We start from the raw sequence: 137,500 nt of genomic DNA, 5'->3' as shown, positions 1-137,500 counted from the left end.
TCTGCGGTGGTGGACAGGAGGGAGCCGAGATACCGAAAGTGGGCAACATTAGAGAGGGTAGTACCGTTAAGCTGGATGGGCGGTGGAGGTGTGTCTGAACCAGGGGCAGGTTGAAAGAGAATCTGACTCTTACGTACATTCACCACAAGACCGAAGTGTGCATACGCGTCTGCGTAGGTGTTCAGGATCTCCTGTAGGTCGTGCTCAGTGTGAGCAACAAGGGTAAGGTCGTCTGCGTACTGAAGTTCAGTAATGGAAGCTACCGACACCTTTGTTTTTGCCTGGAGTCGTCTTATGTTGAATCGACTCCCCCTTCACCAGGTACTCGATGTTGACACCCACTGGCTAAATTGGTACTGGCACTAGTAAGGAAGGCAGCCAAGAAGATGGAAAAGAGAGTTGGTGCCAGTACACACCCTTGTTTAACCCGTGTTTGGATGGGGGAGAACTCTGACTGGGTGCCGTTGTGCAGGACACTGCCGTTCATGCAATCGTGGAGTTGCCTCAAATGGCGATGAAATTTTGGTGGGCAACCAAAACGGCTGAGGGTCCACCAGAGAGTTTCCCTGTTCACCGAGTCGAAGGCCTTGGTTTGGTCAATGAAAGCCATGTACTGTACAGGTCACGACGCTGTTCTCTGCACTTTTCCTATATCTGGCGGGCAGCAAAGATAATGTCAGTGGTGCCACGTGATGGTCTAAAACCACATTGAGATTCTGGGAGGAAGTTTTCCGCCTCAGGAAGAAGTCTGTTTAGGAGGACTCGGGCGGTAATCTTGCCAGCTACGGAGAGCAGTGAAATCCCACGTTAGTTGCTACAGTCTGACCGGTTTCCCATATTCTTATAAATATTGACAATGGAGGAGGTTTTAAGAACTTGGGGGATTTCCTCCTTTTCCCATTTATTCTCCAGGAGAGAGTGGAGACGACTGGTAAGCAGAGGTCCTCCTGCTTTATACACCTCAACTGGGATTCCATCTGAGGCTTTGTTTTTTTCATCTGTTTGATGGCAGTAGCTACCTCATCCAGTGATGGAGGATAGCTGAGTGGGTCAGCTCTGGATGCTGGGGGACCTGCTGGGTAGTCAGGACATCCACATCAGTGTTTCGGTTGAGCATGAATGGTAGTGTTCTTTCCAACGCTGAAGGAAGCCTTCATCGTTTTTAATCATGAGGTTACCGCCAGATGAGCGGAGGGGGGCTGCGCCATGAGTGACTGGCCCATAAAATGTTTTAGTGAAAATGAAAATTTCACGCATCTTGTGCTGATTTGAAAGTTTTTGTGCTTCACATGCTTTATTTTTAATCCAGTCGTTCTTTAGATTGCGAAGTTCCCACTGGGCTGGCGCTTTCTTCTTGTGGAAGGTATCAGCTTTGGTCCGAGACTGAGGGTTGTTCTTCCGGTCAGTAAAAGCAGTACATTCATTGTGGATGAGTACTTTAATTAACGGGTCATTTTCATCAAACCAGTCCTGGTGTATTCTTTTGATCTAGCCGAAGGTCTCTCAGCAGGTTTTTGTCATAACAGTATTAAGAGTATCCCATTCGGCACTGGGATTCACGTTGTTTGCTGTTGCGTTGTTTATAAGCCCATGTTCGAGCTGTTCTCTGAAAGTCTGTGGTACCGGCTGGATCCTCCAGACGCTTAGTATCAAGAACTCTTCTGGAGGCTTGCTGCCTTCGCCGTTTTGGGCGACGTGAAGTAAGAGCTTGGATCTGACAAGTCAATGATCAGTGTCTCTGTGGTCTGAGCCACGCATGGCACGGGTGATGAGGGCATCTCGCCGATCTCTTTCTCTGACAATGAAGTAGTCAATGAGATGCCAGTGTTTGGATCGTGGGTGTAGCCACGAACCCTTGAACTTGTCGGCCTGCCTAAACAAGGTATTGGTGATAGTGAGGTTGTGTGCAGTACACTTGCTGAGGAGGAGTAGACCGTTGGGATTATGCTTGCCAAGTACATTTCTCCCTATGGTTCCCTGCCAAATGTTAGCATCTCTGCTAACTCTAGCATTGAAGTCTCCAAGGAGCACAACCTTGTCTTCTCTGGGGATAGAGGTTAGCTCTATGTCGAGGTCGGCATAAAAGGCCTCCTTGATGTCATCCTCTGCATCCATTGTTGGGGCGTATGCACTGCTGAAGAAGGCATGACGTGGGTGATTCAGTTGGACTGGGAGCGTCATGGGGGGCTCGTTGATCCCAATAGGCATTTCAGTTAGTCTGTGTAGGATGCGTTGGCAGATGGCAAGGCCAACTTCATAGATGCGGTTTCTCTCAGCAGCAGGATAACCCTTCCAGAAGAAGGTGTAGCCAAACCCCCGCTCTGTGAGTTGGCCTCATCCAGGAGCCGGGACTCGCTGATGGCTGCTTTGTCGATGTTATACCTAGCCATCTCTTTTGCCACAAGGGCAGTTCTTCTTTCAGGATGCGCATTTGTGCCAGTATCCAGAAGGGTCCTAACACTCCATGCAGCGACCATAAGAGGTTGTATGGTTTGTTTTTGTTTGGATCTGTGATTTTGGTTGTGTTTTCGACCACATAAGGAAGACCTTACTAGGTGCAGTTGCCCAGTCAGGTTGGGTTTTTAGGCAAACTATGTTTAGTGCACCTTTTCTAGCCCCCTCCCCATGTGGGGTGATCAAAGTGGCTCCCCGAAAGGGCTGCTCAGTCGCACAGACAGGACCAGATTGTACTGCTGCCTAGATTCCAGTGTATAAACGAACATCTTATCTGTGCTGCCCAGGTGCAGAGTTGTGACTAGAGACTCCCATCACCACTCGTCTGTCGCCATAAGACTTTTGAGGGTCTAGGGGTTTTGATGATGAGTTGTATGAGGAACTGGATGATGGCTGCACATGAGTTGATTTATGTGGTGAGGCAGGAGCGCAGGCTGCAACCACACATCTTGGCTCTCACTTTTCCTGATCCAGTGGTGCAAGTGTTGCAACGACTGGGGAGAGGGAGAGTCGCAATGAACTGCCGATAGCCCAGTGTGTTGGGTTTCGCCTTCGTAGCTTTTCCACCATACATTGCCTTTGTCCGCCGGTATAGTCGTTGGGTTTCCATGGTGGTCACCTCTTCCGCCTACACCGCCGTTGGGATCTTGTTGGAGCTCTGTAAGTGTGTCTGGCTGATGCAGGGCTCCACAGCAGATTTTTCGTTTGGGGTTTACTCCCATAGCCTTATACCTGCCAAGGTTAATCCTCAAGGCAACGGGGCGGTAGTTGGTAGGCGCCCGGACGTGTCCACATGCCAGAGGGCCTACGTGTCTTCCCTCTGGGACCCACTGCTACTCCGAGATCCCCTGTTGATCTAGTCTGGGCCCACGAGGCACCCAGTTACCGTGTGTTGCCACGAGGAGGCACAGCAGGAGTCTTGATGATGAGGAGGCTCTGTACTGGCAGGGGAAGACTTATGCAAGTTGCTTCCCTTTTCGCCACCAGGGCTAGCCAGCGGCGGCAGCCACTTTAGACGCATTTCACCACCCTGTGTGTGGCTGCACACACACACACGCACCTGGCGCTGCTCAGCAGCAGCCACGTCAACTGTTATGTTGGGCCATGCCAACTCCCTCCCCTGAACCCTCCTACCCACCGGAATATCAACAAGTTCTCGCCAGAAGTTACTATTTCATTTGGGAAAGGAATGGAACCAGTGTTGAATAGTGGTGAACAGTGCTTAAGACAGTGAAAAACAACTCGGCAGTTGAGTCTGAGCCAAGCTAACCTTCACACAGTGAGGTCCCATGTACCCAGTGATAATTCCCCTGAAACTCCACAATAGGGAGGCCTGGGACCACACCTCACCCACTTGAGTGAGTGAAGTCCTGTGATAACAGATCACGTGGTGTCCCCATGATGCACGACACCACGTAGTGAATAGTGAATGAGTTGCTACAGCATCACATAAAGTCCCTCATAACACCATCTGTGAGGGAATTACTACACCACATCAGGCCCCTCATACACCATCTGTGAGGGAATTTCTACACCACATCAGGCCCCTCATAACACCATCTGTGAGGGAATTACTACATCATCAGGCCCCTCATACACCATCTGTGAGGGAACTACTACATCATCAAGCCCCTCGTAACACCATCTGTGAATGAATTACTACACCACGTCAAGCCCCTCATAACACCACCTGTGAGGGAACCAGTACTCCACGTGATGCCCCTCATAACGCCATCTGTGAGGGAGTTACTACACTACGTGTCTGCTGTTCAACACCTCAGCTCACATGATCTACGTGTGTAAACATTAATCTGAATGTTCACTGTATATGTTCCTTCACCTTTCTCTAATGAAGGCTTTTGTTAAACCACCATTGTATGTAATAAGTCATTTATGTCCAATGTATATTTTCAGCCTTCGGGCTGCAAACTTTTTCAATAAACCGTTTATTATTATTATTATTTATTATTATTATTACACACACACACACACGTTACCACATACCACAACAAAAGTCACTGGCCCAGAAAGATAAACACTTAAAACTTTTTTACCTGAGACATACAGAATTTTTTTTGTTAAGCCTATAGAGTTTTAGAGTTGAAGTATTTGCTTGATAAGTTTAGATAATTATTGTTTTGTACTCTCTCTCTCTCTCTCTCTCTCTCTCTCCTTTACTTTATTTTTGTATCTATTTTTCCTCCCTATGCAGCTAATTTTATAGAGCCAGCAACAGTGTGTGTGTGTGTGTCTGTGTGTGTGTGTGTGTGTGTGTGTGTGGTTCGTCTCCTGTAAACACTGTCCTCTCAAGTGTTGTTAACTTTCTACTGCAATCCTTCCAAAGACAATACTCAGGCGGAGAACACACTGACATACTTTGTGCATTTCTGATAACATATTTACGGACACACACACACACACACACACACACACACACCTACACACACACACACACACACACACACACCATATATAACAGGAGGTAATCAACAAAGGTGTAGACGTAGTAACCTCGCTCCTGGGGCGTCAGGACTTAAGCAGATAAAATATTGGCCTTGCTCTTACAAACAGACATCAATGTAAGCAAACCTCCGTGGCTGTTGCATAAGGGGTGTGTGTGTGTGTGTGTGTATTTGTGTGTGTGTGTGTTAGTCTTGGTTCGGCCCCGCTATGTTTAGAAGGGTAGACGGCCTCGTTAACTGTGGCTCCCAAAGACCACAGAAAGGGAACGGTCATGCAATTCTAAAAAGGTCTCACTGTCATAACGATAATAACTCCTACCACAATGTGTCAAATTTCACCCTGAATGACCACTGTCTTTAGGGTAAAAATCTCTTTAGAATGGATCGTTAATTGGTACTCCTTTAAACACTCCTCCTTGAGGTGTGAGTTAAATGAAACTTGGAGGAGGAGTGAGAGAGATCCACTCCATAGCCTCACACACACACACACACACACACACACACACACACACACACAAACACACACACACACACACACACACAAACACACACACACAAAACACACACACACACAAACACACACACACAGTTACGATGGCCCTCAAACTCTGTAAACAACCCTTCCCAAATTAAGTGGTTACATAGGTGGTTGATGTTAATGACACTATTGCGTAGTGACAACAGTAGAACAAAAAAATGACAAGTAGAGGTGCTGAGAGAGAGAGATAGGAAGAGAAGGGGTGGGGGGGGGTGAGGAGGGAGTAGAGGTCAGGGTGGGAGTGGAGAAAATGTGAGTGGGGGTGAGATCATGAACGGAGTGGGAGGAGAGGGATGGTGAAGCTAATTGAAGTTCAAACCAGAAGGGGAGGCAAATAAAGGGTGTGGAAGGAAGACAGTTAAAGGGTGTGGAAGGGAAGCAGTTAAAGGGTGTGGAAGGGAAGCAGATAGGGGGAAGGACAAGAAGGTGTGGGAAGGGAGAAAGGGGTGTGGAGGAGGCAAATAAAGGGTGGAAGGAGGAAGAAGGGTGGAAGGGAGGCAGTTATAGGGGAAGGGAGGCAGATAAAGGGTGTGGAAGGACAGTTAAGGGTGTGAAGGACAGTAAGAAGGGTGAAGGAGGCAATGATGGAAGGGAGGCAGTTAAAGGGTGGGAAGGAGGCAGTTAAGGGTGTGGAAGGGAAGAGGGGTGGAAGGGAGGCAGTTAAAGGGTGGGAAGGGAGGCAGGGGGTGGAAGGGAGGCAGTTATAGGGTGTGGGAGGGAAGGGGGTGGAAGGAGGCAGTTGAAGGGTGGAAGGGAGGCAAATAAGGTGTGGAAGGAGGAGTAGAAGGTGTGGAAGGAGGCAAAGAGAGTGGGAAGGGAGGCAGTTATAGGGTGTGGAAGGGAGGCAGTTAAAGGGTGGAAGGGAGGCAAATGAAGGGTGTGGAAGGGAGGAATATAGGGTGTGAAGGGAAGAAGGGGTGTGGAAGGGAGGCAGTTAAAGGTGGAAGGAGGCAAATAAAGGGTGGAAGGGAGGCAGTTAAAGGGTGTGGGAAGGGAGGCAGTTATAGGGGTGGAAGGGAGGCAGTTAAAGGGTGAAGGAGGCAAATAAAGGGTGTGGAAGGAGGCAGAGAAGGGTGTGGGAAGGAGGCATAGGGGGTGGAAGGAGGCAGATAAAGGGTGGGAAGGAGGCAAGAGTAGGTGGAAGGGAGGCAGTTATAGGGTGAAGGGAGGCAGAAGGGTGTGAAGGGAGGTAAAGAAGGGTGGGGAAGGGAGGCAGTTAGGGGTGAAGGGAGGCAGATAAAGGTGTGGAAGGGAGGCAGTTATAGGGTGAAGGGAAGCAGTAAGTGTGGGAAGGAGGCAGTTATAGGGTGTGGAAGGGAGGCAGTTATAGGGTGTGGAAGGGAGGCAAATATAGGGTGTGAAGGGAAGAAGATAGGGGTGGAAGGGAGGCAGTTAAAGGGGTGGAAGGGAGGCAGTTAGGGGTGTGGAAGGGAGGCAGATAAAGGGTGAAGGAGGAAGAGTAGGGTGTGGAAGGAAGCAGTTAAAGGGTGAAGGGAGGCAGTTATAGGGGTGTGGAAGGGAAGAAGAAGGGTGGAAGGGAGGCAGTTATAGGGTGGAAGGGAGGAAGATAAAGGGTGTGGAAGGAGGCAGATAAAGGTGGAAGGGAGCAGTTAAAGGGTGGAAGGAAGCAAAGAAGGGTGTGGAAGGGAGGTTATAGGGTGAAGGGAGGCAGTAGGTGAAGGAGGCAGATAAGGGTGTGGAAGGGAAGCAGTTAAAGGGGTGAAGGGATGCAGTAAAGGGTGGGAGGAAAGCAGATAAAAGGATGAAGGAAAGCAGATAAAGAGGTGTGGAAGAATACTTTGTGTAAGAAGTAGTATGAAGAAGCTGCCGAGGAAATCATGTGATAGATAGACGTGATAAGGAAGATATAAGATGTCGTGTCTTGGAACATGATGACGACGTTCAGGTGGATAAGATGCAGTAGAGGGCGTTGGGGAGGCCTGGCTGCATGAGAGGAAGTGCTGCTGAGTGTGGCGTGTAAGAGGTAAGAGCAGGCGTGACGTAAGAGGTGTAAGAGTGGCGGGTGTGACGTAAGTGTGACGTGTAAGTGTGGCGGGTGTGGCGTGAAGAGGGGGTGGGTGTGGTGCGTGGTGACGCGTAAGAGTGGCGTGTAAGAGTGGCGGGTGGCGGGAGGCGTGGTGGCGTAAGAGTGGCGGGTGTGGGGTGGGTGTGGGGTGTGGGTGAGTGGCGTGGGTGGACTCGGAGTGGCGTGTATGAGTGGCGGGGGTGGGTGGGGTGGGTGGTGGGTGGTGTAAGTGTGGCGGGTGGGGTGGTGTAAGAGTGGCGGGGGTGGTGTGGCGGGTGGCGTGTGGCGGTGGCGGGTGGGGGTGGGTGGGGTGGGTGTGGCGTGGGTGGCGGGTGGGAGTGTGGGTGGGTGTGGCGTGTAAGTGTGGCGTGCGGTGGCGTAAGAGTGGCGTAAGAGTGGCGTAAGGGTGGCGTGCGGACGCGTAAGAGTGGCGTAAGAGTGGCGTGAAGAGGGCGTAAGAGTGGCGGGGTGGGGTGGGTGAGGGGTGTGTGTGTGGCGTGGTGGCAAGTGTGGGCGTGAGTGTGGCGTGTGTAAGAGTGGCGGTAAGGGTGGCGTGTAAGAGTGGCGTAAGGGTGGCGTGTAAGAGTGGCGTGTATGTGGCGGTAAGAGTGGCGTGGGTGTGGCATGTAAGAGTGGCGTGTAAGGTGGCGGGTGTGACGCGTAAGAGTGGCGTGTAAGAGTGGCGGGTGGCGTAAGAGTGGCGTGAGGGTGGCGGGTGACGCGTAAGAGTGGCGTGTAGAGTGGCGGGTGGCGTAAGAGTGGCGGTGTGGCGTGTAAGTGTGATGCGTAAGAGTGGCGTGTAAGAGTGGCGTGGTAAGAGTGGCGGTAAGTGGTAAATGGCGTGGTGACGCGTAAGAGTGGCGGGAGTGGTGTAAGAGTGGCGGGCAATGGCGGCGGACGCGTAAGAGTGGCGTGTAAGAGTGGGCGTGTAAGAGGGCGTAAGAGTGGCGTGTAAGGGTGGCGTGGCGTGACGCGTAAGGTGGCGCGGTGAGTGGCGTGTAAGGTGGTGTAAGAGTGGCGTGTAAGGGTGGCGTGTGAGGTGACGCGTAAGAGTGGCGTGTAAGAGGCGTGTAAGAGTGGCGTGTAAGTGGGGTGTGTGGCGGGTGACGCGTAAGAGTGGCGTAAGAGTGGCGTGTAAGGTGGTAAGAGTGGGCGTAAGGGTGGCGGTAAGTGACGCGTAAGAGTGGCGTAAGAGTGGCGTGTAAGTGTGGCGTGTGGCGGAGTGGCGTAAGAGCACGAGAAGATGTTTAATATTTTTACTGAGGGAGAGGTGAGTTGTTCTTTAATGTCCATGTTGAGCTTTTGCTCATAATCTCCTTCCGTTCCCGGTGTTGATGTCATGTTTCGTCGTGAAAAGAATAATATGCCAGGTACACACTAGTGATTTATTTCTCGTACACACACACACACACACACACACACACACACACACACACACACACACACATACATACACACACATACATACACACACACAATGAGCTCGGATAACTCAGGAGAAGATGTGGGCAGAACGTGGCCAGTGACTGAGGCGTTTACTTAACACATCAACACGTAGCAGACTTACGCACTATGGCTGTACAGTAAGGTCTCTCGCCACCTGGTTACCGCCACACATTCTCTCTCCCCACCACACACACTCTCCCTCACCACACTCACACACACACACACCCTCACTCACACACACCTCCTTCACTACACACACTCACCACACACACCCCCTCACTCACACACACCTCCCACACACACACCACCACACACACTCTCACCACACGCACTCAACACACACACCTCACCACACACACACACACACACACACCCTCACTACACACACCTCCTCACCACACACTCCCTACTACACACACCCTCCCCTCACCACACACACACACACACTCTCCCTCACTACACACACACTCCCTCACTACACACACTCTCTCCCTTCCCCCTTCCCTCTAGCCCGTGGACTCTTCAGACCTCTCACTGCACCCCCAATCCAGCGGTTCATCACTTCATACACACAACTAATGGTATTTACATCAGTACATTAAAACACAATACCATCTTTCGCTTTATGCTAATTGACGGGTAAACAAAAAAAAAAACCCACCTTATTTGACATTATTTAACAGTATTTTCACAAACTTTATAAACTTCGTGAAATTATTAAAAGTATTGTTAGAAGGTCGATATACTGTAGACGTTGAGGAGGTATACCCACGTCATAACTGGAGATGATCCAAACTCTCCACGTTATGTTACAGAGAGGACGAGTCAGGCCAGGTCACTCATTAACTTGTACTGCCTGAGGCCTTACCTGAACCTACCTGGCCACGTCATCTACTGCCTGTGATGGTTGATATTAGCCTCCTTTGATTATTCGTGCAAAGGCTCATGAGTCTTTTTTTTTAAATAATTCGTCTGTATTATCGACTAGAATTATAAATACCGATTCATAACTATTACAAAATATGATTCTGGTATATCAAAGAATCACATCAATGATTCCTGATTCAGTTATAGTATACAGTACCACAGCGCAGGCAAGAATCATCATCCACATTACTACACACAAAGCTTCAGTACCATCATTACCACTGTGGGGAAAATTACCACACATACCTGTTCAAAAAAAAATCTGGGATACAGGTATTTTATTACTTTATTCCCATTGGCTTAAGACGGCTCTAAGCTTCACCACCTCTTAACATATAACGAAGTGATTGTACAGTTTGTTACGAGAGTTTGTGGTCACACCTGTTGGTCTACGACTCTACGTCATGTTGCGTTTACATAATAAATACTTAACCCCCTTTTTTATTATTGGATTTTATGCAAGTCATCGTTACTCAGCATTTATGTTAAATCTGTGTGGATTATATCTCGGCAGAAATTATTATTCGGAAAAAACTAGCTAACATCAGTGGTCATCTTCCGTTCCCCGTTTTAGGACCTGTAACTGTTACGGGTACTGTTTGTAAGTGACCCAAGCATGGCATAACATTTAGAAGAACTCGTATACTGTTAACGGCACTATTGTGAGAAGTAAACCCAGCCTTCCATAACGGCCAATGACCCACCCCCCACCCTCATCTCACACCCTCCTAACCCCCGCACACCCTTCCTACACCCCCCACATCACACACCCACCTCACCTCTCTCTATAGGAAAACTCTGGTCGACACACTATGCGACTAGTATACAGTTATGCCGGTGTGAGGTGAAAGTTATGCCTGTTTGAACGTCCTATTATTATTTGTTAATATATTTCCTTGTTTTTTGTAGTAGTTTTGTCGTTGTTACTGTTGTTTTAGTTGTTGTTCTCTGTTATTTTTAAGTTTTTGTTGATTTTCGCTCTTTAGTTTGTATCGGTTTTCGCTATTTAATACTTTTAGCTTTTTTTTTCTTTAACATTTAAAAAAAAAATATCAGCGTTTACAGAAGTTTATTATCATGTTACTCCTTAGATTTAGTTCCAACGTGAAGCATTTTATAATTGTCCAACAGTTATGGAATTTCTGAGCATTATCAACAACTTATAATCGTCTCCAGCATTTACTGAGGTCAATCCTAGTATTTCTTAAGTGTTAAAATATGTACCCGGCTTGTGTGAATTACCTACCAGTTAACTATGTAAGAAAATAACATTAATGTGATACTAACGAGAATGTTTTTGTGACTAATTTTTTATATATTTTGTGTGTGTTCATCCTCGACCTATATAGAGTCTCGTCCATTCACCTGAGGACGACCTGACCACGAGGCTTATCCTTGAGAAATGTAATACTGTTATTTTTATTGTCTTACGTTCAGAGTTAATTTAAATATGGCTGACCAGTTACATTACCTTCTATGTGAGTTTATTTGGTAATATTTCTCCTCTTTATATAATTATTTCCCTTATTGTGGAAAAAATAATATATTTGTTATAAATCTTGACAAACGTTTACACAAGAATGAATATATAAACCATTTAACATCATAATCAGCTTCGAGAGGATGAGAAACAAATGGACAAACACTCGGCAGACTCTTGGCATTATGGCTGAGTCACTATTGCTTCGTGTAGATACCAACAATTTTTTAAAAGAATCTTGTTTTATATCTCTCATGGGTTTGAAGTGAAGCTGAGTAACTGAATATTGATTGGTGAAGAAGAACGAGTTTTTCTCCTTGTTGCTTTAAAGTGGATCTTTGAGTCTTAGTTTAAACCACACGTAGGAGGAGGAGGAGGAGGAGGAGGAGGAGGAGGTGAGGGGAGGAGGAGGAGGGGGAGGAGGAGGAGTGTTTGGTTGTCACTTGAGGCATTACTGTTTAAGACTTATATATATAAGGCCTCGAGGTGTCTACTTACACACGATATTTCTGGAATTGATGTCAGGTTAAGAGATGACGAGAAGAATTTACAAACATCACAACATTCTCAGTGATTTAGGATTTTTTCTTTACTCATTTCTAGTGGATTTTCTCCCATATTTAGCAATTTTACCATTTATTTTACTCATGAGTTGACAATACCTAGAATCATTTTTTTCGTTTTTGCTTTGAGAATTTACTTTCTTTTCCTAGTGTAGAGTAAGTCTGATCCCATTGTGGTGAACCGGATGACCCAAATACTATTGTACTTGTCGGACGAATAAAGGGCCTGATTCTTTTTAATGCTGTTTCATCGTTTCGTACACACCAATACAGTTTAATTCTTCTTTTGTTATAGTGTGTGTGTGTGTGTGTGTGTGTGTGTGTGTGTGTGTGTGTACAGGTAAACATTGTTAAGGTAATCGGTAAGAGTGAGCGTGGGTTCCAGAGGCGTGAGGACCCGTTTCAGACAAGGTGGATGACTCGTGCGGTGGATGACTCACATTATAAACTAAATCTTTTCTCCTACACCCATCACCACTCCACTCATCCACCTCTAAGCCTTCTCTACTACACCCATCACCACTCTACTCATCCACCTCTAAACCTTCTCTCTTACACCCATCACCACTCCACTCATCCACCTTTATTTTCCACAACCATAAAGTCAGGTTCCCATTTACAGCTGGGTCGGCTGAGGGTTCCCCGGACTCAAACTAGCGAGTCTTAGAACAGGAGGTGAGCTGTGTAACTACCTGCCCACAGCACCTCAGGTAGTAACAGTGTTGGACAGGTGTGTGGTAGTACTAGGTAGATGGGCAGGTGTGTGGTAGTACTAGGTAGATGGGTAGATGTGTGGTAATCTATGATAGTACGTGGTAATCTATGGTAGTACGTGGTAATCTATGGTAGTACGTGCTAATCTACGATAGTACGTGCTGATCTATGGTAGTACGTGCTAATCTATGATAGTACGTGCTAATCTATGGTAGTACGTGCTAATCTATGGTAGTATGTGGTAATCTATGGTAGTACGTGGTAATTTATGGTAGTTTATGGTAATTTATGGTAGTTTGTGGTAATTTATGGTAGTTTGTGTTACTTCATGGTATTAATCTAATGATACACTGAATTCCCTCCACCACTATTACCATACAGAAGAACCAATTCACCTCACTAACATAAAGTCAATTGTAACACGTCTCTGCCTCCAGTAGCTTACGTCTCTACACTCCAGTAACGTCTATACCTCCAGTAACACGTCTATACCTCCAGTAACACGTCTTATACCTCCAATGTGCCTAAATCTACCTCCAATGCTGCGTCTATACCTCCAGTAACACGTCTCTACCTCCAGTAACACGTCTCTACCTCCAGTAACACGTCTATACCTCCAGTAACACGTCTATACCTCCAGTAACACGTCCTATACCTCCAGTAACACAAATCTACCTCCAGTAACACAAATCTTCCTCCAGTAACACGTCTATACCTCCAGTAACACGTCTCTACCTCCAGTAACACGTCTCTACCTCCAGTAACACGTCTCTATCTCCAGTAACACGTCTATACCTCCAGCAACACATCTCTACCTCCAGTAACACGTCTACCTCCAAAAGTAACACGTCTCTACCTCCAACAACACGTCTCTACACTCCAGTAACACGTCTATACCTCAGTAGCACGTCTCTACCTCTAGTAACTTACATCTCTCTACCTCTAGTAACACATCTCTACCTCAGTAACACGTCTCTACCTCCAGTAACACGTCTCTACCTCCAATGTACGTCTCTACCTCCAGCGCTTACGTCTCTACCTCCCAATAACACATCTCTACCTCCAGTAATACGTCTCTACCTCCAGTAACACGTCTCTTCCTCAGTAACGTCTCTTCCTCCAGTAACCGTCTCTTCCTCCAGTAACACATCTCTACCTCCGTATACATCTCTACCTCCAATGGCTGCGTCTCTACCTCCAGTAACACGTCTCTTCCTCCAGTAACACATCTCTTACACTCAGTAACACATCTCTACCTCCAGTAACACGTCTCTACCTCCAGTAACACGTCTCTACCTCCAGTAACACATCTCTACCTCCAGTAACACATCTCTACCTCCAGTAACACATCTCTACCTCCAGTAACAAGTCTCTACCTCCAGTAACACGTCTCTATAAACAGTAAACGCCGCTAAGATTAAGATGTTTCCTATAATGACACATACGTATCCTCTCTATGTATCCGAAAGTAGGCCATTTGTTTTGTCTGTATGTCTTGTCACTTAATATGTATCATCGTTTGAATGTTTGGTTTTTTTTCCTACAATTATGTCAAGTGTTGTTAGACTATGAGTTGTTACCGTTTAATGACTAGTAAGAGGACACACACACACACACACACACACACACACACACACACACACACACACACACACACACACACACACACACACACACACACACACACACACACACACACACACACACACACTGTAGAGATAATCAAAGTAACGTTTGATGACGACGTAATAATTCATCTTAGCGACGCGTACATATTTATCTAATAAACCTGATAACAAATTACTAACTAAACTTAACCTAACAACCAAATCACGTGTACAAAAACAAAAAATAAACAAGTAAGAAACGGAATGAAAACACAAAATAACTTCAATTATTAAGAAGCACACACAGAACAGTAAAGAAACCAATGTAAACTCACAGACAGGCCAACAGCTACCCAAGGAGTCAGGGAGACAGACAAGCAATTGGACGTGTGGTCGGGAGCGCAGCGTGAATGTAGACTGAAGGTGTGGAAGCAGTGGTGGGCGACGCAGGTTCCTCACTTACCTTCACTTTCAAGACCAGAGGTTCTCAATGTCAAGAGGGAGAGGGAGGGCGGAGAGGGAGGGCGGAGGGGGAGATGGTACTCGCTGGACCTCTTGGTTAACTGGCTCTCACGGCGCAAGCACTGGTGTTGTGTGTGTGTATAGTGTGTAACTGCTTGTACATGTGTGGGTGTGGTGTATAAGTGCTTGTACATGTGTGGGCGTGGTTTATAAGTGCTTGTACATGTGTGGGTGTGGTCTATAAGTGCTTGTACATGTGTGGGCGTGGTCTATAAGTTCTTGTACATGTGTGGGTGTGGTGTATAAGTTCTTGTACATGTGTGGGCGTGGTTTATAAGTGCTTGTACATGTGTGGGCGTGGTCTATAAGTTCTTGTACATGTGTGGGCGTGGTTTATAAGTGCTTGTACATGTGTGGGCGTGGTCTATAAGTTCTTGTACATGTGTGGGTGTGGTGTATAAGTTCTTGTACATGTGTGGGCGTGGTTTATAAGTGCTTGTACATGTGTGGGCGTGGTCTATAAGTTCTTGTACATGTGTGGGTGTGGTGTATAAGTTCTTGTACATGTGTGGGTGCTTGTACATGTGTGGGCGTGGTCTATAAGTGCTTGTACGTGTGTGGGTGTGGTCTACAAGTGCTTGTACATGTGTGGGCGTGGTCTGTAAGTACTTTTACATGTGTGGGCGTGGTCTATAAGTGCTTGTACATGTGTGGGCGTGGTCTATAAGTGCTTGTACATGTATGGGCGTGGTCTATAAGTGCTTGTACATGTGTGGGCGTGGTCTGTAAGTATTTTTACATGTGTAGGCGTGGTCTATAAGGGCTTGTACATGTGTGGGCGTGGTCGATAAGTAACTGTACATGTGTGGAAGCGTAGTCTATAGTATTTTTACATGTGTAGGGCTGGTCTATAAGGGCTTGTACATGTGTGGGCGTGGTCGATAAGTAACTGTACATGTGTGGGCGTGGTCTATTAGAGGAAGCTGGAGTACCCGAATAAAACCTGTGATGTTTGGTAGGGTCACACTGGATAACACCACCCCTTCTCAAATATGTCTCGGGCTGGGAACCAAACCCAGGACATATGAGTGAGACACCTAACAATGAGACAATAACATACAGGTAATTAAAGCTATTTCAGGTAAAGTTACAAAATATAAGAACGTTACAGTCATGGTTTTGTGTTTGTTTACATCTATACGTAGCTTTTTTTATTAATGACGTAACAGAAAACGGTAATGACGTGACAGAAAACGGTAATGATGTCACAGAAAACGGTAATGACGTGACAGAAAACGGTAATGATGTCACAGAAAACGGTAATGATGTAACAGAAAACGACAATGACGTGACAGAAAACGGTAATGACGTAACAGAACACGGTAATGACTTGACAGAAAACGGTAATGACGTAAGAGAAAACGAGAAATTAAGAAGGACAACTTCGTCATCTCAGTAGGTCAAGCTCTCTGTCTCTTTTCCTTTCCTTTCCCTTCACCACATTTACTCTTCTTCTCTTCATCATCACCACCTTCTCGTTAACTCCTCTCCTCTTCTCCATCACAACTAATATTTCTTCATCTCCTCCTTTCTCTTCATCTCCTCCTTTCTTCACCTCCTCCTTTCTCTTCACCTCCTCCTTTCTCTTCTTTCTATTTTCTTCACCTCCTCATCCCAGAAAATTTTATCACAATCACTGAGGAAATCATGTTTATTTACACCCCAGGATCGTTTGGGATATTGATGAGGTGGCAGCATCTCTACATCCTCATTATAGCTCAGATAAAAGAACCCTGAAACTCCCTGAAACTCCCTGAAGTTCCCTAAAACTCTCTGAAGCTATGCGAATGTTCCTGAAACTCCCTGAAGCTCCCTGAATTTCCCTGAAGCTCCCTGAAATTCCCTGACGGTCCCTGAATCTCCCTAAAACTACCTGAAGCACCCTGAAACTCTCTGAAACTCTCTGAAGCTCCCCAAAACTCCTTGGAACCCCCCTGTAACTCCCCGAAGCTTCCTAAAACTCCCTGATACTCCTTGAAACTCTCTGAAAACCCCTGAAACTCCCTGAAGCTCCTTGAAACTCCTTGGAACCCCCGTGTAACTCCCTGAAGCTCCCTGAAACCCCCCTGAGACCCCCCCCTGAAACTCTCTGAAACTCCCTGAAGTTCCCACACGAGAGAATTTATGATCTAATGAAAACGATGTAATTCTCTCAATATAGACACGTATCATGTAACACCCTCAGGAGACGTTCAAGAGGGAGATTAATAGCGCTATGGTGAGTCGTATTTTCTCATGAGCACTAAGTTACGTAAACAAAATGACCATTGTAAATAAAGTAATGGACGAGGCATCAGACAAACATTCTTACAGGTCACAGGTGATATATTACTTACCTGGTTAATTAGGATGATTTTTTCTCACAGGTATGATCTATAGGTGGTGTTAGGTGACTATTGTAAATCAAGTTGACTTTACTGGGTATAGATGGTTAGCGTTTAACGAGGGAGAGACGAGGATGCATTAGAATGGAGAAGGAAGAATGTGGGAAAGGCGGAATGAGGGAGATTGTGGGAGAAGCGGAAAGAGGGAGAGTGTGGGAGAAGCGGAAAGAGGGAGAGTGTGGGAGAGGAGTGTGAGAGGCGAAACGAGTGAGAAAAGCAACGAGAATAAAATTGTTGTAAGTGTTTTCAAGTATATTTTTATGAATGATGTCAGTGCATGAACAGTGATGATATCGTTCTGCACGCATCCACACACACACACACACACACACACACACACACACACACACACACACACACACACACACACACACACACACACACACACATCAGTTAGGAAAAAAAATACCACACCATCCTCAGCACCGCCACCTGCTACCGCCTGAGATCTCTCGTCCGTGCATAGTTCTTAAGGGCCAATTGCAAGAACGGTTATGGGGTGTACGGCGCCATTTACGATGACCTTCTTGCCCTGGTCTTTTTTCAGCAATATCGCCTTTAACACATGGAATTCTGCAATTTTCGAAGCTTTGGAGGAGTCTCGAAACAAGTTTCTTGGTGGGAATTATTAGCTAGTGCTGTGCTCAAAATATCGAAACTTCGAGATCTCTCCAGAGCTTCAAAAGGGTGGTATAACTGAAACAAGATCAGGGCAAGAAGGTCATCTTAAATGGCGTCGTATACCCCACGACTGTTCTTGCAATTGGTTTAACACCACAACCACACGACCACGTACCCTATACTGTACCAACCCTTCTGTACAGTAACTTTATGGTACAAACTACAACTGTATTAAATCCTAAATACAATAGTTTTAATGAATATAAAATCAATTTCCCTTAAACCTAACAGTAAATCTTACCTAAATTTAATAGACTTTGGGATACAGTGTTTGAGGTTTGAGATGTTAAGTCAGACCAGGTATACAGGTGTGTCAGTGTCAATTAAGAAGATCAGGAAGATAAGAAATCGATTATTAAATATATTTGAAGGATGTAGATGATGTAGACCTCTCGGTGAATAGTGGTCGAGGAACTACAGCATCGAGTGGGAAGATAAAGTTCTGAAGACTTAACACGTTTCGAGTGATTACATCTACGCCCTTGAGTATGAATACAATACGTGACGAATCTTATAAGGGAGTTAAACGTGATCTATTTACCAGTTCCTGATTATATTTCAATGTCAGATGAACGGATAGAGCCATAAAGGTAAACCAAAAAAAATATATATATATCAAAAAGTAAACGGTAAATGGATGGTAAAGAGGAATGCGGGTGTGTTAACAAGGAGAGATGAAGAAGGAACACCCCCCACCTCCTTCCTCCCTCCCTGGGATGAGAGACATTGTCCTTCAGGAGGTACTCCAAATCAGGAGAGGCAGGTCGCTCATGACTTGCTGGATCACATGGTACTTTCACCTAAAGAACACATGAAAGTTGTGTGGGGAGAGGTGGGGGGGAGGGGGGGGAGATTTTAGGTTTTATAGTAATATTTCTGGTTTATAAGAACAGAAATGTATGGATTGTGAAATGTATGGAAGGAGGATGGGAGGAGGGATGGGATGTAAAAAGAGTATGCAGGGGAGGTGAAAAGGAGGGGAGGATTATGAAAGGAGGGGTATGGAGTGGGGAGAATTATGGAAGGAGGGGTATGGAGTGGGGAGGATTATGGAAGGAGGGGTATGGAGTGGGGAGGATTATGGAAGGAGGGGTATGGAGTGGGGAGGATTATGGAAGGAGGGGTATGGAGTGGGGAGGATTATGGAAGAAGGAGTATGGAGTGGGGAGGATTATGGAAGAAGGAGTATGGAGTGGGGAGGATTATGGAAGAAGGAGTATGGAGGGGGGATTCTTGGTAGGCCACGACCTAAGCTCCACCGTTGTCCAGGATGCAGCTCGACTACTAATGCCAAGTCCTATTCCAAAAAGGTGCTGATACTTTTCCTTCATTACAATTTAAAACTTTTTCGCCATCTCTCTCATTCTTGCTCTCGATCTCGCTCTTTCCCTCTCTATGATATAAATGTACGGCAGATGAAGCCCTATTTTGTAGCAAGGAAAGTGAAGGCAGTCGGATACAGTGTCGGTTACAGTACCTTCTTATGTACCGAAAGCTCAGTACAGTATAAAGCGCACTGTATTCACCTTACCCCTAACGATCTGCCCAAAGGGAATCTCTTAAGCCACTGAGTGTGTGTACGAGCAGTAGCTACCTTGACAAACCTAACCTAAATTTAACATGGCTTAGATTAAGTTTACCATTTTGTTAATTTGGGTTAGGTTAGATTAGAATGATAAATATTTTATCTTTACACTGAGTTTCACCGGCGTGTTCCCTACAGCGTCGCCGGCCAGAGTCTATCCCCACTAGAAGGAATGACTTACAAGCAACATTTACCAGTGATAACATCGTCTTGAAACTATATATAGAGAGAGTCACTTGGTACCCGACAATGCCTGCTGGTGACTGTGTTGGGCAGGACGCGACCTTGCAACTAATGGCGGTGTATACAGCTTAATGATAATGCAATTGCTTCCCGACTGCATAACCGAACTTTGATTACGTTAACTGTTGGTGATGGGTGTGGGTGTGGGTGTAGAAGGTGAGTGTGATGGTGGTGATGGTGGTGATGGTGATGTTGATGTTGGTGGGGCGATGGTGATGTTGTTGTTGGTAAAAAATGATGATATTGGTAATAGTAATGGTATTGGTGAGTGTGGACAGGTGTGTTACAGGTGTGTGTGGACAGGTGTGTGTTACAGGTGTGTGTGTGTGGACAGGTGTGTGTTACAGGTGAGAATGATGGGTTTGTTACGGGGTAGATTGACAAGGTGCTGTAACTCAGAAGTAAGCACAGAGTTCAGGGAAGGCTTCAGGAAATGGACCCCGCTGAAAGTCATTGAAAATAATGATGGTACGGGATTAATGTTAATGCCGAGGTGGTATTGACGTTAGCTGAGGGAAGAGGCAGAAATGGTCAGAGGAGAGGTGAACCTTGAGGAATATAGAATGGGCAGGAGAGAAGGAGAAGGGTCATGAGAGAATTAGGTTAGGAGAGGAGAAAGAAGATATGGAGGAGAAGGGGATGTGAGGGAATATAAGAGAAGAAGAGGAATGTACGGAAATGAAGATAGATCATTAAAAAAGCCCAGTTAATCCTAAGTCTCATCGAAAAGAATCCACTTAATTAGGATATGAATAAACTGACAAGAGGTAATAATTAATCATGGAAAACTTAAGAAAACAAAGAAAAGGAATATACTCGTATCTCTTATACAGTGAATGATATACCTAGATTTCTTCCTCCTGTATGTAGAAATATTCCCAGATTTACAGATTTACAAGTGAGTTCAGATTTTTCCCTGACATTCTTGAGGATAATATCGCAGAAATATGTAGTTGTTTAATATTGATGTAGGGTGTAATAGGCTGTAATGACTGACAACATCAATGCAAATATAACTCACTGATATTTTCTTGTCTATATATAACTATAGTCATATAATTTTTGATATATGAGAAATTTTGTCATATTTGTTTGTCTCTAATCTTGTTTGCTCACCTCTAATCTTATAGTGTTTTTTTTAATAGATATGAATGTATCTGCATAACACTCAGCCTTAATCTAACTTTTCTACCCCCCTACCACCACCACCACTACCACTACTACTACTTTTTTTAACGCGGCCCAGCCTCCCCAGCCACACCTTCGCCACCACTACTACCACTACTACTACTACTACTACTACTACTAACACCACCACCACCACCACTACCACTATCATCACCATCACCACCACTACCACTATCCCCACCACCACCACCACCACTACCCCTATCCCCACCACCACCACCACCACCCACACCACAGCCACACCCTCTGACCACAGCCTCCGCCCAACTTTTATTTGTGTGTGTGTAATTTGTAATGTCCTGTACGGAAAAACGAACAAATAAAGTGGAAATTCTTTGAGTAAATACAAGAGATTATAATGCGGTATACTTTTACTGGTCTGGCGAAGGTTGAAGGCTTATAGTACCGGCCTTGAGTTACATCCAAACAGAAGTACACCCACCAAGAATAACACTACACCCACCAAGAATAACCTTACACCCACTAATAATAACATTACACCCACCAAGAATAACACTACACCCACCAAGAATAACACTACACCCACCAAGAATAACCTTACGCCCACTAATAATAACATTACACCCACCAAGAATAACCTTACACCCACTAATAATAACATTACACCCACCAAGAATAGCATTACACCCACCAAGAATAACACTACACCCACCAAGAATAACACTACACCCACCAAGAATAACCTTACGCCCACTAATAATAACATTACACCCACCAAGAATAACCTTACACCCACTAATAATAACATTACACCCACCAAGAATAGCATTACACCCACCAAGAATAACACTACACCCACCAAGAATAACACTACACCCACCAAGAATAACACTACACCCACCAAGAATAACACTACACCCACCAAGAATAACACTACACCCACTAATAATAACAGGTAAGATTACATTACGTCCGCTGTGTATATTGTGTTAGGTAGACAATCATTACACAGGTAAGATCTAATTAGCTTCTAGGTATCTTTTCATTTGTATCTCAAGGTTATAACATCATCTTTGTTATATTGGCCAGCACCTGGATAATTCATGTACTTCAACAACACACACACACACACACACACACACACACACACACACACACACACACACACACACACACACACACACACATATACACACACAACAAAGCCTCTGTTATTTTCTGGACCTGTGATCACCCTCGTTGAACCAGGCCTCTGTACTTGAGACAGTCACCACTTCCTGTCTGTTATGTTACCTGTACTACTGAATACATAACCTGTAACATACTTCACATGCTTTAATTATAAACTAGATACACTGCACTAATTTTATATTCCTTGTGCTGTCAGATGAATTTCGTTTTTTTTTTTACTTTTTTTTTACTTTTTTTTTACTTCTATACTTTTTACTTTTTTTTACTTTTTTTACCTTTTTACTCTTTTTACTTTTTTTACTTTTTACTTTTTTTTTAATTTTTTATTTTTACTTTAAGTAGATACCTTTCATTCGTATTCTGTAACTCTTATTATAAAGTCACCACCACCACCACCACACTACTTCTCGTTCCTGTCATATGTATTCTCGTACACACACACACACACACACACACACACCAGTAGGTCCCTCGACACTTGTATTTTCTTTATTTATGGAATGAATCATATGTTATGTTGGTCACGTTTAAGGTAATGAGGGGGAGTTCACACCTTTTAGTTCACTGTTCACGACACACACACACAAATTGATCACTATTAAGATATAAACAAAAAAGTGTCTCTTGTTCAAAATAGTCTTCATATATTTATTTTTCATCTTAGGAAAATAAGTGAGTGGCATCATCATATATTATTATGAGACGACAATGGGTAGGAGAATTTTTTTTAAGTATTACTGAAGGGATTTAAGAATTCTAAAACATTTTCTATATACAAATAAATACTTGGGTTCTATATTTCCGTGTGCATTAGTGTCTGTACGTGTGTGTCCTTGTGTAAAGATTAAGTGACTATCGTTAAACGTGACTGTGAATAGTTGTGTATGTTTGCATATCATTTCATCGTGTGTAATAATAATAATAATAATAATAATAATAATAATAATAATAATAATAAGAAGAAGAAGAAGAAGAAGAAGAAGAAGAAGATTTATTAAAAAAAACTCTGCATTTAAACAATGATGCAAACAGCTTTAAACAGTTGAACAAATACAAAATTAACTACAGGTAAAGGTAAAGTGATTAGCATATGGTCCTTCGTCACAAGTTCATAAAAACTCACCTGAGACACACCTAAACGCTTGTAAACATGTTCATGAGAGAGAGAGAGACTACAAAGAATGTATATATATATATATATACACTCTCCTCGTCACGGGTCTAACGGCGTGGTGGTAATCGCGTTCTCTGCAGACTCATTTATACATGGGTGTGTCTTTCTTCAGGTAGGTCACACCGTCACACCTCAAGGCCACCACAATGCTCATCACCGCCACCATTCAGTTGTGGGTGGCTGGGTGGTGGGATCTGGGGGTGTGGGTGGCTGGGTGGTGGGATCCTGAGGGTGTTGGTGATGATATGTTGAGAAGTGGGGGAGGGGGGGTGTAAGGGCTCTGGGGTGTAGGTGGGTGGGTGTGTTGGTTTTGGGGGTGTGGGTGGGTGGGCTCTGGGGGTGTGGCTGGCTGGGAGTGGGGTTCCCAAGGGAGCCAGCCGGATTCCAGGTTAATTCCCGTTATTAAGTAATTTTGTACAGCTGTTGAACATAGAGAGAGAGAATTAAAAACAATTTGTCATACACACACACACGACAACAACAACATTCTCTCTCTCTCTCTACCAGGCATTGACACACAAGCGAAATCACATACGTACTCCCTAACCTAACCTAACCTAACCTAACCTAACCTAACCTAACCTAACCTAACCTAACCTAACCTAGCCTAGCCTACAGTGAAGAATCTAATACTAAGTTAAAAAATATTGGAAGGTCCGGTATCTTGGAGTGGCCGATCCGTTATTTCTTCGTGACTGTGGGTGAAGGACGCTCATCCCCCCCACCCGCTCACGTGCCCTGACAGTGTACACCCACCTAGTAGTATAAAGCTACCTAGCAGTGTACACCCACCTAGTATAGTGTACATCCACCCATAATGTACCCTTCACCCATCAGTAGATAACAGTGATTGCCGTATCAGTCTCTCACTACCAGAGCGCTGATTACACCTGGTTGGTAACAATGACGTCACTAGTAAACCCAGGTATGACTATCAGAAATGTGTGATTTTTTTTTTTATCCCTCAAGTGCTCGTCTCGTCTTGGTGACTGTCCAGGTTATTTTTTTCTTCCTTGTGACGATAACGAGACCAAGTGATTTGTTCATGTTGGTGTGCATGTCTTTATGTGGGTCTGTAAGTATGTTTGTGTGTATGTATGTTTTTGTTTATGAAATTTGTGAAGAAATTTGCGTTTGGTGTCTGTATGTTAGGTACGAATGTGTGTTGTTTATGTGTACCTATCTGAATGTGATATATGTAGCCAACATGTGTGTGTTTGTGTGTGTGTGTGTGTGTGTGTATCGTCGCATGTGTCCTTCATATCACAGTATGCAATGTATCCCAACTAAATCACCAAAAATAACCAGAAAAGATTACAAGACAAACTGATAAGAAGCTTCACCACGCAGGAACTTATGATAACACAGCTTATCTTAACAGATATTGCAAGTCAATATCAGTCCCATTCATTGATAACTGGGACAACTTCTACGGCAGAAGGAACCTTTATGCTAGGGATGGGGTGCACCTGTCTAGGGATGGAGTAGCAACCCTGGCTGGGGCTCCAGAGGGGGCAGTTCAAAAGATATCGAAGTCTTTAAACTGCTAGGAGAACATATGAGCACAGGGGTGGAGGAGAATGCAGTGGGAGCGGGTAAACAAAGTGAAAGATTACAGGGAAATAGTGTTAGGAATGATGACAAAACTAAATTAGACAGGGAGTTTAAAACTAAACGCAGTAAGGGGAGGACTCAAAACACGACTAACTTAAATATATACTACGCGAACAGTAGAAGTATGAGAAACAAAATGGATGATATTAGGGCCTTGGTATGTACCGAAAAAATCGATATAATAGCATTCACTGAAACATGGATCAACCTAGACTCACGTGAGTTACCGGTCGAATACCAAATTGCGGGTTACAAACTGTTCCATACCGATAGGCAGACCAGGAAAGGAGGCAGAGTAGCAATCTATGTTAGGGATAATCTGAAGTGTGAACTAAATAAGGAAATAAAAACTGAGCGGAATACAGAAACAATTTGGATAGAATTAATCGACGGTAGGGAAAAATTAATCACAGGAGTAATATATAGACCTCCCAATCTTGATAGAGTCAATGAGCGACTTATCTGGGATGAAATGCGCAGGGCTTCCATACACAACAAAGTCTGTATAGTTGGCGACTTTAACCTTGGCCAAATAGATTGGACTGACCTTACAGGTAACTCAGAATCAGAGGATTTTCTCGAGACGATCCAGGACTGTTTTCTAAGTCAACATATAACCGAATCCACCCCGGGTAATAATATACTCGATTTAGTTCTGTCGAACAGAGAAAACCTCATTAGCAATGTCGAGGTAGGGAACGAACTTGCAAACAGCGACCACAAAGAAATTAGATTCCAGCTAGATTTTCAGGGCAGACGTAAGGAAAATTCCACTGAAGTACCAGATTTCAAAAGGGCAAACTTTGACAGTTTAAAGAGGCAGCTGAGAGAGGGGGTCTCGCGCTTGGCCATGAACCTGACAGATGATACCGACCTGATAACGAGATCTAGATTGCCGAGTTCCACGTCAATTTTTATAATGAGTTACTTAATGCACAAAGGCAGAACATACCATACAAAAAACTCAGATCAGACAACAATGACCCTAAATGGATAAATAATTATTTAAAGAACATCATTGGCCAAAGGAAGGCTTTAGGTAGAAGGATAAATCGTGGCGAAATTTACCTCCGGGATTATCATAGGGTATTGACGAGTAGGGTTAAAACCGAGATAAGGAAAGCCAAGAGGAATAATGAGGTAAGGAAAGCAAGGGAGGCGAAGACAAACCCCAAAGGATTCTACCATATGTATCAAACTAAAACTCGAGAAAAGATTGGACCAATACGATTAGATATCGGCGAGCTCACTGATAACGACAGAGAAATGAGCAATAATTTTAATAAATATTTTTCAACAGTTTTCACCACCGAAAATTTAAACATGATACCCGGGGCACCGACTCTATTCAGAGATAGTGAAGAAAACAAATTAAGCGAGATAGTAATGACTAGTAACGATGTTAGTAAGCAAATAGACAAACCAAAGCCTAATAAGTCACCTGGTCCCGATGAGATATTTGCCAGAGTACTAAAGGAATGTAAGGAAGAGCTTAGTATGCCCTTAGCAAAGTTGTTTAACATGTCCTTAAAAACAGGTGTAGTACCAGAATCCTGGAGGATAGCGAATGCAATACCGATTTTCAAGAAACGGGGATAGATTACTATCCTCTAACTACCGCCCAATCAGTCTAACATCAATAGTAGACAAATAACTGGAAGCAACCATTTCAAACTCTATTCGAAAACACCTGGAGAGGGACTGATTGATCAATGATTCCCAGCATGGCTTCACAAGTGGACGCTCATGTCTAACTAATCTATTAACATTCTTTTCATCAGTTTTCGAATCAGTGGACGAGGGGCACAATTATGATGTGGTATATCTCGACTTTAGCAAAGCCTTCGACAGAGTCCCCCACGAAAGACTAATTAGAAAGGTAGAAGCACATGGCATCAAAGGAAACAGCGAGTGAGCATTAATGGCACTAAGTCCCATTGGAGCGACGTCACAAGTGGAGTTCCCCAAGGCTCAGTACTTGGACCATTATTATTTATTATATACAGTACATAAACGACATAGATATCTGCATAGACAGCAACATAAGCAAATTTGCTGATGACACTAAAATAGGACGTGTTATTAAATCTGACGAGGACTCAGCAAAACTACAGGAAGATCTAAAAAAATTTTTCGAATGGTCTGAAAAATGGCAGATGAAATTCAACGTGGACAAATGTAAAGTACTCAGTATAGGAGATGTAAACAGGGAAACCAGATACCAGATGAACAACGATGCCATAGAGAAATCCGACTACGAGAGAGATTTAGGAGTAATGATAAGTAGGAACCTAAGCCAAGTAAATAATGTGTTTTTGCTCGTAACAAGGCTAATAAAGTACTTGGGTTCATACAAAGGAGTGTTAGTTTCAAGACTAGCGAGGTCATCTTGAAATTATATCTAGCGCTTGTGAGACCTCACCTGGATTACGCAGTTCAGTTCTGGTCACCGTATTACAGAATGGATATAGAATCATTGGAAAGAATCCAGAGGAGAATGACAAGACTAATCCTGGGCATTAGGAACCTTGAATACAGAGACAGGTTAAAACATCTTAATTTACGCACTCCTCAGGGGGGCAATGAGGCGAGGCGACCTGATGAAGGTGTATACAAAATTGGAAGGCAGGAGGCTAAACAAAGGGACATTACAAAGGTACTCAAACTATCAACCAGGAACGAAAACCAACAATGGTTTTAAATTAGACAAAATTTAGATTTGAGCATCTATGCACTGTTACTGAGCATCCTACATACTGTTACACTGAGCATCTATACTGTTACACTGAGCATCTATACTGTTACACTGAGCATCTATACTGTTACACTGAGCATCTATACTGTTACACTGAGCATCTATACTATTACACTGAGCACCTATACTGTTACACTGAGCATCTATACTGTTACACTGAGCATCTATACTGTTACACTGAGCACCTTCGTTACATAAGTTCATCCCTAATAAAAAAAAAATAACACGTTAACTTTTACTATTTTCATTTAATTGTTTGATCTACAATAACTTTCATCTTCAGTAAAATAAAATAAAATAAAATACAATAAAAAAAAGAAAAGCTGTAAAATATAAAAGTATGTAAGGAAGGCAAAAAAGATACGATGGTGTTTTATTTTGTGCTGTGATTGATATGGTGAGGGACAAACACGTGACTTCACCCTCCCCCCGCACCTCCCGCACCCCTCCCGCACCCGCAGGACGCAATACTCCCGTCAGTGTTCATTGTTATTGACTGAAGTTGATAAATGGTCTATTCTGCCTTAGTCAGGTCACGTGTTTATACCCGGATATTATAGATGACTGTACCTGTGTCGTGGATGACTGTACTTGTGTTGTGGATGACTGTACCTGTGTTGTGGATGACTGTACCTGTGTTGTGGATGACTGTACCTGTGTTGTGGATGACTGTACCTGTGTTGTGGATGACTGTACCTGTGTTGTGGATGACTGTACCTGTGTTATGGATGACTGTACCTGTGTTGTGGATGACTGTACCTGTGTTGTGGATGACTGTACCTCTTTAATTACTATTCTTCTGGGGATACAAAACATAAACTTACAAACATCGTAATGATTTAACAGACAGACAGACAGACAGACAGACAGACTTAATGGTACAGACTAAATCCCGTCTCACTGTCAATCTCGTCAACCACGGCACACATACATTTTTTTTCTTTCATATGGATATAATCACCGTCATTGAGTTATTTATCGTTATTATGTGGTTTAGGTAATAGAGTTTCCCCATTTGGCTGAGATAATAGCCATCAAATCCCGGTAAATTAAAGGTAATTGACCGGGAAGGTAATCGGAGTAAGTGCTGACATTATACTGTGTGAGACAGGTGTGTGAGTTTGGGGCAGGTGTGTGAGTGTGATGCAGGTGTGTGAGTGTGGGGCAGGTGTGTGAGTGTGAGACAGGTGTGTGAGTGTGGGGCAGGTGTGTGAGTGTGAGATAGGTGTGTGAGTGTGGGGCAGATGTGTGAGTGTGATGCAGGTGTGTGAGTGTGAGACAGGTGTGTGAGTTTGGGGCAGGTGTGTGAGTGTGATGCAGGTGTGTGAGTGTGAGACAGGTGTGTGAGTTTGGGGCAGGTGTGTGTGAGTGTGATGCAGGTGTGTGAGTGTGAGATAGGTGTGTAAGTGTGGGGCAGATGTGTGAGTGTGGGGCAGGCGTGTGAGTGTGAGGCAGGTGTGTGAGTGTGGGGCAGGTGTGTGAGTGTGGGGAGACAGGTGTGAGTGTGAGACAGGTGTGTGAGTGTGGGAGACAGGTGTGTGAGTGTAAAGGGCAGGTGTGTGAGGTGTAAGGCAGGTGTGTGAGTGTGAGACAGGTGTGTGAGTGTTGGGCAGGTGTGTGAGTGTGAGGCAGGTGTGTGTGTGGGGGAGGTGTGTGAGTGTGAGGCAGGTGTGTGAGTGCGAGGTAGGTGTGTGAGTGCAGGCAGGTGTGTGGTGTGGAGGCAGGTGTGTGAGTGTGAGGCAGGTGTGTGAGTGTGAACAGGTGTGTGAGTGTGAGGCAGGTGTGTGAGTGTGAGGAGAACTTCACCTTGTATCACGTCATCACACTTATTAATTCTCTGTAGCCCAGGAGACGTTAGCCTCTTGCACACACACACACACACTACTACTACTACTACTACTTTTTTTTATACAAAACGTGGCCTCCAGCCTCCCCCAATAGCCACACCTTCGCCGCCATTTTATTATCTTAAAATTAACTATCCTAATACATAAGAAGCTACCCTAGCTGTGTTGAGTTAGTTGAGCCACAGATCTATGCGGCATTCAGTGACTGTTGTCTCAAAGTCGATATCTGCGACTGTTGTCGGCTTTGGGGCCGATGCTCTAGTTCCCCTGAGGCAGAGAGAAGGGCAGTCGACATCTCATCCAGGCTATAACATAACTTCTGGGCTGCTGCTTCTGCTCGGATAGCACCACCGCGAGTCTGGCGTAGAAGCATCTTGCCCTTGGTCCCATCCCACCAGAGGTTGTGAACACTAGAGGAGTGAAGCTGTCTTGATCAACGTCCTGAATTCTCTCCCCGTATGCCCTTATCTTGTCGTTCTCGTTCCTCCTGTGTGCAGCATCGAGAGCTAAGTTACGGTGATATGCGGCCATGGGATAAAAAATCCTGATGTCGAAGAAGGCTCTCTGTCCCCATGTCCAGAATCCTCAAGCACTGACGTCAACACGGGCTTCGTTGGATGTGTTTGAAGTCCTATGTTGAAAATTCTCACCGTCCAATGGAAGGATGGTCGGTTCCACCCTGACATCACGGCAAATTTCCTTCAACATATTTGCTGTGACATCCCTTACTTCGTCATGCCTCATGCATACAAAGCCCCCTTTCTTGCACACCATGGCGTGATCGACGTCATAGGAAGAGCCACACACCCATTGGGAGGGCAAACCTTCTACTGGCCTACCATACCTTAGAGCATTGGTATCTGAAAATTCATGTTTATTGAGACTGAAACCATTGGCCCTTATCGGTAACGTTGTTAACCAGTTCGAGGCGCCCACTTCCTGCGCTATAGCTACTTTTTTTTCCAATTCTCTGGTACTTGCAGCATCACTTGCTGCAACTTATCATTTTGGCAGTGCTGTCGTTCTGTCGTAATGGACCTTCGAATCTTGTTTACTTCACTGGTATCCACCTCCCCTGTTGCGATCTGAGCTATTATGTGGTCAGTGAGGGCTGCCGTGAGCTTAACTGAGTTTTGATGTTCGGTGGCAGCAATCCCCTCTGGATTGGTCAATCCCATTCCTCCCAGTCTCGGTGGTAGTGCAAGGAGTGATCCTTCTGCTGGGGTTAAGTGAAGGTGTTTCACTAATTTGGGAATGAAATTGACGCTGATAGCTTCTTCCAGAGGGAGGAGGAGGGGTCTGATATCAGGGATAGTGCGCATCAGGTAGTTCCAGCGATGCTTGACTCCATGGGTGAATGCTGCAAAAGCCGCATGTGGCTCTGTGTTAGCAATCTCAGGCAGAGCTTTACCGTTACATACTCGGTCTTGAAGTCCGTCGTGCCGATTACTGCACCTAGGTGTATTTGGCCATCCTTTGTTATTTTGACCTCACTTCCACCGAACACCTCCATTGCCCCTTCATAATGTTCTGGCTTCACAATGAGGAAGGACTTGCTGGCGTTTGGGAGGTACCCTTTTTGTGGACCATATGATGTTATCAGGTCCCTCCACTTTTTGATGTCCTCCACTTTTCCTGCTCCTGTAAGGTCGTCAGCGTACGCCACTTGCTTGATCTCAGCTGTGTCAAATTTTATTGTGTGTTGGAGCACGGATAGGCCTATTGTGTACATTGCCATTGCAACAGGGTCCCCCTGTGTTGTTCCCTCAGTTGACTGTATGATGGTATCACCTCTTAGAGCCTTGTTGTTTACTATATAGAGGTCTGATGGATTCCTATAGGAGTTTTGAACATACATTGCAAAGCTTGGACACTTGATCTTGATGTTGTGCAGTGCGGCCTTGCGGTTAAGTATGTTGAATGCGTTTGAAGCGTCCACCAGGAGAACGGCCTCACAATCACGCTGCTCAAATATCGTTTTCATGGCGTGAATGGCAGCTTCCTCTCCAGCCTGGTGGCCAGCACAAAATTTGCAGGTTCCCTACTGCTGCCCTGACATCATCTTTTACCACCTCCATTATGCATTTTCCGATCATCCGCCTCAGCACTTCCCCCACCCCTATAGGCGAACATCCTGGATTCTTATCCAGGGGAATGAGGCGGCAGGCCGTCAGAGCATGGCGGTGTTGGCAGCACGAGGTTGCCAGCTTTCTTGCGAGGACTGCAATGGCAGTGCAGAGATCACTTGCTACGGGGCCAAACTTGTTAGTGCTGAGGATGACTCTCCAACCGTTTGCATCCAGACCTGAAGGGCCGGCACCTCCCTGAGTTTTCAGTGCCATTTTCCACACCATCCCTCCTGTTATTTTCTCAAACAGGACAGCATTTGGTGGGATAGTGTCACTCGGAATCGAGTATGACGACCGTCCAGTTATGATACAATTATATGAGTTAATAAGGATGTCACCTTCATTGGTGAGTTTTGAGGTGACTAAAGAAACCGATGCGGGACCGGCAGAGTCGACGGCAGAAGTTGCACATGTAGGGGAGGTGCGGCGGGAGCGACTTTCCGGCCTTGGCGCTTGTCTGCCTCGTTTTGCAGTTGGGTTAACTCGAAAGTATTGACACCTTCTAATGTGGTGCTCCTCCAAGCGTTACGATGTGGAGTAATCGTCTCCCAGGTGAGGGGGTCTATTTGGCACTTTTTCAAGTTTGTCTTAAGACTATCCATATACCTCTTCAGTTGCCCGCCAGCATTACGTTTACTATTTGTTAAGTGACTGTAAAGTATCTGCTTTGGCAGTCTACCGTCGTCCATGCGGGTAACATGGCCAGTCCTGATCCAGTGGTGTAAGTGTTGCAACGACTGGGGAGAGGGAGAGTTGCACTAGACTGCCGGTGTAGTAGTTGGTTTCCCATGGTGGTCACCTCTTCCGCCTATACCGCCAATGGGGTCTTGTTGGAGCTCTTTAAGCATGTCTGCCTGATGCGGGGCTTCACCGCAGATTTTTCGTTCAGGGTTTTACTCCCGTAGCCTTGTACCTACCAAGGTTAATCCGCAAGGCAGCAGGGCAATGGTTGGTAGGCGCCAGAACGTGTCCACATGCCAGTGTGCCTATGTGCCGTCCGTCTGGGTCCCACTGCTACTCCAAGATCCCCTGCTGATCTAGCCTGGGACCACGAGGCACCCAATTACTGTGTGTTACCACGAGGAGGCACAGCAAGAGTTTTGATGGTGAAGAGGCTGTGTACTGGCAGGGGAAGACTTATGCAAGCTGCTTCCCTGTTCGCGATGACGCCTAGTCAGCGGCAGCAGCTGAAAGCGAGAGGGAGCAAGCAGTGCTTGCACCTGAACACTGACATAATGCTGCAACACAAGACGCATTTCACCATCCTGTGTCCGAATACACACACACACACACACACACACACACACACACACACACACACACACTACGTCAGCTAGAGAAGGTAAAGAAAAGGGCCTACAGAATCATGCTCGGCGCAGAATACTCCGGCTACACCAACGCTCTCTCCACCCTGGAAATGCCATCCCTCAGTGACCTCCACCACCAAGCACTGGAAAGGTTTGGCAGCCAACTAATGCACCACCCTCGTCATCGCCACCTCCTGCCACCGGCAGCCCCCCACCCACCTCGTGCAGTCCGCCACTACAACAAAATTCAGCCCATAAGAGCCCGCACCGATAGATATAAGAACAGCACCATCCCATCTATTGTTAAAATAATAAACAACTCCTGATTTATGTACTGTACAGCTCTGTAAATGTATTCAATGCATATTATATCATTATGTCTAAATCAAATGTAAGTCTGTATATTTTCAGCCACCGGCTGCAACTCTATTAATAAACCGTTTATTATTATTATTATTACTATTAGTGTTACCTGTACACCAGATGACGTCACTATGAGCATCGTACCTGTCTTAAGGTATTAGTTATCAGGATGTGACCTAACAGATAAGCCCTATAATAGTGTGTGTGTGTGTGTGTGTGTCAATTTAGGTTAAGTAAAGCAGCCACGCGTCACTTATCACTGTATCCCGAGCTCGTCACTTATCACTGTCTCCCGAGCGCGTCACTTATCACTGTCTCCCGAGCTCGTCACTTATCACTGTCTCCCGAGCGCATCACTTATCACTGTCTCCCGAGCGCGTCACTTATCACTGTATCCCAACGGTGGTGGTTTAACCTTTGGTCAAACAATGGTTCTTACTCACCCGTGTAAACTTTGTCCTGGGTTAGAAATCTTACTGTCAATCTATACACACAAATCCAGTATTTAAACAACTCTCTTTTACCATACACTGAGCTATTTACCGACTGAAATGACGTTATTGTCTTAACTACCGCAATCACTTCGTTTATCCTAATTAAAGGAAAGAAATTGACGTGAAAACATTTAGACTCTGAACGTGTTGACACTAATGGTAATTGTGTCTCGTGTGTGTACAGTGAGGCATTAAATCTAGGATCTTATAGACAGTACCTATGCCACCCGGGCTACAAGCTGTGTTACTCTCTCTCTCTCTCTCTCTCTCTCTCTCTCTCTCTCTCTCTCTCTCAGGTCAATATTCATTACCCAAACAGCGGCACTGATCAAAAATATGTTAATCAGTTATTGACTAGCACAATAACAAGGTAGGATTACAGGTCACTGAACTCTTAGATACAGGTCGCTGACTATTGATACAGGTCGCTGATTCTTGGTACAGGCCTCTGACTCTTCATATAGGCCGCCGACTCTTCATACAGGCCGCTAACTCTTCATACAGGCCGGGGTCTCTTGGTACAGGCCACTAACTCTTGATACAGGCCACTGACTCTTGATACAGGCCACTGACTCTTGATACAGGCCACTGACTCTTGATACAGGCCGCTGACTCTTGATACAGGCCGCTGACTCTTGATACAGGCCGCTGACTCTTGATACAGGCCACTGACTCTTGATACAGGCCACTGACTCTTGATACAGGCCGCTGACTCTTGATACAGGTCGCTAACTCTTGATACAGGTCGCTGATTCTTGGTACAGGCCTCTGACTCTTCATATAGGCCGCCGACTCTTCATACAGGCCGGTGACTCTTGGTACAGGCCACTAACTCTTGATACAGGCCACTGACTCTTGATACTGGCCACTGACTCTTGATACAGGCCACTGACTCTTGATACAGGCCACTGACTCTTGATACAGGCCATTGACTCTTGATACAGGCCGCTGACTCTTGATACAGGCCGCTGACTCTTGATACAGGCCTCTGACTCTTGATACAGGCCGCTAACTCTTCATACAGGCCGGTGACTCTTGGTACAGGCCACTAACTCTTGATACAGGCCACTGACTCTTGATACAGGCCACTGACTCTTGATACAGGCCGCTGACTCTTGATACAGGCCTCTGACTCTTGATACAGGCCGCTGACTCTTGATACAGACCGCTGACTCTTGGTGCTACAAGACATACAAGCAAACGACTCTGATTTTTTCTTTCTCATTTACAAATTTTTATGTAAAACGAGATATTATGCACATGTGACCTTATCTCGATTTTCATTGGAATTGAACGTATAAAATTAATTAAGAGTTTAGAGAGTGAGTCAAGAGCTAGGGGTCATTTAGGGTAGTTTTTACAAAGGTCTAACAAGTGACGTCATCTTAAAATAGGTGAATCGACTGCGATGAAATTATACAAAAAATAAGTTGGGAAATTATCGATTGAGGAGGTCGGTGGTTAATCTTTCATGACACAAGTGGGTTAATTCTTGTCCGGTAAAGGAAACCACATGATGCTGGTTAGGTTAAAGGGAAACTTAACGGACCTAGGGTCAATGACACTGACCTTTAACCCAACATCGGGATGGTCAGTGTTGATGAAATCTGACAAGTGTGTTAAGTGATGACTGAACAATAAATAAGGAAAAAAGATATCGTTTGCTTTTGACAGAAGAGGTGAAAGGTCATGGACCAGAGGACAAGGTCAAAGAGTGCTGTGTGTGTGTGTGTGTGTGTGTGTGTGTGTGTGTTTAATGGACCGTAATTCTAATGGAACCTCTACCTTGAGGGTCAATATCAGTTGGGAACCATAACCACTGGGCACCCATTTGACATGTCCCTATAATCCTGCTCAATTAAATCATATTTCATCCAGATTATACTTCACTATTACGGAGAAAACTATAACTTTATACCTGGTTAATATTAGTGAGCTATAGCGGGAAAAAATAACTTTGGAAGTATAATCAGAAGATAATTAATTAAGGTTATTAAAAATAATTATGTTGTCCTTGATCAATATTTATGGGGTGAGTTTATTATGATTGTGATAAAGTGATGAAAAAAATAATATTTAATCATTTCGTATGTTTTTATTTATGATGTTAAGAGATTGCATACCAGCTGATTGTACAGTATATGTGTAATCACTTCGATATTTGTGACCTTTATTAAGATAAGTTATGATGTTATAGCTATGTTAGTGTATTTAACATTAATAAAAGAATGATATTGAGTTAATTTGCTTTTTTTTTTAATTTGTAAATATATTTTTCTAAGGTTTATACGTTTAGTTTTTAGGGAGTTATGGTGTGTGTTGGTCTACAGGTGAAGATATGTGGCAATAGTCTCCATTAACCCACCATTAACCTACCATTAACCTACCATTAACCTACCATTAACCTACCTATCATTAACCCACCAGTAACCTACCATTAACCTACCGGTAACCTACCATTAACCTACCATTAACCTACCATTAACCTACCAGTAACCTACCATTAACCTACCATTAATCTACCTATCATTAACCCATCAGTAACCTACCATTAACCTACCTATCATTAACCCACCAATAACCTACCATTAACCTACCTACCATTAACCTACCATTAACCTACCAGTAACCTACCATTAACCTACCAGTAACCTACCATTAACCTACCTATCATTAACCCACCAGTAACCTACCATTAACCTACCTATCATTAACCCACCAGTAACCTACCATTAACCTACCTATCATTAACCCACCATTAACCTCTCATTAACCCGCCATTAACCTACCATTAATCTACCTATCATTAACCCACCATTAACATCTCATTAACCCACCATTAACCTACCATTAACCTATCTATCATTAACCCGCCATTAACCTACCATTAATCTACCATCAACCTACCTCTTATTAATCCACCATTACTCCCACTTTCTGCCATTAACCCACCATTAACCCCCATTAACCACCATTAACTCGCCATCAACTTTACTAAATACCATCAACCCACCATAAACTCCACTTCACACCATCAATACACCAATGACCCACCATTTACCCACCATTAACCCACCATCAACCCACCATTAAACCACCATCAACCCACCATCAACTCCACTTAACACCATCAACGCACCATCAACCCACCATCAACTCCACTTAACACCATCAATACACCATTAATCCACCAATAACCCACCCTCAACTCACCATCAACCCACCACTAAACCACCATCAATACATCATTAACCCACCATCAACCCACCATCAACCTTAACCTGCCATTAACCCACCCTCAACCCACCATCAACCCACCATCAACTTCAAACTGTTGTATTTTTTTCCAGGACGTTCATAAACACTGAGGTTCTTTCAATTTCAAGGTTTTAGAAAATACAAAATTTCCAAAGTTCATTTTTGTTTGTCAACGTTACCAGCTCCCAGTACTTCAAATCTAATGTCAGTGATGTTCTTTAATTCTTTATAAACTCTGGAGATAAATTCCTGATAAGCTAGACAGTATTTTTTGTGTGTGTGTGTCTGAGTTCAAGAGTAGTTTTCCTGTGTACTCGAGTGAGAATTAATTTCAGTACAGTCAGCCATTTCATCATGATAATACTAATGACAGGTAGCAAGAAGGTCTATTAATTACGTTAGGTTAAGTTAGGTTAGTAGATCAAGGTTTGACATATCCTGTAACGTATAGCAAAATTTCCTATCTGGACTTATGATAGAGATAAGTTAATCTATATTTTATCAAGGGGTCTTCTGTAAATGACTCCTACTAAAATATTCCCTTTGTATTTTACGTAATTCAGTATAAACACACTCCATCAACACCTCCTCAACCTGTAAAATTATCTCTTACACAATTGTTATACTGTGTCTTGACATATTGATACAGTGTTTACAAAAGGTCGCAAGTTGCTTCTATGACACGTATTTGTCTATTGTCCAGGTGGAGACGAAGGTATGCAAGGTGGTGGTGGTGACATTTGAGGCCAATATATTCAGACTCCACCTCAACCACTCTTCCTATCAAGATTTTTTTTTTACTATTTTTTCATATGGAGTGAGTGAAAAGGTGAAACTATTTTAATGATTATAATTTTTTGTTTAATGACTTTTTGAGATTTCATTTGTGTCTGTTTGCAATTTGGGAGAATGTTTTAGAATGTTTTGGAAGAGAATCACAAAACTCATTATAGCTGTCTGTCACGTAAGGAAGATCAGACACTCTTTTTATGTCAGTCTGGTTAAGTCGTTTATAATGTAATAGTGTTGTTAATTTATGATTATTTCTAACTCGTAATTTGACCTTTTTTTTTTCTTCCCGAATAGATATTAATACCACTTGTTGATTAGTATTAAATGCAGTTGACAAGACAGGTAGATAATCCCAGCACCTGGTAATTAGTGGATTACCTCGTCATCTCTCGTCCAGTATTGACAAACGCATTTATAACAGAATGAATAAAGAATGTAGTGAAAAAGAGGGAATCCAATCCTTTCCTCCTCTCTGTTCTTAATGCCTCTCCTCCTATTACCTATTTTTCTTTCTCCTTTCACCAGCTAGTTTCTCACCTTTGACCTTCTCGTGACAGACACTAATATGACAGTCACTCCCTCTACTTCACCACATGGTTACTTGTATCTTATCAATAGTAATCAATAGCAATAAGAGGAACTTTGTAATTTCCGATAGTCATATTATACAAATTTCTCAAGTTCTTCTCCGTGGTACTAACGAGTTTGGTTTTAGTTTAACAAATTTATTGGCAGAGCTTATAGTACAGTTTGCCTATTCTGGGTAATTCAGTCAGGTCTTGACACTGAGGGTGGTATAACTTCTCACTGCCACGCAGGACAGAGGTTCACACACAAAGAAATACATCACATTCATTAACAACTGTAAATGTATAGAGATCAGATTCATATGAGTAATGTCACTGTTCACTGCCATGCAGGACAGAGGTTCGAACACAAAGAGTTGCATCATATTCATTGACAGTACATATACATATATGTAAACACACACACACACATATACATACATATACATATATACATACACATATACATGTACATGTACATATACATACACACACGCACACATACATACATATACGTCGGTCAGATTCATGTGGGTAATGTCACTTTTCACTGCCATACAGGACAGAGGTTCGTACAAGAGGTACCGGTATGGCCAGCATAAGGACAGAACCAGACAATGTGATGTAGTCGTGGCCAGAATTAGGCTAGGATACAGACACATCTGGCAAGTTAGTAACGCTGTACCCATACCGGAACACTCAGCATGTACTAACGAGTAAGGTGTACTGAATGGCCGGCTGTTGTTATATTATATTGAGTCTTGTTGTCTTGATCTGTGAATATAAATTGTTAGTACTGACGTTTTAAGAGGTTGTGTTTTGGGGGGTGATTATCATGGTTCTGTGTGTGTGTGTGTGTGTGTGTGTGTGTGTGTGTGTGTGCTTAATAAACAATGGAACAAAGACAGACATGCCCTCATATCTCCATCCATTACCAATCAGTAGTTATTATACTGAGCCACTCGACATATTCAAGCTTCCTTAAGTCATCAACAACAATAATAAAAAAAAAAAATAATTATCCTGGAGTATTTGGTTACTTATCAAGACCTCTCGATGGTGGTGACGTAACCTGTAATATAAAAGTTACACCCTCTTCATCAGCTCACTCCACACCTCCTCACCACCACGCCTACGCACAGGTGAGAAGCTCCTACATCCACAACATTGGATTCTACCTGATGGGGATGACATTCAAAGATTTTTAAGAATTTTTATTAGTAATAGTGTCATTATTGTTGAAATTGAAGGACATATTTCCCACAGGAAGTGATCAAAACCGAGATATTTGGGTTTTTTAGTTATTAATGTGTTTTCAGTTGTTATTTTGGCCTTGGTGGTGAATTGTAAAGATTTAGAACAACAGTGTCTTGGGTTACGCTAATACTAGTCATTACAGTAGCGTGTGGCAAGGAGCAACCATAATAACTCCTTGAGCATCTAATCTGATTTTTTTTTTATTATGATCGCTCCAGTTGATACCCCTGCACTCTCCCCTTCCCCCGACACCACACATGCATCACACCTAACACCACACTTGACACCACATGTGATACTCCTGCACCCCTTAACACCACACCTGACAACCCACACACCCGACAACCCACACCCGACAACCCACACACCCGACAACCCACACCCTCCCTCTAGCATCATACACATTGTTGAAAAATTATGTAACGTGAAAAGTGTATTCACCTTTCCTAGATTATCGTTACCGTGTTGTATTCTTTTATGTCTTTATCCGTTGATCTAACTTGCTAATTAATTTCGTATCTCATCAATAAACACAAGAAACACAACAATTAACAAGTATTATTAAAAAAAAAATGCCAAACTTCATGTACAATAGATTTTCCTTGTGTAAGATCAGCATGAATCAAGCTGTTCCACTTTCCCCGTCCTTGTTGCCTTTCTCGTGACACAATAAATTGGTTATGTGGCCGAATGGGAGAGAGAGACTTACCTTCCTTGCATACCTGGTAAAAGCTGCCCATCATTACATCACGTTAGGCTATTTCCTCCCAGCTGTTACAACACCTAAAACTTAAACTAAACTCTTCTCCCGGTGTCTATTTTCCTATATGTATCTTTCTATAATACGTAAATACATATATAAACACATACACATATATACAGTATATAAATTACAAGCTGAGGTACCTAGAGTTGTCAAGGTTTGTTTTGGAAAGGCAACTATGTCCGTCACTTCACTAATGTTTACCTCAAAAATTACCAGAGCAAATTTTTCAAGTCTCTTGTGTTTGAGACTGCTGTCGTTCACAAAGGGGTAGGGGGAGTGACCGGCCCCCATCAACCCCCAACTTAAACTTGTTTATAATTTTAGGGGAGGGGAGAGGGAGGGGAGACTGACCAATTTCCCATTTCCCAGCCTCGTCTTTCCTCAGTTGGTCGCCTTCACTACTACCACTGCCTCTGGGTTATGTGACCTTCTCCTTCCTTCCCATCATCTTCTTTTCCGTCTTCCACTTTCCTTTTTATCAACCACCTCTAAATTATACACTCTTTTATTCTATTTTGTTTTCACTTCCTCTTCTCTTAACTTTCACTTCCTACGTTAAATCTTTTATATCCAATCTAACAAATTATTTCCCATTGTCTCTATTTAATCTCATCTCTTTGTTTTGGTCCATATTCACTAACAACTTACTTACCCCCATAGTACACACACTCCACCAAACTCCTTCACTAGTAAATTCAAATTGTCATATAGGCCTTGTATATTCTTGCTATTCAGCCTATCACATTTCTACCTGCATCCTGAAAGAGTCAAATGTGATTCCATATACTCCTGAAGCCTTGTCATTCTTGAGCTTACAGACAATCATCCCACCACGGCTTATATAAACATGATAGCTTTGCCTCTACACTATTTATTACATACAGAATTTGATCCATATATTCTCACCACTAATATATAAACGTAGACTGACATAATATATTTAATAATGTAGCAACACTGAAATAGTCTAAGATGATCACACTATAGTTTACAGAGATGGTCAATGGATGGCGCCGCCTATTGATTGTGTCAAGTCTGAATGTATGTTAGTATGTTAAGTGATGAACCAGTTGATAAGTCCACGGTACTCAGTCACGGATGCTCCACTACACGCTCACCGTCAATGTAAACCGCCTTAAAAAAATTACCTGATCAACCAAGATAAAACAAGAAGAGAAAATATGCAGAAATACAGGTTAGGTTGGGTTGGGTTGGGTTGGGTTGGGTTGGGTTGGGTTGGGTTGGGTTGGGTTGGGTTGGGTTATGAGTGATCTACTATGTGTCCAAGGTTGTACATGGATTTTTCTAAAGCGGTTAGCCTCTAAGATCCAGACACATGGCGTAAGCAAAATATTGAAGTGGATTAACAACTGGTTCGGAGACAGACAACAAAAAGTGGTCATAAACGGTGTTATTCAGGATGCAAAAGGATTCTTAGTTATGTATCCTTAGACCCACATGGATCAAAATAGATCAAATCACATTATCAAGTTTTTGGACGACACGAACATATTTACGAAGGTGGTAAGTCAAGTCTGTTGCAATCATGCAAAGAAGATCTGCCACTCCTGCGACCAGGTCGCAGGAGTGGCAAGCTCTCACTGGTTCCCTAAGGTCACCAGTAACCCAAAAATTATATAGTCATCAAGATTAGATCCAAATTTACTTACCTTTCACATATTACTGTGTATGCGTTCCTCAGGGTAGTGAGTAAATAGCATAGTCACCTACAAAACTTTCCATGCTTTGATACTATTTCATAGAAAACATAATTTAGATGGTAGACTGAAGCCTTATTGATTATCTTGCTGAATAGTTTAAGAATTAGACATACAGAGAACACTTAGTAGGTTATCATGTCAGTGGGACTTACGGTAAAATAAAATAGTTAGTGATAATTTAAGTCATTGAGTTATCTACTTGAAATAAGTCTTTTTTCTGTATAGTGTAATTCGAATGTATATAAACACTGTGACGTCATGTGTAAATAATGTTTGGATTGACACACACACACACACACACACACACACACACACACACACACACACACTTCCCAAGACTACCTGGAAAAAATCTTTACAACTCGACCAAAAGTCTTCAGTACAAGGTCACAGAATTATATTTTTTCTATAAGCTAAGGAGGTGTTGAGATGTTCCTAAGGCATCCAGGAAAAAAAGTCATAAGAAAAAGTCACAGAAAAAAAGGCATGGAATAAACCTAACCTAACCTAAGCTAACCTAACCTAACCCAACCTAAACTAACTTAACCTAACCTATGTGCAATGCCATCATATATATATTGTGTTGTCAATGTGTACAAGTCATGTGACCTTTTTCCTGTGACTTTATTTCCGTTCACCGTTCCTAAGTGGAGGCAGTACTAGAGTTGCTGGTTTAAGGTAGACATGGATACCTATTTACCTGAGAACTATTTATCCATTACCCCTAACACCCTCATTAACCTTTATTATCATCGTACAAGACATAATATAAACCTGAAATAATGTTAAAGGTAAATTAACGTCTTTCAATACAGTATAAGAGGATGTTTATATACAGCACCAATGTGTTCTCAGGTAAATGAAGGGAAAGATGAGAGTGTTTCTTACCTGTTGCTCCTTAACTCAGGTAGATCAACACAGAGGCCACGTCACACTTCAAGATCCACTAATATCACTTAAAATCAATGGTTAAAAATAAATTCCTTGAGATGAATTAAACTTAAAAAGAACTCTTGAATGAGACAGTATTAGATAAGAGAGTAGTTGTAGAATATCCCGTGTTGTTCCTTACTCCCCACACCACAACAATGGCTGTCTGAGGATTGACTAAAACAGCATCCAGAGAATGTAATAATAATAATAATAATTAACGGTTTATTGAAAAAGTTCTGCAGCCCGAAGGCTGAAAATATACATTGGACATAAATGACTTATTACATACATTGGTGGTTTAACAAAAGCCTTCATTAGAGAAAGGTAAAGGAACATACAGTGAACATACAGATTAATGTAGGTGTTGAACAGCAAAAACGTAGTGTAGTAACTCCCTCCCAGATGGTGTTAGGAGGGACCTCACGTGGTGTAGTATTCCCTCACAGATGGTGTTATGAGGGCCTCATGGTGTAGTAATTCCTCACAGATGGTGTTATGAGGGGCCACGTGGTGTAGTCACAGATGGTTCCCTCACAGATGGTGTTATGAGGGCCTCACGTGGTGTAGTAATTCCCTCACAGATGGTGTTATGAGGGGCTCACGTGGTGTAGTAATTCCCTCACAGATGGTGTTATGAGGGGCCTCACGTGGTGTAGTAATTCCCTCACAGATGGTGTTATGAGGGGCCTCACGTGGTGTAGTAATTCCCTCACAGATGGTGTTATGAGGGGCCTCACGTGGTGTAGTAACTCCTTCACATATGGTGTTATGAGGGGCCTCACGTGGTGTAGTAATTCCCTCACAGATGGTGTTATATGAGTGAGGTGTGGTTCCAGGCCTTCCTATCGTAGACGGATTAACACATCGCTGGTAGTTGGGTCTCACAGGCCGTTATCACTGGGTACCTGGGACCTCACTGTGTGAAAGGTCAACTTGGGTACCACTGTTACTGTTGAGTTGTTCTCACTGACTTAAGCACTGTTCACCACTGTTCACCTCTGTTTAACACTGGTTCCATTTCTTTCCTAAATGAAATAGTAACTTCTGGCGTGAACTTGTTGATATTCCGGTGGGGAGGAGGGTTCAGGGGAGGGAGTTGGTATGGGCCAACATAACAGTTGACCTGGCTGCTCCGAGAGGAGCGCCAGGTACGTCTTGACCCTTCGGTGGTGAAGGATGTGTGTGTGTGTGTGTGTGTGTGTGTGTGTGTGTACCCTCAACCTCTCTACCCACGACCAGATGCGGACATTATTAACCTAAGACCAGTTTTTATCCCAAGTGTGCCCAATGTATTCCAGTGACGGCATGACCAACTTTGCCACACCGGGTCATAAGTGCATCAACTAACCTGGGAAAAAAAAAGTGAAAGTGGAAGGGAGAGAAGAATTAACTTGTATTTATGAAGCTATAGTGATAATGTTTTCTTGTCGTTATAAGGAAGAAGGGAAAGATATACGGAACATGATGATACCAGATTCACTCCTGATAATTTTAGTGATTGGGTTTAAAGGTAATCATAAACGAGGATGCATAGAAAGGAAGTAAATAATTGGTTAACGTGGAATGGTCTAAATCTAAACTGAACAGCCTTGACCGCTTCAGTGGGCGTGACGTGGGAAGAGGCGGGCGTTCGAGGTGCATTTGAGGGTTAAATTTAGCAACATTCATTATAGTTTATCCATTTCTAGCAAAACCGAAACTTTTACTTAACCGAACTTAACCTAACCTAACCTAATCTAACCTAACCTAACCTAACCTAACCTAACCTAACCTAACCTAACCTAACCTAACCTAACCTAACCTAAAGTTTCTCCTCTCTATAACAATGTTATCGTCACCTTATTAATTACAGACAGGTGAGAAGGACACTTTACCCTGTGTGATAAAGATTACAGACTGAATTTAGTCATCATCTGAGTGTTTGACCAAGCTCCTCTATGCTACTGTTGATCAGAGAGACAGACAATCAGATGACAGACTGTTCATCAGAGAGACAATCAGATGACAGACTGTTGATCAGAGAGACAATCAGATGACAGACTGTTGATCAGAGAGACAGACAATCGGATGACAGACTGTTGATCAGAGAGACAGACAATCAGATGACAGACTGTTGATCAGAGAGACAAACAATCAGATGACAGACTGTTGATCAGAGAGACAGACAATCAGATGACAGACTGTTGATCAGAGAGACAGACAATCAGATGACAGACTGTTGATCAGAGAGACAAACAATCAGATGACAGACTGTTGATCAGAGAGACAGACAATCAGATGACAGACTGTTGATCAGAGAGACAGACAATCAGATGACAGACTGTTGATCAGAGAGACAGACAATCAGATGACAGACTGTTGATCAGAGAGACAGACAATCGGATGACAGACTGTTGATCAGAGAGACAAACAATCAGATGACAGACTGTTGATCAGAGAGACAGACAATCAGATGACAGACTGTTGATCAGAGAGACAATCAGATGACAGACTGTTGATCAGAGAGACAGACAATCGGATGACAGACTGTTGATCAGAGAGACAGACAATCAGATGACAGACTGTTGATCAGAGAGATCAGATGACAGACTGTTGATCAGAGACAATGCTGTTGATCAGAGAGACAACAATCGGATCACAGACTGTTGATCAGAGAGACAGACAATCATATGACAGACTGTTGATCAGAGAGACAATCAGATGACAGACTGTTGATCAGAGAGACAATCAGATGACAGACTGTTGATCAGAGAGACAGACAATCAGATGAGAGACATTGTTGTAGATATTAGTCACAGAATTTGTTTAATTTTCTTATTGTTGTGATTTTTGTACACATGAATCCTTACAATAACTGTCTTTGTGGTGAGGATGTTTATGGTGAGGATGTTTGTGGTGAGGATGTTTGTGGTGAGGATGTTTGTGGTGAGGATGTTTGTGGTGAGGATGTTTGTGGTGAGGATGTTTATGGTGAGGATGTTTGTGGTGAGGATGTTTATGGTGAGGATGTTTGTGGTGAGGATGTTTGTGGTGAGGATGTTTTGTGGTGAGGATGTCAGGTGAGTGATGTTTGTGGTGGATGTTTGTGGTGTGATGGTTGTATGTGTGAGGATGTTTGTGTGGAGGATGTTTGCAGAGGATGTTTGTATGGTGAGGATGTTGTAGAGTGATGTTTGTGTAGAGGATGTTGTAGAGATGTTTCAAAAGAGGATGTTTATGCAGAGTGATGTTTGTATGGTGAGGATGTTTGTAGAGGATGTTTATAAGAGGATGTTTATGGTGAGGATGTTTGTAAGAGGGGATGTTTATGTAGAGGGATGTTTGTATGGTGAGGATGTTTGTAGAGGATGTTTGTGGTGAGTGATGTTTATAGAGGATGTTTGTATGGTGAGGATGTTTGTGTGGGTGAGTGATGTTTGTGGTGAGGATGTTTTGTATGGTGAGGATGTTTGTATGGTGAGGATGTTTGTGTGGAGGTTGTTTTGTAGGTGAGGATGTTTATGGTAGAGGATGTTTATGCAGAGGATGTTTGTGCGGTGAGGATGTTTGTAGAGGATGCTTTTATGGTGAGGATGTTTAGGTGTGAGGATGTTTGTAGAGGATGCTTATGGTGAGGATAAGCTTTATGGTGAGGATGTTTGTATGGTGAGGATGTTTGCGAAAGAGTGATGTTTGTGGTGGCATGTTTATGGTGAGATGTTTGCATGTAGAGGATGTTTGTGGTGAGGATGTTTTGTGGTGAGGATGTTTGTGGTGTGTGATGTTTGGTATGGTAGAGTGGATGTTTGTGGTGTGGATGTTTGTATGGTGGAGGATGTTTGTGTGGTGAGGATGTTTGTGTGGGAGGATGTTTGTAGAGGATGTTTGGTGGTGAGTAGATGTTTGTATGGTAGGATGTCGGTATGGTGAGAGTGATGTTTTGTGGTGAGGATATTGCAGAGGATGTTTGTGGTGTGGATGTTTGTATGGTGAGGATGTTTGTGGTGAGGATGTTTGTAGAGGGGATGTTTACAGAGGATGTTTATGGTGAGTGATGTTTGTATGGTAGGATGTTTGTAGAGGATGTTTGTGTGTGGATGTTTGTATGGTGGAGGATGTTTGTGGTGTGGATGTTTGTATGGTGAGGATGTTGTAGAGGATGTTTGCAGTGGTGAGGATAAGCCAGCAGGAGGATGTTTTGTGGCGAGGATGTTTATATGGTGAGGATGTTTGTAGAGGATGTTTGCAGAGTGAGATGTTTATGCAGAGGATGTTTGTGGTAGAGGATGTTTGTAGAGGATGTTGCAGAGGATGTTTGTGGGGAGGATGCTTTATGCAGAGATGTTTGTAGGATGTTTGTAGAGGATGTTTGTGGTGGGATGTTTGTATGGTGAGGATGTTTGTGGTGATGATGTTTGTAGATGTTTGTATGGTGAGTGATGTTTGTATGGTGAGTGATGTTTGTGGTGATGATGTTTGTGGTGTGTATGTTTGTATGGGTAGATGTTTGTGGATAGTTTGTATGGTGAGGATGTTGTGGGTGAGGATGTTTATGCAGAGGATGTTTATAGAGGATGTTTGTAGAGGATGTTTATGGTGAGGATGTTTGTGTGGATGTTTGTATGGTGAGGATGTTTGTATGGTGAGGAGTTTATGTGAGGATGTTTTATGGTGAGGAAGTTTATGGTGAGGATACTTATGGTGAGGAAGTTTTGCGGTGAGGAAGTTTATGGTGAGGATGTTTGTGGTGATAGATGTTTGTAGAGGATGTTTATGGTGAGGATGTTTATGGTGAGGATGTTTGTGGTGAAGATGTTTATGCAGAGGATGTTTGTGTGTGAGTGATGTTTACAGAGGAAGTTTATGGTGAGGAGGATCTTTTGTGGTGTGGATGTTTGTGTGGTGAGTGGTTTATGGTGAGGATGTCTGTGTGAGGATGTCAGGTAGTGATGTTTAGGTGAGGATGTCTGTGGTGAGGATGTTTGTGGTGAGGATGTTTGTGGTGTGGATGTTTGTATTGTGAGGAAGTTACAGGAGGATAGATTGAAGTCCTTTACCTTGTGAGGTCTCCTGTCAGCCAATCCCAGTTGTTCCTCATCAGCCATCAACACCTGGTGGGCCTTTGCTCTTACGTGGGAAACCTCAGGTAAACGGCACCGAGGCACCTCAACCACTTACACAGGATACACAGATGATAACTACGCCATAATCCAACCACTTACACAGGATACACAGATGATAACCACGCCATAATCCAACCACTTACATTAAGGATACACAGATGATAACCACGCCATAATCCAAACCACTTACACAGAATACAGATAATAACCACGCCATAATCCAACCACTTACACAGGATACACAGATGATAACTACGCCATAACCCAACCATTTACGCAGGATATACAGATGATAACTACGCCATAATCCAACCACTTTGCCACAGAATACACAGATAATAACCACGCCATAATCCAACCACTACACAGGATACACAGATAATAACCACGCCATAATCCAACCACTTACACAGGATACACAGATAATAACCACGCCATAATCCAACCACCTACACAGAATACACAGATGATAACTACGCCAAAATCCAACCACTTACAGAATACACAGATGATAACTACGCCATAATCCAACCACTTACACAGGATAATAACAGATGATAACTACGCTATAATCCAACCACTTACACAGGATACACAGATGATAACTACGCTATAATCCAACCACTTACACAGGATACACAGATGATAACCACGCCATAACCCAACCACTTACACAGGATACACAGATGATAACTACGCCATAATCCAACCACTTACACAGGATACACAGATGATAACCACGCCATAATCCAACCACTTACACAGGATACACAGATGATAACTACGCCATAACCCAACCACTTACGCAGGATATACAGATGATAACTACGCCATAATCCAACCACTTACACAGAATACACAGATAATAACCACGCCATAATCCAACCACTTACACAGGATACACAGATAATAACCACGCCATAATCCAACCACTTACACAGGATACACAGATAATAACCACGCCATAATCCAACCACCTACACAGAATACACAGATGATAACTACGCCGTAATCCAACCACTTACACAGAATACACAGATGATAACTACGCCATAATCCAACCACTTACACAGGATACACAGATGATAACTACGCTATAATCCAACCACTTACACAGGATATACAGATGATAACCACGCCATAATCCAACCACTTACACAGGATACACAGATGATAACTACGCCATAATCCAACCACTTACACAGGATACACAGATGATAACTACGCTATAATCCAACCACTTACACAGGATACACAGATGATAACCACGCCATAATCCAACCACCTACACAGGATACACAGATGATAACCACGCCATAATCCAACCACTTACACAGGATACACAGATGATAACTACGCTATAATCCAACCACTTACACAGGATACACAGATGATAACCACGCCATAATCCAACCACTTACACAGGATACACAGATGATAACTACGCCATAATCCAACCACTTACACAGGATACACAGATGATAAACTACGCCATAATCCAACCACTTACACAGGATACACAGATGATAACTACGCCATAATCCAACCACTTACACAGGATACACAGATAATACCACGCCATAATCCAACCACTTACACAGGATACACAGATGATAACTACTCTATAATCCAACCACTTACACAGGATACACAGATGATAACTACTCTATAATCCAACCACTTACACAGGATACACAGATGATAACCACGCCATAATCCAACCACTTACACAGGATACACAGATGATAACTACGCCATAATCCAACCACTTACACAGGATACACAACCACTTACACAGGATACACAGATAATGATACTACACAGGATACACAGATGATAACCACGCCATAACCCAACCACTTACACAGGATACACAGATGATAACTACGCCATAATCCAACCACTTACACAGGATACACAGATGATAACCACGCCATAATCCAACCACTTACACAGGATACACAGATGATAACTACGCCATAATCCAACCACTTACACAGGATACACAGATGATAACCACGCCATAATCCAACCACTTACACAGGATACACAGATGATAACTACGCTATAATCCAACCACTTACACAGGATACACAGATGATAACTACGCCATAATCCAACCACTTACACAGGATACACAGATGATAACTACGCCATAATCCAACCACTTACACAGGATACACAGATGATAACTACGCTATAATCCAACCACTTACACAGGATACACAGATGATAACTACGCCATAACCCAACCACTTACACAGGATACACAGATGATAACTACGCTATAACCCAACCACTTACACAGGATACATAGATGATAACTACGCCATAATCCAACCACTTACACAGGATACACAGATGATAACCACGCCATAACCCAACCACTTACACAGGATACACAGATGATAACTACGCCATAATCCAACCACTTACACAGGATACACAGATGATAACTACGCCATAATCCAACCACTTACACAGAATACACAGATAATAACCACGCCATAATCCAACCACTTACACAGAATACACAGATAATAACCACGCCATAATCCAACCACTTACACAGGATACACAGATGATAACTACGCTATAATCCAACCACTTACACAGGATACACAGATGATAACTGCCCCATAATCCAACCACTTACACAAGATACACAGATGATAACTACGCTATAATCCAACCACTTACACAGGATACACAGATGATAACTGCCCCATAATCCAACCACTTACACAGGATACACAGATGATAACCACGCCATAATCCAACCACTTACACAGGATACACAGATGATAACTACGCCATAATCCAACCACTTACACAGGATACACAGATGATAACTGCCCCATAATCCAACCACTTACACAGGATACACAGATGATAACCACGCCATAATCCAACCACTTACACAGGATACACAGATGATAACTACGCCATAATCCAACCACTTACACAGGATACACAGATGATAACTACGCCATAATCCAACCACTTACACAGGATACACAGATGATAACCACGCCATAATCCAACCACTTACACAGGATACACAGATGATAACTACGCCATAATCCAACCACTTACACAGGATACAGATGATAACCCCATAATCCAACCACTTACACAGGATACACAGATGATAACTGCGCCATAATCCAACCACTTACACAGGATACACAGATGATAACTACGCCATAATCCAACCACTTACACAGGATACACAGATGATAATTACGCCATAATCCAACCACTTACACAGGATACACAGATGATAACCACGCCATAATCCAACCACTTACGCAGAATACACAGATGATAACCACGCCATAATCCAACCACTTACACAGAATACACAGATGATAACTACGCCATAATCCAACCACTTACACAGGATACACAGATGATAACCACCCCATAACCCAACCACTTACACAGGATACACAGATGATAACTGCCCCATAATCCAACCACTTACACAGGATACACAGATGATAACCACGCCATAATCCAACCACTTACACAGGATACACAGATGATAACTGCGCCATAATCCAACCACTTACACAGAATACACAGATAATAACCACGCCATAATCTTACACACAACATTTCCTAAAACACCAAAAATTATAATACTTTGCAATCAATAATTTACAGTGCTTCTATAGCCTTGGTTAATAGTTAAAGTAGCATTAAATGAGATCGAAGTTTTGGCCAGGTGTTAAGCCATCGTTAATGAGACTGTCTTCACCTGGGAATAACACCGAGGGACGGCTACTGAATGTTAATAATCAAATCACATGTTCACGAAAACAACTGAAACATCGAGAATAAAGTTGGTAGTTCAGTTTATGTATGTATGTATGTATGTATGTATGTATGTATGTATGTATGTATGTATGTATGTATGTATGTATGTATGTAATAGAAAAAAATAATGTTAAAAATATAAGATCAGAGAGGCAGATAAGTGGAAAAGTGGGGAGAGGATAAAGGAGAGAGGGGGAAGAGGGTGAGAGAGAGGAGGGGGAGAAGGAAGGAGAGGAAGACAGGTAGTGAGGTGAGGTGCATAAAGGGGGGAGAGGGGACATAATTTAAGAATGAGGCCAAGGAGGAGAAGGAAGAGAAAGAGGAGACGCTGATTAGGATGCGAGACAGTTAAGATGGAGAAGAGAAGAGGAAGAGGAAGGGTGGTAGGGAGAATGGGAACTAAGAAGAATGAAGGAGTAGGAGGGCGAGGGGTAAGAGGAGGGGGGGGGGAGGAGGAGGAAGTTAAAGGAAGCGTGGGCAACAGGAAGAGGATATCAAACAGGAAGGAGAAGGGTCTATGGTAAGTAAACTTGAACCTAGATTCTAAAATATCCCTATAATATATTTTTTCTCCCTAATAGATGTGAGAAAATAATACCCATCATAGATCAGAAAACCCCTCCCCAAAACATGTCATAACTTAATATATTCTTGTATTTTTAGTTCTGGAGGAAAAAAAAAACATAACGTAGGAATCATTTAGAGTCGAAATCCTAATGTAAACAGTAAAGAAGAAGTGTTGCCATATCACTGTGGCGAAACATGTACTAAAGGACCCCTTGCAGTACCCCCAGTCACCTTCACTACGGTATTACCTGTACGTCGGCTCTTGTGTTTGATAACCTGATCACGTCTCACCTGACCCATGTTTTCTCTGCCTTGTCTTCATGAGCATCAACATCTCTCCCCTTCCCTCCTCTCCCCTCTCTCCCCCCCCCTCCCCCCACCCCTCGTTTGTTGTTGGGTAGCCAGAAGACAAATACTGAGGCTAAGTGGCCATTATCACCCCCACAAGGAAATAATCGTAAAAACTCACTATTTTGTTGTAGTGAATTCTCCCCTCGCCCTCTCTTACACCTATCATCTCTCGTCTCTCAACAAACCCTCTACCTTTCTCCCTCCTCAGATATGTCAAGTGACATCCTATCAAGAGAGATTAACTCAACTGAAGTGCCAACGTCAAGTGAGAGTGAGTGTGAAGATGGCTACTTACCCACAGTCGCTGAGTACAGGGAAGGTGAGGAAACTCGACGTTAGAATCAGAGTTACTTGTGGGATTTAGTAATGTATAAGTGGATGTTTGTTTGTGTTTGTGGTGTGTGTGTGTGTGTGTGTGTGTGTATATCAAGATAAGAATCACACACACACACATACAGTTACAGTAATAATTTATTTACATTTCGGCTCAGGTATTTTATCATAAGAACATAAGAACAAAAGAATGGAGGAAACTGCAGCGGGCCTATTGGCCCATACTGGGCAGTCCCGTTTACACCCAACCCCTATTGCTCATATAAGCATCCAACCTATGTTTGAAGCTATCCAGCGTATTCGAGTTAATGATGATATTTGGTAACTTGTTCCATTCATCCACTACTCTGTTTCCAAACCAGTGTTTACCTATTTCGCGCCTAAATCTAAATTTGTCCAATTTAAAACCATTGTTACGAGTTCGCTCCTGGTTGGATAGTTTGAGTACCTTTGAAATGTCCCCTTTGTTTAGCCCTGACTTCCATTTATACACCTCTATCATGTCGCCCCTCGCTCTACGTCTCTCGAGGGAGTGCAAATTAAGATGCTTTAACCTGTCTCTGTACTCAAGGTTCACAGAGCCACAAAATATCTCTATAATCCCTTATTATTTTCATTATAGACTATTATACTCCCCGGGTAATGGTCACTCTTATTACCTATCATAACTTTATTTTTCCTCGTCACAGCTCTTGATGGCTACCACACGACTATGGTGGTTGGAGGATCGATTTTGACAGTGGTGTTGTATGCGTTGTTCCTGGAGCAGATTGTGTTTATCGTGAGAAATGTCAACAAAATCTTCCGCCGACATATTATCTGGATCACCTCTGTTTACCCGGTCAGTGTGATGATGTGTTTGGTTCCATAACATAACACTTACTGTACATAAACATAATAGTTATTTATACTCTTGTTAAACTTCATGAGTATTGTCATTACCTTTTAACTACTGGTCTCTAATAAGTGATAATAACAGTAACAGCGATAAATCATTTTTGTTTTCCTTTTTCAGTTCATGACGATGATGAGTGTGATCTCTATAGTAATACCGAGAGCAGAGACGTACACTAAGGCTATCAAAGTCACGTAAGTACTTACCCATAGTCTCTGTTGTACACTTCGTCAATACAATACGTGAAGAACCTAACCTAACCTCACCTCACCTCACGACCCTACGTCCGCTTTTCATACCCACCCAAAATGAGAATCTTCCAGGTACATTGAACAAGATTCTCATGCAGTAGACAGTAGGTTATAGTTCAAAAGGTATGAAGAATTAGAACACCAATCTCTCGTGTTTGTTACCTTGAACGTAGTGTGTATGAGTTTGTCATACTAAGTCTTATAAAATATTTGTTTATCTCTTAGTAAAACTTTTCTCACTTTTCTTTTCGACTCAGGACAATTGTTACACCCTGGAATTATTTAGTATTCAAGGTAACACTGTAGTAATTACTGTAATTCCACCAGGTAAATTACTATTCTTCATCGGCATATCTAATTACCTACAATAATAAACATTTATATATTTACCTGTATGTATATGTATGTTTCCTGAAGATATGTATGTATATGAAAAAAAAAATTCTTCATACATACACGCTTCATTAAATCACCTGAGAATCATGTGTACCTCACCTTGGGCCCACACACAGGTACATGTCAGCAGGTATAAGTCACTTCATGGACCTTACCACCTTGATGTTTGGGAGTGAGAAGGTGATGCTTCATGAACTACAACGCAGCAGGTTTAATCTGAAGGTGGGACCCCTCTGCTGCTGTTGCTTCTGCTTCCCCTCACCCAAGGTTACCAAGTGAGTTCCCCTACAGTTCCTTTCACACTTTTAGCACGACTTTCACACTCTGTCATATTATCAGTCAGTCAGTCAGCCAACCAGTCAGTCAGTGAGTCAGTCAGCCAATCAGTCAATCAGTCAGTCAGTCAGTCATCAAAGTCAAAATACTAGTCAGACTTACACAGCGTTAAAAAAAAAAGTCACTTATATTGTTGTCATTACTGCTGCAGAAGTCAACTGACGGTGGTGCGTTGGTTGGTGTGGCAGCAGCCCTACTCACAGGCCCTCTACTTTATGATACTGCTCCTCTGGTCCACGGCTGAGAGCAAGGAGGACGGCACGGTACTTTGCAGCTCGAGTATTATTATTTTGTCTGTGTGTGCAGTGCCGGATTTAGACCTGTGGAGGCCCCCCTCATTATAACTACCCAAGAGGGTGGGGTGGCGAGTGAAGCGAGCCTAAACATCTTGGAGTTCCGGGGGGCGCTGTAAGCCCCCCGGGAAAATTTTTAAATTTGAACACTTCTTTGGAGAATTTTGAAGCCATATGCAGTTATATTGAGGAAATTAGAACATAGAGAAATTTTTAATTAACTGTATATTCATTGATAGTGTACAAATTCCCAACACACACACACACGCACACACACACAAAAGTGAGACATGACTGGAGTCATTCATGTGGTTTCAAGTCGACCAGCCCTGATATGTGGAGGCCCCCAGATTGTGGAGGCCCCTAGCTGCCCACTTTGCCCACTCCTGAATCCGGCCCTGTGTGTGTGTGTGTGTGTGTGTGTGTGTGTGTGTGTGTGTGTGTCCTTAGTTATGATTGATAAATATATAATAGAGTTGAAACGTGTAGAGCTTTGACTATGAGACGTCCCTTCCCTCTCTCCTCTTACAGATCGACCCCAACAGTAATTACCTGTGGCTCTGCATTCTCGACTTCCTCTCCTTCTTTTGTGGCATCTATGCTCTCAATGTCATCTCCATCTTGTGCCGAGGACATCTTGACCATTATAGCTATGTGGTAAGTTCTCCTATACGCCTTTTTTGACCCGAAGACCTGAGTTTTTTCTTCCCTATCCACTTTTTTTCATGATCCATCTTATCTCTCGTAGTTATCTCTCATTGTCCATCTTCTTTCTTGCTGTCTTCTACGTTTAAACCAAAGATATGAAGAGAGGGGGTATGTCTGTGGCAACTCCATCATGTAAATTATCTTCTCTCGTCGACAAACAACGTAACTCATTCTTATGCTGATGAGTAACTTATTCGCCGCCGCGCAGAGGAAATTAATCACCACAGCAACACACTGCTGCTTAGCTTCCACACCACTACCCCACTATCACACCGTTGTGGCTATAGGTGACATTCTTATATCAAACTTTAACACTCGATTGGCTATATGTTATCCCGTCACTATTTATTTGTTTACTAGTATAGGAGAATATAGCGATGTTAGGTAAGGTCTCACTAGATTACACCCTTCTCATATTTGGTGGTCAAGGCCGGAGACTGAACCCAGGAATGTGTTATCCAAAATTATCTTTTGTTCCGCACTAGCATTATTTTTTATACATGATGGACCTTTACCTGAGCTATTTAACTATCTATAAAAAATAAATAGTCAAAACGACCTTATTGTCATCAGGTGAGGTTTGGTCACATTTGTATTGGGCCAATATTTATCATAATGTGTTTTGGTGACTTCAAATTCTCTAAGGAAATGACATAGTTCTCCCTTCTAACACCCTCAGAAGAAGTTGTTTTCTATAAAGACTCTGGTGTGGTTGACCAAACTCCAAGGCTTAATCTTCAACATCTTCGCCACCTACAACGTCTTTCCCTGCATCTCACGAGTCTTCTCTCCATCAGTGTACAAGCTAAGTGAGTTTCCAGCTAAGGAAAGCAAAGTGTATAAGCTATGTACGGATAATCGCTGGTTAAGCTTGAAAAGACAACTGATTCTTGACAAATATGATTTTTATTTATTTTTTAATTAATGGATATATATTTTACCTGAATAAAAGTTGTTCAGTTTCATTCAAGCGATCGTTTATTATCAAAATATATCCAAATTATGCTTAAAGTAGATTAGGTTAGGTTAGGTTAGGTTAGGTTAGGTTAGGTTAGGTTTTCTCTCAAATTATTCCTTTATATTAGTAATTAGACTCCACTAGTTTTCCATGATGTAGTTTCTTCTTAAATCACACCATCACATGTGAATGGGAAACTCCACCTAATACTCGGATCATAGAGACGTCACCACCCACCTGTGCCTACAACCAGACTGACGTGTAATGAGTTAAGGTTAGAGTAATACAGTCACTTAAAAACTTGTTACATTACTTGCCATTCATGAAGACTTCATTACCTAGATACGATTTACTCTCTTAAGTTAATATTCAGTAACCTGGTATAAATTTGAGTCTTTTTCAACACTGTGAGATTGCCACTTGTACAGAATCGCCATTAAGGAATGAAACATATTTCCTGAAGGCAATTGTACATACATACATACAGAGAAACTTGGTAATATAAGTTGTTATGGGATGTGATTTGTCTCGCTTAACAAGGACGACTATACCGTATTATCAACCACTCTCTAGCCCTAACAACCCTTGATCACTATGTAAACAAACAACACTACTAATGTCAGTTTGGTAAATCTTAAGTTGTGTACAGTCATAGTCCAGATGGAGAAACTCATGAGGATGATTTAGAATGAAGTAATCAACATAGAGAAAATATCTAAGTTGAGAATTATAATGATATTGTAAACATTAACATCATACATTAATGATAAATAACGGACGAAAGAATGATGAGGAAGATTACAATGTAGATTATTTATGTCTTGAAAGTATTTACTGTCAACAATAATAAGAACTAGATGTCTTATTTAGAGGAATTTATAGACATTGTCATAGTTCTTAACATGTTTTCTGGTCATTATTCACAGCTGTAGAGAACACACTGTACCTGGTGGAGATGATGATACTGGGTCCTTTTGCCTACATCCAGTACCACAACCTCGACTTCTTGACTAGGAACCCAGTGCATGTTGAGCCGTCACGTCAGGAGAAGAAACAATCTATCAGTTACCTGTCAGGAGCTCAACTTCACGTCTCGCTCAGCCTTTCTGATGACCAACTGAAGGAGACATCGGGTTATGGTGACCTCGCCATGACTGTGTCGCAGGAACCTCACAGTGGTTACAGCCCCTTCCACCTCGATGACTGTTGTGTATGAGACCTGGGAACCTAAATGGAGGTGTTAGTTCCCCAGTAGTGCCATGCCTTTAAGGTTCATCGTCAGGAGGTCTTCAGTGAGCACGATGATCTTATATGATAATTCTATACAGTTCTTTAATAACAATAACTATTAATGCAGCAGTAAAGATTGAGTTTGACTAAAGGTTGTCTAAGTGACCAGATTCTCAATTAGGTTATGATCAACATCTAGGAATTATTATTAAGAAGTCAATTTTGATTTGCGAAGAAAACTAAATATCTAAGAACGTGAAATATTCCCCAAAGAACCACACCACACCACACAACACCACACCACACCACACCACACCACACCACACCACACCACACCACACCACACAACACCACTTCACCCGTTGCTAAGACATCTCTCCGGGTATGGTGCAGGTGTATGGATGAGGCCGTATGTATAATGAATCTAGGTTACATATCCATCGTGATATAAGACCTCTATCTTTTACAAACTTACAGCGACTTAAGTTACAGTACTTATTACAAACTTACCGGGATGAACAGAGTTTTAGTTCACTTTAATCAACCATTTCCACCACTCGTCACTCAGGTGGTTAGTCTGTTGCTTTGTTACGACCATCATTATCCAGTGTAAGTCCAATCAACCAATCAGAATACCGTCCTTATATCTGAGGGTTGGCGACCACAGTCCTCCACTTAAAACATACTCTTTGTGTTTATTCACTCAGCCAAACAAACCGATATAATGACTGCTATTCACACCAGAGGGCGAGTTTGACATTACTAGGAGCATCAGTATACGAGAGAGAGAGAGAGAGAGGGAGGGAGGGGGGGGGATAGTGCCGTAACTCATACTAATACACTGAGTTCCCTTAGGTACCTCGACGCTCTACTTCAGTATATGTCCCTGAGTAACACAAATAAAAGAGAAGGGGTTGTTTACATGTATCTAGGACAGTGAAGCTAACATAGAGGAGTAATCATCAGTGAGTCCTTCTTCTCTTGTACTGATTTACAAGGGGATTAATTTTAACTCGAGTGATTTCAGGAATTTACGATTTGTTTTCGTGTTTAATATTTATGAATTATTTCCGAATCTCAATCAACCATTGGAGTGTGTCGTGGTGAATGTTGATGTGTTGTGTTGAATGTTGATGTGTCGTGGTGAATGTTGATGTGATGTGGTGAATGTTGATGTGTCGTGGTGAATGTTGATGTGTCGTGGTGAATGTTGTTGTGTCGCGTGTCGTGGTGAATGTTGATGTGTCGTGGTGAATGTTGATGTGTCGTGGTGAATGTTGATGTGTCGTGTTGAATGTTGTTGTGTCGGTGAATGTTGATGTGTCGTGGTGAATGTTGATGTGTCGTGGTGAATGTTGATGTGTCGTTGAATATGTGTGTCGTGGTGAATGTTGATGTGTGTCGTGGTGAATGTTGATGTGTCGTGTTGAATGTTGATGTGTCGTGGCTGAATGTTGATGTGCGTGTTGAATGTTGATGTGTGTTGAATGTTGTTGTGTGGTGAATGATGTGTCGTGTTGAATGTTGATGTCGGTGAATGTTGTTGTGTGTGTTGAATGTTGATGTCGTCTTGAATGTTGATGTGTCGTGGTGAATGTTGATGTGTCGTGGTGAATGTTGATGTGTCGTGGTGAATGTTGTTGTGTCGTGTTGAATGTTGATGTGTCGTGGTGAATGTTGTTGTGTCGTGTTGAATGTTGATGTGTCGTGTTGAATGTTGATGTGTCGTGTTGAATGTTGATGTGTCGTGTTGAATGTTATCGTGTCGTGCTCCATGTCGTTGTTGTCGTGTGTCATGTGAGTGAATAAGATGCTCACTCTATGAAAATTTGAGTAATAGTCATCAATTTCTATAATACCTCAACATACAGGTAATGTCTCTGTATATTACACTAGTCTTGTGTTTACCTTTAAATATATTAATTAATTAAGTCTCTATAAATAATAATAATAATAATAATAATAATAATAATAATAATAATAATAATAATAATAATAAACTATGTATCCATGGTAATTAACTTCCTTTGTTTTGAAACACACACACACACACACACACACATACACACATACACACACACACACACACACACACACACACACACACACACACACACACACACACACACACATACAACAAGGATTGAGAAAGTTATTAAATTGTTTATTAGTTTGAATTTATATTTGTTCATGCTCTCTCTCTCTCTCTCTCTCTCTCTCTCTCTCTCTCTCTCTCTCTCTCTCTCTCTCTCTCATGGCTCACATTCTTGTCCCTTACGTCTCTTTCTTACTAACAAGTGGTCATGACGTCAGAGAAATATAGTGTTCTTTCTCTCACTTATGCACAACCAGAACGTGTGTGTGGGTGTGTGTGTGGGTGTGTGGGTGTGTGTGTGTGTGCGAATATTTAACTATCATGAATGTATGTTATTTATATACATCCTCATCTATAAATCTGAATTATCTATATAAATGTCAAACTAATTAAAACAAATATGTATGATGATTTTTACTGAATAAATATAACTTAATATAATTCCTTATGATAATTCTCAATAATTATACGACGGATTAAATTTAATTCCCCGGGGGTTGTAATTATATAAATCACTAAGTTAGGGGAAATTATATATATAATTTTAATTCATATATAAGTTAAGACAAAAATTATATGATCTGGTCTCTATATAGGAAATAATTATATCTAATTTGCTACTTATACCTTCACCTGTACCTGTTCTTCTAAATACAATATCTAATTCTATATAAATACCAGCCATTAATTCCTCTAAGTTTCTATAACTACTTACCATCAACACCATGCTTAACTTACCTGTACCTGGCTGACTATTGGTTTTTGTATCCGATTCTAACCACGTGGGGGTTTAACTAGCTACAAGGCTAGTTTACAAGTCACAGTTAAGAGGAACTACGCTGATGAGGACAATCAATAACAAGCGAGTGTGAAGGTGACGAACAAAAAACTAAATCGAGATCTGTTATTCGACCAGCGTCTCATATATGTCAAAACACTTCGAGGTTGTTTTGTCTGGTGTGTGTGTGTGTGTGTGTGAGTGTGTGAGTGTGTGTGTGTGGTGTGTGAGTGTGTGTGTGAGTGTGTGGGTGTGTGGTGTGTGAGTGTGTGAGTGTGTGTGTGTGTGGTGTGTGTGTGTGTGTGTGTGTGTGTGTGTGTGTGTGTGTGTGTGTGTATGTGTGTGTGTGTGTGTGAGTGTGTGAGTGTGTGTGTGCGTCCATATACATACGGGTGTTTGCTTTCATTTTATTCGGGTAACTAAAGTCCTCTCATATTTTTATTTTTTTAGTGTTGATGGACAGGTGTACAGGTATAATTACTCACCTTGTCAAGTGCTTAATGACCTGATATATGTTGTTGAGGTTCAGTAGGAACAGCATAGCGCGAACTGAGGCCACTTACCTGAGTTTTTTTTCGGTAGGTGGGTTAAGTGATGTGAGGCGAATAACCGATTCAAGTTAGATACATAAATTCTGTTAACTGGTTTTCTGAAGTCAACCTAACCTAACCTAACCAAACCTAACCTAACCTAACCTAACCTAACCTAACCTAACCTAACCTAACCTAGCCTAACCTAGCCTAACCTAACCCCCATTCCATAAATAGCTTTGAAAATACATTGAGAGACTCTACATTAATTCCAAACATTTACTTTAACACCAGTAGTTAGGTGACAGTCTTAATTGCAATGTGAGTCATAGTAAAAGTAGTATTTACTGATACAACTTGAAGTAAATCATAGACAAGATAAGATATTAACAATTATAGCATACAGTTGTTAAAGCTCCGGAACTAAACCATTTATTAGTTAACCTTGGCTCCCTGTAAGGATGTCTGTCTTGTTAGCATACTGATAGGTGAATGATACGCAGTACACACCAGATAGCATGCTTCCTATAATCTTGGCTTGACTTGACTTGACTTGACTTGGCTTGGCTTGGCTTGGGTTGGCTTGGCTTGACTTGGCTTGGCTTGGCTTGGTTTGGCTTGAGTTAGCTTGGCTTGGCTTGGCTTGGCTTGGCTTGACTTGGCTTGGCTTGGCTTGAGTTAGCTTGGCTTGGGTTGGGTTGGGTTGGGTTTTGTATGAATCTATAATAATAATATTAATAATAATAATAATAATAATAATAATAATAATAATAATAATAATAATAATAATAGTAATAATAATTAACGGTATATTGAAAAAGCGTGGCAACCGGAAAGCTGAAAATATACAGTTACATAATTGGTGAATAGGTCAGCTATTGGCTTATTTATGTTTTCATGGTCTGTATTATATTTTACAATCAGTCAAAAGTTTCCCCCCAAAAGAGAAATATCTGGAAATTATCGCTACTTCCTATTTAAAGTCCTCCATACACAAAACATTGATCACTACGGAGCATCCTCATTGGTTGACCATACAATGACGTCAGTAAACAATAGGAGGAGCTACTGACATTGATGACAAGGAAACACTCCGAATTGGCTGACTATATAATGACGTCATATAAAATGAGAATAACTATTGGTAGTGATGTAATGGACGACGCCCATGGGCTCAGAGACTCCAGGCGTTATCCTTCTACCCGGGCCTCCCAGTGCTACTTGGTTCGTAGACAGAGTGAGACGTATAAGAAACCCACTCACATACTCGCACCTTTCCTCCTGTCACGCGGGTTTTGGACAGAATTATGCTGAACGCGGCGAATATAATAACACAGGTGAGGTATAACATGTCATTTCATACATTATGTTAGTTTCTTTAGCATATAGAGATACTTTTCCTATAAATTCATGTTAGGGATGGCTGGTATTATTAAATTCCATTACCACTACAACAGATGGAAAACAGACATCAAAATATGCTCTAACGACGGAAATATACGACTTATAGACAGACGCACACACACACACACACACACACACACACACACACACACACACACACACACACACACACACACGTACAGACGCACACATACGCAGTTTCAACACATTTTCGGCCCTCAATAAGTTCATTCTCATTCCGGTGTTCCGCTTCTGTGCGCTAAGAATATTACTCTCCTGCTGTGAATATTCATGTGACCTACGTGTTGCTATGACACCTGTTGTGGTTGCTGAGTGATGTGCTGTGACTCTTGCTGTGGTTGCTGAGTGAGGTGCTGTGACTCTTGCTGTGATTGCTGAGTGAGGTGCTGTGACTCTTGCTGTGATTGCTGAGTGAGGTGCTGTGACTCTTGCTGTGATTGCTGAGTGAGGTGCTGTGACTCTTGCTGTGGTTGCTGAGTGAGGTGCTGTGAGTCTTGGTGTGGTTGCTGAGTGAGGTGCTGTGACTCATGCTGTGGTTGCTGAGTGAGGTGCTGTGAGTCTTGGTGTGATTGCTGAGTGATGTGCTGTGACTCTTGGTGTGATTGCTGAGTGATGTGCTGTGACTCTTGGTGATTGTGGGATGTGCTGTGACTCTTGCTGATTGGAGTGAGGTGCTGTGACTCTTGGTGTGATTGCTGAGTGATGTGCTGTGACTCTTGCTGTGGTTGATGAGTGAGGTGCTGTGACTCTTGGTGTGGTTGCTGAGTGAGGTGCTGTGACTCTTGCTGTGGTTTGCTGAGTGAGGTGCTGTGACTCTTGGTGGTTGCTGAGTGAGGTGCTGTGACTCATGCTGTGGTTGCTGAGTGAGGTGCTGTGACTCTGCTGTGATTGCTGAGTGAGGTGCTGTGACTCTTGCTGTGGTTGCTGAGTGAGTGCTGTGACTTGCTGTGGTTGCTGAGTAAGGTGCTGTGACTCTTGCTGTGATTGCTGAGTGATGTGATGTGACTCTTGCTGTGGTTGCTGAGTGAGGTGCTGTGACTCTTGCTGTGGTTGCTGAGTGAGGTGCTGTGGACTCTTGCTGTGGGTTGCTGAGTGAGGTGCTGTGACTCTTGCTGTGGTTGCTGAGTGAGTGCTGTGACTAAATTTGCTGAGTGAGGTGCTGTGACTCTTGCTGTGGTTGCTGAGTGAGGTGCTGTGGACTCTTGGTGTGGTTGGAGTGAGGTGCTGTGGTCTTGGTGTGATTGCTGAGTGATGTGCTGTGACTCTGGTGTGTGATTGCTGGAGTGAGGTGCTGTGACTAATGTTGTGGTTGCTGGAGTGATGTGCTGTGACTCTTGGTGTGATTGCTGAGTGAGGTGCTGTGACTCTTGGTGTGATTGCTGAGGTGAGGTGCTGTGGACTCTTTGACTTGCTGGTTGCTGTGAGTGTGACTCTCTGGTGTGGTTGCTGAGTGAGGTGCTGTGACTCATGCTGTGGTTGCTGAGTGAGGTGCTGACTCTTGCTGCATTGCTGAGTGAGGTGCTGTGACTCTTGCTGTGGTTGCTGAGTGAGTGCTGTGACTTGCTGTGGTTGCTGAGTAAGGTGCTGTGACTCTTGCTGTGATTGCTGAGTGATGTGCTGTGACTCTTTGCTGTGGTTGCTGAGTGACTCAAGGTGCTGTGGACTGCTTGCTGTGGCTGCTGAGTGAGGTGGCTGTGACTCTTGCTGTGGTTGCTGAGTGAGGTGCTGTGACTCTTGCTGTGATTGCTGAGTGAGGTGCTGTGACTCTTGCTGTGGTTGCTGAGTGAGGTGCTGTTGTCTACTACGATTCTTCCTGTCAACTTATGTGGCTCATACAACTCAGGCGTTTTAACCGTGTTTTAATTGGTAACCTTTCTTTTATTTCAACCTCGGGTATAATTATGTACAGAGAGAGAGAGAGAGAGAGAGAGAGAGAGAGAGAGGACAAGGCTGATTAATTCTATGTTGTGTAACTCTCTCGTTGCTCCCGTTACTTCAGCGAATGGCTATGGAAATATTATCCTTGTTTGTGTGTGTGTGTGTGGAAGGAGGGAGGGGGGAGGGTAGTATGTAAACGGCTATGGTGGTTCTAACCTTTGTATTGCATCTACGTGCAGTCATCATCCAACTCATCATACTTTCCATCATCATCAGAACCTCTAAACCCACATGAATCTTATGGCTACGAGGACTGACTCTACACTAGGGAAGGTAATAGAAAAAGTGCCCTAAATATATCGCCTCTGAATGGACAACAGCACTCTAGTAAGTTTATCCATCCTCATTGCGGTCAAAACATTACAACGGCCATAAGTGAGTGCCGGCTCCCAGACGAGGGTTGGCTTCTAGAACAGGTGGCCGGTTCTACCCTCTTGTGGGAGGGTGAGACAGACGCGGAGCGAAATTGCGCATTACGGTGTTGGCTACGCCATTCGGCAATCCTTCTTACAGAGTTCGGGATCCATAGGCCTTTTTTATTTTAGGCCGTGATATGTTTAGGCCGTTGAATAGTTAAACCTTGACAGCCTAAACGTCTTGGGGCCGAAACTAACTTGCCTGCTGGGGTCAACGAGCGCCTCATGACGCTCCGAGTCCCACTAAATTTTACTCACGTCACCCCTCCTTCATCAGTGCATGCGCCCCAACACTGGATGCAGAGGATGACATCAAGGAGGCCTTTTACGTCGACCTTGACAGAGTGCTAACCTCTATCCCCAGTGAAGACAAGGTTGTGCTTATAGGTGATTTCATTGCCAGAGTTGGCAGAGATGCTGACATATGGCAAGAACCATAGGGAGAAACGAAGTGTGTGTGTGTGTGTGTGTGTGTGTGTGTGTGTGTGTGTGTGTGTGTGTGTGTGTGTGTGTGTGTGTGTGTGTGTGTGTGTGTGTGTGTGTGTGTGTGTGTGTGTGTGTGTGTGTGTGTGTGTGTGTGTGTGTAATAATAATAATAATAATTAACGGTTTATTGAAAGAACGTGGCAGCCAGAAGGCTGAAAATATACAGTTACATATTTGGGGAATGGGTTATGAATTACAAATAATATACAAGTAAATATAAGTGACACAAATACGACATATAATAACCAGATGGGGATCAGCTCAAACTACAGTGTGTGTGTGTGTGTGTGTGTGTGTGTGTGTGTGTGTGTGTGTGTGTGTGTGTGTGTGTGTGTGTGTGTGTGTGTGTGTGTGTGTGTGTGTGTGGCTTTCATTAAATAAAGCGTATTATAAACAATCCAACATCTACCACCATGAGTTCTGAATCCTGATCACCTGTGTACACCTTGTTGTTGAGGGCACCTGACCTTCCTCAGTGACAAACAGGTGTTGTCTCGCATATATTAACAGATGACACTTGTTTAATATTCTTTTTTGTTGCATTTTAAGTTTTGTGGTGTTTTGTAATGTGTTGTTGTGGACATAGACTCACCTTGGGCGACTAAACACTCTCTGGAATATATTAAACTACAAATAACTGAGCATCTGTCTGTCTGTCTGTGGAAGGTTGTGTACAGTATCCCACCTGAAGAGATGTGACTGTAGGACCCGCCAAGACTAATGACCATCATACACACAAGGTCTTTTGATATCGTTACTAGATTTCCTATGGTTTATTTAACACTTAGATCACTCATTTATATCCATTAAAATCTTGTAATGAAAAATATTGAATTCATAACTAGGTAAAGGAGAGAGAGAGAGAGAGAGAGAGAGAGAGAGAGAGATATTTCGCCTACTCCTTATACCGTGTTGTGGGGAAAGGTCATCACACTTTGGACATAACCTGAACATTCTCCTCCCTACAGGATGACGAGGCGCTGGATCTCACCGCCTACAAGTGGGTGAATAAGTCAATGGAATGTCAACACGGCTACATCCCCACCGTCCCTGAGTACATTGACGGTCAGTGAACTATAACACAACATTACTATATCATAATATCCTATTTTATTACGATTATTGATAGAGATGTAAGTGTGTATGTCTTTTTTCGTGCACAAAAACAGCGACAGTTCAAGAAAAAAATTTATTCATTCATGCTCGAGGTGGTTAGTCAGGTCAAGGAGTTAAGTGATACCAACTGGAGGTGTAGTTCTTGCTTTCACTCTTGTGGACAGTAGCTCAAGCGACAGTGGCAGGCAGGGGAAGTAGTCTCTCTCATCACGGCCCTTTAATGTCGCCTCGGAGGACAAAAAAAATAATGATTAATTTCTTGTCAATTCTAAGAAACAGAATAACGAAGAAGGAAACAAAGGTGTAATTGAAGTGCTTGGTGGCTGCCTTGTTACCAGAGCTTGTATGGAAAAACGATGCATAAATTTCAAAGCAGAAAACAACTACACGATTTCTTTACAACAGGATATTTTCTCAACTTTATAACTGGGAATAAAATTTTCCTTCAAATCTTTACTTTCATCAATTTCTGAGAATTTGTATTTACTAATGAGAAGTTCGTGATGGCATTTCTTGTTGTCATGATTTCTACTATTTATTAATCAACTGAGATCCCCAACTACATAATCTTCAGGCGCTGAGTGTAATTGAACGTCAGTGGAATAATAAGAAAAGTGCGTACGTGTTTTTTTTTTTTGTTGTCTCAGCGCTAAAGAACTCTACAGGTGTTCCCCCGAGTTGCGCCATTAACCTGAATCGAACCTTTATAGAATCTTTCGTGGGAATTTTTGGGGGATTTCGTTATACATTAAATAACTACCGGGATATTAATGTTGTGTGTGTGTGTGTGTTTTTTTTTCTCCTGATAGCTTTGGGACAGTACAAGACAGCTATTCACATTGTTAGTTCCCTCATCACAGCTGCCCTCTTCCTCTTCTACGTGGAACACATCGTCTTCACCTACAGAAACACTCACACAGTCTATCGCAGACACATCAACTGGCTCGCATGCTTCTATCCGGTGAGTTGAGGACGTTGTGAATAGAAGGATAGAAATAGAGAAAGAGACTCATAGATAACGTAAAAAAATAATATTAACCTATTTTTTCCTGAATTCTGTGAAGCATAGATTAAAAGCCACACAAAAAAGAATGATACAATACCTCAAATATCGATCTTACTAATGACATATCGTGAAATTATCTCTGTATGTCTTTAATAATTATACATGACTATATATGTGTGTGTGCACGTCTCTCTCTTTTTCAGGTGGGCGCCTTAATGTCGACCCTGGCTCTGGTGGTGCCTAGAGCTCACAACATTTGCAATGCTGTTAAGATTGTGTGAGTTTTCTATTACAACTACTGCTACTAATATAACGAAGACTATGTTGTTATTTTAGCTATTATAACACTTATCTACCACTTGTATATATATGTTATCCTACACCTACTTGTTATTATCATCTTCATTATAATAGCAGGACTTACACATTGTTGATATTCTTAGTGTTGTTCTATTACGGACACATTGCAACACACAGGCCCCAGATCGTGCTCAGTGAACTTAATATTACACTGATATTACTGGGACTCATCTTTTTGACATAGGTAAAATATAAGGGTTAAGTCTTAAGCATGATTATGGATTTTGATGAATAAAACTCACGGGATATTAGATCTTGGGCGTAGTTGTACAGTATGTGTGTTAAGTATATTGAGATGTAGTGTTAACTATATACTCCACCCCACCCAGCTACTCAACCACGTAAATATTTTTTCAACACAACACCGCGAGTTGAAGGTATGATGAAGGATGTGAAGAAAGTTGTCCCACACACACACACACACACACACACACACACACACACACACACACACACACACACACACACACACACACACACACACACACACACACACGGATCTGGCTCTTCTCGTAAGGTTAGTTAAGGTCGGATAAACATAACGTGTTTGTGTGTGTGTGTGTGTGTGTGTGACAACTTTCTTCACATCCTTAGCACACAGCGAGTGACTGAGAATACAGATGTGACGAGAAGAAGGAAAAAAATAAAACCGTTGTGAAATTAATCCACAGTTCCTCTCACCACTCATGACAGTCAGTTCCTCTCACCACTCATGACAGTCAGTTCCTCTCACCACTCATGACAGTCAGTTCCTCTCACCACTCCTGACAGTAGGCACAGTTCAGTAAAGCTAAACTTAGAATTAAACTTTATTCAAGATCGTGTGGTTTGGTTGGGTTATGTTTGGTTGATTAATTTAGATCAGGGAAGTTTCTGTTTCCTGGTTGGGATGTATGTGCTGTTTGGTATCAAGGCAACTGTTGACGAGGTTCTGCTGACGACGCTCTGCTGGCGGCGAGGTTCTGCTGACGACGCTCTGCTGGCGAGGTTCTGCTGACGAGGCCTCAACATCCTGGTTCGGGAAATTTAAAATGCAGTGAGAATTGTTGTTGTACGTGCCAAGGATATTTATCACGTTTGTGGACTAAACTAACTCGTCTCTCTTAAAAGCCACGTATTAGGAACCGAACTCGTATCTATAACCGACCAACTTAAAAAATCCGACCAACGACGAAGAATATAAAATAAGAGTTATCAATGTTTACTATACCACTATCCATTTATCCCTGGTGTTAATCTTACCTTTATCACTATTTATCCTTCTTTAATACTTTATCCCTCCCGACACAGGTATTTCTCGCTGGGTATAAGACATTTCGTGGATCTGACTGTTGTGATGTTTGGGTGCGAGAAGGGCATGTTGTCTAAGCTAAAGGGAGAACACTTTGACTTTCACGTGAGCCTCCTGCGATGCTTTCCATGCATACCCTCGCCCAGCATCACCAAGTAAGATGAGTTTATAGACAGATAATTTAGTTTTTAAGTTATCTTGAAGATTTTACTGAGTTTTCTTTAGGACTTTACTGAGTTATCTTAAAGACTTTACTGAGTTATCTTGAAAACTTTCCTCAGTTATCTTAAAGACTTTACTGAGTTATCTTGAAAACTTTCCAGAGTTATCTTCAAGACTTTACTGAGTTATCTTAAAAACTTAGTCGAGCAACAGTGATCAATTTATTTCAGCTCAAGATAATTTCCCTCTTTCCCTGGTCACATTAACTTCACCTCCAGATGAGTTTTGTAAATACTTCGTGACGTCTCCCACAGCGGGTTACCTCATCCTCCTCTTACACCCTCAACAGGATTCGACTGCGTGTGCTCAAGTGGATGTTGTGGCAGTTTCCATACACCCAGACCATCTACTTCTTCCTGGAAATCTACTGGACAGCTTCTGAGAGTAACTCGCGTGGATTGGTGAGTGTCCAACGAGTAGCTGAGAGAGAGAGAGAGAGAGAGAGGGGGGGGGTTGTGTGTGTGTGAGAGAGAGAGAGAGGGAGAGAGAGAGAGAGAGAGAGAGAGAGAGAGAGAGAGAGAGAGAGAGAGTAGGAAACGATTATTCGAGATGTAAATGGTTTTAAGACATTACCTTAAACCCATAGCTCAGGTGTTATTGACTATTATGAATTATATACTGTAGGTAAACACGATGAAATAACCCAGAGGTGAATGTACAGGTGTAAGTATATATATATTTTTAGTTTCTTAGTAACTCATGGCATTGGTGTTCTGAACTTAAATGTGAACGAATATTTATAAAACCTTGACGTATCAACAGGTCCTCCTCAATTATGATTACCTGTGGTTAGATGTGTTCAACGCTGTCTCCTTCCTGGGCGCCATCTATGCCTTCACCGTGCTTGGTCATCTAGTGAGAGACCACCTTCATGCCTTCAATTTCAAGGTCTATTTTTATCTTATTTTTTTGTTGTGTGAAGTAATATGTTATTCTCGGTGTGACAGTTAAAGAGAGAAGAGGTGTCGTGCCATTAGCGTTTTTTAAATTCACTTGAAGTTTGTGTATATTATCAGATGTTGAAGTTGCAGATTTAATTTATCAGTGAGGACTTATATTCTGTGTTTATCTGTTAGTATTGAAAGATATCAACTCCAAGGTTTTCAACAGATAACCTAACCTAACCTAACCCTGATGCTTCTCACTGACAGAGGAAGTACGCGACACTCTTGCTGCTGCTGACGATCCTGAAGGTGATGGGTCTCGTGATGGTCGTGTTGGGGAACTATGATTTCTTCCCCTGCATTCCTCCGTACATCAACTCAATGGTGTACTCTCACAGTAAGTCTTCATCACGCCCCGCAAGACTGTACAGTACCTCAGCACAATTTGATGTCATTGTTTATAAAGAAATATTAAGCAGGATAACTAAATTCAATCAAACCAACAAATATTAGCCACGTTCAGTATTATCAGTTGATTTCTCTGCGGGAAAGACGTATATTTTGAGCTCGTGTGCGGTCATGTTCACATCATTTGATTTATAAAGACAAAAGTGGAATATTTTTTTTATATTCTTGAAGTATCCGATTATTTTTCTTTCATTTGTCCCATACAGCTGTGTTAAACCTTGTACACCTGGTGCTGCTGACCATCTTCGGTGCCCTGGAGTACTGGCAGTACCACACGGAGGAGTTCCTTCAGCCCATCTCCGACAAACACCACCAACACGCCCACGAGCTCATCATCCACGGACAAGCCTGCGTGTGTATCATTTCCGAGATGACTGGAACTCACAACAGGAGGAGGAGGGCCTCGCAGCTCCCTGTGGTCCTCGAGGATGACACACTCGGCGAATTTCAAGAAGAAGAAGAAGAAGTAGTGAAGAAGAAGAAGGAGTTTGAGGTGTCCTCTGTAGAAACCGAGAAAAAACCCGTTCCTGAAGGTGATAACAATAGCAAGTACCTTGAAGTCCACAAAACCAAAACCTCTCCTGAGGAAAACGGGACGACCCCTGGTGTCAGGGGCTCTGAGGGTGAAATAAATGGGAACCAAGAGCTGACTTATACTCGATTCTGACGTCACACTTAAGAACAACAGGTACATGTTAATATGTTAAGATAAGGTTGAGAAATGGTAGACGAAGACAACTCGAGACTCAGACAGCGATTGACTCATACCGTACACAGAGCTCACTGTGTCGTGAGTTGCGGGTTGTATTAATGGTCTCACCACACCGGTAAGCCAGCCATTTTAAACACTTTGGTGTAGACTTTTGAAACTTAATAAATAAGTTATTGTAAGTCAAATAATATCTCCTCACATTTCATGATTGTTTGACATTAAGGCAAAGTTTTTCTCTTCCATGAGAGTGAAGATTATTCTCCTCCCTAATAAGACCTACGGTTAAAAACTATTTACTACATTATTCTACAGTCTACAGTGTATACATATATGTAAATTCTGTAAAGTTAAGGTCACACATCGTAAAACAAGTTCCCTCACCTAACCGTTCATACATCTAAGTTACAGTATGGCTATATTTTTTCCAACTGAAAAGCCACGCATTAGGCAATAAGTTTAACTCGTAATTTTGTTTATTTTTTTTTTCTAACTCAGCCTCACTATTGGGATGCAGTGGCCGAGGGAATATAGCTGGATTCACACTGCTCAATACCGGCCGCCAGTCTTATAGGATAAACTTTTGCACAAGAGTGTTAACACTTACTGTTTATTGCTGACACTCAATAGTGATTACAATGAAACCCCCATTGGCCGGACGAGGCAAGAAAAGAATACAAATTCTACGCCAGACCTCTGATGTGTTCCTAGATCTCAACACTTACATTCCTCAGGCAGATGACGGGTGAGCGCCAGCATCATGGACCATCACTTCGCCGTCCCTACACTACACTGACACTAAGACAGACGACCATCCTATAGTACAACTACAAACATCACTACAGAAGATCAGTGACGTCACACCACTCATCCCAGAGGACTCATTCGTCGTCTACACCGACGACTCACTGAAGGACACGGGTGCAGCAGGCTGCGCTTATGCGGCCTGTTCCGTAATGACGTGTGTCGCCGGAGCAATGAGTCGTCTACCGGATTGAGCGAGCACAAGGTGTGAACTACGGGACATCCTGGGACCCCTCAACTACTTGCTGGACGAGGAGCGGAGTGGACTGGTGACCAGTGATTCTCGTACTGAACAGAGTCGATCACCTCACCCTGTCCCGTCTGTCAGGATCTAGTGAGACAAATCCAGCATTGTCTCATAAGGGCGAAGACGGACGCCCTCCTTATCCACTTTTTTTATGGATCCCATCCCAAATTGGCCTGCACACTCCTTATCCCTAACGACGCTTCAACCATAACTCAAGAAAGTCGCTTTTCAAATCATAAACGAAGAACGAAGTGAACAGAAAGGTGCCAGTGTTAGTGTTCGCCACTGTGATAAATATTGTGACACAAAATATTAATACAGCCGGAATAAATGTCTGACTCGGCTCAATGATGGAGTTGCCATCAGAATCAGCCTTGGCTATAGGCCATGTTGTGAACTCATGAGAAACCCTTCCCTTCCACTTACTCACTGTCGAATTTGTGACGAAAATAGAAAACACAGCCTCCAGCATTACATCTCAGAGTGCTCCTTGTTCCTACCTAACAAAATCTTAGAGGCTTAGACGAACTCCGTAAATTCTTCCTAACTACCAATGTGTTGGACACTCTTTTACCGTTATATCTAACATTTTGTACCATATAAAATACCTGTTCTAGAAAACTACTGCTTGACTCACTTGTCTTGGCGCACGCTATGAGGTGCGAGTTCCACTGTCTCATTCCTTACACCCACTAGCAGTCAACTTGGGGTGCAGCTGCCCTACAAGGCGAGAGTCTGTGTAATTCAGTTTGACGACCAGTTGGTCTGTGTATATTGGACTGTTGTCCCTATGTAAGAGACGTAAATAAAGACTTGAAAACTACATCTACTTATAATGAAATACAATGTTACATTATCACAAGTTTACAGACCAATTCATCAAGTAGTCCTCAGGTCGTCAGGGTCTGCATGATCTTCCTGGGGCTGAAGTTCTCCATAACTCTTGGGGCTGAAATCAACAAACTAGACTTGGGCAGATCCACTCACACTCTTCATGGGCAACTGAGTGTCATCTAATGGACTCATCTACAGAAAGTTCCATCAATAAGATTAAAAATAAACCAAACCATCATGACACACGACAGGAAGCACCTAACACCAGCATCAGAGACCAAATAAAATAACTTGTGTCATATAAAACCGACATTTTAATGGTAAATAAAACCTACAATATATTATAAACAAGAGATAAGGAAAACCTCTAAACTTCTATCCCTCAAAATGGACTTAAGAACTTCAAAAAAAAATTGTTGTCTATTCTATGGATTATGATTTTTTTTTGGATAAGGTAATTCTAAAAACTACATCAAACTTTGTAGACTTCATTTAAGACCAATTGCAAGTTAATATCTTACCTCTTACTAATGCTCTGTTGATTGTGTACTCTCTCTCTCTTACAATTCTCATATATTTATAAATTGTATCGTCCAATGAATAAATAAATAATAAATAAATGAACTATGAAGCTTCCATTTCTTACCAGTAAAGTTTGGTGAGTGAAGTGTTGAGGTGTGTTGTGCTGACGAGGGACACACACACACACACACACACACACACACACTCCTTCTTCCTTTATCTAAAATATAAAACTGTGCTTAAGTAGAGAAAAACACAAATACTTATATATTAAAAGACTAAATCCCAAGTTAAATTCTCGTCTAAAGTGTGAGCCGATGATTACCGAGTGATAAGAATTGTCAGATAACGGCTGATAATATTATCTGCACTTTTGGCTAACAGTGAGGCGTGTGTGTGTGTGCGTGTGCTGTCCTGTCTCGTCATCTGTCGCTGCTGTCATCAAAACATCCAGTGATGCGGTTCGTTAATTTGTATTTTATTATGATATTTAATTGAATATATTTTTTTAGTCGCTTTTAGGAAACTTAGATGTTACTTGTGTCATCTGGAAGGGTAAAAGACTTAGCGGTTTATTATACTCTACGGTTAAGGAGTTTGTCTATATGAGTTACGGGTCACTCAAAGGATAATGTGAGTGTCAGGAGTTACTGGTATGTAGTCGTGTACTGTAGTCATATAAACAAAGCCATTTTGTTCACTGGTTCGGTAAGGAGTGTGAGTTGTAACGAGTCATAGTTCAGTGTGGTGGAGTCGGCAGTACCAGACTCTAAGCGACCGTGGTTGAGGGAGGTAATAGCTATTCTCAGTCTTGTACACTTGTCAATCACGCCCCTGCCCTGCCCTGCCCTGCCTGGTACCCCTCCTTTCCCACTACAGGTATGTACATAAACACTTGCTGACGTACCACTCAAGACTGAACACTTCTATAGAATTTAGTATAGTACTGTGTTTTGTTATGTTATGTTATGTTGTGTTATGTTATGTTATGTTATGTTATGTTATGTGTATATAAGACGACTCACTGGGTTTAATGCTCATTATAGGGTTAACTTGGATTGGGTTAGATGAAGCCACACATCCATATTTTGTTGTTTCAATTTTTGTTAATGTTTTCAGCGTTTTATTTGTTAATTATATACTAAATTCTTATTGTAGTAAATCAGTTTCATAAAGATCGAGTTACTTAACCACCACAAATAGTCATTTACGTTATTTATCCTTTAATATAGAAGTTCACTCATACTAACCTAACCTAACCTAACCTAACCTAACCTAACCTACCCTTATCAATCCATCTAAACCGTGACCGTGTGTTTATGTGTTGGTCTGTGATGGTGTACCGTGCTGGAGGTGGCCCTGAGGCTGTCTTGGCGGCCTTGTTTTCTGTTTCTGACTCCTGGTGTACTGCGTCCCATTAATTCATTGTTGCAGAAGATAACACGTGATGGAGTTCAGCAGCTGAGAGTGTTGGGCAGACGATACACGTCACCTACAGGAGCAACATTGAGCTCTTCTCAGTGATTACACACACGGCAGAGGTATTTTGTGCGATATTTAGTTCACTGTCAATAGGCCTACCCATTTTTTCTTCAATTTTATCATCCGAGTTGATATAGATTCTACCCTGTTATAGAAGTATATTTGAATTTATATTTTGAAAATCGAAAAAAAAGGTAAAAAAGGAAAAGTTATATTATGACTCGATAACAATTGTCAACGGGTAAAAGACAAGTGTGAGTTTACAGTGGCATATTATCTGTCCCTGTGTTATGTAAGTTTCATATTATCCTCTGTGTTATCATATCCCTCACACAACAATAGGAGTGTAGTATAGTTAACCTGATGGAACAGTGAGGTGGTTAGTTTATATAAGTGAGGAAATGTAAGTGAGAGTAAGGACAGAATATTTAGGTAAAAACAGGTAATACAAACTCTTGACCGTATTCATGAATCTAGGACTTAACAGTATACAATTTCTTTTCACATAAGTAACCTGTGACAGTAAATGAAATTAGGAATATGATTTACTCTTGAATATTATCCCAGCATAGAACATTTACCTCTAATTACCTCTCCTCCCCCCCCCCACCCTCTCCTCTAATGAACTTAATTACGGTCATTGAACAAGGAACAGGTATGTTAATCAAGTCATATCATTGTATTATTTTGTGATCTTTATGCCTATCTCTAATATTACAGTCCGTCTCGTTTTATCATCGTAGAAGAACTCGTAACTCACCAATGGACCACAACCGAGGGATGTCATCTGTTCTGAGATGCAACAACAGCTATATACCCACTTGGGATGAGTATCAGATAGGTGAGTCAGGTGAGATACAGGTATAAGAGTCACAGTATATAAATTATTATCCATGAGGTGTATTCAATGACCTGATATTATACGACAGAAGAAAATATTACATGATTGGGCAATAGTGAATGATGTTAGGACGTACTTACTTATATGCTTACTTTACTTACTTACTTAAACAAAAACATCAAACTAGACAGATTAAAAAGGGAATTAAAAAATACCTGTCTATTTTAGCATTGATGACTGTATGTTTATCTCATTTGACAACAGGGAGGTGGATGAGCCACTTTTTAAAAATTAGTGAACGACGTTATCAATTTTATCACCTAACAAAGAAGAAAAAATGACAGGAATGAAGTGTATCTGATAACATGTGTTTTCTTATCAGTTATTAATGGACAAAAATCTTGGAAAGACTTGAAATGAATTTGTTTTTCATTCCGATATTCATTTATTCTATTAATTAGGTTTAGGTTAGGTTAGGTTTAGTTTAGGTTAGGTTAGGTTTAGGTTAGGTTAGGTTAGGTTAGGTTAGGTTTAGTTTAGTTTAGGTTAGGTTTAGGTTAAAGTTTTGTGTTTTGATGGGTTAGGTTACCATTCTCTTACATTCTCACACTATCTCTCATACTCTCTCCGTTTCTCATTTTGTCTCTTACACTATCACACTGTCTCTCTCTCTCTCATCCTCCCTCCCCATCAATCACACTCTCAGTCCATCTCTCACACTCTCTCCTCATCTCTAGCAATCTCTTCCCTTCTCCCACATTCTCTCCCCGTCTCTCACCCTCTCCCATCATCTCCCCAACTTCTTCCCCATCTCTCCCCCGTCTCTCACCCTCTCGCCTCATCTCCCCAACTTCTTCCCCATCTCTCTCCCGTCTCTCACACTCTCCCCTCATCTCCCCAACTTCTTCCCCATCTCTCCCCCGTCTCTCACACTCTCCCCTCATCTCCCCAACTTCTTCCCCCATCTCTCCCCGTCTTCTCCCCACACTCCCTCATCTCCCCAACTTCTTCCCCATCTCCCCCGTCTCTCACTCTCCCCTCATCTCCCCAACTTCTTCCCCATCTCTCTCCGTCTCTCACCCTCTCCCCTCATCTCCCCAACTTCTTCCCCATCTCTCTCCGTCTCTCACCCTCTCCCCTCATCTCCCCAACTTCTTCCCCATCTTTCCCCCGTCTCTCACCCTCTCCCCGGCAGCCCTGGGGTCGTATGGGTCGACGCTCCTCATCGTCGGGGGACTCATCACTACTGGGCTCTTCATCCTCTTCTTTGAGCAGGTCTTCTTCACGCACCAGAACGCCCACAACGTCTTCCGCCGCCACATCTACTGGATATCTTCCGTCTACCCGGTTAGTGGCTTCGTCTACCCGGTTAGTGACTTCATCTACTCGGTTAGTAGCTTCATCCACCAGGGCTAGTAACTTAATAAGGGAGAATATCCATAAGGGAGAACACGTATAAGGGAGAACACGCATAAGAGAGAAATTAATTAAGGGAGAACACGCAGGGAGAACACGCACAAAAGGAAGAAATTTGTTAAGGGAGAACAGGCAGGGAGAACACTCAGGGAGAACACGCAGGAAGAACACGCATAAAAGGAAGAAATTTATTAAGGGAGAACAGGCAGGGAGAACACTCAGGGAGAACACGCATAAAAGGAAGAAATTAATTAAGGGAGAATACACATAAGGTAAAACACCCTCCTAAATTCTCTCCACTTCCACAGTTGATGACAGTGATGAGTCTGATTGCCGTACTCGCGCCCAGATCCCACGCCATCTGTACTGCCATTAAGGTCACGTAAGTTATCTTCATTAAGCATTTACCTGCGTTCTTTTTGACGTCACTAACACCTAAAACACCGTCCATGGGCCTCTGTCATGTCTTTAATTTGTCATCCCTAAAGGTACACTCACTCTATAGGTACACTCGCTCTATAGGTACACTCGTTCTATGGGTACACTCGCTCTATAGGTACACTCGCTCTATAGGTACACTCGCTCTATAGGTACACTCGTTCTATAGGTACACTCGCTCTATAGGTACACTCGCTCTATAGGTACACTCGCTCTATAGGTACACTCGTTCTATAGGTACACTCGCTCTATAGGTACACTCGCTCTATAGGTACACTCGTTCTATAGGTACACTCGTTCTATAGGTACACTCGCTCTATAGGTACACTCGCTCAATAATGTATCTTTACGATTTTGTATGAAATAATGGGTCGTATTCATAAACGTGGAGTGTAGGGTATCCTTATTCCCTATAGACAATGCCTATGGTTGATATGGATTCCTGGAATGGTCCTGAGAAGGGCTGGAGGCTCCCTAGGAACAAGCCCTGTGAGAGAAATATGCTCAGAGTCTATACATTAACAAGCATCTGTATTTAGTTTGTATTTCCTGCATGAGGATAATTTCTGTAAACTTTAAGCTGTAATTTTCATGTACTAAACTAGACTTGTATTTGGGATAATATAAATTTCCTAAGGTATTAATGAATCGAGGTGAGTTAGCATTACTCTCGCATACCAGGAAATGGGTTCAGGTTGATAGCTTGTAAAATTACCAAAATGATCGGACCTCTAATGTACATGTTGATAGTTTTTGTTTGTTTTTGTTTTAACCATATCTTAATTCTCTCTCACTCCTATAGGTACATGTCCATAGGTATCAGTCACTTCACGGACTTGACGGTGTTAATGTTCGGTAGTGAAGAGGTGATGTTGGCCAAGACTATGGGCAACAGACTTAATCTTCAGGTCCCTCCCTCCTGCTGCTGCTGCGCCTGTCTCCCCCGCCCACCAGTCACCAAGTGAGAGGTTCACCAACAACATTTGGTGAGGTTAGGTTTCGTTAGGTTAGGTTAGATTAGGTTAGGTTAGGTTAGGTTAGGTTAGGTATTAATAGAAGATTGACGAATAGTACCTAATAACCTTAACAGTTGAATCCTTAAGTCAAAAACAACAACAAATGCTTAACAGTACAAAAGACATCCCCCTCCCCCTCCTTGCGGTAGTTCAATTAGTCTCATTATTAAATACTTCCAGAATAACACAAAAACACCGAAATCACACCCAGGAAACCCATAGCTATCGAGTAATTAGCATTGAAAAAGTCATTGAAATCTTGCAAGCGTCATTACGACCACTAATTGCACCGCAATCGATTCGTGGACATAAGAACATAAGAACATAAGAATGGAGGAAACTGCAGCGAGCCTATTGGCCCATACTGGGCAGTCCCTTTTACACCGAACCCCTATTGCTCATATATCCGTCCAACCTATGTTTGAAGCTATCCAGCATATTTGAGTCAATAATGATGTTTGATAACTTATTCCATTCATCCACTACTCTATTTCCAAACCAATGTTTACCTATTTCGCTCATAAATCTAATTTGTCTAATTTAAAACAATTGTTACCAGTTCGCTCCTGGTTGGATAGTTTGACTACCTTTGTTATGTCCCCTTTGTTCAGCCCTGACTTCCATTTATACACTTCTATCATGTCGTTCCTCACTCTACGTCTCTCGAGGGAGTGCAAATTAAGATGCCTTAACCTGTTTCTGTACTCAATGTTCCTAATGCCCGGGATTAGTCTTGTCATTCTCCTCTGAATTCTTTCCAAGGATTATATATCCATTCTGTAATACAGTGACCAGAAGTGAACTGCGTAATCCAAGTAAGGTCTCATAAGTGCAAGATATAGTTTTAGGATGACCTCGCTTGTGTTGTAACTAACACTCCTTTGTATGAACCCAAATACTTTATTAGCCTTGTTTCGACCAAATACACATTGTTTACTTGACTTAAGATTCCTACTTATCATTACTCCTAAATCCCTCTCGCAGTCGGATTTCTCAATAACATCGTTGTTCATCTGGCATCTGGTTTCCCTGTTTACATCTCCTATACTGAGTACTTTACATTTGGCGACATTGAATTTCATCTGCCATTTTTCAGACCATTCGAAAAATTTGTTTAGGTCTTCCTGTAGTTTTGCTGAGTCCTCGTCAGATTTAATTACACACCCTATTTTAGTGTCATCAGCAAATTTACTTATGTTGCTGTCTATGCCGATATCTATGTCGTTTATGTATATAATAAATAATAATGGTCCAAGTACTGAGCCTTGGGGAACTCCACAAGTGACGTTGCTCCAATCGGATTTAGTGCCGTTAATGCTCACTTTCTGTTTCCTGTTCTGTAACCACGCTCTAATCCATTTTAGAATATCTCCGTTAATGCCATGTGCCTCCACTTTTCTTATTAGTCTTTCGTGGGGGACTCTGTTCGAAGGCTTTGCTAAAGTCGAAATATACCACATCATAAGTGTGCCTCTTGTCCACTGATTCGAAAACAGCTGAAACGAATGTTAATAGATTAGTTAGACATGAACGCCTGCTTGTGAAGCCATGTTGGGAATCATTGATCAACTTGTGCTTCTCCAGGGGATTTCGAATAGAGTTTGAAATGATTGCTTCCAGTAACTTGCCTACAATTGATGTTAGACTGATTGGACGGTAGTTAGAGGATAATGATCTATCTCCCCTCTTGAAAATCGTGTTACATTCGCTATCCTCCAGGATTCTGGTACTACACCCGTTTTTAAGGACATGTTAAACAACTTTGCTAAGGGCATACTTAGCTCTTCCTTACATTTCTTTAATACTCTGGCAAATATCTCATCGGCACCTGGAGGCTTATTTGGCTTTAGTTTGTCTATTTGCTTACTAACATCGTTACTAGTCACTACTATCTCGCTTAATTTGTTTTCTTCACTATCTCTGAATAGAGTCGGTGCCTCGGGTATCATGTTCAAATTTTCGGTGGTAAAAACTGTTGAAAAATATTTATTCAGATTATTGCTCATTTCTCTGTCGTTATCAGTTAGCTCGCCGGTATCTGACTGTATTGGTCCAATCTTTTCGCGTGTTTTAGTTTGATACATTTGATAGAATCCCTTGGGGTTTGACTTCGCCTCCCTTACTACCTTCAGTTCATTATTCCTCTTTGCTTTTCTTATCTTGGTCTTAACCCTACCGGTCAATACCTTATAAGAATCTCGGAGGTAAACTTCACCACGATTTATTCTCCTACCTATAGCCTTCCTTTTTCCAATAATATTCTTTAAATAATTATTTATCCATTTAGGGTCATTGTTGTTTGATCTGAGTTTTCTGTACGGTATGTTCTGCCTTTGTGCATTAAGTAACTCATTATTTAAATTGTTGTGGAACTCGTCAATCTCAGATCTCGTGATCAGGTCATCCTCAACCGCCAGGTCTCCAGGTAAGGTGAGGTCACCCTCTGTGGGTACATTGTGTGAGGTCACCTCATGTGAGGTCATGTAATTCACTCCCAAGCGTGATACCCCTTCTCTCAGCTGCCTCTTCAAACTATCAAAGTTTGCCCTTCTGAAATCTGGGACTTTAGTGGAATTTTCCTTGCTGCTGTCCTGAAATTCTAATTGGAATCTTATTTCTTTGTGATCACTGTTAGCAAGTTCGTTCCGTACCTTGATATTACTAATGAGATTTTCTCTGTTTGACAGAACTAAATCAAGTATATTATTACCCCGGGTGAGCTCGGTTATATGTCGGTTTAGGAAACGGTCCTGGATTATTTCAAGAAAATTCTCTGATTCTGAGTTACCCATAAGGTGAATCCAATCTATTTGGCTTAAGTTTAAGTCGCCTACTATACAGACTTTGCTATGTCTGGAAGCCCTGCGCATTTCATCCCAAATACGTCGTTCATTATTAACTCTATCAAGATTAGGAGGTCTATATATTACTCCTGTTATTATTTTTTCTCAACCATCGATTAATTCTATCCAAATTGTTTCTGTATTCAGCATGATCAGGTGTGCCTATACCATTCTCGTAATTGTAATTTAAACGGTTTAACTATGGGGATTAGCCCACCCGGGGCCTGGGGGGTGGCGAAAATATAATAATAATAATAATAATAATAATAATAATAATAATAATTATACTACTACTACTACTACTACTACTAATAATAATAATAATAATAATAATAATAATAATAGATAAAATTATAACAAAAAATAAAAATAATAATAATAATAACCATAACTAAATGCACAAACGAAAAAATTAATCAAGAGTGAGAAACAATATACCTGTACAGCATGTTGTGTTGTCAATAGTAAGAGAAACAATTGAGACCCTGCAATTGTTCGTAAATGAGGCAGAAAGACAGATCAGCAACCTGGGACTTGGTCACAATTATTGAGATGCCATATGGCAGCAGGGTTTACCATTAGACAACACCTTATGCTTCCAATACATCAATACACACCTGTTAATATGTAGTAAGCAATCCACCGTATAATCAGGTGTATATTAATGTATACTTAGTATTTATGGAGTCTGGTCGTATACACCTCAGTAATAATAAGTTGATAAGTAATAAAAATAACATAAAAATGAATCAAATACTGTAGTCTTTATCTCAGATTATAATTTATCCATGAAAAAATATTATGTTTTTTAGTTATTTAAGAAGAAAATGTGATTCACTAATGTACGTTATTGTGTGTGTCTGTGTGTATGTCAGGTCGTCCTTGAGGTTGGTGATGCTGTTATCTGACCAAATGCCCTTCACCCAGGCTGCCTATTACCTCATCCTCGTCATTCTTCTCTCAGCTAACAACATCTCACTCGGAAACGTAAGATGGACAGTATGTTGGGATAGACTGATTAACAGATAGATATATTGGTAGAGTGAAACAGATTGAGAAAGAGAGAGAGAGAGTGTGTGTGTGTGTGTGTGTGTGTGTATTCATAATCGCTAGAGCCAATAAAATGAGTTTATACCACTAGGTTTGTTAATTGTTAGCCTCAAGAAAGGTTAATTAATATCTGCATGTAAATCTTTAGAATTTTGACTCACCTGATCTCCCTCACTTACAGTATCTTGACTCACCTGATCATCCTCACCTAGTATATTGACTTATCTGATCTTCCTCAGTATCTTGGCTCACCTGATCTCCCTCACTTAGTATCTTGACTCACCTGATCTCCCTCACTTAGTATCTTGACTCACCTGATCTCCCTCACTTAGTATCTTGACTCACCTGATCTCCCTCACTTAGTATCTTGACTCACCTGATCTCCCTCACTTAGTATCTTGACTCTCCTGATCTCCCTCACTTGCCGTCTCTTTCACTTTCAGATGAACCCGGCAGGAGTCGTCTTGTGGCTTTACCTGTTCAACGTGGCATCCTTTTCATTTGGCCTCTACTCCCTCCAGATCCTCACTGCTTTCTCCAAAGGTCACCTAGAACACTACAACTACAAGGTGTAATAATAATAATAATAATAATAATAATAAAGTTTATTGAAAGTTCTGCAGCCGAAGGCTGAAAATATACATTGGGCATAAATGACTTATTACATACATTGGTGGTTTAACAAAGCCTTCATTAGAGAAAGGTGAATGAACATACAGTGAACATACAGATTAATGTAGGTGTTGAACAGCAACACGTAGTGTAGTAACTCCTCCCAGATGGTGTTAGAGGGACCTCACGTGGTAGTAGTTCCCACAGATGGTGTTATGAGGGGCCTCGCGTGGTGTAGTAATTCTCACAGATGGTGTTATGAGGCCTCACGTGGTGTAGTAATTCCTCACAGATGGTAGCGGCCTCACGTGGTGTAGTAATTCCCACAGATGGTGTTATGAGGGGCCTCACGTGGTGTAGTAATTCTCACAGATGGTGTTATGAGGGCCTCACGGTGTAGGAATTCCTCACATATGGTGTTAAGAGGGGCCTCACGTGGTGTAGTAATTCCTCACAGATGGTGTTATGAGGGGCTCCACGGTGTAATAATTCCTCACAGATGGTGTTATGGGAGGGCCTCACGTGGTGTAGTAATTCCTTCACAGATGGTGTTATGAGGGCCTCACGTGGTGTAGTAGTTCCTCACAGACGGTGTTCTATGAGTGAGGTGTGGTCCCAGGCCTTCCTATCGTAGACGGATTAACACATCGCTGGTTGTTGGGTAGGGCTGTTATCACTGGTACCTGGGACTTCCTGTGTAAGGTCAACTTGGGTACCACTGTTACTGTTGAGTTGTTCTCACTGACTTAAGCACTGTTCACCACTGTTCACCCTGTTTAACACTGGTTCCATTCCTTTCCTAAATGAAATAGTAACTTTTGTGAACTTGTTGATATTCCGTGGCAGGAGGGGTTCAGAGGAGTTGGTATGGGCCATCTTAATAGTTGACCTGGCTGCTCTGGGAGTGGAGCGCCAGGCATTTTGACCTTCGGTGGTCATGATGATGTGTGTGTGTGTGTGTGTGTGTGTATGTGTGTGTGTGTGTGTGTTTGTCATCTCCTATCCAACCAATACTTACATCAAACATATTTATTTAAGTACTGTGTTTAATTTTCATCAACTCCCCATTGAAACCTAACCTAACCATTTTGGCATAAAACTTACTAAAAACTGGATTTTATATTCCTTAAGTGAGTCATTCTGTGTATTTTGGATCCCATTTTCTTTTAGTAGGGGAAACTTAAGCACATTTACCCTTCCGTAGAAAAAGTGCTTCGCCATGAAGACTCTGGTACTAGTGACAAACGCTCAGACCCTCATCCTCGAAATTCTGGGTTACTATGACGTCTTCCCTTGTATCCCTCCATACCTCTCCCCACAAGTCTACAGGCAGAGTAAGTTTACATGTATATAAGCAGAGAAAGTTTACATGTATATCAGCAAAGTAAGTTTACATGTATATAAGCAGAGTAGGTTTACATGTATACAAGCAGAGTAATTTTATATACAAGTATTTACAAGGAAATTTATATATGCTTATAAGTAGAGGAAGTAGTCTAAACGTCTATAAAGTAATGTTATGCTATGATATCATAAGTTGTGATTTGGGAAATATAAACCACTACATACATCGTTCTTGACTTCGGCAGCTGTGGAGAACTCGATCTACCTGGTGGAGATGATGTTACTGGGAAGCTTCACCTTCTGGCACTACCATAACTTCATGTTCCTTAACGCTAATCCCGTCGAGGTCCCCCACCACGGAGATCATCTAAGTATCACCGACGGCTCAGGCGACAGCACGAACAGCCAGAAACGAGATGACAACGCCAGCACGAGTACGACAAGCACCATCGTGAGCTGTGAATCCAGTAATAGCATCCTCTATGATAAAAACAACAGCTTCGGGGTTCTCCATAGTAATAATAGTAATAGTAGCGACGTTGGTGATATAAAAGGGCAAACCAACAGCGTCGATAATGGCAAGAGGGTCAGCAAAAACAGCAGTAGTGGTAATATCAATTCGAATGTCCAAAATAACAGTCGACATGGAAAACAGGAGACATCTACGGCCCAGGGAGATGTGTCACACAAGAACAAATATCACCAGAGTCGTCAAGATGTAAGGTTAGTTAAAGTTCAAGTTGTCCGCCAGCTGTCCACTGAAGAGGCGAGAGAGTTGGAGGTTCAAGGAGATGGTCACCATAACTTACAGCACTTCAAAGACTCAATGATCCAGGACAATGTGCCAAGTACTTGTTTAATCATTCACCACCCGGTCATAGAACAGCAAGGAGATGTACCAGAAATTATCGTTCATGAGCAAGGCACCCGACGACTGACCACCAAACAGAACAATCAGAAGAGACGAGCTTCATTTTAATTTTTGTTGTATTGTTTTAGTGTGTCCTGAGTGTGAAATGGACAAACTGTTAATTCCACAAATACTGTAGCTGATGTATGAATTCACTACAGTACAGTACACTATAGAAGTACAGTTATTAAGTCGAGAAAGCTTTCAACAGTTAAAGAGAAATACTTAACACAAATGACAATAGAAGTGGAAGGAATTCTTAGTTTTAAGTTTATCTTAGTGAAAGTAGTTTGGAAAAGGACGGGAATGTTTCATAGACCTTGAACCTGGAGCTACATTCTCAGCTCAAACCCACAGCAGCACTCTGCCTGGTCTTCTGTCTCTGAGGTGTGGTACTTCACTCAATCAAGGAGGCACTTTCATGCCTGAGGGTTGGCGACCATAGCCCACCACCCCAAACGTTTCTGGGCCGCTTTACCAATCCGCCCAGGTTTTGTATCTCCCCAGACACCCAGATTCTGTCTCTCTCTGACTCTCGTACCCTCCATTATCACAAATATAATGGCTAATGGCTCCTCTAATAACTATCTAAAAAATTCCAAAATTTATCTTTATTTTCCTATCCAGTTTTAGTATGGCTTCACTTGTTTTATGATCAATATAACTTATCTTTAACATCTTCGACGACCTCTTGCCTGCTTCAGGAGTCTGCTGAAGGTAGTCACGCTCCTGACATACTATTTTTTAAACTTTTTCTGGTACAAGAATTTCAGTATTGTCTCTTTTAAACAGTCTAAGATTATTAAACGCTGCCTTTGTTTTACATAGTCTAATATAGTTTATTTATTACGTTGTTTTGGTTGTGATCTGAGATGGTAGTGCTGCCTGGTGGTCATCTTCGAAAGCATTGATTGAAAAAAAAAAGTTTCTTTTGTCATTTGTTAACGATATAGGACGATATTTGGTTGTGTTTTATCTCATTGTGTGTTTTATTTTTGTTTTATACCGTTAATAAACTAAGATAAACAAAAGAACAAAATTATCAGTTTCTTACAAGTTGACGAACAGTTTGAGACACTGATGAGGACAGAGTTTGGAAGAGTTGTTTCAGATGTTCATGACCAGCAGTGATGTGTGTTCCTTACAATTAACTCATTCATATGGGATAATAGTCTTTATAATTAAGAGATTAACAGTTTCTCATGTGTATAGATTAATTTATGTGGAAAAATAAAAAGTAATTACATGGGTTCTACATCAGCGAATCAGGTATTTCGTAAATTCAAAGAGAGATTCAGTCAAAGTCTTCCCACAGTATAATGAGACAGGTTCATTCAGTCTCTTGAATTTCCGACACTTGCTTTGAGTAGGAATCAATGTTATGAACCGCGACGATTAATTTCGTTGCCGCTGCTGCCGTGTGTAGAAGTGTATAAGTGAAGTGCTATTGTGTTATTGTGCCATAATTGGTGAAGGAACAATATAACATCAAGAGGTAAGTTGTCAACACGGGTTGTATCTGTTAAAGTTAATGTGTTAAATATGAGGATGTAGGGGTTGTGGGCAGGAGCCGAGTCAACACATACCACAACCAACTGCTAACACCATATAACATTACCCTTCACTAACAACTCTTACCAATCTGTCCACGATAAAACACAAATAACATTTCGCAAGAACCTTTATGTCGGAATACATAGACATATTGTTATAGTTAAATGGGAAATAAACATTTGCTACCAAATTGTTTATAAAATGGCGTCTCGGTCCACCAGCTGGCAATGAAAGCATAACAAATGATAGTAGCTGTTTCTTTACATCGAAACAATTATTCTAAATACGATTCAAGCATTATCTTATTTAGGAATTATGTATCAAACGAGAATCTGATTCATTTCAACTTTTGTGAAACTGTAATGTACTCATTACCATCTCATGTTTACACTGTCAGCTGGCAGAGTGAGAGAAGGGTTAGGTAATACTGAAGCAGACGGCTAACACCACAAGTCGGTGTTCGAATTTGTTCAGTTTATACCAAATAATGTCCAATGAAAGAAAGGTGGAAAAGAAGTGAGTAACTATTCAAATTAGAGTAAACAAGACCAATGAAGTTATTTGGGCCGACTTTCTGTATTCATCATTAATATTTACAATGGAATCTGGTACAGAACCTAACCTAACCTAAGAAACCCATGTTACGAATATTAAAACCTCTAGTTAACAATATGGTGACTTTCCTTAACACTTCCAATGATTACTTGATAAATTAGGTAAAATGTTAACCAGAAGTTTCAGAATCGTAGGCATGGTATTCAAGTTAATAATAGTTAATACAGTAGTTATCAATTAAGTATGGTTGAGGATAGTTAAAACGAACAGTGACAATTTTCTTATTCTTAACAACTTCTGTACAAAAAAATATTCAAATGACTTGGACACATGTCTCAAATTAACACATGGGTCTTAACTAAATCATAAGTACAAGAAAGATTGACTTTAATTTATTCCTTTTAAGAGGCCATTGAGGAGGCCATTGTATATTAGCACCAAAACCACACCGGTAAATATAATGAATGATTCACTTCAGAGTTATAGCAAGATTTCTACATATTGGCAACACAATCATAAAAGTTTGTAAGTAAATGAATATATACAGTATATTGGTAAGTTTGTCTCGTCACTGATATTCACTGCAGTGACGCTTAAGGACAATCGTTGTCGTAGCGCAGTAATAACATTATAACGACATGGTACTAAGAGTTTTTATATGTGAAACTTTACAGGAAAATTTAGTTGTATTTCTTATGAACTTCACACGTTAACCAACTATTTCTGGTCTAATTATATAATGAAGACAACTCCCTAACATCAAGAACATGCAAATTAGTTGTAGTAATGGCAATGTTCTTATTTTGATTTTCCTTGTTTTTTTTTCACTTGTGGTTAATATTACGTAACAAAAATAGGCTCAAGTAGAATATATTAAAGCCTTAGAGCCGAGAATGTTAACTGAAACCAGACAGTAGGCAAGACTATGAGGGGTAAGAGGATTTAAATATTTTGCATCACTTGTTTTAGAGAAAGTGCCATAGATAAATATTCCTAATTCAACACGTAAGCATCACAGCACCGGAGAATTGTCAGTGAAGGTTTGTCAGTGAGTTACTCTTTTTGGGTAACGCATTTTGACTTGTACTTCTCTGTGACAAATTAAATCGACCAGATGTACTGATCCTTATTGAGGGATGGAAGAATCCACCATCGCTTGTGTTGCGGTTTAAATCATTTTGGTTTAAGTATCAATAATGCTGTATACAATAAGAGTAATGAGAACAGAACTGTGGACTCACTCATGAATATTGTTTCAGGCAGGATGGTCCCTTGGTCCCTGGCCCAAGACGTGACGGGTGATGCCAAGGCTTCCTCTACCACCAGGGCAAGGCGAGTACTACTTTTACTGCTCTTATTATGACACGATGAACAAGTATCTATAATATTTTTTTTGGGTGATATCTAAATACATTGTTATTGTCATGGTTGTTCCTGTTAGTTGAAGAGTTCAATCGCTGGCAAAGTTTAAGGAGAGGGTCATTACTGTATTTTCTTTTTTTTTGGGGGGTGTAATGGGGGGGTAATGGGGGATTTGAGTGTAAGATATAATATTCAGTTGTAGGATTGGAAAGTGAGGAAGTTTGGTACCGTGGCTGGTTAGTTTTTTGCTGCAAATACTTTCTTAGGGGAAATCTTTCTCTAAACACCGCTTTTAATACAACTATTTATTATTCACTCGATGACACAGACACATTGATAGAACATGATATCGAAGTTACTAGAACATTATATTTACGTTACTAGACACTGACTCTCGGACACAAACATAAAATGGATACACTTCCCACCGTAAGTAGCTCACCCTATGGATAGCTCTGACAATGACTCACGTGTGACCTGAGGGAGGCCCAGCGGGTGCTGCTGGACTTATGTCTCCTATGGGAGACTATGCTAGCTAGAGATGCGGTGCTGGGGAGGGAAGTCTCCCTCCCGACCTCGACTAGAGACGAGCTTGACTCCGTCTTCTGCATTCAGTGATGTGAAAGTAATCCTCGTGAGTTTGTGGTCATGTCGCCGGCTAGGTGTGGTTTCTTTAACACGGTCATGTCGTCGGGTTAAGCTAATCGCGTGGCGGTGAAGACTCTGGGTCAATGTAACTGACCTCTCTTAGGTCAGGTCTGGACAGCTGTGTTTGCCCAGGTGTGGTTTCTTGAGTAACACGGTCATATCGCAGGGTTAACTCCAGTACTGTGTGGCTGTCAGCTCTCCTGGGTCAGATCTTACTGTTACTGTAGGGTATGTCAACTTATGTGGGTTACCCCGTAGGCATCTACTTACTGTTATATGTGTTGTACTTCTCTGGGCAGTAATCTGTGGTCTGATAAACAATTATTACAGGGAGGAGGCAGAATATTTTTGGACATATTTTTGATGCATGAATACTTATCTAATAGGAAACAAAGAAAAAATGTAGGAATGTGATATACATACAGTTTACAGCTTACCTTCAGAACTTTATGATTTTGTCATTAAAACTCCCTAAAGAAGGCTGAACGTCTGAACAAGGCTGGAGTTGTGTTGATCTACATCAAAAGTGATTCTTATTGCAGAAACAAGTCAAGTTTTATATGTCATTGTTCACACCTCTACATGTTCTACATCAGTCTGTCATTCACCGTGCACCATACATTCGTTACCATCATTTATTATGGTAAAAAACATCTTATGTGTTTTGGCATTGGCTTTCTCATCAAACCGTTCAAGTTTATCTCTGTACACGAGGAAAAGCACGAGGTATTGATACAGTATTTCTTCTTGTAAGTGTCCGAGTATGACATTATCATGGAAATGTTTGAGGACGACTTAACAGCTTTTATTTATATTATTTTACTAAAGCGATATACATACATAACACCACATTTCTCTTCATTTGTCAAAAATTTACCACCAATATGATGGGGCGATAAAATGTTAAGTTAGGATAGTTTGGATCCCTATGTAGCCTCACCTAAAATTTTGATAGTGATAACTTCATATACACAATTATTTTCATGGATTTGACACCAAATTGGTCTCGGTGGCCAACTTCTACTACAATAAGAACATAACATAAGAACATAAGAATGGAGGAAACTGCAGCGGGCCTATTGGCCCATACTGGGCAGTCCCGTTTACACCCAACTCCTATTGCTCATATAAGCATCCAACCTATGTTTGAAGCCATTCAGCGTATTCGAGTTAATGATGATATTTGGTAACTTGTTCCATTCATCCACCACTCTGTTTCCAAACCAGTGTTTACCTATTTCCCGCCTAAATCTAAATTTGTCTAATTTAAAACCATTGTTACGAGTTCGCTCCTGGTTGGATAGTTTGAGTACCTTTGTAATGTCCCCTTTGTTTAGCCCTGCCTTCCACTTGTACACCTCTATCAGGTCGCCCCTCGCTCTACGTCTCTCGAGGGAGTGCAAATTAAGATGCTTTAACCTGTCTCTATACTCAAGGTTCCTAATGCCCGGGATTAGTCTTGTCATTCTCCTCTGAATTCTTTCCAAGGATTCTATATCCATTCTGTAATACGGTGACCAGAACTGAACTGCGTAATCCAGGTGTGGTCTCACAAGAGCAAGATACAGTTTTAGGATGACCTCGCTAGTCTTGTAACTAACACTCCTTTGTATGAACCCAAGTACTTTATTAGCCTTGTTACGAGCAAAAACACATTGTTTACTTGGCTTAAGGTTCCTACTTATCATTACTCCTAAATCTCTCTCGCAGTCGGATTTCTCTATGGCATCATTGTTCATCTGGTATCTGGTTTCCCTGTTTCCATCTCCTATACTGAGTTCTTTACATTTGTCCACGTTGAATTTCATCTGCCATTTTTCAGACCATTCGAAAAATTTGTTTAGATCTTCCTGTAGTTTTGCTGAGTCCTCGTCAGATTTAATAACACGTCCTATTTTAGTGTCATCAGCAAATTTACTTATGTTGCTGTCTATGCCGATATCTATGTCGTTTATGTATATAATAAATAATAATGGTCCAAGTACTGAGCCTTGGGGAACTCCACTTGTGACGTTGCTCCAATGGGACTTAGTGCCGTTAATGCTCACTCGCTGTTTCCTGTCCTGTAACCACGCCCTAATCCATTTAAGGATGTTACCTTTGATGCCATGAGCTTCTACCTTTCTAATTAGTCTTTCGTGGGGGACTCTGTCGAAGGCTTTGCTAAAGTCGAGATATACCACATCATAATTGTGCCCCTCGTCCACCGATTCGAAAACTGATGAAAAGAATGTTAATAGATTAGTTAGACAAGAACGTCCGCTTGTGAAGCCATGCTGGGAATCATTGATCAATCGGTGCTTCTCCAGGTGATTTCAAATAGAGTTTGAAATGATTGCTTCCAGTAATTTGCCTACTATTGATGTTAGACTGATTGGGCGGTAGTTAGAGGATAGTGATCTATCCCCCTTCTTGAAAATCGGTATTACATTCGCTATCCTCCAGGATTCTGGTACTACACCTGTTTTTAAGGACATGTTAAACAACTTTGCTAAGGGAATACTAAGCTCTTCCTTACATTCCTTTAATACTCTGGCAAATATCTCATCGGGACCAGGTGACTTATTAGGCTTTAGTTTGTCTATTTGCTTACTAACATCGTTACTAGTCACTACTATCTCGCTTAATTTGTTTTCTTCACTATCTCTGAATAGAGTCGGTGCCTCGGGTATCATGTTTAAATTTTCGGTGGTGAAAACTGTTGAAAAATATTTATTCAAATTATTGCTCATTTCTCTGTCGTTATCAGTGAGCTCGCCGGCGTCTGACCATATTGGTCCAATCTTTTCTCGTGTTTTAGTTTGATACATTTGGTAGAATCCTTTGGGTTTGTCTTCGCCTCCCTTGCTATCCTTACCTCATTATTCCTCTTTGCTTTCCTTATCTCGGTTTTAACCCTACTCGCCAATACCCTATAATAGTCCCGGAGGTGAATTTCGCCACGATTTATCCTTCTACCTATAGCCTTCCTTTGGCTGATGATGTTCTTTAAATAATTATTTATCCATTTAGGGTCACTGTTGTCTGATCTGAGTTTTTTGTATGGTATGTTCTGCCTTTATGCATTAAGTAACTCACTATTTAAATTGATGTGGAACTCGGCAATCTCAGATCTCGTTAGCAGGTCGGTGTCATCTGTCAGGTTCACGGCCAAGCGCGACACCCCCTCTCTCAGCTGCCTCTTTAAACTGTCAAAGTTCGCCCTACTGAAATCTGGTACTTCAGTGGAATTTTCCTTACGTCTGCCCTGAAAATCTAACTGGAATCTAATTTCTTTGTGGTCGCTGTTTGCAAGTTCGTTCCCTACCTCGACACTGCTAATGAGGTTCTCTCTGTTTGACAGAACTAAATCTAGTATATTATTACCCCGTGTGGGTTCGGTTATATGTTGACTTAGAAAACAGTCCTGGATCGTCTCGAGAAAATTCTCTGATTCTGAGTTACCTGTAAGGTCAGTCCAATCTATTTGGCCAAGGTTAAAGTCGCCTACTATACAGACTTTGTTGTGTATTGAAGCCCTGCGCATTTCATCCCAGATAAGTCGCTCATTGACTCTATCAAGATTGGGAGGTCTATATATTACTCCTGTGATTAATTTTTCCCTACCGTCGATTAATTCTATCCAAATTGTTTCTGTATTCCGCTCAGTTTTTATTTCCTTATTTATTTCACACTTCAGATTATCCCTAACATAGATTGCTACTCCGCCTCCTTTTCTGGTCTGCCTATCGGTATGGAACAGTTTGTAACCCGCAATTTGGTATTCGACTGGTAACTCACGTGTGTCTAGGTTGATCCATGTTTCAGTGAATGCTATTATATCGATTTTTTCGGTTCATACCAAGGCCCTAATATCATCCATTTTGTTTCTCATACTTCTACTGTTCGCGTAGTATACATTTAAGTTAGTCGTGTTCTGAGTCCTCCCTTTACCACGTTTAGTTTTAAACTCCCTGTCTAATTTAGTTTTGTCATCATTCCTAACACTATTTCCCTGTAATCTTTCACTTTGTTTACCCGCTCCCACTGCAGTCTCCTCCACCCCGTGCTCATATGTTCCCCTAGCAGTTTAAAGACTTCGATATCTTTTGAACTGCCCCCTCTAGAGCTCCAGCCAGGGTTGCTACTCCATCCCTAGACAGGTGCACCCCATCCCTAGCATAAAGGTCCCTTCTGCCATAGAAGTTGTCCCAGTTGTCAATGAATGGGACTGATATTGACTTGCAATATCTGCCAAGACGGTCGTTGACACCAACTGCCCTTGACAACCATTCACTGCCAACTCTCCTTCTAGGCAGGACACCGCATATGATAGGGATCCCTCCCTTAGTCCTAATACGATCTATAGCTGCCTTGAACTTATCAAGAAGCTCCTCGCTCCTACACCGGCCAATATCATTGCCTCCTGCACTGAGGCAGATAATGGGTTTGTTCCCATTACCAGACAAGATATTGTCCATCCTGTCAATTATATCCCCCACCCCAGCTCCTGGCAAACATACCCTCATCCTATTTTTGTTTTTACCACAAAAGGCCCTGTCCATGTACCTTACCTGTGAGTCACCAACAATTAAAGTTTTTATACCTTCCTTGTCATCCCTGTCCCTGACTGTACTAACGTCCAATTCGTCTATCAAGGGACTGAACGGGTTGGTACACTTAGCTGTTGTTGTCGTTGTTGTCGTATCCTTGGTGTACTTCTTCACCACCAGCTTCGTCTTCCCACTACTCACCACCTTCCACTCGCTTGAGTTTTCGTCAGACACTGGCTCTCCTTTTAATTTCGCCAGCTCTTCCTTTAATTTCAGGTTCTCCAACGTGGCCCTCTCAATTTCTTCCTTGGCCCTCGCCAATTCTTCCATGGACCACTCCAGTTTGGTCAACAAACTCGCACACCCAAGACCACACATAGCACTGGCCATATCTGATAATTACCCCTCGGGAGCTAACCCTGCCGTGACCTTTCCCCTAGTGAGGGGGCAGGAGTGATTAGCTATGTCACGTTTTCATAAATCTGTATCCTGTTGTGAGACACATTTTGTTTTTGTTGTTGTGTTTAATCTGCTGGCCGTCAACTTCAAGGGTCATTACTACCGTGTAGCTAGCTAGTGTTCTGATGTGTCGGACCTGAAGCTCTTCAAAGTAGCAACAGAAGGTCTTGACATCATAGATAAATCTTGTTTACAATTTAGCATATATACAATACAGTATGTTATCTGATATACGTGACGACAGCAGTGCCCCCCCTCCCCCATCCCTTAGAAAGAAAGGAGGTAATCTCCCATTCTCATTTGTTCCCTGTACTGTCTCTGGCACCTGTAAGCTGATTGCTTATAACATCTTACCTCTGTTTATCTGTTGTCTAAAGTTACTCTCTATCATAGACTTACTGTATATTACTTTACGAAGGTGATACACGCCGTATAAATGATATTGTGCTCATAACCGACATAGTTAAACGCAAACATTTCAAACCGTGCGGCACTGCGTGTTCAGTTACGCGACTCGTAGCTTTCGTCGTACTACTTTTACAACTGAACTGCAGCGTAGTCGGCGATTTCAAGTTTATGTAACGCTACGAACACTACGGCAAGCTGAGGTGGGTAGCTCCGTAGTGCCGAGATGTTTATAAACAAGAAAGATGGCGACTAGAGGAGGAACAGTAACTTTTATTGTGGTGTAGGTCCTATGTGGTTTAGGAAAGCCTGTGCTTCAAAAATCCTAACCGGACGTACATGATAAGTCATCACTTCTGCAGGACACCGTTAACACTCACGCCGTGATAACAGTAACCATAGCAGCCACCTTGTTTGTTTATGCAGTGCGCGATGATGTCACAAGCCGTTTAGTCCCCACTATAACGAGCTACGATTCTCCGTAGTGAACGTAGCCCACTCCACCTCCCAGGGCCAGACGGAGGGAACAACACCACCTGTGGGTGACTGATTGCAGCCGAAGTTGTCCACTTTAGTATGTTGTCCTCAAGAGATAACCATAATATCACATAAAGGGTGGTACTGTACCTGTGTGTGATGCCCTCCTACCTGGGTCATGACCGGGCACTTACAAGTAATAATTAACCTGTTACGTAGACTGAATGAACGAGTTTTATTTGCAGATCGGCGTTACTTCCTGATAACTCTGTTCCTTTATGAAGTAATGGCTTTTTTCACATATGTAAACCAAAGTTCAAGTTTATCTTTTATCGTCTACAGTGTATTGTCAATCAACACTCGTCCTCCAACATGTTGAGGTCGTTTGTAAACACATTTGTGGATATCTGCGACGTGAATGTTGATTCGGTTTATTTTCAACCTTTTTCTTAGTGAGTTGAAATTTGTGTCACAGATGAGGTGAGAGAAGCAATGTTAGACACACCCACAGTAATTATGTCATTGGCTGTAACACCTGCGTATGACCCGGGAGAATATGGCAATATCCCCTTAAGATACATCCCATAATATTTGTACCTTGATAATTTGTGTTTCCAAACTAGGGTAATATTTCAGGTGAGAGGAACAACATACCTCGTTTAGAGCAGTACACCTGAACCCTGGCTATGGCAACTGGCTTTATATTGATTCTCATTAAATCATATTACACCAAACTAATTAGTCTCGAGGCTTCAGATATACCGCCAAATTAAAGTGTGTGACCAGCGGTTCCAACGTTCACTTATCATAATATATAAAACAAAATCCTTCTCTCTCCATATAAAGTTTTTTGAGGATATATCACGATTAGATAACAGTGCAAATTAAGTAAAGATGTTATTTTTGTCCTCATGAGTCTGTGTTTAATGCCACCTAAACATGTACAAACTTAGCGTGGAGAGATAAGACAACTGTACTTAAAGTGTGGAAACAGGAAGCGTCCACATCAGCTGGTCTCTGGCGTCAGTATCTCTCTAAACACACACGCAGGAGGCTACACAAGTATCTCATTCCCAACAGAACTCTCAACCTGCTAAACTTATGTGTTATTCCTTCCCTTCAAGAAAGTTTATATCGTAAGTGAATTACCACCCCCCCTCCCCTTCCCCCCGCCGGGACATTCAGTCAAGTGATGTATTTCTCTTAACAACAACAAGGACAACAAGTGATGGCTCTCAAAATCAAACTGGTCAAGATGCTCATGTGTGTTGCAGTGTCCGTGTCGCTCTATTACGTCGGGGTTCAGTTGGGTGACATATGCCAACAGGACAGAGGTAAGGCTATGAACAACCCTCAGGTGACACTACCCTCCCTGCCTCTCCTCCCTCCCTGCCTCTCCTCCCTCCCTGCCTCTCCTCCCTCCCTGCCTCTCCTCCCTCCCTGCCTCTCCTCCCTCCCTGCTTCTCCTCTCGCTCAGCCTCTCCTTCCTTCTTGACTCTCCTCCCCCCATGTCTCTCCTCCCTCCCTGCCTCTCCTCCCTCCCTGACTGTCCTATCTCCCTGCTTCTCCTCCCTCCCTGACTATCCTATCTCCCTGCCACTACTCCCACCCTGCCTCTCCTCTCACCCTGACTCTCCTCCCTCTTTGACTCTCCTCCCTCTTTGACTCTCTTCCCTCCCTGACTCTTCCCTCCATGCCTCTCTTCCCTACATGTCTCTCCTCCCTCCCTGCCTATCCCCCCCTCCCTGCCTCTACCTTCACCTCCTTGCCTCTCTCCTCTCCCTGCCTCTCCCCATCACTACCTCTTCCTTCACCTCCTTGCCTATCTCCTCTCCCTGCCTCTGCCTCCTCCCTGACTCTCCCGACACCTTGCCCCTTTCCTGATTCACTCTCAGAGAATCTTTTCTGTTACTATGAATAAACGAACAAATTCTAGTGTTCTCTGTTACGTTTGTGTGTAATATCGTTATATTTGTTATGCCATTGGTCGCTAAATACACTGAAATAATTTGTTTCTTCTAATTCTGGGAAAACCTCAGCTGAAGTAAAACTCTTTCTCTACTTCTTATTTTCAGAGTCCAGATCGGAGGATGACAGCCATCAACTCTCTATCTTGGACAGAGTACCTCAAGACGCACCGGGCGGGGGTTTTGGCCAAGACGGTGTGTTAGGGCAGGAGGTTAGGAGTCACGAGGAAGATAAGCGTGAGGGAAAGAAAGATAATTCCGAGGCTGCTTCTTCCTCCTCGCCCATGTTTGTGTTGCTGCTGAGTTCAATGGCTCGCGGCGGCTCCACCTTCATGGTGGAGGTACTCGGGAAGATACACAAGTCCGTCGTGTTCTTCGAGCCCCTCTGGCCGGTGGAGAAGAAAGCGTGTATTAATGACGAGAAGTGTGTGGAACAATACCTGACTGACGTGTTCACTTGTAATTATAAACCTGATTTCGAAAGGTGGTTAAAAGCAAAGTATGGTTTTCTTACCTACTTTAATTCAGACGTGAGAAGATGTCTCCTGAAGCAAGACAAAAAGAAGAGCAGCGACTGCATCCATAACCTGAGTCTCCGAGAGATGTGTGAAGAGTCTCCCGTCAGGATCATCAAGGTGATCCGGGCGAGACTTTCGTGGCTGGAAGACATGTTGTCGGATCCGCTGATGAACCTCAAGATCATCCACCTCACCAGAGATCCCCGCGGATCCCTCAACTCCATCAGGAAGTTCGGAAGATGGGGTCTTGATCTCCAAGGGAGATGCTCTGCACTAAAGGATGACATAGACGCCTATGGCAGACTCTCCCAGAAGTTTCCCTCTAAGTTACTACAGATCCACTTAGAGGACATGTGTCTTCACCCTGAAAACGTCACCGGTGACATCTTCAATTTCCTTTTTGGCAGTTCCAACCTATCTGCCGCCCTCCGCATACACCTCACCTCCCACACTACCAAGGAAGGACAAAACAACCCAATGAGCACTACAAAAGACAGCAAAAAAGAGTTCGAGGCGTGGCGCTACAAGATCCCGGAGAAATTACTGCAGGAGGTGGAGGCTGAACCTTCGTGTATTTACGCTATACAACGCATGAATCACGCGGTGTTTGGCACCTCGAAAAATGCAAAAAATTCCATTATTCCTCTGATACTGACATGAAGTTGCTGATGTTATACACAAATGGCCGCGTCCACACGACCATAAGCAGCGCTATATACTGTACAGTACCCCGGTAATGAGGACATTCAAGAGCCTCTGCTTAAGTGACCTCGTTAGTGAGTATGGATAATGAGAAAAAATGCATAGTTTAAACAAATTAAAAATATATACAAACTTGTTTATGTTTATGAACTAGGGTTTACGTAGTAGTCAGCCAAAGATCCAGCGTCCCCACTCTGGGTTTTGTACTGGCATTTTTACCTGGCAATACTTGGTAAAGTAAGGCTGTATGTAAAGGTGATTGTGATTGGTGGATCTATTTTAAGCTGTATCACTGTCAGGAAAAATGTTAAACAAACCAAAGGTAGAATGTTTTTAATAATAAACTATTCATTGCTATTCAAGGTCATGACAAGTTTCCATATGTTCGTATATTTGCTTAAATAATGAAGAAAGTATATTAATAAACTGGCAACTCAACTACAACGGGGGGTGCCACAAGATTCTCAGATCGAATTTTTTTTTATTTTAGCAAATAGATCCACCAATTACAATCACCTTTACATACAGCCTTACTTTACCAAAGTATTGCCAGGTAAAAATGCCAGTACAAAACCCAGAGTGGGGACGCTGGATCTTTGGCTGACTGTACAAGTGTACATGTTGTTACGTCAGACCAAGGCGCTCCTCAAGCGACGGACCTTGACCTTTTGTTGCTGTCCACTATCTCAGTGACACATCCGGTGAAGATCATACTGTACTGATTCCCCCCACCATCCCCAACACCCCCACCATCCCCAACACCCCCACCATCCCCAACACCCCCACCATCCCCAACACCTCCACCATCCCCAACACGCCCACCATCCCCAACACCTCCACCATCCAGAACACCCACCATCCCCAACACCTCCACCATCCCCAACTCCCCACCATCCCAACACCCCACCATCCCGAACACCTCCACCATCCCCAACACCTCCACCATCCCCAACACCTCCACCATCCCCACCCCATCAACTCTACCCCAACACCTCATCCCCAACACCCCACCATCCCAACACGCCCACCATCCCCAACACCTCCACCATCCCCAACACGCCCACCATCCCCAACACCTCTACCATCCCCAACACGCCCACCATCCCCAACACCTCCACCATCCCAACACCCCACCATCCCCAACACGCCCACCATCCCAACAACACCCCACCATCCCCAACACCTCCACCACGTCCCCAACTTCATCACACAAACTCCACTAAGTATCACCCTGAACCCCTTCTTGCTCACCCCCAGAAGCAATGAACCCCACCGCCTCCACTACCCCCCCCTTAGTCCACATCACCCGCCCTCGCCCTCACCTGCCCCCTCACCCCCGTCCCCTTGCCCCTCCCTTACCCTCCTACCCCACGCGACAACTCACATGGGGCAAATAACATCTACTCAGTCTTCACATTATTGATCTTTACTTTCATGATATTTGAGAAAGACCAAAAAGGTAAATGTCCACATTTTTTAACAATGTTGCGACCTCATTGGCCAATTCTTTGTGTAGTGGACAGTAAAATGTTCAGCAGAAGAGGAAGAATGTCCACACTAATGAGACTATGACACAAGGAGGGACTATGGTAGTGGGGTGATATTACCTACTGACGGAGCTGTTTGAGAAGCTCTTGCGTTTACCTTATCAACAATGACTTTATTACCTTCAGGAGAGTTCGACACCACAACCACCACTATCACCACCATCACTATCACAACCACCAGTATCACCACAACCACCACTATCACCACAACCACCACAATCACAACTACCACAATCGCAACCATCGCATCCACAACACCAACTACAAAACCAACCGTCACAACCACCGCCACCACAAACATCACCATCGAAACCATCATCATCACCACCGCCACCACCACCAAGGTGTAATCTACTCCTGGGATTAAGTTATCGTACTCAAGGGGGATAAGTCATCGTCCTCTAGGAATAAAGTCATCGTACTCTAGGGATAAAGTCATCGTACTCTAGGGATAGTCATTGTACTCTAGGAATAAAGTCATCGTACTCTAGGGATAAAGTCATCGTACTCTAGGGATAGTCATCGTACTCTAGGAATAAAGTCATCGTACTCTAGGGATAAAGTCATCGTACTCTAGGGATAGTCATCGTATTCTAGGAATAAAGTCATCGTACTCTAGGGATAAAGTCATCGTACTCTAGGGATAAAGTCATCGTCCTCTAGGGATAAAGTCATCGTACTCTAGGGATAAAGTCATCGTACTCTAGGGATAAAGTCATCGTCCTCTAGGGATAAAATCATCGTACTCTAGGAATAAAGTCATCGTACTCCAGGGGTTAAAGTTAAGTCCTCGTACTCTAGAGATTATGATGCTTCATCGTGTCAACACAGCTGGCACTGTCCTATGTCCTCGGTATTAAATTCTTGAAATAAATTTGATAATATAATAAGAGTTTCTCTTCCTTAGTAATTAAAAGTAGTAATGATAATAATATTAAGAATAGAATATTATTATAAATTTTAACACAGGAAATGTATTCAGAGATAGTTATCCTTCTAATGTTTCTTCACAAAGCATTTCCTGTGAGAAAGCCCATGGTCAGGAAACGTTATCCAAGTGAATAAAACCTCGAATCTATCATGTATAACAAAATATGAATAAAAAGGGTTAAAGAATGATAAATAATTAGTGTTTGGTACAATCACCTCGAAGAGATTTGGTGGCGTAACATCTGTACATTACCAGGCGTGATGGGAGGTTGGAGGGAAGTGGTGTGTAAAGCTACCACATCTGCTAGAGCTTAATCCTTAGTGAGACTCCCTGCCACACAGGTGCACATTAAACAACCTCCAGTGGTAGACGCATGTGGGTGTTTTTTCTGAACAGCCCACATATTTGGCCAATCAACTCTATGTAACTGGATTCCCATCAAAGAAAGATTCCACTATAATCACCGAATCATTTCCTTCACGGTTGCTTAGCCAATCAGTTGCAAATATTGGATTGCCTCAACCACCAAGAAGAACAGTTACATACACAAATAACATCATCATACCTGAGGACCACTAATCAATCACCCTGAAGAACCATTGATCAGCCACCCTGAAGAACCACTGATCAACTACCCTGATCAAATCACTCTGAAGAACCACTGATGAGCAACCCTGAAGAACCACTGACCAACCACCCTGATCAAATCAACCTGAAGAACCACTGATCAGCCACCCTAAAGAACCACTGATCAACCACCTTGAAGAACCACTGATCAACCACCTGATCAACCACCCTAAAGAATCACTGATCAACCAACCTGATCAACCACCCTGAAAAACCACTGATCAACCAACCTGATCAACCACCCTGAAGAACCACTGATCATCCATGGCGCTCAAGATCAAGTTACTTAAATTATTTACCTTGGTTGCGGTGGTGATTGTTCTTCATTATTTTGTTCTTGGCATCATTATGATATACAGCTACAGTGAAGGTAAGACTATAGGAAGCGAGTGATCTGGCAATCCTGTATCGCTAGTAGTGTATCGCTAGTAGTGTATCGCTAGTGATGCATCGCTAGTAGTGTATCGCAAGTGATGCATCGCTAGTAGTGTATCGCTAGTGATGTATCGCTAGTGATGTATCGCTAGTGATGTATCGCTAGTGGTGTATCGCTGGTGGTGTATCGCTAGTAGTGTATCGCTAGTAGTGTATCGCTATTGATGCATCGCTACTAGTGTATCGCTAGTGATGCATCGCTAGTGGTGTATCGCTAGTGATGAATTGCTAGTAGAGTACCGTTACCAGTGTATCGTCAGTAAAGATGCATCGCTAGTAGTGTTTCGCTAGTGATGTATCGCTAGTGATGTATCCCTAGTGGTGTATCGCTAGTGGTGTATCGCTAGTAGTGTATCGCTATTGATGCATCGCTAGTAGTGTATCGCTAGTGATGTATCTATAACAAGACGGATCTTGCATGAAGAATATTTATATATATATAGGTAGAATATTTAGTAAGAGAGTAAAAGAGAGGAAGATTTTGGTAGCGTGGCCGTGATAGATATTTACACTTATCGTATCTTCTACGTCAATACACATCTATTACGTCTTAAGGCGACTTCTCAAGCACTGCTTCGTTACAACTCTTTATTAATTACGAACATGACATGGACACATTAATAACACCTTCTATTGAAGTTACTAGGACATTATATTTACGTTACTAGGACATCATATTACGTTACTAGACACTCTGATTCTCGGACACGAACATGAAATGAATACACTTCCCACGTAGGTAACTCATCCCATGGAAAGCTCTGACAAACACTCACGTGACCTAGGGGAGGCCTAGCAGGTGGTCCTGGGTTGTCTCTATGGGAGACTGCTTAGCTGGGCGCCCGAGGGAAGTCTCGGTCCTGAACGGAGGCGACCGGAGGCGACCGGAGGCGGCTTGCCTCCGGTCCCTGACTTCTCTCGAGCAGGACTCGGCTGTGGTGGACCTCCTCCTCCGATCCCTGTGTGTCTCTCTGTCTCACTCCCTGTCTGCGAAAGTCCTTCAGGGAGGACTAGGACGTCCTATATATTGGGAGGCGAGCCGTCAGGTTGAGCTGATCTGGGGGCGGCGGCGAAGGGTCTCCTTACATTTGCCCCCGCTAATGTAGGGTCAGGTCTGGACGTTTTCAGAGACTATAAGTTGTATTTTCTGGAGAAGTCATCAGGTGGGGCCGTGTGACATGAGAGGCCCTGGTTGATTTGTGGCCCCTTGAGTTGGGCTCCGAGGGTTACATTTGACCTGGCTAATGTGAGGTCAGGTCTGGACTCTCTCTGCGATGTAGGTTATTGTATATTGGGAGAGAGTCGGCTGGTGCCTTCTTACATGTTTGTTGTGGTGACATGTCACATGGGAGGGGAGCCTGGCTGATTTATAAACCTTGGTCAACCGTGAGAGTTACCCTACACTTGACCCCCCTAATGTCGGGTCAAGTCTGGCTTTCCTTGCGATGTAAGCTGTGGTCTGACAACCCATCACTACATATCGCTAGTGGTGTATCGCTAGTGGTGTATCCCTAGTGGTGTATCGCTAGTGGTGTATCGCTAGTAGTGTATCGCTAGTGATGCAGCGCTATTGGTGTATCACTAGTAGTGTATCGCTAGTGATGTATTGCTAGTAGTAGATCGCTAGTAGTGTATCGCTAGTGATGCATCGCTAGTAGTGTATCGCTAGTGATGTATCGCTAGTGATGTATCGCTACTGGTGTATTGCTAGTAGTGTATCGCTAGTGAGGCATCGCTAGTAGTTATCGCTAGTGATGTATCGCTAGTGGTGTATCGTTAGTGATGTATCGGTAATGGTGTATCGCTAGTGGTGTATCGCTAGTGGTGTATCGCTAGTAGTGTATTGCTAGTGATGTATCGCTAGTAGTGTATCGCTCGTAGTGTATCGCTAGTGATGTATCGCTAGTGATGTATCGCTAGTGGTGTATCGTTAGTGATGTATCGGTAATGGTGTATCGGTAATGGTGTATCGTTAGTGGTGTATCGCTAGTGGTGTATTGCTAGTAATGTATCGCTAGTGATGTATCGCTGTATCGCTAGTAGTGTGCGCTAGTAGTGTATCGCTAGTGATGCATCGCTAGTAGTGTATCGCTAGTGATGTATCGCTAGTGGTGTATCGCTAGTGATGTATCGCTAGTGGTGTAACGCCAGTGGTGTGTTGCTAGTAGTGTATCGCTAGTAGTGTATCGCTAGTGGTGTATCGCTAGTAATGTATCGCTAGTGATGTATCGCTAGTAGTGTATCACTAGTGATGTATCGCCAGTTGTGTATCACTAGTGATGTATCGCTACTAGTGTATCGCTGGTAGTGTATCGCCAGTATTGTATCGCTAGTGATGTATAGCTAGTAGTGTATCGCTAGTGATGTATCGCTAGTAGTGTATCGCCAGTAGTGTATCGCTAGTAATGTATCGCTAGTAGTGTATCACTAGTAGTGTATCGCTAGTAGTGTATCGCTAGTGATGTATCGCTAGTGGTGTATCGCTAGTGATGTATCGCTAGTGGTGTAACGCCAGTGGTGTGTTGCTAGTTGTGTATCGCCAGTATTGTATCGCTAGTGATGTATAGCTAGTAGTGTATCGCTAGTGATGTATCGCTAGTAGTGTATCGCCAGTAGTGTATCGCTAGTAATGTATCGCTAGTAGTGTATCACTAGTAGTGTATCGCTAGTAGTGTACCGCTAGTAGTGTACCGCTAGTAGTGTATTGCTAGCAGTGTATCGCTAGTAATGTATCGTTAGTGATGTATTGCCAGTGGTGCATCGCTAGTTCTGTATCGCTAGTAGTGTATCGCTAGTAGTGTATCGCTAGTAGTGTATCGCTAGTTATGTATAGCTAGTAGTGTATCGTCTGCTTTGTGATTATCTGACTCTATGTTATGGCTACTTGTGGATGTATACCAGAAATATAAGCAATGAGGTACATACAGTATACTGTATACATATAGCATATACAGCGCAATATAGTTTATAGTGCTGGATGTACAAATGTACATTATGTTGCCTAACACTTTCTATGATGGTGTTGACCCGTCTCAGATGTCTACTGAAGCATAATGGTGAATCTCTCTCTCTCTCTCTCTCTCTCTCTCTCTCTCTCGGTCGTATCCTGTCCTGTACTTTATGTAATTATACTCTATTCTCAGGCGGAGGGCTGTGGACGACTGAAGGAACTCCCAACCAGTCGTTGTCTGCGTCACTGGGTGGAGTACGACACAGGGTCCCAAACACCAAAGACATTGCTAAGGGGATGACAGCTGAAGGAAATCCAGAGCCTGCGTCAGGAAATAATAATGAGGAAAACGAGGAAGGAGAGGCCAGGGAATATCCAGAGGGTGGTGGCAGGTTGTCTCCCCCTGCCACCTCTTCCTCGCCCATGTTCGTGTTGCTGTTGAGTTCGCTGGCTCGTGGCGGCTCCACGTTTATGTCGGAGTTACTCTCCACCATACAGAGGTCTATCGTGTACTTTGAGCCTCTCTGGTACATAGAGAAAATGGAGTGCATCCAAGACCCTTTGTGTGCGACTGAGTACCTGTTGGCGGCTTTCACTTGTACTTTCAAGCCGGATTTCGAGAAGTGGTTGATGGGGAGACACGGCTTCTTCTCCTACTTCAACGCAGACGTGAGAGTTTGCCTCATGATGAAAGACAACAAAAGCAAAAACGAGTGCCTTAATAAGTTGAGTCTTCCCGAGATGTGCCGAGCGGCGCCCGTCAGGATCATGAAGGTGATCCGCGGAAGGATATCATGGCTGAAAGATATATTGTCGGATCCTAAGATTAACCTCAAGATCATACACCTCACTAGGGACCCCCGAGGTTCCCTTAACTCTATCAGCAAGTTTGGGCCAACTTGGCCACACGATCCCCATGAGAGGTGTTCAGTCATGAAAGATGACATGGACGCGTACGATAAACTCTCCCCAAAGTTTCCATCCAAGTTACTTCAGGTCCACTTCGAGGACTTGTGTCTCCATCCTGAGAACGCCATTGGCAATATCTTCAAATTTCTCTTCGGTAATTCCAGTCTACCAACTGCTACTCAGCGTTACATAAATCTACACATGAACACGGAAGTAAAACCCAACGCCATGGGAACCATCAAGAAAAGCAAATCGGAATTCGAGGCGTGGCGCTACAAGATCCCGGAGCGGCTACTGTCGAAGGTGGAAGTTGAACCGGTGTGTCTATACACCATACACCGCATGCGTCACACGGTGTTTGGAACCCTGGAAAGAGTAAGAAACTCCAGTATACCTCTTATACTGCCCTGAGGTCGAGTAAGCAGACGACCTGGCCTCTACTACCAAGGTACAGTCTCACCCAAAAGTTCGATAACTCTCCCAGTCAGCTATTGCTGCACTGCCTGCTTCAAATGTTTGAAACTGACTCGGTACCAACCAGAACATGAAACCGATACGAATGAACCTAAAGGTTCGAAGTAACAGACTCAGGTTCATACATCTGAAGCAGGCAGTGCAGCAATAGCTGACTGGGAGAGTTAACGAACTTTTGGGTGAGCCTGTACAACTGGACACATCTCGTGAGGAGCAATACTTTGATAATATTACCGGGCGGTGGACCTGTTTATAAGGCTTTTGTGTTATATTATCAACCTTTTACTACCTTCAGGAGAGGTTGACACCCGATGTATCAGCCTTGTATTATACTATTCCAGTGTCAGAGTGAGTGTGCGCGCATGCACGTGTGCGCGTTTGCAAAAAAGAACTTTTAGTGTTGCCCAGAAGAGCTCAAGAGATGCTCAGATCAAATAGTTTTTACACTTAGGAGTTTATGTTAATATGAATTATTAATGTTGTTATTTTTCTTTGTTCATATTTATAGATCATTTTTAGTGTTTGTATTTATTATACTTATTTTTTTATGATGATGGATTATTTATATAATTTACAGTTTATATATTGTTCTGTTCTCACGTCCTTCTGACACAAGAGTCATGCACCGCCAGGCTCTTGAGCTCACCTTCCTCTTCACTGAATACCTGTATGTATAGAAAACATGCACACACACACACTATATATATATATATATATATATATATATATATATATATATATATATATATATATATATATATATATATATATATATATATATATATATTGATAAAATCACACGGCAAAAGGGAAACAACGGAGCATATTAGCTTTCGTCCTTATTCAATACATCTTCAGAGGCAACTGGATTACATGGACAGAGAGTGTAAGGAATAAGAGTACAGAGGTCTTATTGCAACTATATCTTGCACTCGTCAGGCCGCACCTCGATTATGCGGTTCAGTTCTGGTGCTCTTATTATAGAATGGATATCAATTCACTAGAGTCGGTGCAGCGAAGAATGACGAAAATGATTCCGGGACTTAGAAACCTTCCATATCAGGATAGGTTCAAGAAACTAAACTTGCATTCCCTAGAAAGACGAAGAGTGCGGGGAGATGTGATAGAAGTATTTAAGTGGGTGAAAGGAATCAATAAAGGGTATATAGATAAAGTTCTTATAATATCCGAGCAGGATAGGACTAGGAGCAACGGATAAGTTTAGGTTTAGGAGGGAGATAGGAAGGAACTGGTTCACAAATAGGGTGGTGGACGAGTGGAACAAGCTTAGCAACTTTGTAGTAAGTGCGGGAACTCTGGAAAGTTTCAAAAGGAGGCTAGATAGATTCATGGATGATAGAGAGTGGTAGTAACTCTCGACAGGAGCTGCCATGCACTGGCCAACCTGCCTATTGCAGACTCCTTATTTTCTTTTGTTCTTATGTTCTTATGCATAATGTTCCTTAACCTTCTTCGGGATTAAGTGAATCTATCGACTTACAGTAAGGTCGTGATATTATACGTGAATGTAAATCAAGTACTATATATGAATGCTATAACTAAGTGGTACATCTTGTAGTAGACTTATATAGGAGGCAATAATTTACCGATAATTGGATATAATTCAGTGAAAATATCAATATCGTAATGTGATGCGATACGAGAGGTACAGGTGTGTGTCTGTGTGTGAGGTACAGGTGTGTGTGTGTGTGTGTGTGTACACATCAATATTTATCAAAAAACTAAAAAATACTTTGGAAAAACATTGATAATCAAGCCAAGTTTTGTTATTACATCACTTATTGGTTAATTTAAAGGTAATTAGGTCTTGATAAATGTGACCACCAGCCCGTGTGCAGTGTGTGCGCAGGAACACCTGTTGCTCTGCCTGGCTGCCTGACAGGATTACCAGAGTAATTTAATCAATTATGTGGTTGATAACAACGCCATAAGCCAGAACTGAAGGTGTTAAGCTATTACTTCATTATACCTGAATAAGTTAGTACACAACACAACTCTCACGCGGTAGCCAGTAGTGTATCCACGAAACACAACAAACACGACAGACACGACAGACACGTAGACATTACCTACCTTCAACGAATCCGTACACAAGTTTATTTGCACCTCATTACATTTTCCGCATCTGTATACGCATGCACCCACACGTGGAAGTAAGAGTGTGTGTGTGTGTGTGTGGGTGTGTGGGTGTGTGTGTGTGTGTGTGTGTGTGCTTAATAGAGAGAAAATTTTGTTTGTATTTCTGCAAGTTAACAAAAAATGGTTAGGTTAGGTTGCTGAGTCACCAGGAGCCTGTAGCGACTCACTGTATTCAAAATTCTAAATTACATAAGATACATTATTTAGAGACTTCAACATATCCACAGGTAACGAGACAACTACAGCTATAGGTAGAGATACAATTGCAGATACATCTACCTGTATAGATATAAGTACCGATGTAGTTACGGTACATATACAAGTACAGGTATATAAATAATTAAACAAGTACAGATACAGGTACAGATACAGGTACAGAATCTTTCCATACGATAATTACACCAAAGGCTCAACTTAAGAGTCTAAACATAAGAATTCTCTGTTTCTTGTTTGGCCTCCTTCCTCCTGTACACTTCCCTTCTTTAGTTATATTTCATGTTTCTCTCTTTCTCTATCTCTCCTCTTCCGTTTTATGTGACTTTCTTCTTCTGTTATTATTTCTATGGCAGTCTCTCTCTCTCTCTCCACCCTCTTTTCCCCTTTCTTTCCCATCTCCTCTTCCCTTCCTTTCCTCTTCTACTTCCTCCCTTCCCCTCTTCACCTCCCCTTCCTCTTCACCAACCCTCCCACTTCCCCTCTCCCCCAATCTTCCCCTCGGCTCCTCTCTCACTAATCAAGTTTCACCTGTGGGAACTATGACAGGTCCCGGCAGGTGTTCGACGGTAACCTATCCACCTCCTCCACCACACCTGTTGATGGACCAAACTTACTCTCTACATTTTACTTCAAATGCACTTTTCGTTATGCAAATCTGTAATAGCTGACGAAAAGACGCCTTACCTGGTGTGTAAAATGCTGATTAGAATTACCTGTGATAATTAGCAATCTATAACGCCGCCCTGCGAGTTTAAGCGTTTTGAAAGGTGTTTTAATGAGAATATGTGAATAGAAGCCATAAAAACATGTTCATTTCTTTTCTTTTTGTGTATTTAGTTTTGGTTTAACACATCCAAATGCTCAACAATCGGAAGCAAAATACATATAAATATTAAACTGATAATTGAACAGATATTGTATATTGTAAATTTATTGCATTTGACTACATTTATACCTATAATTATGTATAAATTTCAGCCCAGTTCTTTGCTTACTACATCTGCCAAAATTTTCTTTTCATTGATTTTATTTTGTAAATTGACTTAAGATCATCCCTCTACAGACACCTGCAATTGTCTACTAGGTACCCCTGTACAATAACACCAGAAGCATCTGGCAAGTGTCACAAGTAAATACAGTATAAATATTATAAAGGGGCTTACTAAAGCCTAAGGAAGGAAGGATGTTCCTTTAACACATTATCAATATTATTTACATAGTATCTGGCCAGTTTGGGGAGGATCATCGTGTCAAAGTCAGGGAGTCGTGGAGTGGTGGTCCAGCAGGCGTCACGGAAGCGTTGTGTGTGGGGACATCTTAGGAGGTAGTGGATAAGGGTGCTGCTGTCGGGTCTTCTGCATAATGCACAAGAGCGTTGCTCAGGGGATGCGGGGATACCAATCTCCCAAGCAAAGTCATACCCAATGATGATACGGGCAGCAATCACGTCCCCTTTTCCGCGATCCTTTCCCATAGACATACGAGAGGTCAGGAAGTTTACTTAGGACATCGTACCAGGTGGGCGGGGAGTCCAGGGGGATGGCTGCTTCCCGAGCTTCTCTCTGTTTGAGGCGTATTTGGGTCCTAAGCTGTAAAAGTGTTCGAGGAACAACGTAGTCAGGTGTGTAGCACATGTAATTAACAATCCCTTATCATCAACACAGTGAATTTAAGTTAATCTAAGTATGTTGTGTTCAGATGAGTAAAAATATGGCGTGATCAAGTTCCTCTAAGTGTAATCATTACGTGACATTAACCCGTAACAACACATGCAGCTGTTCAGGGACGGGAAGATCCACACAGGTGTGGCTGAGAACAGGTGTGGCTGACGACTTCACTAATGATTATGAATCACTTGAGGTTATGAGTCACTGGAAGCCATGAGTCATTTGAAGCCATGAGTCATTTGAAGCCATAATTCATTTCAAACCATAAGTCATTTCAAACCAAGAGTCATTTCAAGCCACGAGTCACTTGAAGCCGCGAGTCACTTGAAGCCGCGAGTCACTTGAAGCCATGAGTCATTTGAAGCCATAATTCATTTCAAACGAAGAGTCATTTCAAGCCACGAGTCACTTGAAGCCGCGAGTCACTTGAAGCCATGAGTCACTTGAAGCCACGAGTCATTTGAAGCCATGAGTCACTTGAAACCACGAGTCACTTGAAGCCATGAGTCACTTAAAACATCAAAGAGCATGTACCATCTTTAACCCTTTGACTATGATGACTTAACCCTTTGACTACTATGAGTTAACCCCTTCAGTACTCAAGGGGTTAATCTCATAGGGAATTATAGTTGTTGGGAAACTTAATTACAAATTTTATGGTATATTCTAAGATGTTTATTATTATTATTATTATTATTATTATTATTATTATTAGTATTATTATTAGTATTAGTATTAGTAGTAGTAGTAGTAGTAGTAGTAGTAGTAGTAGTAGTAGTAGTATTAAAGGGGAATAGAAAGGTGTATGAGACCGTACTGCAGGGAAGAGACCAGGTGTGTTGTGTTTATCTACCTGGATATGTCATTCCCCGCACCTGCCAGCTGATTAATAACACGACGCTACTCTGGCTGATGATTTTATTTGGTATTTATCACGTACAATAAAATGCATATACAGGAGTAAATAAAATAATCATATAATAAAGTTCATATTAAAGAACTACAAGAATAGTAAAAAAAATATATATATATATATATAAATATTCTTATTGTCGTCCTTGAAAAAAAAAATGGTAACATAACAAGATAAGGAAAGACAACAGCTGATAATATTAAACAAATGACTATGTTTGTATGTGTATAAATGTAGACTTTTTTATTCTCACATAAGTACACACACACACACATACATGCAAGATTATTCTCTCCCCTTCCTACTCCACATATCAAGAAGCGCTCAACACACTGACCCTTTCGACTCTCACTGACCATCACCACGACCTCATCTGCAAATTTGGTAAGAAGCTTCTACACCATCCCCGACACCGGCTCCTACTACCACCTGAGATCCCTAGTCCGAGAATTGCTGTTCGACACCACAACCGCATCCAGCCCATACGTGCACGAACTGATCGCTATAAGAACAGCCCAGTCCCAACCATTGTAAAAATTATCAATAACTTGTAATAAACCAGTGTATTCACTCCCAGTAAACACTACTCCTTGCACTGTCACTATGTTGAAATGAACTGTAGTTTGAGCTTTTCCCCTTCTAGTTATTATATGTCTTATTTGTGTCACTTATGTTACTTGTATATTATTTGTAATTCGTAACCCATTCCCCAAATAAGTAACTGTATATTTTCAGCCTTCTGGCTGCCAAGCTCTTTCAATAAGCCGTTAATTATTATTATTATTATTATTATTATTATTATTATTATTATTATTATTACACACAGGAGGTGGTGTTGGTGGTGTTGGTGGTGTTCGTTGTTGTTAATATTGTAGTTGTCGTAAGTTGTTGCTACTTCACCAATCAATTCGTCCCCTCACCCCTCCCATAACTTCATATCTTCCTCAATAGCCATCCCACACCCTCCTCACCCTCACACCGTCCTCATCCCCTCCTCACCCACCATCCCTTCCCTATGTTAATTGAGAGATTTTACTGCTGAAGATACCTGACGATGACGTTACCTGAGGCACCTGTCCGATAATCAGTCGAGTAGGTAATGAAAAAAAAAGATAATAATCACCTTAGAATATCATAAATGCATACATGACTGACATATAAATAATTATAAAGAAAGCTTAAAATTAACGTGAAAATAATTAAATTAAAATTACCTGACGAAAACAATTGGTCCATTAGGCAGGTATTTTAGAGAGAATGTACTTTTTTTTTAATGGGTGACTCAAGAAAGTTGAACTTAACGGTGATGTATCTGTGCACGAATCTTTTTTTGTTTTTGTTTTTTGGACCCTGTATGTCTCTACGTGTTTCTAAAGTTATGAATGTACGTTATTTTATATGTAAGTCACAATGTGTACGCTACAACATCGTATTTATTGTCAACTTTATAGGAAGAACAACAGCGGGAAACATAACTAGGAAGTGGATATTATATAGTAAGTTCTATCAACACGAAACAATCTTTCTTTCCTCCATCTAAATCAATCAGAGCACCGTCCTCATATCTGAGGGTTGGTGACCACAGTCCTCCACTCTAAACGTTTTCGGGCTGTTTTTACCAAACCTCCAAGGTTTGGTAACTCTCTGGGGACCCAGTTTTTAATTTAATTCATCCATCCCAGTCTCTGCCTTCCCCTGGCCCTCATAACCTCAACTTTGCCCATTAATTAGTTAAACCCTTAAATTCCAATTCCGAGAGAAAACTATATTTCGGTCGAAAAATTACTAAGGCGTAAGGCTTACATTTTTGGCGGTGGCCCAAAATTGGATCTTGTTGAAAATTTCAGTATAGGTAGCCTACTCCTGATAATGCTAATTCCAAATCTATGGTCCACAAATCGATTGCAGGGTAATTAGTGGTCATAATGACGTTTGGAAGATTTTAATGATTATTTTCTTTTCAATTCTGATTACTCGCCAACTGTGGGTTTCCGAGGTGCGCTTTTTTTATTCTTGAAGTTCTTAATATTTATGTTATTATCCCCGCATTCCACCAAAGTATCTCATTTTATTTTTCTGTACATATCAAGTAATCCTCTTGAAGTTTTTACTTATCATAGCATTTTTTTCATTTGTTTTCATGTCAGTGTAGCTTTTTCTTGGCATTCCCCTATAACACTACATTTCAAAGTCCTCCAACCTCTTCTGTTGTCTGTTGAAAGTGTCCACGCATATGACCCATACAACAGTTGTTGTCATAAAAAGCCTTCCAACAGCTTTTTAATCAGATTAAATTTAATAACTCTATTCATTATGTCTAGACTTTTTGCTTGATGGTTTTAAAGAATGAATATATTACTATTACAGAAATTATATGAACAATTAAATAGAAACACCATACATGTATGTAGTTTTCTATGTTAATTATATATAGAAAACGATTGGATGAGTAACTAAACTAATCTTCGATACTTTGGGATACGACACGCTATCTCTCTTGTTACGAGTTTCCTCCATTAGTTTCTGTTCTTTGTATAAAATTCGTTGTTTTGGATGGTGTGTGGGTGTCTCGGGCAGCCTCGCTCACTACTCGCCCACACCAACTTATTTAAATATTAACTTTGTTTATTACATTGTATTAGGTTTTATTGTATTGTTTTATTATATTAGGTTTGTACATATAGGTTAGATAAGTGGATATATAGGTTAGATAAGCGGAATTAATGTCAGTAGGGTAATTTATATAAAGTTTATGTTTTAGCCAATCAGGATATGTTACGTTAGTATTTGGCGGTAGAGAGGTGACGGTAGTCAGTCTAGGTACAGCTGTCTTTAAGTTAAGTAGCATACCCTCTGGTGTTTTGGGAGTTGGCATTTGACTATTGTGAATTTTTTTGCTTGATATTGATTTTGTGTGATCTTGTGAACCTTCAGTCCGTACTCAGCCATTTCCAAACATCTTGTCGTATTATTATTATTTTTTATTCTATGTACATAATTATATGGTGGTGGGAATAAGTTAATAAATGTTCATATTTTTATTGACTTGTTTAGGCTTGGATCTGTTAAATTGACCTTTGTTGGGAGGACTTGGGATTAAGAAAATAATGATAACTTGATATATTTGAAAGACTTGAATAATTTTTGTTTATGTAACGATCTAGGGTCGTAACACTATTGTATATACATACTGTATTTCATTGCTATGTTAAGTTTGTGGATACAATATGCTCTAAAATTATTTAATCCTATGAATAAATTATTATTTTTTTCTTAAATAAAATTGTTAATTCCAAACTTTGCTGCAGTGTTGTTGTTAATATTGCGTTTGTTTGTGTTTTTTGTGCTTGTTCTATTACTTTCTTTTGATTCCCCAAAGAGGAGACATATGAGAGAGAAAAGGAGAGAAAGACGATTAGTGAGAGAGATAATGTCGAATTAGCAAAGAGAAGATAGAAGGAAGGAAGGTAGAAGTGAGAAAAGGAGGATTATTAACGTGCAACAAATTTATTGACAAAGCTTAGAGTACAGTTTGCCTATTCTGAGTAATTCAGTCAGGTCTTGACACTGAGGGTGCTATCACTTCTCACTGCCACGCAGGACAGTGGTTCATACACAAAAAATTACATTTTATTCATTAACAGTATATGTAGGTCAGATAGTCAGATTCATGTGGGTGATATCACTGTTCACTGCCACGCAGGACAGTGGTTCATATACATTAGGAGTGGTATGCTAAATGAGGTCTAATCAGTGTGGGCTAGCAAATTTTGGATAAACAGCATGAATGTCCTCAAGCACCCCTGATTCAATGTAATAATTACAAAGTTTATGATACAATAAGCCAGGTGGCCTGAAGTCTTTGACAGTGTCACATTCAATAATATAGTGTTCAAGTGTATGCTTTAAAGGTTTTTCACAAAGTTTACATGCTGAGTGTTCCGGTATGGGTACAGCGTCACTAACTTGCCAGATGTGTCTGTATCCGAGCCTAATTCTGGCCACGACTACATCACATTGTCTAGTTCTGTCCTTATGTTGGCCATACCGCTACCTTTTGTCACAAAATTTTTCATCTTTAGTAATGCTACAACTGCCAGGTCTCTCTGCATTTCTCATTTCTTCTAGATCAGAATTCATGAACCTGACGAATGTTTTTCAAGTACAGCATTGGACAGGCCAAGGTCACGGTCAACATTTTCTTTCTTACATGCCTCATTAGCCGGTCTATCAGCACGGTCATGATACCCAATTCCAACAAGGGACGGAATCCACATAAATTCACTACGAAAGTTGTTCTCATTGGCAGTTATCACATTTATTTTAATATCACAGACAACTTTAAACATAGAACCTGACAGGCTATTCATTGATTTCAAAGCACTTTGAGAGTCACAGAATATCACCCCACCTCCATTTTCTTTAAGGTAGTCTGTGGCTAAGTAGATTCCAGTTAGTTCAGTTTGTGTTGTGCTGGCCCAGTCGTTCGGCCTTTGCTTGTTTGACACTCTCATCTTCTTTTCTTTATATATTACAATTGCACAGCCTGTTCTACCTGTGTTTGTCTGCACAGAACCACCAGTTAAAGCATAACATTCACTTGATTTAAAACTCCCTATGTGTCTGTTAATAGTTTCTTGTGTAATTCATCTCACCACATAGGTGTTTAACATTTGCTTACTACTAACAGGAGTGCAATTAATTGGAACTGATATATACAGTCAAGGGGAAATATCATTAATGGGTTCGTCTGGGGTGATTGGGACATTCAGTTTCAAGAGATCTGCAACACCTTTATGAAGCCACGCCCCAAAGAGAGTCTTTTGTTGAAGGTTAGCGAATTAGTCGGGATTACTTAAATAGAACATCAACTCAGTTTGAGCTGTAGTTTGGAGACCATTGTTCTTCAAAACTTTGACATAAAACATGGAATTAAGTAGAGCTATTCTCTCGGATAAGGAGGGCAGTCCGAGCTCTTTCCTAATGTTTACAATTCTGGTTGATTTGGGGCATCCTAGAATGATGCCCATGGCTTCATTTTGTACTACATCAAGGCTGTTGAGTTGTTTAGAGGGAATGGGTACAAGATGGAGAGCATGATAGTCAACTACAGATCGAATGAAGTGAAGATAGAAAGTACGAGCATAGGTGATTTTAATTCCATAGCTCTTACCAACAAGGGTTCTGAGAGGTTTAATGCACTGCAATAGTTTGGCACGAAGGTTACCGACGAAGTTCGCATCATTCACATTAATTCGAAGATATTTATAAGAGCTGCATAGTTCCAAGGGCATGCTGTCAATGCTAAAGTCAAGAGGCAGAGGGTTAGCAGGATGAGGATTGAGGACCCTCGTCTTGTCAACAGATTTTATGAGACTACATTCCACAGTTCTCTGAGTAAATACATCCAGCAAGGCTTGAAGCCTGGGCATGGTCTGTGTCATAATGCAGATATCATCAGCAAACCATATTACAGCCTCGTTTGGCTGTACTGGAATGTCAGAAATAAGCTTGTGCATCAGTATATTAAAGAGCATAGGACTTAACACTCCTCCCTGGTGCGTGCCAAGCTCAATGCTCTCATTCTGGTACTTTTGACTCTCCTAAGCAGAACATTGGCATACCTGTTGGACAGATAACCCTTTATCCATGTCAGTAAGTTACCTTGCTTGCCAAAATTAGCTACTGTAGTTGCTCAAGTATGATGTCTCTATAAGCCACATCAAAGGCTGATTTAAAGTCTATGAATGCAAAGAAGGACTAGGAATAACATTTGACAAGGGAGGAGGGAGGAAAAAGGAGATGAGGAAGAGGGGAAACGAGGAGGGAAAAGGAGGACTCAGAAGGAGAGAGGAAAATGGGGGGATGAGAGGGAGGGAGGAAGGGAAATACGGAAAAGGAGATAGAAAGAAAAGATGAGAGGAAAGAAGATGCATGGAGGATCAAATGAGAAGCAGAGAGGATAAAAAGGGGAATATGTAGAGAGAAAATAAGAATGGAAGCAAGAAAAGAGCATAATGAGGAAACGAGAACTGAAAATAGATGTAGAGGAAAAAAAGATAAGATAGATAAGGAGATAATGAAAGAAGAAAAGGAGGGTGAGAAGAGAAGGAAAAGAAGAAAAGGAATGAAGAAATGAAATTGAAAAGAGAAGGAATACAGAAAAAGGGGACATGAGAGAGAGAGAGAGAGAGAGAGAGAGGGGGGGGAGTATAGTGTGAAGGGGGGACGGCATGTACACAGCCCCTCTGTACCTCGGTCACGTGGTTCCAGGGTTGACCAATCACACTACAACTGATGTTTTGACGGCAGTGTGGGGGGAGTTACCCAATATCCTCGCTGGCTGGAGGTGCATCCCAACCAGCTCTTAAGCATGACACTACCTACTTCCCTCCCTCCCTCCCTCCCTCCCTCCCTCCCTCTCTATAGGCTGAGATGGCCTCAAGGTCTGGTCACAGCTCCTCGGCTATGCATCTCTCACCTTCGGGGACACTCATTGATTTACCCTCACTGTGTTGTGTTCCGTTGTGTTATATTGTGTTGTATTGTGTTGTGTTGTTTTGTGCTGTGTTGTGTTGTGTTTTTCGAAATAGATTTCCACATTATCATCATCATTATTAGTAGTAGCTGTAGTAGTAATATTTATTCAGTAAAATCATTATATAAGTTTACAATTGGTTTATCAGGTATATAGATTATGCAGGCATACAATTCACCATATGTATAGACAATGTAGGTATACGGTATAGTCGGTATACAATAGACCGAGAAAGTATACAGTTTTCAATGTACTTAAACAGTTCAGGTTTACAGTAAACAGTAATGCAATAGGACCAAGGATAACCGACAAAGGCATCAGGTGTTTATATTCACAGTCCTTTACTGAGGCTACGTTACTAAGCGCTTACAGGACAGGAGTAAAAGTGAACGACTTTAATCACTATAACAAATATTACAGTATGCTACGACTCCCCTAAGTTGACGGATCACTTCATCACTATAACGATTTATGGTTAATAATGACAAACTCATTCTCTTCTCTTACTGTAGGTTCATCTGTTATGTATTTATGTATGGGCAGAACAGGAGGGAGGTGGTGAAGGGGGGGGGGGTGAAGGGGGAAGAGAGGTGCTGAAGGGATTGATTTTGATTTTGCCGCTTACAGCGGCTACTTTATTGTGCACCCCACACTCATCCTGTGAGCGGTAGCGCAAAAGGATTACAGAGTAGAGTTTACAACTGGTCATAATAATTAACCCCCGTTGTCAGGATATTATGGCACTGAATGTTACACAGTATTTCAATTACATTATTTGTTTAGTTCTATACATAAAGGGTAACTTATTCACAAATGCGTGAGTACAGGCGTGTGAGGCATTGCGTATTTGGTTCTGTACATGAGAACTGATATAGTTATTAAGTGCAAAAAAGTGGATACAATCTTAATATGTCGGCTATCTTGCCATTAGAGATGAAATGTTGTGCCATTTCACACACAGTGTGCTTGGACCTGTCCCTAAAAGGTTCTATCTTCACACAGTCGAGGACGTAATATAAAGTGTGTGGCCATATGTCTGGCCACACACTTTACATTTAGTTTTGTTTACATCTGCTTGAGGAACATACTGCCAAAGGTACATATATCCTAACCTTAATCTAGCGGTTACAACATCTTGTAATCTAGTGATCTTGTTACTTGCTCCATATACATGGAAGGGAGCAGTAGAAGCAGGAGAGGGGCAATAGGGGTAGCAGAGAGGCAATGGGAGTAGGAGTGGGCAGGAGGGACCAGTAGGAGTAGTAGAGGGGCAGTGGGAGAAGAGAGGCTGAAGAGGGGGCAAGAGGGGCAAATGGAGGCAAGAGAGTCCAGTAGGTGCAGGGGTAGAGGGGTAATAGGGGCAGTAGAGGGGTAGGGCAGCAGGGTAATAGGGGCAGTAGAGGGCAACAGGGGCAGTAGGGGCTAGGGGTAGTAGAGGGCAGCAGCGGTAGGAGAGGTGAGAGGGGGGCAGGGAGGGGGGGTCAATCGGGAGTCAATGATCTAGCCCAGGGCGACGACACTCCTGGGAAATCTGGCTCCCGGAGCACCGCCCATGGTGATGCTGTGCCGCTGTGTCATGACGGCCGCTACTCATAATGCTGTGTTACTGTGGCCACCCTCTCGTGTGTTACTGTGACCACCCTCTCATGTGTTACTGTGGCCACCCTCTCATGTGTTACTGTGGCCACCCTCTCATGTGTTACTGTGACCACCCTCTCATGTGTTACTGTGACCACCCTCTCATGTGTTACTGTGACCACCCTTTCATGTGTTACTGTGGCCACCCTCTAATGTATTACTGTGGCCACCCTCTCATGATACTTTGTTGCTGTGAGGTAGAGTCACTGGTATGGGAGGTCAATGGTAATGACACGAGTCTTATTATAGGTGTTAATGGTTAATAAAAGATGTGAAGGAGTGTGCTAATGGTATAGAAGGTCATTAACGAGCGACTAATGGTCCCACGTGTTATTATGAGTAATGGTGATGGATTAATGGAAACAAAAGGTGACTGTCTCGGTGTGAGGTGTAACGCGTTATGACTAGGGACGTTTCAATGGGTGCATATAGGTGTTAATGGTGGTTTAATATGTCAGCTAATGGAGTTTGTACGTTTTATAATTATAACCACCAGGTAACATCTAATTAAACCCCCTTGCAATAAACCACAAAGTATTTTAAAAACGGGAAAAATTACTCAGTACCTCATGTACCAAAAAAAAAAAAAAGTAAAAAAAAAATAGGAAGAATTTTTTTGATATCGACGAATATTGACTTGGTAAAAATTTGCTTTGGAAGGAAGAATAGAAGACTGAGCGTGACCGGCCTACAGAACGCGACTTTGTGAGGTGGTTCCAATATTCTTGAGTGGACTGTAAACAAACAGAGGTGAGGTGGTGGTGGTGGTGGCGGCTCCCGAGGTACAGCTAGGAGGAGGAGGAAGAGAAGAAGAAGATGAAGAAGAAGAAGAAGAAGAAGAAGAAGAAGAAGAAGAAGAAGAAGAGAAGAAGAAGAAAAAGAGAAAGAAGGACAACGACGACGACAACAACAGCAACAACAACAACAACAACAACAACGACAACAACAAAAACAACGAAGAAGGGGTCATGGTAGTAGTAGTAGTAGTAGTAGTAGTAGTAGTAGAAGTAGTAGTAGCGATGGTGGCGCCTCCTGCGGTTAAAAATTGAAATTTCTTGGTTTATTGTCGCGATAAAATGTTCCCGGATTCTCCCCTCAACACTGAGAGCCAAGACGTCCCCTGGTGTGTGTGTGTGTGTGTGTGTGTGTGTGTGTGTGTGTGTGTGTGTTTCAGTCAACCAATCAATCAATCAACGAGTCAATGAATCACCCCACCAGTCAATCAAGCAATCAACCAGTCAACCTATCAAGCAACCAGTCTGTCAGTCGCACAGTCATTCAATCAATCAATCAACCAGTCAATCAACCAAGCAATCAACCAATCAATCAACCAAACAATCAACTCACCAAACAGAGGACCACTATCCAACACATTTCCTTGGAGTGAGTATCAGTAGGAACGTGTACATAGTAAAAGATGATGTCTGCTCTACTCCCTCTCCCCTCCCTCTCCCCCTCCCTCTCCCCTCTCCCCCTCCCCTCTTCTCCCCTTCCTTACCCCCTCTCCTACTCCCCCCCTCCCCCTACATATCAACGACAATTACAAGTTGACAAAGCGAGGGAGGATGGCCACACAAGCGAGCTTCACCGTGTTCTCGACCAGCACAATGGAGGGAATCAGAGGTCGTTTGCATATAGCTGGGGGGGTCGTAAGGCAGCAGGCCGGAAGTGGAGCCCAGTTACGACCAGCAGAAGAGCCTCAACCACCAGACCATCTGCATAAGTAACCCCCCCCCCCCCCCTCCCTTTCTGTTTTGTGTGTGGAGGGATGTGTGGGGAGGGATGTGTGTGTGTGTGTGTGTGTGCGTGTGTGTGTGTGTGTGTGTGTGTGTGTGTGGTGGGGTTTGTGTATCTCTAATTCACAAACACAACAAAAGACAGGTTAAAATAGGTTACTTAGCTTAGATTAATTAAGATTGTGTTAGATTAGATTAAATTAAGTTAGAATTAAGGAGGTTTAAAGCTCAGGTGAAATCAGGTAAGGAGGTGAATATTCAGGTGATCCTTAAGGTCATCTGTGGCAGCTACCTGTGGGACTTGTTGAGACCACTGTCCTTCACTCTCGCTTCCCGCCACGAAACAAACACCAACACAAAAGCAAAATCGCAGGTGACGAGTAATTAGGGTTGTCAAACGAAGTAAAATATTCCACAAGGCTAGTTATCGTACACTAGGGTTGTCGTCCACTGGGGTTGTCGTCCACTTGTGTTGTCGTCCACTAGGGTTGTCGTCCACTGGGGTTGTCGTCCACTAGTGTTGTCGTCCACTAGGGTTGTCGTCCACTGGGGTTGTCGTCCACTAGTGTTGTCGTCCACTAGGGTTGTCGTCCACTAGGGTTGTCGTCCACCGGGTTATCGTCCACTAGAGCTTTCGTCCTCAAGGCTGTCGTCCACTAGGTTTTCGTCCACTAGGTTGTCGTCCGCTAGGGTTATCGTCTTCTAGAGCTGTCGTCCACTAGGTTGTCATTCTCAAAGCTGTCGTCAGCCAGAATTGTCGTCCACTAGATGTCGTCCACTAGGGTTGTCGTCCACTAGGCTGTCGTCCTCAGAGTTGTCCAATAGGGTTGTCGTCTACTAGGGCTGTCGTCCACTAGGGTTTTCGGCCACTAGGCTGTCGTCCGTTAGACCTTGTCGTCCACTGGAGCTGTCGTCCACTGGCGTTTCGTCCTCTAGGTTGTCGTCCTCTAGGCTTGTCGTCCACAAGGGTTGTCGTCCACTAGGTTGTCGTCCACTAGGGTTGTCGTCCACTAGGTTGTCGTCTCAGAGTTGTCGTCTAATAGGGTTGTCGTCTACTAGGCTGTCGTCCACTAGGGTTGGCCACTAGGCTGTCGTCCGTTAGACCTGTCGTTCACTGGAGCTGTTCACCAGGGTTGTCGTCCTCTAGGGTTGTCGTCCCTAGGGTTGTCGTCCACTAGGGTTTTCGGCCACTAGCTGTCGTCCGTTAGACCTGTCGTTCACTGGAGCTGTCGACCACTAGGGTTTCTGACCTCTGGGGCTGTCGTCCACTAGGGTTGTCGTCCTCTAGGTTGTCGTCCTCTAGGTCGTCGTCCTGTCCACTAGGCTGTCGTCCACTAGGGTTGTCGTCCACTAGGTTGTCGTCCTCTAGAGTTGTCGTCTAATAGGGCTTGTCGTCTACTAGGGTTTTCGTCCACTAGGGTTTTCGTCCACTAGGGCTGTCGTCCGTTGACCTGTCGTTCACTGGAGCTGTCGTCCACTAGGTTGTCGTCCTGAGTTGTCGTCCTGGTTGTCGTCCACTAGGGTTGTCGTCCTCTAGAGCTTGTCCACTAGGGTTGTCGTCCTCTATGGGTTGTCGTCCTCTAGAGCTGTCGTCCTCTATTTTGTCGTCCTCAGGGTTGTCGTCCTCTAGGGTTGTCGTCCCAGAGCTGTCGACCATCAGGGTTTGACCCTAGGTTGTCGTCCCTAGGTTGTCGTCCCCTGTGGTTGTCGTCCCTAGGGTTGTCGTCCACTAGGGTTGTCGTCCTAGAGCTGTCGTCCACTAGGTTGTCGTCCGCGAGGCTGTTGTCCACTAGGTTGTCGTCCTCTAGGTTGTCGTCCTCAGGGTTGTCGTCCCCTAGGGTTGTCGTCCTCTAGAGCTGTCGTCCACTAGAGCTGTCGACCACTAGGTTGTCCTCTAGGGCTGTCGTCCCTAGGTCGTCGTCCCTAGGGTTGTCGTCCTCTAGGGTCGTCGTCCTCTAGGGTTGTCGTCCTCTAGGGCTGTCGTCCTCTAGGGTTGTCTCGTCCACTAGAGCTTGTCGTCCACTAGGGTTTTCGACCCCAGGGTTGTCGTCCCTCTAGAGCTGTCGTCCACTAGAGCTGTCGTCCACTAGGTTTGACCCTAGGGTTGTCGTCCTCTAGGGTTGTCGTCCACTAGAGCTGTCGACCACTAGGGTTTTCGACCCTTAGGGTTGTCATCCCCTAGGGTTGTCGTCCTCTAGGGCTGTCGTCCTCTAGGGTTGTCGTCCACTAGAGCTGTCGTCCACTCAGGGTTTTCGACCCTAGGGTTGTCGTCCTCTAGAGCTGTCGTCCACTAGAGCTGTCGTCCACTAGGGTTTTGACCCTAGGGTTGTCGTCCCTAGGGTTGTCGTCCACAGTGCTCTGACCACTAGGGTTTTCGACCCTAGGTTGTCGTCCTCTAGGGTTGTCGTCCACTAGAGCTGTCGACCACTAGAGCTGTCGTCCACTAGGGTTTTCTGGACCCTAGCTGTCGTCCTTAGGCTGTCGTCCTAGAGCTGTCGACCACTAGGGTTTCTTGACCTAGGGCTGTCGTCCCCTAGAGCTGTCGTCCACTAGAGCTGTCGTCCACTAGGGTTTTCGACCCTAGGGTTGTCGTCCTAGAGCTGTCGACCACTAGAGCTGTCGTCCACTAGGGTTTTCGACCTCTAGGGTTGTCGTCCTCTAGGGTTGTCGTCCACTAGAGCTGTCGACCACTATTTCGACCCTAGGGTTGTCGTCCTCTGGGGTTGTCGTCCCATAGGGTTGTCGTCCTAGGGTCGTCGTCTCTGTCGTCCTCTCAGGGTTGTCGTCCACTAGAGCTGTCGTCCACTAGAGCTGTCGTCCACTAGGCGTGTCCAATAGGGTTGTCGTCCCTAGGTCGTCGTCCTCTAGGTCGTCGTCCTCTAGGGTTGTCGTCCACTAGAGCTGTCGTCCACTAGGAGCTGTCGTCCACTAGGGTTGTCGTCCAATAGGGTTGTCGTCCTCTGGGGTTGTCGTCCAGGGTTGTCGTCCCTAGGGCTGTCGTCCACTGGGGTTGTCGTCCACAGGGCTGTCGCCCACTAGGGTTGTCGTCCGCGAGGGCTGTCGTCCACTAGGGTTGCCGTCCGCGAGGCTGCTGTCCACTAGGGTTGTCGTCCACGAGGGCTGTTGCCCACTAGGGTTGTGGTCCACTAGGCTGTCGTCCGCAGGGCTGTTGTCCGCGAGGGCTGTTGTCCACTAGGGTTGTCGGCCGCGAGGCTGTCGTCAACTAGGCTGTCGTCCCATGAGGCCGGGTCCACTAGGATTGGTCCGCGAGGGCTGTTGCCCACTAGGGTTGTGGTCCACTGGGTTGTCGTCCGCGAGGGCTGTTGTCCAGTAGGGCTGTTGTCCACGGGTTGTCGTCCGCGAGGGCTGTTGTCCGCGAGGGCTGTTGTCCAGGGGTTGTCGTCCGCGGGGGCTGTTGTCCGCGAGGGCTGTTTCCCACTAGGGTTGTCGTCCGCGAGGGCTGTCGTCCGCGAGGGCTGTTGTCCACTAGGTTGTCGTCCGCGAGCTGTCGTCCGCGAGGCTGTTGCCCACTAGGGTTGTCGTCCGCGAGGGCTGTCGTCCGCGAGGGCTGTGCCCACTAGGTTGTCGTCCGCGAGGCTGCTGTCCACTAGGCTGTGGTCCACTAGGGTTGTCGTCCGCGAGGGCCTGTTGTCACTAGGTTGTCGTCCGCGAGGGTTGTCGTCCACTAGGGTTGTCGTCCACTAGGGTTGTCGTCCGTAGGATTGTCGTCCACTAGGGTTGTCGTCCACTAGGGTTGTCGTCCGCGAGGGTTGTCGTCCACTAGGGTTGTCGTCCACTAGGTTGTCGTCCACTAGGGTTGTTGTCACTAGGGTTGTCGTCCGCGAGGGCTGTTGTCACTAGGGTTGTCGTCCACTAGGGTTGTCGTCCGCGAGGGCTGTTGCACACTAGGGTTGTCGTCCACTAGGGTTGTCGTCACGAGGGCTGTTGTCCACTAGGGTTGTCGTCCACTAGGGTTGTCGTCCGCTAGGGTTGTCGTCCACTAGGGTTGTCGTCCGCGGGCTGTTGTCCACTAGGGCTGTCGTCCGCGAGGGCTGTTGCCCACTAGGGTTGTCGTCCACTAGGGTTGTCGTCCGCGAGGGCTGTTGTCCACTAGGGTTGTCGTCACTAGGGTTGTCGTCCACCGAGGCTGTTGTCCACTAGGGTTTGTCGTCCACTGGGTTGTCGTCCGCGAGGGCTGTTGCACACTAGGGTTGTCGTCCACTAGGGTTGTCGTCCGCGAGGGCTGTCGTCCACTAGGTTGTCGTCCACTAGGGTTGTCGTCCGCTAGGGTTGTCGTCCACTAGGGTTGTCGTCCCTAGGGTTGTCGTCCACTAGGGTTGTCGTCCACGAGGGCTGTTGTCACTAGGGTTTGTCGTCCACTAGGCTGTCGTCCACTAGGGCTGTCGTCCACTAGGCTGTAATCCACTAGGGTTTCGTCCACTAGGGTTGTCGTCCACTAGGGTTGTCGTCCACTACCGCTGTTCTTCACTAGGGCTGTCGTCCACGAGGGCTGTCGTCACTAGGGTTGTCGTCCGCTAGGGTTGTCGTCCACCAGGGTTGTCGTCCACTAGGGTTGTCGTCCACGAGGTTTGTCGTCCACTACCGCTGTCTTCCACTAGGGCTGTCGTCCACGAGGGCTGTCGTCCACTAGGGTTGTCGTCACTAGGCTGTAATCCACTAGGGTTTCTCGTCCACTAGGGTTGTCGTCCACTAGGGTTGTCGTCCACTAGGGTTGTCGTCCACTACCGCTGTCTTCCACTAGGGTTGTCGTCCACGAGGGCTGTCGTCCACTAGGGTTGTGTCGTCCACTAAGGTTGTCGTCCACTAGGGGTGTCGTCCACTAGAGCTGTAATCCACTAGGGTTTTCGTCCACTAGGGTTGTCGTCCACTAGGGTTGTCGTCCACCACCGCTGTCTTCTACTAGGGCTGTCGTCCACGGGGCTGTCGTCCACTAGAGCTGTAATCCACTAGGTTGTCGTCCACTAGGGTTGTCGTCCACTAGGGTTGTCGTCCACTAGGGCTGTAATCCACTAGGGTTGTCGTCCACTAGGGTTGTCGTCCACTAGGGTTGTCGTCCACTAGGGTTGGTGTCCACTAGGGCTGTCGTCCACTAGAGCTGTAATCCCTAGGGTTTTCGTCCACTAGGGTTGTCGTCCACTAGGGTTGTCGTCCACTAGGGTTGTCGTGCACTACCGCTGTCTTCCTAGAGCTGTCGTCCACGAGGGCTGTCGTCCACTATGGTTGTCGCCCGCTAGGGTTCGTCCACTAGGGTTGTCGTTCACTAGGGTTGTTGTCCACTAGAGCAGTCGTCCACTAGAGCTGCAATCCACTAAAGCAGTCGTCCACTAGGATTGTCGTCCACTAGGGTTGTCCTCCACTAGGGCTGTCGTCCACTAGAGCAGTCCCACTGAGCAGTCGTCCACTAGGCGTTGTCGTCCACTAGAGCTGTCCACTAGGGTTGTCGTCTTCTAGGCTGTCGTCCACTAGGGTTGTCGTCCACGAGGGCTGTCTTCCACTAGGGCTGTCGTCCACTAGGGTTGTCGTCCACTAGAGCAGTCGTCCACTAGGGTTGTCGTCCACTAGGGCTGTCGTCCACTAGGCGTTGTCGTCCACTAGGGTTGTCGTCCACTAGGCGTTGTCGTCCACTAGGGCTGTCGGGGACTAGGGCCATTAGCAGTAGAGCTGTTACTGTCATGTGTACATAGTGTGGTGAGAAAGTTAAAATACCCAACTAACTCATCAGAGAGAAGTGCGATATGGGAGCATGGAGAGAGAGAGAGAGAGAGAGAGAGAGAGAGAGAGAGAGAGAGATTTGAGAGGGGGTCTAGATCATAACTATTTTGCACCTGAGCTACGGTGTGTGTGTGTGTGTGTGTGTGTGTGTGTGTGTGTGTGTGTTTGTGTGTGTGTTCGTCGAGAGAAGCTGTATCCCGGCCTGTTTTATGTGTGGAGGCGGGATGTGACCAAGACGCCCGCTCATACATGTAAATGACCCCCAGATTTGACACCCAACGCGGCCTTTGACCTACGCCTGCCCCCTCCCTCCATCCCTCCCTCCTTCTCGCCCCCACTTTCTTGACCATATTCTTTTGGGACGGCCCGCGACACTACACGTATTGTGCCGATAATATGTGTCCCTGCGTACTGGGGGCGAGGTGGTGGTGCTGGTGGTGGTAGGGTTGAGGGTGTGGTGGTGCTGGGGATGTGGTGGTGGTGGTGGTGAGGATGCGGTGTTGGGGGTGAGGGTCTGGGAGTGAGGAGTGAGGGTGTGGTGGTGGTAGTGAAGGAGGGTGTGGTGGTGGTTAAGGAGGGTGTGGTGTTGGTGAAGGAGTGTGTGGTGGTGGTGGTGGTGGTGATGGTGTTATGGTGCTGTGGGTGTGGTTTTGGAGATGGTAGTGGTAGGGAGTGGGGGCGTGGTGGTGGTGGTGGTAAGGCAGAAAGGCTCATTGAGGACAGAAGATGATGTGAGATGTGAGGGGGAGTGAGGGAAGGTAGGAAGAATTGTTTGTTGGGGAGAAGGAGAAGTGAGGGAGGGAGTTGTTTGTCATGGTGGGAGGAGCCTTGTTGGAGGAGGAGCTATGTTAGGGTAAGAAGGAGCAATGTTAAGAGTGGGAGGAGTTATGTTGTAGTGGGAGGAGCCATGTTGTTGTGGGAGGAGCAACGTCGAAGTAGGCGGGAACGAGTGTAATCACCATAACGTAATAATAATAATAATAATAATAATAATAATAATAATAATAATAATAATAATAATAATAATAATAATAATAATAATAATAATAATAATAAAACTCAATTACAAGACAGAGAAACACAAAGGCTTTTATTTATAGTTTCCAGTACAAATCCCCCATGTAGTTGTTATATGTTGTTTTATGTTGATAAACCCGTCCACTTGGCCATGAAGAAGCAGGGTGGCCATCTCTTAAACCATGCTCTATGCTTCCTCCTGCCACGGGCTGAGACATAGGGGGAAAACTCCTGTCCTCAGCCCTGTGCTTCATTTACATACAGTTGATTCACTTTGTCTGTTTACATGTTACTAATTCGTTGGTTTATTTAGATGGGCGTGCTGCATTGAGTCATCTGATGGGGTGAATCCTTGAATGAAGCTTTGACTCATTTGATTCATCTGTTCATTGTATACACAGATAGTAACCATTTTTTCCCTTTTTTTAACAACCATTAATAACTAATTTCCTGTAAAGACTATTAAGTTCTTTTCCCTTTGCAATGGTTATTTCCCCTGCTCTTAGTAATGGTTAAACCTGTTCTCTCTCTCTCTCTCTCTCTCTCTCTTGCAGCTTTTAACACCTTCTCCCTTGAATCCATCTACTCCCCCCTCTTTCTAGTGACCATTACATCCATCCCTTAGCAACAATTAACACCCTCTCAGTACCCATTAGCAACCTACACCTCAGAACCCATTAACACCCTCCTCAGAACCCATTAACACCCTCTCAGTACCCATTAATTTCTCCCACAGAACCCATTAACACCCTCTCAGTACCTATTAACACCCCTCTATAACCCATTAACACCCTCCCCAGTACCCATTAACACCCCTCCCCATAACCCATTAACACCCCCTCCCTCAGTACCCATTAACACTCTCCTTGAACCCACTAACACCCTCCCCACAGAACCTAGCTAACACCCCCTCCCTCAGAACCTATTAACACCCCTCCTCAGAACCCATTAACACCCCTCCCCTCAGTACCCATTAACACCCCTTCCCCTTATAACCCATTAGCTCGACCCCTCATTCTGATGAATATTTAGTCGCCTTGGCCACATTTCCTCTCCCCTCTTTGCTGCTCACCAATTTTGTTTCCCCTCTGTCTGTAAGTCTGTCTCACTTCCTCTCTCTCTCTCTATGTATCACTTCTTTATAGTCCCCCTCTTTCTCCTCTTTTACTTCTTCTCTTCCTTTCACACTATTCATTATTTACTTTCTATGTGTCCTTGTTTCCTCCTTCCTTGTCTTTTATTCCTTCAATATTTTACTTTCTTTTGTTTTCTCTCATTTCATGTCTCCTTTTTTGGCGGGGTTTATATTTTCATTTCTTATCCAGTTTCTTGTTTTGATTATCTCTTTTAATAGTTCCTCTCTTTCGTGTTTATAGATTTTCGTTTTCTTAGTTGTGTTGATTAATTTTTATATAAACAAGCACGAGATTAGAAGAGCAACCCCACCCACTCCCCCTTCTCCACCCCCCACCCCCCTTTCCCCCACCCACCCACTCCCCCTTCTACACTCCCCTTTCTCCCACCCACCCCCAGTCTCCCTCTCCCCACCCTCCTCTGAGTACAAGCCATCAACAACTTTATTACCTCTTTCCATAAAGCTGAAATTGGCACCATAAATGACCCTCTAGGGAGCTGGTGCAACACGACAGCTGGTTCGTCAACAACACTGCCCCGCCAGATATGATGTTCTCACAGCTGGTTATGCAAGAGAGGAAAGGAGGGGAGGGGAGGGGAGGGGGTGAGAGGGTCGGGGGAGTGAGAGGGTTGGGGGAGTGAGAGGGGTGGGAGGGTGAGGGGAGAGGGAGATGGAGTAGTGGGTGATGTTCAGAGTACAGTAGATTAGATATCGTGAATTCAGTCTATATCAAGTTGTAATCGCTGAAGGTGTTGTCTGCTTACTGCTGCTGATCACTGCTTCTCGTAGTCCTGTCTCTCTGCTGCTTTACTTCTGCTCTGTGTTTATGGTTCAGAATATTTACTCCACTTAAATTAATGGAGTAAATACCCACTCTTATCTGACCTAACTATACCTAACACCTGCCGAGGAAAGCACCTATTACCTGCCTCCCTCCCTCCCTCCCTCTGCATCGTCTGGTAGCGTCAGCATTAGTCAGGAGCGTTGTCAGCCCTTGTTTCAGCATTCTCTACCCAAGGTAACCAAACAACTGACTCAATTTTATTCCTTTATTAAAACATCAAGTAGATATATTATGTATCTCACGTAATTTATTCTGGCTAATATATTCCATAGCTAATAATAGGGAGGGGGAGGGGGGGTGGGGGAGGGGTGAGAGGGTGCCGGGGTAGGATGAGGGAGGAGGGAAGGGTGGAGTGGGGTGTGAGGATGAAGCTGGAGGGGTGTTAGTGGGGGGGGGGGAGTAGGGTGGGTGTGGGAGAGTGTAAGGGATACATACATACATACATACATACATACATACATACATACATACATACATACATACAATCGCTACACAGGCAGGATATGTAAACGTGAATATGAGGTGGAGAGACGCTGATATGGTCCGGGGTCAAGTATTCATGACCAGGATTGACTCTACGACAGCCAGGGAGGCGAGGCAGTACTTCTAGGAGAGGCAGACCATCCAGTGTCTTGTAGGAGGCATTGACCACTACACTACACTACTTTCAGATTTACACCATAAACGTTTTCTCTCTCCAAATAACAAACATCCTTACGACCTCGCTAGTCAGTATTGGGTATAATAGGTTAAGTATAAGGAGAAATGTATACAGTAGGATTGTAGGATTTAAAAGATATCCCATCAGTGGTATCTTACGGGTAATCCTTCAAGCTGCCATTGAAGGTTGTGAGGAGGCTGAAGGCTTGTAAGATATATCCTACTAGATCACTTACAGGCTGTAGGATCTTCCCCACTGTTGTTATCCTTCGGCCATAAATCCTAGTAGAGGGTTCATTATCCTTCAGGGCGCCTATTGTAGGTAATAAGGAGTCTGTGGGAGCGTAAGGAAACTCCTGCAGAAGTTGGTCCTCAGGGACCTGGACGAGCCGGGTCCTCCACGGCCTTGTACTTCACTCCAACTTGGAGGTAAGGAAGACAAGTGCTACTCCAAGGATTCTCCAAGCTCAGGTGTCCTCTCTCTCAACACCACCCAGTATCAAGGACAAAAAACACAATTGTCTTTATCAACATTTTATTGTAAACAGATTGAGAAGATCATGATGCGTAATATAGCTTCGTACACAGGATATGGTGAAGTATGTTAGTACAGTGAGAGGACCAGATAAACAGGACTTTTCTGGGGGACTTACTGGGGGAAGGAAGAGGGGGGAAGGTGAGTTCCTTTGTGGTGGAGGGGGGGGGAGAGTGTGGGTTCCTTCTTGGGGGGAGGAGAGAGTGTTGGTTCCTTCGTGGTGGAGGAGGGGAGAGTGTTGGTTCCTTCGTGGTGGAGGAGGGGAGAGTGGTTTCCTTCGTAGGGATGGGGAGGGTGAGGGTTCTTCTGGTCTCTCCTACAAGAAGGGGGAAAAGGGACCAGTTCTCGGTGTGTGTGTCTCCTACGGGTTTCGGCAGATAGGTTACTCACAGCTGTTGGGATGACCAGCTGATTACTAGTAAACAAAAGAGGCAGGTGTGTAGACCTCGGAAATAAGAAAATGTGGATATCTGCTGTGTACATATGTGATCCTTAACGTTAAACACACCTGCGCACACACAGACATCTGTTGTTAATTGTAGAAACAGATGCATCCTACACCTGCATACTGTTTAAAATGGATCTGTTCATTTTAAACATCTGCCCTTTCTCGTGGATGGCATTACAGAGACACCACACCTGCACACAGACGACAAATGATAACCACAGAAGATCTTAAACATCTATAATCTCTGGTAAACACTACACCTGTTCTTTCCTCTTTTATTGACAACATCTGTTCTAGAGATTCACAGGTGTTGTCAGCATTTAAAGACCACCAATAATTAGTCTTTCGATGTTGTTCTTCGTTAATGAAAACATCATCATATAAACATCCACCAGAACACAACATCTCCCCCGAGGACGATATACATATATATATATACTATATATATTAGAATCAAAACATTGGCACATGGGATCATATACATTGGATCAAATATACATATGGTTATTATACATTCATCTGTTTTATCACACTGTAGGGAGTTGACATGAGAAAGAAACACGTCTATGATCACCTCTCTTCCCTGGCTAACACTGTTACCACACCGGGGGAGGAAGTGGTGAAGGAAAGGGTAACACTATGGATGTGGCAACACTAATATTTCCCTAAATATAAATCCCATTCTGATATAGAGGTGAATAATACCTAGATACTGTATGAAGCAACATGGTCTCTTTAATATTTTTTCATACATAAAACAGCTGAGACCATCATTGTATTTATTGTATGTACAGAAAAGTATATATTTTTTTTAATTAGTAAGGTCCGGTTATTGCACTGTACAATCACCATTTGTGATATAACGGACACCTCGTTTATCCGTACATTTTCTGTTGGGCATTCGTGATTCACCGGACACCATGTATATCCGGATTATTTCTATTCAATACCCATTCCTTATAAACTGGAAAATTCGTTTAACCGGACATTTTCTATCTGTAACCACTCATATTACATCGAACACTTCTTCGTTTACCGGACTTTTCTATCTATAAACCGGACAGTTCAAAAAGCCAACAGCAAACACCTCATTTATGCGTGTCTAATATCTATTTATGAACCGGATATGTCAAAAATGCACACACACACACACACACACACACACACACACACACACACACACAGTTTGTTTTCCGGACACCACACGGAAACGGGTATCCATTAAACCGGACAGCATATATAACATTGATTAATTCGAACATAATACAAGTTCACTTCATTAACCGAAAACCTTGATCAGTGTGTGTGTGTGTGTGTGTGTGTGTGTGTGTGTGTGTGTGTGTGTGTGTGTGTGTGTGTGTGTGTGTGTGTGTGTGTGTAAGGGATAGATGGATGTCTGTATATATGTATGTATAAACGTGTGTGTATACTTGTGTGTGTATGTGTCTGTATAGAATAGAGATATGATGGTTGGACGTAGACTTGCATATGTATGTATGTATGTATGTATGTATGTATGTATGTATGTATGTATGTATGTATGTATGTATGTATTTATGTATGTATGTATGTATGTATGACCGTGAAAATACAAGGAAATACAGACCAAAAACAGCCATTGAAAATAATACATCACACGCCTATACACACCCAGGCCACACCCTATCATCGCATACACTTGGGCCACATCCTGTCATATCCCACACCTGGGCCACATCCCCATATCCCACACCTTGGCACATCCCCCACATATCCCACACCTGGGCCACATCCCGCCACATATCCCACACCTTGGCCACATCCCGCCATATCCCAGCACCTGGCCACATCCCGCCATATCCACACCCACCCACATCCCGTCATATCCACACCTACCATCCCATATATCCCACACCTTGGCTATATCCCGTCATATCCACACGTGGGCCATCCCGCCATATCCCACACCTTGGCCACATCCCGCCATATCCCACACCTGGGCCACATCCCGCCATATCCCACACCTGGCCACATCCCGCCATATCCCACACACCTGTGCCACATCCCGTCATATCCCCACACCTGGGCCACATCCCACATATCCCACACCTTGGCACATCCCGGCCATATCCCCACACCTTGGCCACATCCCGTCATATCCCACACCTGGCCACATCCCGCCATATCCACACCTGGCCACACATCCCGTCATATCCCACACGTGGCCACATCCCGCCATATCCCACACCTGGCCACATCCCGCCATATCCCACACCTGGGCCACATCCCGACATATCCCACACCTTGGCCACATCCCGCCATATCCCACACCTGGGCCACATCCCGCCATATCCCCCACCTTGGCCACATCCTGTCATATCCTACACCTGTGCCACATCCCGTCATATCCCACACCTGGGCCACATCCCGCCATATCCCACACCTTGGCCACATCCCGCCATATCCCACACCTTGGCCACATCCTGTCATATTCTACACCTTGGCCACATCCTACATTATACAAAACATTATATTCATCTATCCTATAATCTGTTAAATACGAAAAAATATATAATTATGAAACATATTCTTCCATGTGAAATTATATTGTTTGAAGGTATAATTAAAGACAAATTATATGTACTCGTATGTCGATATAATCTTAAGCAAGGTCAAATTATATGTTTGTTATATTCACATTAGATAATTATACCATATTATAATACTGGTGTGGAAATAAAAATAATTGGTGTTAGTAATTATATAATGCCTTCATATTTCTAATGGAAGGAATTATTACATATATAAACCTCATTAACCTCAAGGTGTATAAAGGTAATTATCATCAAGGTAATTAAAGTTATTTATATTCCAAGTAATTAAAGGCAATTGACTCTTAAGGTAAAGTAAAGTCATTATTTCCCAAGTAATTAAAAATAGTAATATAATGTGTTTTCCTCCCAAAGGTAATTAAAATTATATCTTAAAGGTAATTAAAAGTAATTATCCCCCATGTAATTAATGGTACTCACATCCTTATATATTACTAATAAAAAAAATCAATTAAAACATGTAATTCAACTAAAAACAAAACAAACTCTGTATTTTGGCTCTGTGTGTGTGTGTGAGAGAGAGAGAGAGAGAGAGAGAGAGAGAGAGAGAGAGAGAGAGAGAGAGAGAGAGAGAGACCCGTCACTGGCCAAAACACACAACTTCCTCCGAGCTACACAGACGCTGGCACGGTTATGGATGGTCCGCGGTATCTCACTGTTGGTCACGGATGGTCCGGCGCGTCTTGGAATGTTCCTCTGTGGTCTAGAATGGTCTTACACGGTCATAGATGGTCTACAATGGCCTGGGAAGATCTCACAGTAGTCACAAATGGCCTAAATTGGTCTGGGGGTGGTCTTACGCGGTCATAATGGTTTAGGAAGAGTTTAAAACCACTGTGTACGTCAACCCATAAATCCAAACTGATATGCATAAAACAGGCAAATTGGAGAAACTTTCATAATTGTGTTTTATTAATCCAGGTGTGTTAATTATTTATTTCATGTTTGTCTGTCAGGAGGAGGAAGACGAAGTAGAGGGGGAGGAGGGGAGGGGGAGGAGGAAGAGGGGAGGGGAGAGGGGGGAGGAGGAAGAGGGTTATATGATGATGATAAGAAATAAAGTTGGAAATATGTGGAATGTTCCTCCTAGACACACACACACACACACACACACACACACACACTCAACATGAGGTATACAGTATATAGTGAAGATGTATTATGTTCCTACAGTGACGTCAAGGAGAGTGTATAAGAGAATGCTGAGGTTAAACTTTCACCAATAAGAAGGTGGACAATTTTTCAGCCATTAGAAAGTGGGCAAGTTTTCACCATTGCTGACGTGAGAGAAAGAGGAGGGGGGGGGAAGAGAAAAGAAAGCATGGGAGAATAAAGAGAGGGAGAAGAAAGCGCAAAGGATAAGGAAAGAGGTGACACAACAAAGAATAAAGGCATGGCAAAGAGAGGAAGAAGGGACACAGGGAGGGAGAGAAGAGTGTAGTGATAATCATGGAGACAGAAGAGGGAGGACAAAGAGAAAGATAATAAAGGAGACATGAGGAAAGGGAGGCGATAACTAGTGCTGGATGAAGAGACAGAGGGAGGAAGAAGAAGCGAAGGGTAGATAGAGGTTAATGGTAATAAAGGAAACACAAGGCAAGGGAGGAGGTAGGTGGTGCTCGACCTGCTCCTCTTGGCTACAGGTGAGTCACAGAGCTACTGGATTACCTAAGTTAATTACATCTAAGAATGATATAGGGCTGTATCACAAACACGTATGGTTGGCAGAGAGTACGAGTTGTCTGGCAGCGTTACGGTCTTCCACATGACGGTACACACTCTTGATAGTAGTTACACAGCCGTAGTTACACACCCAAACATTTATTAGTACCGTAGACAGCCAACTAGGTACACGCCTTAGCATGTTGGTGTAGCGGTACGTGTCAGCTGATAGACCGTGACACAGGTGGTTGTAGTGGCACGTACCAACTGCCAGACACGGACACGTAGCAGGGACAGCAAAAACACATGTCCCCATACTGGTTCAACACAAGGTTCGACGCCTATCACATATCACAACACTGGCCCTGTGTGACCCCCCCTCCTCCTCAGCGTTACTCCCTAGCCACCAGGAGGCCAGTGAGTAAGGAGCACAGGCTGATGAGGATGACGTTGAGGATGGAGGTGTGGATACTTGAGATGGCTGACGAAGGATGGTTATGAAGGGAAGGAAAGGAACCAAACTGCATCCCCGACGTGTTGTGGTCCTCCTCTTCCTCCTCTTCCGGATCTGGGGAAACAAAAGACACACAAAAAATGAGCATCAGAAAAAGAAAAAAGATGGAAGAGGAAGATATTTTGTTTTTTCGTTATTTACTTTGTCTCATTAGTTATTCAGTATCTA

At 42.9% G+C, this 137,500-nt stretch overlaps 7 protein-coding genes across 14 annotated transcripts in view; 5 read left to right on the top strand and 2 right to left on the bottom strand.

Annotated features, from left to right (window-relative positions):
* Positions 1-14,655, bottom strand: part of LOC121877548 — a 76,874-nt gene extending 62,219 nt beyond the window's left edge. The window contains exon 1 of the mRNA XM_042383341.1: positions 14,553-14,655. The gene's annotated coding sequence lies outside the window, so the exon portion shown is untranslated. The remainder of the gene's footprint in view (positions 1-14,552) is intronic.
* A 24,706-nt stretch (positions 14,656-39,361) lies between these two features.
* LOC121877558 (organic solute transporter alpha-like protein) lies at positions 39,362-58,341 on the top strand. The gene is made up of 9 exons (XM_042383358.1): positions 39,362-39,413; positions 52,999-53,109; positions 53,813-53,964; positions 54,139-54,212; positions 54,782-54,940; positions 55,153-55,264; positions 55,826-55,951; positions 56,682-56,811; positions 57,887-58,341. The coding sequence occupies exons 2-9, from the start codon at positions 53,001-53,003 to the stop codon at positions 58,174-58,176; spliced, it is 1,152 nt and encodes a 383-aa protein (XP_042239292.1). The 5' UTR covers positions 39,362-39,413; positions 52,999-53,000; the 3' UTR covers positions 58,177-58,341.
* A 4,454-nt stretch (positions 58,342-62,795) lies between these two features.
* On the top strand, positions 62,796-73,788 carry LOC121877554 (organic solute transporter alpha-like protein). 3 transcript variants are annotated; one of them, XM_042383350.1, is made up of 10 exons: positions 62,796-62,930; positions 66,827-66,923; positions 67,784-67,935; positions 68,184-68,257; positions 69,631-69,786; positions 70,143-70,254; positions 70,616-70,741; positions 71,005-71,134; positions 71,412-71,893; positions 72,413-73,788. In XM_042383350.1, the coding sequence occupies exons 1-9, from the start codon at positions 62,901-62,903 to the stop codon at positions 71,870-71,872; spliced, it is 1,338 nt and encodes a 445-aa protein (XP_042239284.1). In that variant the 5' UTR covers positions 62,796-62,900; the 3' UTR covers positions 71,873-71,893; positions 72,413-73,788. The 3 variants fall into 3 exon arrangements, with proteins under 3 accessions (XP_042239284.1, XP_042239285.1, XP_042239283.1); XM_042383351.1 differs by having other exon boundaries at positions 62,797-62,930; positions 72,649-73,788; XM_042383349.1 differs by having other exon boundaries at positions 62,797-62,930; positions 71,412-73,788.
* An 891-nt stretch (positions 73,789-74,679) lies between these two features.
* On the top strand, positions 74,680-88,499 carry LOC121877557 (organic solute transporter subunit alpha-like). 4 transcript variants are annotated; one of them, XM_042383353.1, is made up of 10 exons: positions 74,680-74,782; positions 75,756-75,862; positions 76,524-76,653; positions 77,840-77,991; positions 78,369-78,442; positions 79,301-79,459; positions 83,233-83,344; positions 83,851-83,976; positions 85,224-85,353; positions 85,609-88,499. In XM_042383353.1, exons 3-10 carry the CDS (start codon positions 76,566-76,568, stop codon positions 86,340-86,342), a joined length of 1,575 nt encoding a protein of 524 aa, XP_042239287.1. In that variant the 5' UTR covers positions 74,680-74,782; positions 75,756-75,862; positions 76,524-76,565; the 3' UTR covers positions 86,343-88,499. The 4 variants fall into 4 exon arrangements, with proteins under 4 accessions (XP_042239287.1, XP_042239291.1, XP_042239289.1 ...); XM_042383357.1 differs by having other exon boundaries at positions 74,681-74,782; positions 76,524-76,644; XM_042383355.1 differs by lacking the exon at positions 74,680-74,782 and having other exon boundaries at positions 74,795-75,862.
* Positions 88,500-97,263: 8,764 nt separating this feature from the next.
* On the top strand, positions 97,264-99,938 carry LOC121877563 (carbohydrate sulfotransferase 1-like). Its single transcript, XM_042383363.1, has 2 exons — positions 97,264-97,599; positions 98,341-99,938. Exons 1-2 carry the CDS (start codon positions 97,494-97,496, stop codon positions 99,408-99,410), a joined length of 1,176 nt encoding a protein of 391 aa, XP_042239297.1. The 5' UTR covers positions 97,264-97,493; the 3' UTR covers positions 99,411-99,938.
* An 858-nt stretch (positions 99,939-100,796) lies between these two features.
* On the top strand, positions 100,797-107,372 carry LOC121877564 (carbohydrate sulfotransferase 3-like). Its single transcript, XM_042383364.1, has 2 exons — positions 100,797-102,927; positions 106,136-107,372. The coding sequence occupies exons 1-2, from the start codon at positions 102,822-102,824 to the stop codon at positions 107,260-107,262; spliced, it is 1,233 nt and encodes a 410-aa protein (XP_042239298.1). The 5' UTR covers positions 100,797-102,821; the 3' UTR covers positions 107,263-107,372.
* Positions 107,373-135,178: 27,806 nt separating this feature from the next.
* Positions 135,179-137,500, bottom strand: part of LOC121877552 (lachesin-like) — a 32,307-nt gene continuing 29,985 nt past the window's right edge. For all 3 annotated transcript variants that reach the window (XM_042383345.1, XM_042383347.1, XM_042383346.1), the window contains one exon: positions 135,179-137,386. In XM_042383345.1, coding sequence (XP_042239279.1) covers positions 137,211-137,386 — 176 coding nt within the window. In that variant the 3' untranslated portion in view covers positions 135,179-137,210. The remainder of the gene's footprint in view (positions 137,387-137,500) is intronic.

Source organism: Homarus americanus, unplaced genomic scaffold (genome assembly GCF_018991925.1).
Source record: "Homarus americanus isolate GMGI-L3 unplaced genomic scaffold, GMGI_Hamer_2.0 scaffold45469, whole genome shotgun sequence".
NCBI lineage: Eukaryota > Metazoa > Arthropoda > Malacostraca > Decapoda > Nephropidae > Homarus > Homarus americanus.
The sequence above is the reverse complement of the archived record's forward strand: the minus strand, read 5'-3'. Positions and strand labels throughout refer to the sequence as shown.

What these genes read in the sequence shown, in the direction of transcription:
- LOC121877558 (XM_042383358.1), top strand. Translation starts at nt 53,001, where the DNA reads ATGTCAAGTGACATCCTATCAAGAGAGATTAACTCAACTGAAGTGCCA. An exon ending in CCCTCACCCAAGGTTACCAA is followed by an intron (nt 54,941 to 55,152) that starts GTGAGTTCCCCT and finishes TTACTGCTGCAG; the next exon opens with AAGTCAACTGACGGTGGTGC. An exon ending in TTGACCATTATAGCTATGTG is followed by an intron (nt 55,952 to 56,681) that starts GTAAGTTCTCCT and finishes TAACACCCTCAG; the next exon opens with AAGAAGTTGTTTTCTATAAA.
- LOC121877554 (XM_042383350.1), top strand. Translation starts at nt 62,901, where the DNA reads ATGCTGAACGCGGCGAATATAATAACACAG. An exon ending in GGCTCGCATGCTTCTATCCG is followed by an intron (nt 67,936 to 68,183) that starts GTGAGTTGAGGA and finishes TCTCTTTTTCAG; the next exon opens with GTGGGCGCCTTAATGTCGAC. An exon ending in AGAGTAACTCGCGTGGATTG is followed by an intron (nt 70,255 to 70,615) that starts GTGAGTGTCCAA and finishes ACGTATCAACAG; the next exon opens with GTCCTCCTCAATTATGATTA.
- LOC121877557 (XM_042383353.1), top strand. Translation starts at nt 76,566, where the DNA reads ATGGACCACAACCGAGGGATGTCATCTGTTCTGAGATGCAACAACAGC. An exon ending in GGATATCTTCCGTCTACCCG is followed by an intron (nt 77,992 to 78,368) that starts GTTAGTGGCTTC and finishes CCACTTCCACAG; the next exon opens with TTGATGACAGTGATGAGTCT. An exon ending in CCCACAAGTCTACAGGCAGA is followed by an intron (nt 85,354 to 85,608) that starts GTAAGTTTACAT and finishes TGACTTCGGCAG; the next exon opens with CTGTGGAGAACTCGATCTAC.
- LOC121877563 (XM_042383363.1), top strand. Translation starts at nt 97,494, where the DNA reads ATGGCTCTCAAAATCAAACTGGTCAAGATGCTCATGTGTGTTGCAGTG. An exon ending in CATATGCCAACAGGACAGAG is followed by an intron (nt 97,600 to 98,340) that starts GTAAGGCTATGA and finishes TCTTATTTTCAG; the next exon opens with AGTCCAGATCGGAGGATGAC.
- LOC121877564 (XM_042383364.1), top strand. Translation starts at nt 102,822, where the DNA reads ATGGCGCTCAAGATCAAGTTACTTAAATTATTTACCTTGGTTGCGGTG. An exon ending in GATATACAGCTACAGTGAAG is followed by an intron (nt 102,928 to 106,135) that starts GTAAGACTATAG and finishes CTCTATTCTCAG; the next exon opens with GCGGAGGGCTGTGGACGACT.